The sequence below is a fragment of the Sorex araneus genome, chromosome 2 (genome assembly GCF_027595985.1).
Source record: "Sorex araneus isolate mSorAra2 chromosome 2, mSorAra2.pri, whole genome shotgun sequence".
Classification (NCBI taxonomy): Eukaryota; Metazoa; Chordata; class Mammalia; order Eulipotyphla; family Soricidae; genus Sorex; species Sorex araneus.
The window spans coordinates 359,383,280-359,527,458 of record NC_073303.1 but is presented as its reverse complement, the minus strand read 5'-3'; the positions used below and the strand labels follow the sequence as shown (position 1 = coordinate 359,527,458).

General features: G+C 45.5%; 2 protein-coding genes and 1 pseudogene across 2 annotated transcripts; 1 reads left to right on the top strand and 2 right to left on the bottom strand.

Annotated features, from left to right (window-relative positions):
* Positions 1-73,913: 73,913 nt before the first annotated feature.
* On the bottom strand, positions 73,914-103,316 carry LOC105943271 (uncharacterized; annotated as a pseudogene).
* Positions 103,317-116,612: 13,296 nt separating this feature from the next.
* On the bottom strand, positions 116,613-117,874 carry LOC129402011 (uncharacterized). Its single transcript, XM_055126076.1, has 2 exons — positions 117,671-117,874; positions 116,613-117,568 (listed from the first exon to the last, which is right to left on the bottom strand). Exons 1-2 carry the CDS (start codon positions 117,872-117,874, stop codon positions 117,290-117,292), a joined length of 483 nt encoding a protein of 160 aa, XP_054982051.1. The 3' UTR covers positions 116,613-117,289.
* Positions 117,759-139,569, top strand: MEX3C (mex-3 RNA binding family member C). The gene is made up of 3 exons (XM_055126077.1): positions 117,759-118,135; positions 118,220-118,742; positions 136,521-139,569. The coding sequence occupies exons 1-3, from the start codon at positions 117,893-117,895 to the stop codon at positions 137,744-137,746; spliced, it is 1,992 nt and encodes a 663-aa protein (XP_054982052.1). The 5' UTR covers positions 117,759-117,892; the 3' UTR covers positions 137,747-139,569.
* Positions 139,570-144,179: the final 4,610 nt, after the last annotated feature.

The window sequence follows — 144,179 nt, the reverse complement described above, 5'->3', positions numbered from 1 at the left end:
GCAATAGCCGTGAGGGAGAAGGTGTGGCCAGGGGCAGCGCCGGGCAGCAGCGGCTGGAGCATAGGGGCTCTCAGGATGTGACAAGACAGAGGTCAGCAAACGACAGTGCATGGCATCCCTATTTGAAACCAGGCAACTGGGAACTTGTGCTTCCAGAAAGATGGACTCGTGTACCTTTCCCTGATCCTCGTGCAAAGCACCAGTAAAACCCAGAACATTTTCTTTTTCTTTCCTTTTTTTTGGGGGGGTGGGGTCAGGGTGGTTTTTGGAAGCCACACCACTGATGTTCAGGGGTTACTCCACGCTCAGAGCTCAGGAATCACTTCTAGCATTGTTCAGGGGGACCATATGAGATGCCAGGGACTGAACCTCGATTAGTTGGGTGCACGGGAAGTGCTCTACCCACTGTGCTTTCTTTTCGGCCCCCTCCTCAGTACATTTTCAAATAAGAAGATTCAGAAAGCAGTGAGGTGGGCAGAGGCAGATAGCACAGCTGTTAGGGAACATGCCGAGAATGTCCTGACCTGGTGTGACACCCAGCACTGCATGGTTCCCCACAGCTTTGCTGGGCACAGCCCCGGGGTCCCCGGCACTGTCCCTGAGCATGCCTGGCACACATTACTCGGGTCACTCCCAAGTAACCCCCGGCCCCACCAGAGCGAGTAGCGGGCATATTCAGGCTTTACTGTTGCACTGTACTGTCGGCCAGTTGCCTAAGAATTGCCCGTGGAGCTGGTGGTCCTCCTGAGCACTGCCCTAGCAAAGGCAAGGAGACAGCGACGGGCCAGGGGGCACTTCAGGACCCCAGGAGTGGCACAGTGAGAGTAGGTTTCACAGGAAATCCCAGGCTCTTTGTGGGGTTTCTGTGTCCTACTTCTCATGGCCCAGTCTTAGAGCAGATGTACCTGGTTGGCAACCTAGAAATATGCCAATAGATATGAACAGCAAGTTTTGGCCAAAGAGGTTCTTGCCCCCAAAAGACCTGGAAATGGGCTACCTAGAAAGATAAACTTTCGATGGGCCCCTCACGCCTATGCCAGCAAAGAGGAGGCATGTTCTTGCATCCTGCCAGGTTGTCCAGGCTGCCCCGGGGGGTGGGGGGGACCAGTTCAAAGCACAAGGTGGGAATATGGGGATTGTCCCTGGGGGAATAAACACCACCCAAGGCTGTCAAGGGGGACCATAAGGGACCAGAGCTAGATTGGCACTGGTGGAGGGATGTAAACTAAATACAAACATGAAAGTTCATAAGTTTGTAACCGTACCCCAGGGTGATTCACTAATAAAAAAAAAATTTTTTTAAAGGGACCAGAACTAGATGGGAAACCAGAATTCCCCAGTAATGAGGACCTGCGCATCTGTGCTGAGGCACCTGCCCTCTGAGGATGGCAATCTCCGCTTGAAGGATGCAAGTCACCACGAGCAGCACTTGGTCAAAGGAAGAGGGTCCTTACTGAAATCGTCTCTTTAAAACTGTGTATATCTATAATGATCTCAATTTTTTAAGACTATAATTTTTAAATTAAGAAAGAAATGGGGTGAAGGGGGCCAGAGAAACAGTACAGAGATTACAGTGCTGGCTTTGCACAGTTCTATGCCAGGCACCGCATATAGTTCTCCCAAGTACACCATGGGGGACTCCTGAGAACAGAGCAAGGAGTAGCCCATGGAAGGGAGGGAGGGAGGGAGGGAGGGAGGGAGGGAGGGAGGGAGGAAGGGAAGGAGCGAGGGAGGGAGGGAAGGAGGAAGGAGGAAGGAAGGAAGGAAGGAAGGAAGGAAGGAAGGAAGGAAGGAAGGAAGGAAGGAAGGAAGGAAGGAAGGAAGGAAGGAAGGAAGGAAGGAAGGAAGGAAGGAAGGAAGGAGGGAGGGAAGGAGGGAGGGAAGGAGGGAGGGAAGGAAGAAGGAGGAAGGAAGGAAGGAAGGAAGGAAGGAAGGAAGGAAGGAAGGAAGGAAGGAAGGAAGGAAGGAAGGAAGGAAGGAAGGAAGGAAGGAAGGAGGGAAGGAGGGAGGGAGGGAGGAAGGAAGGAAGGAAGGAAGGAAGGAAGGAAGGAAGGAAGGAAGGAAGGAAGGAAGGAAGGAAGGAAGGAAGGAAGGAAGGAGGGAGGGAGGGAGGGAGGGAGGGAGGGAGGGAGGGAGGGAAAGAGAGGAGGGAAAGAGGGAAGGAGGGAAAGAGGGAGGAGGAAGGAAGAAAGGAAGGAAGGAAGGAAGGAAGGAAGGAAGGAAGGAAGGAAGGAAGGAAGGAAGGAAGGAAGGAAGGAAGGAAGGAAGGAAGGGAGGGAGGGAGGGAGGGAGGAAGGAAGGAAGGAAGAAAGGAAGGGAGGGAGGGAGGGAGGGAGGGAGGGAGGGAGGGAGGGAGGGAGGGAGGGAGGGAGGGAGGGAGGGAGGGAGGAAGGGAGGGAGGCTCCCAAACAGCCTTTCTGGTTGCAGTTTCCCAAATCACTACTGAGATTCGCCTGAGAGGAGCCCGGGGCTCCTCTGTAAGAGCCTTCCAGGAGCATCATCAGAGCTCATCTAGGTCCTTTACCTAGAAGCCCTAGGAGGCACCAGGGAGCCCAAAGCACAGCCGAGGTTTCTGGGCAGCAGGGAAGCTGCCGAGCCATGATGCCCCTGGGACGTGTTGAGGGAACTTGAGGAGGGTGATGGATGACGTTACTGTGGAGAACAAGAATTGAGGCCAAGGCGCTTGTTTCTGACAAATACACGGTGAAGCAACTCCGAGGACTCCAGTCAGGCTGGAATCTGGAAGGGTCAGCGCCATGGGTATGACAGGTGGCCAGAAGAGGCCGAGACACTCTTTCAACAAGAGAGATTGTTGGAAATTGCACTTTCCCTGCAATCAGTCTCTTCTCATGTACGCATCTCTGGCTCCAGCATTTCCAAGCCAGCCCCCAAGGCGGGTGGAGGCCGGCTATCCAGCGAGAGAAGGAGGGTGGTTGGGTGATCACTCAACACTGCTGGACACTCCAAAATGAAAACAACCAGTATTCCACTGAGGGGATGCTAAAATGGAAGATGCTTGAGTTCAGAGAGAAACGAGCTAGAGACAGACTGGAGCATGAAATCATGAAATTTGCATAGAAGCGGATGGACATGGAGACTATCACGTTAAGTGTAATGAGTCAGAAAGAGACGGACAGGATTTAATGACTGTGCTCATTTGTGGAATAGGAAATAACACAACAGGAGAGTAACACCCAAGGATAGTAGAGACAGGGCCAGGAGGATCGCTCCAGGGCTTGGAAGCTGGTCTCACGTGCTGGGGCAGCTGGGATGGAGAAGGGATCACTAAGTAAGTGATGCTTGGAGGCCTCATTTGGGATGGGAGATGCACGCTGAAAGTAGGCCATGGACCAAACATGATGGCCACTTAGTACCTGTGTTGCAAACCATAACACCCGCAACGAGAGAGAAAGAGGGGATGTTCCTGCCAAAGATGCAGGGGGTGGGAAGGGGTGAGGGTGGCGGGAGAGATACTGGGAACACTGGTGGTGGAGAATGGGCACTGGTGGAGGGATGGGTACTTGAACCTTGTATGACTAAAGCAGAATTATGAAAGTCTATAAGTCTGTAACTATATCTCACAGTGATTCATTAAAATAATCACTGTATCACTATCATCGATTTGCTGGAGCAGGCACTAGTAACGTCTCCATTGTGAGACTTGTTGTGACTGTTTTTGGTGTATCGAATACGCCACGGGGAGCTTGCCAGGCTCTGCTGTGCGGGCAGGATACTCTCTGTAGCTTGCTGGGCTCTCTAAGAGGGACAGAGGAATCGAACCCGTGTCAGCCGCTTGCAAGGCAAACGCCCTATGTGCTGTGCTATCACTCCAAAATAACCCAGGAGTAACCCAGGAATACCCCTTGAGAAGTGCCAGGCGTGACCCAGAGCACCGCCAGAACTAATTATTGAGTGCAGAGCCAGGAGTAACCCCTGAGCAGTGCCGGGTGGCCAGGTGTGACGCAAAAGAAGTCAAAAAAAGTTTTTACTCATAGTTCACAGCCCTCAAACAGGATCACTTGAGGAAACACCAGAGTAGATCAGAAGAAAAGGCGGCAGGAGGAAAACACCGGCTAGTGGCTTCCTTGGGAAGGACCAGGAAGGACCAGAGCTGGCAGGGAAGCAGGCCTGGGATTGGCCCATTTGTTCGCGTCACGCATCACGTCAGCAGGCTCTCGAGCGCCCCGGCTAACCTGAGCTGTCCGGTGCCTGGTCCTGGCGCAACAAGCAGGTGGCTAGCGGTGCACAATCAGAGCCAACAGACCAGGTGAGGCGAGGCTTTGGGCTCCAGATGTTTTATGGGGCAAACAAAAGTCACACTCATTGGCACATTATGGACTATCTCTAAGAACTGGCAAGCATGGGGCTGGAGCGATAGCACAGCGGGTAGGGCGTTTGCCTTGCATGCGGCCGACCTGGGTTCGATTCCCAGCGTCCCATATGGTCCCCTGAGCAACGCCAGGCGTAATTCCTGAGTGCAGAGCCAGGAGTAACCCCTGTGCAATGCTGGGTGTGACCCAAAAAAGAAAAAAATATATTAAAAAAAAAAAAGAAGAAGAACTGGCAAGCACCGGGCAGCAAAGTCCCTCCAGGGACAGGAAGGCCTCCGAAGGACAAAGCTAGGGCCATTATATCCCCCAAGCATCTGCTGGGCAATTTCCATGTGTCGGGAACTGCCAGGGGGTCTGTGGGTTTTCAGCACTCATAGACAGAATCTTCACCCTAAGAGACTGCCCCGACATTAGAGGTGATACCCTAAAACTCATGCCAGTGACTTAATAACTCAAGAGCTAGTTATTCCAAAATGCACGAATAGGAATTTTGCGAATCTGTGTTCACAAGCCCAGATAATAGATGGACCTTAAGTGGTTTTCCCATATTCCCCAGTGTTGACCACAAAATGCGCTATTATTTTGGTAAACCTCCCACGAGTCCTCAGGAGGCTAGAGAATGGGTCCGTGTAACCGCCCTGGGCCCAAGGATGCTGTGCCAGGGATCACCCAGCGGGTTATCCCAGTGGTGTTAGATACCCTCTGGAAACACACCAGCCATGTTGGGGGAAGGATATGCCAAGAACTGAACTTGGATCACCCACCTGCAAGGCATATGTCTTAACCCGTGTAGATCTCTTCAGTGACAAAATTAATTATAAATCCTCCCCATTGCTTCTCTTACAATAAAATCCAAAAATTTTTAATTAGGTACAAATAAAAATAAGATAAAAATGCATGGCAAGAGCCTGGCAAGCTACCCGTGGCGTATTCGGTTTGTCAAAAACAGTAACAATAATGGGCCTCATTCCCCTGACCCTGTGACAGGGACAAATGAGATGTTACTGGCGTGTGCTCGAGCAAATTGATGAGCAATGGGACGACAGTGATATAGTATACAAATAAAAATACAAAGACAAAAAACTTCAATATTAATTTTATGTGATCAATATTTTACCTAAACTTTATATAATCCAGTTCCATTCCCTCTTTGACTAGTTACAAATATGAACTCTTGATTTCTCCCTCTGGGAGAACCTGGCAAGCTACCAAGAGTTTCCTGCCCACATGGGAAACTAGCACTCTCCATGGCCTATTTATATGCCAAAACCAGTAACAATGATGGGTCTCATTCCCCTGACCCTGAAAGAGCCTCTAATACAGCACCATTGGGAAGGACGAGTAAAGAGAGGCTTCTAAAATCTCAGCGCTAGGACAAATGGAGATGTTACTGAGACTGCTCGAGAAATTCGACAATCAACGGGATGATGATGACGACGACGATGATGATGATGATGATGATAATGATGATTTTGAACATGACAAATCATCATTTGAGACACCATCCTTGGGTTCTTGTCCTCATCGTGTGATCTCACCTTTAATCACTGATGTACTCTTTTGATTGACCAGTCGACTTAATAGAAAATGCAAAGCTTGGGGAAAGATCACCACTGAGCTATTTTCATATCCACTTGCTAGCACTAAAGTGTCCTCGCAGGTATCTACAAAGGAAGTGGCCACATAACATATTAGTTCTCACGGCCACTGCAGTGCTGCTGTTGCTGTTCAGGTTACTACCAAGCTTGCAGCCTGAATTTCATTGTTCTCCACTCTCTGCTTGGGTTTCTTCAAAATCTTTGTTAATATAAACATCATACAAGATGTCCTTTGCCTGAACATCGTTTGTCCTTCAAATGGCACCACTCAGTACACCGTAACCTCAAAACTAAACTCAAGCAGAGATAAGTAGGTGATAGCATAACTTATATTATTCTTCAATGATCATTGGAATTAAAGGGCTCTCATGAATTTTGAGAATATCTTCCCATGGATCAATCTGGTCCAGGCCTCCCAAGACTGAGGATGGGTGCAGAGTTTAGAAGAAAGGGGTTATGATCCAGGCAGAGATCATGGAAGGCACCAGGGGAAGGATGCTGTTGGTACGAAGAACTTAAAAGGTCAAGGAAGAGAGAAAGAGAGCCTCACGGAGGGGACAGAAATATCTGTGATTATTCTGACATCATCTGACACTGCTCCCGCTTTAAGACACTCAGCTCTGGGGCGGTTATGACCCTGATGATTGAATGATGTGGAGGTTAAGGTGCCAATACAACACAGTCAAAATCCACATTAGAACCAAAGAGATGGTGGAGAGATAAAGGTGCTTGCCTGGTACATGGCCAACCCCAAATCGATCCTCAGCACCGCGTCCTGCCCCCAAAGCATCACCAGTAGTGATTCCAGAGCCCAGAACCAGGAGTAAGCCCTGAGCACTGCCAGGTATATATGGCCCCCAAAAACCAAAAAGAAAAATTAAAAACCCACACGTGACTTATGGTCAACGCTCCACATCCACAGGTTCTAACTCATCCAACCAATCACCATGATTTGCTGAATTCGTGAATGTGTAACCTTCAGAGAGGGAAAAAAAAAAATTATTCAGAACTGAGGGGTCCTGCACACTTCAAATTCTTGTTGTTCAAGGAAATGCACACAAAAACTCTTCCCACGGAGTGCAGGAGACTCAGTTGAAGGACCCACAGTGCCAAGACACTTACCTGGGCCTGTGAGCGAGACACAGCACACAATAGCCACCTCAACCCTCAGAGCTCACAGTCTGGCTACGGCAGCTGGCGAGAAGGAGCAGAGGGGCCACTTGTGAGGGTCTCCTCAGCATCCTCTCCAGCTCCCCATGTCATCAGCGGGGGCCTGCGGCTTTGCTGTCACTTCACTGTGAGAGGCCAAGGCTTGACTCCACAGTGCCCCACACATGGTGGAAAGATGCATGAAAGATCCACCGATACCCTTCTGCCCGCTAGGTCTGTTCTCAACACATGAAACCCTTAGAGTTTGATCTTCTGCTCTGCTCTGACCCAAATTCTGGAGAATTTCCTGACTCCCACCCTTCTGCAGCGGGTCCCATCTACCAGGCCCTCCAGGTCTCCTACAAACACTCAGGGGGAGCATTTATTTCAGACTGCATGGGAATGCTCCTTTGTCTCTCTACAGCTGTCCAGGCTCTTGCAGGGCTCAATTATCCAAGCACCCTTTGAGCTCCCAGGGAGTAGCCCCAAGATAAAAGACGCCTTAGGCTTGACCCCTACCCGGCCAGCAAGAGTTCCCAAAGTGAAAGGCCCCGGTTCCATCTCTGCCCAAAGTATCAGATCCCATACATGGACGACATCCGATTTACAGTGAATCAGAAAATCATTAAAAAAAAAAAAAAAAAAAAAAAAACTAGAACACCTGACACTAAAATGATTCCGCACAGAAGTCAATCATCCTTGGAGAATTCATGAGCCCCTTCAGGAACTTGCAGAGTTCATTCCACAATTCATTACAAATATCAGCGATCATTCAGCTTGAAAAGCAGAGACAGGCCAATTAGCAGAGACTCCTATTGGCAGAGAGTCCTGCTAAGCCGGCTCTCACTTGGGTGGGGTGGAAGACGGCATTATCAAGACAAAGAAAGTGAACAGAAATGAGTAGAGAGTAAAGGAGAAAGCATTCGCTTCACACAAAAGCAAACTTTGAACCTTCCTGGCCCCATCAAGGGGCAAGGCAGGGCGAACAGCGGGGCCGGTGTCTGCCTCTTCGTCTTCACCAGCCCCTTTCAGGCTCAGAACAGGGGTTGGGGGTGGAGGAGAGATTCCATGGCTTTTTTTCCTTGGGGAACAAAGCCTGCCCCTTGTTTGGAAAAAGATGAAAATCGTTCTCACATCCTTAAAGGGAGGCTGGGAAGGTAATTACTTCGCGGAGATTTACGCCTCAATGTAAGCGCCCAGAAGCATCTCCAAAGCAGGGCTTTATAGATCACAAAGAGAACAAGAGTCATCCGTGGACTTGTTAACGGCACCCAGCTGGGTTCTGGAAATATGTTTCACAGGAATGTCCAAAACCCAGAGTGAGGAATTAGTCTTCCCAGCGAATTAGGCCTCTGATTTGTTGAGAACGGAATTACTGGCTCAAGACTTTGCAAGGCTGCAGTAATTAAACTAACAAATTATAAGTCCGTTCGTCTGGATAAAGGAGATTCATCACCCAGAGGGTGTGACTGCTATCCCACAGGTCTGGGGTGAGAGCAACCCTGCCCCTTGGGCGTCCATTTACTCTAACTGTGGGAACAGTTTGCACAGAAAGGATTTCACAGCCCCCCAACCCAGTCCCTCAAGCAACCCTGAATGTAGCTTCAGTTTCCAGGGGAGAAGGGAGAGAGGGAGGAGGTCCTTACTATTTAAATGCCTACTGCAGCAGGAAATTAAATCTCTGCTGTGCAAAGCTCTGTGGCCAGCATAAAATATGAGTAGGAATATCTAAGGATGGTTATAAACGAGAAAGGTCAAAGACTTATTTTTCGTCTTTGCCTTTCTGCAATTTATTGGAAAACGGGCAGGCATATCATTACTCAAGAAAATAGGCACGCGACCACTTGCAGTTTCTTTTACTTGGCTGACTGAGTCAAACTTTGCATTTCGGAGCCATTCCTCATAGCAAGGGTGAGGGCAGTGATGCTGCCGCCAGGTTCATCCAGGGCTGGGAAGGGGAAGGATGGAGTCTGGGCTACCTCGTGTCATGTCTAGCTAATGATTTGCATGTCACACACCCACATCCTCAGCGGCCCACGAACCATCATTTGAGCACTAAGAAATGGTGAACTACGAGTTTCAACTTGATGTGTCCTGGGAAAGTAATTGCTTTGAGGGGTGCAGACTTCCTAGAGTTGGTTCCCTGACTCCTGAGACCTGATCTCTTTGGAGGTGAGAGTGAGGAATGGAAACCAGGCTCAGCCCTGCAATGGCCCCCATGTGCCTGCTTAGTCTTGATTCTTCTGGTGAGTCCTTTTTGAGGGGTGGGGGGAAATCCAGACCCAGCTGTGCTCAGGGCTGACTCATGTCTCTGTGCTCAAGGATTAACCCTGACAGGGCTCGAGGGAGCATATGTGATTCTGATGTCGGTGGGCCCCACGGGTGACTTAGGTGAAGCAGAGAGGAGAAAGATGGTCACTTTCTCCCCATCTGCTTCTGCCACCCAGGACCCAGGTTTACTGGGTTCTTGTGTTGCCCTGCAGAAAAGAATTTCAGGAGTAGACAAGCAGTGAAGTAAAACAGATTTTACTTGGAGGCTTTGAAGGGAAGGAGGAAGAGAATGTGGGAGAGAGTGGGGAGTAACGTGCTCAAGAGAGAACCCCTTGCTTCTCCAAGGCGGAGAGAGCCCCTACACACATCCCAGCATTAGACCTGAAAGCACACACCTCAAGAGGGGAGATGCAGGCAACACATGTGCTCACGCACCACATGTGCTCAGCCATGTGGGTGCAAGCAGCACATGGGCTTGGGCAGCATATGGGCGTGCTTCCTTTGTTCAAGGTGGCCTTTATAAGGTTTCTCCAACTGCACACACATGGGACTTCTGCCTAGGTCAAAGTCCATTGCTAAGAAGGTCATGGGGGGGTGGGGGTTGTCCAGCCTCCTCAGGGTCCGTTGCTGGTGCCAGGTGAGGGTCTTATCGGGCCTTAGTTCCTGTTTCCTACAAGGTTGGCCTTTTGCAACTTCAGAGCTATTACTTCCCAGGAAATTTACTGCCATCACCTGGGGAGGGGGCCTTCCCTATCTGCCTATCTGCCTGCCTGCCTCCATCAATACCAGGGATTGAACCCAGGTCGAGTTGGCTATGTGCAAGGCAAGTGTCTCACCTGCTAGAATCTCTCTCCAGCTCCTGCTTGGTAAGTCCTAACTCCGGGCTTCGACTGAGACCTCTGCCTTAGCGGTCTTGGCCTGTGTCTGTCACCATCCCCAACCTCCACTCATAATGAGTAGCACTGTATACATCAGCAGTCGTGTGGCTTCAATGACAGTGATAGTAAAGTGGCTGTGGACAAGCCCCAGTGCTCTCACACAGGACTCTGTACATTCACAGCATGGCCCATGACCCTGGCTGACCCAAACTAGTGCCTCGCTCGCCACGGCAAAGGTGATGCCTGGGAAGAGCCAACAACCCAAGCAGGTCCGATCTAGCCCTTCTCTGGATTTATTTATGAATATAAAAATACATGCATGGGGGCTGGAGTGATAGCACAGCGGGTAGGGCATTTGCCTTGCACACAGCTGACCCAGGTTCGATTCCCAGCATCCCATATGGTCCCCTGAGCACCGCCAGGAGTGATTCCTGAGTACAGAGCCAGAAGTAAGCCCTGTGCATCACCAGGTGCGATCCCCCCCCCCAAAAAAGCATGTACTTTATGCAAGTTGACACACACATTTTTACTTTTCCCTAAAAAAATTGTGATGCCTGCAACTGGAGAGATGGCATAGAGGTCAAGGCACTTGCTTTGTAAGTAGCTGGTACTGGTTAGATCCCCAAAACAGCATGGCCAGGATTAAGCCCGAGTACAGAGCTAGAAACAGCCCCTGAGGGGGCTGGAGTGATAGCACAGTGGGTAGGGTGTTTGCCTTGCACGCGGTCGACCCGAGTTCGATTCCCAGCACCCCATATGGTCCCCTGAGCATCGCCAGGAGTTATTCCTGAGTGCAGAGCCAGGAGTAACCCCTGAGCATCGCTGGGTGTGACCAAAAAAGCAAAAAAAATAATAAAAACAAGAAACAGCCCCTGAGCACCGCCCAGCTGTGACCCCGAAATGAAACAACAACAAAAGTTGTGAAGCTAGAAAGGTATGAACCTGTCGCTCTGAGTGGACATCTCTCTCTCTCCCAGAAAGACTTGAGAAGTAAGGAAGGGAAGAAAAATAATCAGACAGTATAATTGAATTTCTTAACTGCCCAAACTTTTTATAGTTTCTTGTTTGGGGGACTTTTTCTTTCTTTTTCTTTTTTGTGTTTGTTATTATTGCTGTTGTTATTTTTGGTTAGTGGGGTTTTGTTTTTCATGCTATCTTAGACTGAATTTCTCTCATGTTTCATCAGAAGCGTACACACTAACACAAGTTGGTATCTGCCGAGTTGAATCGGTTGCCTTGGAGGAAACAGAGTAAGATGTGGTCCTACATCATAGATTTTATACAACGGACTCGATAAATCCTTTTAAAGTGAACAGACCTGTGAGTAAATAGATCAATGAGCAGTTGAAGTAATGAACAGTAGGGACAGTAAGAGATCACAACAACAAAGAAAAATCTCTATGGCTATAGCTTTCAAGGGTGGTTCCAGAGGAGAGAGAGAATTTGGACTTGCTGGGGATTTACAGAATTGAAGGGGCTGGAGGCGGTGAAGCAGGAAAATGGAGGGAGGTGGGGGGGTTACCCGAGCAGGAGAAGAGATATGAGCAAAGGTCCAAAAAAGGACGGAGAGCATTGGCAGCTCAGAGGATGGATCGGGTGAGTCTGGAGTCAAGGATTCAGAGAGAAAATAAATGGAAGACAATATGGTAAAAATAATGGCGCTGAAGACTTGAATGCCTTAAACATTAAATTGAGCTGTTTAAACAGTTTGGAATCATTGAAGAGTCTTAGACAGGGAATAAGTGAAGAGTAAAGGTGCAAGAAGAACTTGCCAGCAGGGAAGACAGACACCTGGTCCTTGACAAGGCTACGACAACCTCTACAGGGATGCCAGGACCTGAGCCACTGAGGCTTAAAAACAGAGCCAGTGCTTAATCCTAGCTCAGTTCTCACGCTGCCTCTAAAAAACGCGTTCCTGTCAGTGCCACTCAAGGTGAGGTTAGTTTCAGGTTCTTCTGCTCCAAGAACAGATGGAATTTTGCTCGTGCATGTTATATAGTTGCTCTGGCTGTGGTGCAACCAGCAGAGCACAGCTCCTTCTCACCAAAGGTGCTGCTGTGTTCACTGAGGAGTCATAAATCATATGGACCCCACTGCTATGGGTTACACGGGTGCCTTTCCTGAGTAAATGCCTATTTACCTGCCTGGCACTATAGAAAGGAAAATTTAAATATTACTAAGGGATTAGGGCTGGAGCAATAGCACAGTGGCTGGGCTTTCGCCTTTCACTCGGCCAACCGGAGTTTGATTCCTCCACCCCTCTCAGAGAGCCCGGCAAGCTACTGAGAGTATGGAGCCCGCACGGCAGAGCCTGGCAAGCTACCTGTGCATATTGGATATGCCAAAAACAATAACAATAAGTCTCTCAATGAGAGACATTACTGGTGCCTGCACGAACAAATCGATGAGCAACGGGATGACAGTGACAGTGACTAAGGGATTACTATCTGAGAACAGATATGTAGCACTGTTGTCCCGTTGTTCATCAATTTGCTCAAGTGGGCACCAGTAACATCTCCATTGTTGTTACTGTTTTTTGGCATGTCAAATATGCTACAGGTAGCTTGCAGGCTCTGCTGTATGGGCGGGATACTCTCAGTAGTTTGCCAGGCTCTCTGAGAGGGACAGAGGAATTGAACCCGGGTTGGCCACATGCAAGGCAAATGTCCAACCTGCTGTGCTATGGCTCCAGGACCGAACTACCCAGTATGAAAAACATATTTGGATACCTACCACTCCAGGACTCAGAAACCGATTTGGAAAGAAGTGTTCCCACAAAGGATGTGATTTAGTGGCCAAGAGCCTGCCTTGCATGCATGAGACCTGGGTTCAATCCTCAGCACCACTCAAACAAGCAAATATGGAATAAGTGTTCCCACATTTAATCATTTCAAACATGCACGGAAGATACACAGTAGTTTACACTGAAATACGATGGAACATTTAAGAAGTACTGAGCCACTTTCAAGCCATATTCTTATCTTTTACCAGATTGGCCTCTCTTCTATTATACACTCAGAGAAAACAGATGCTATTAGTTCCACCTGTGGCTGAGGGAAGCGTGAGGTTCCGAGAGGTTTAAAGAACTACCTCAAGGCTCTCAGAAAGTAGTATTGAACCTGAACTTGGGATAGACTGCTGACTCCAGGCCCAGAGGACTGATGCTACAATGCGACATACAGACAGGGGCAGTTGAACTCACTGCCACAACCACCGCAGAGCCAGACGCTCCCTCTGTGCTGGGCTAGGCGCTCACTTCTAGCTGTTGCTATTCTTGTTTTAACTCTGGTTTATTTTGATAAAGCTGTTTACAATAATTTATTACATTCACTATTCCAACACCAATCCCACCACCATTACACCTTCCGAGTTTTTTGTTTGTCGGGGGGCCACACCTGGCAGGGCTCGGGGACCATATGGAATATCAGGATCAAACCCAGGTCAGTCACAGGTAAGATCCTATATGCATTTTTTCTTTAAATCCAGAGTCCTCAACCCTGTGTGTGTCTTCCCTGCGGAGTCAGAGTTAGCAGGCAAGGAGAAAAACTGTTCAAGGGATAATATCCCGGTGCCCGAATCCTCATGCTCACATAGACCAGGGGCCCACCCCAGATTACAGACCAGGGTGAACGCGAGCTTGCTCAATCTGTCTGCAGGCGCTCACCAGCTGCCCAAGAGATTGCAAGGTATAGCCAAGCTCTGCCTGGGCCGAGGGTCTTGGCAATCTGACTGCGAGGGCAATATATCCCACAGGGCCTCGGCACAGGGAAAATGCCGGACACATCCCGGAAGGGAGGATGTACCAAGAAGAGTTCCTGCACCTGTATCTGTAGGTCAGGCTAGAGACTCCAGATGTCCAGAACAGAAAGACTCAGTTATACAAACAATGATCCCATGATTACTAGAAAGCACGGGCCACCCGGGGCTGTCAGACCCCTACAAGGCAGTCTGCACTCTGCCTTCCGTTTCTCCTCACATAAAGCAGAAGGCTTCCGAATCTTGCAATTAAAACCCCATTCAGCAAAAAATCTGAATGTACATTTCCTCATTATATATTTATTTCTGTATCATATACCATTGTTCTAATAATAGGCATATTACCAAATACACTAAAAATAACCTTTTTTATTTCTTTTTGGGTCATACCTGATGTAGCTCAGGGGTTATTCCTGGCTCTGCACTCAGGGATTATTTCTGGCGGTGCTCAGGGAACCATATGGGATGCCTGGGATTGAACCCAGGTCAGCTGCATGCAAGGTAAATGCCCTACCCACTGTACTATTGCCCCAGTCCCTAAAAATAATATTTTAAAGATATAATGAAGTAAATGACATTTCAGCTAAACATCTTGCTGAGTACATTCTAACCAATATACATTTAGGACACAGTTTGACATGAGCACAGTGATAGAAATTCATATTTTAAATCATTTTTCCCTTGCTTTCAATTTTTGGACCAACCTCTTGTTGGATGATTAATTGTCACTATTTTTACCTCATGTTGTGTTTGACAAAGATTTGCACTAAAAGTAGAAGTGTTGGCTTCACCATCTGCCCAGGCTTTGCTGGCTGTTGGCATGATTAGTGCCACCTTAAACCTACAGCTTAATTTCAGACAGCTTCCAGGCATGCATCCATTTGGTGCAGGTTAAATGAGGTATCACTCAGGGGGTAAAAAATCATCTCTATGTCCGGTCCATCAAATAAGCGTTAGTGAAATACAATGGAAACAGGCAAAGAGCCCAGTCCCTTCGTCAGTGCCTTCTCCATTCACCCCAGAGGACATATGGCTGCATGAGAAAGCAATGGTGATCATGGCAAGATGCTTTATTTTTCATATTAAAATTAAATCTGAAAGTCTCCTAATTCCCCAACAGTCTAGTGGAGCATTTGACAAGCCCACCCATCTCACAGATTCCATCATAGATGCTAATCTTGGCGATGGCCGTGGCTGTGTCCCCTTTCCAGCACCCTGCCCTTCTCACCCACCCTAAAACGAGAGAAGCACATCATCCCCACATGCCTCCCATCCGTTTCAGGTGAAGTTCAGATTGTTTAGTAGGGCATGGGAACTGTCGCTCCAGATTGCTTGGTAACTTTCTAGCTTTATCACTTTCTCTTCCTCCCACATAAACTCTACAGAAATACCAGAATTTACTTCTCAAGAGAACCAGAATTCTGGGGGGTCTTTGCAATTGTTCTTTCCTCCTCCAGGATTACCTCCCTCTAACCTGACTCTCCCACACATCTCCAACTCTTCTTTCCAGTGTAGGTTACCCAGTCTGGCCCACAGAATGACCTCTGCCAACTTAAGGCACAAGGGCAGACACCTCTTTCCCTTTTCCAATTAATTCTTTAAGCATTTAACGTTTTCTTGAGACTTTACCACATACCTTGAAGGTTTTATAACCAATAAAAGGAGGCTTAATTCACCCAAGAGTGGTCAACATACTGACAATTTCCAAAAGCGGGGATAGAAGCCCGATGGCCACCTCTCTTGGCCAGGCTGAGCTGTGCTGACTTGGAAACTGTGGGCTCTTTGTCACCCTGTACGCATCTCACAGTCACTGGACAACTGAACACTGCCCTATGGACACTTGTTCATTCCTCTGGGGTGGTCCAGTTGACCCTTCACAGACCTTACACCTGGACTCCAGGCCATATTCCTCAGATCTGTACCCTTACACTCATCTATTACCCTGACCACAGCTCACCTTCCTACAAGATCGTGAATCTAGAAAGACTTTTAATTTCAGGATAACTCTGGGCCATATCTGACCCCCCCACCCCCCAACCCCTGAGTCCTTTGGAGTGAAACCAATCAAAAGTGTAGAGAATTCTTGTCTTCAAAGTCACCTCAACTGAGAAGGTTGTCACCCACTCCCGCTCCCTCCACCTGGTCTCCTCCATGCCCTGGCCTCCCTCAGCAAGCTGACCAGCATGTATGCACTGCAAACTGCAGAGAACACCTTGCAGAAACATATGGGGGAGGGGGGGAGACAAACTGCTATTTCAGTGCCCCCCCCACAGTCTCTGATGCCTATTGAAGCACTAGCCAACTCAGAAAACGATTTACTTGGCAATTTATGCTATCATTTTCCTTCTTCTCTGGCTGCTAACCATGTCCGTGAATCATGGATGAGTCAGAACATGTAGCAGGCTCACTGTGGGCAGAAAACTTGAGTAAGAAGGATCAGGGGACAGTGAGCAGGGCCTAGCATTGCTGACCAGTGGGAATATGGCAACGCACAACACACACACAATTCTTCTCGGTTCTCTCATAGCCATGTTCAAAACAGTTCTAGGAAGAAATGAAATCTATTTTAATACCTTTTTGGAGTTGGGAGGGGGCATCCCTGGCAGTGCTCTGAGAACAAGGCAGTGCCAGGGATCGAACCCAGACCTCCATGTACTCTAGCCCATTCTCTGGCCTATGGAGTCCTCTCCTGTCCCGAATACTCTACTTTCATGTAGCCCAGTAGATCTGAGATATTATCGGTTCAATATTCAGTCAAGATCTGAAAACTACGTCTGAGGAATTTGTACATTTTTGCTTTTGTGACACATCTTTAAACCCCACTGTGCATTTTTTTTCTTAACAGTCTGTGCTATAATTCTAACAAGTCCCATTTCAAGCATTCACTAGACACATGGGGGTTAGCAGCTACTACTGGACAGGGCTGGAAGTCGCTGGTTAATGACAAGGATTTTGGAATCAGACAGGCATGGGTTTGTATTTGGATCCATCACAATTTCAAATGTAAACTTTCTGTGCCTCAGTTTTCAACATCTCTGAAATGGAAACTAATCCTGAAGAGTTAACATAAAGATCTAAAGGTTGATTCATGTAAAGTTCTCAGCACAGGGCTCAATGCTGTAGCTTCTCGATAACCAAGCACCAAGTGCTATGCTACACAGTTTACATGGTTGGTACTCAGTAAACTGCAGTGATTATGATTATCGATGACTAGAGCTAACAGTGATGAGAGCAGAAGCAATTTCCCCATCAGACATTAGGTGAACAATCTCCCTCTAGCTCTGCTTTTCAGTCTCTAAACTGCGAATAATGAATAAAAATGACCTTGATACTTCAGTATCATGACACCTCGAGATATCCAGATTAGTTTGGTAAGACTATGTTTTACAACGTTGGGCCACAGCAATAAAGACAAATGGTACAGACTTCTCTCCTGGCCGTCATCTTCTTTCTCATCAGTTATTCCAACACACACCCTAGGCTAGGCAGAGAAATTGCCTAGTCAATCAAATCCCTAAGGTTCAGTCCTATGGTGCTTTTTTTTTTTTTTTTGAGAGAGAGAGAGAGAGAGAGAGAGAGAGAGAGAGAGAATACTTCTCTGACCCCCTTCAACCACAATCCATTCTCTTTTTTTTTTTTTTTTTGGTAGAGGGGGACACCCAGCGAATCCCTACTGGTAGGCTCAGGGGACTATATGGGATACTGGGAAATTGAACCGCATGTAAGACAAATGTCCTACCCACTGTACTATCGCCACAGCCCCTCAACCAATATTTCTAAATTGTGAGTGTATAAAAAGACACACGTTTTTTGTGATGAGGTCTCATAACTTACCCTCACATAATATGGTGATAAATGCAAACAGGCAGTTCCCTGTTAAAATGTGTGTAGTAAATATATTACTGTATTTACTGTGTCTTTTCATGCTGGCATACAGTGAACTCTTCTTCACTTTATGATAATAAATTATTTGATCTCAGCCATAAAAAGCATTAAATAACAAAGTAAATCATTGTAATGATATTTTATACTTTGTAACTACTTTAAAATTTAGATCTCAAAACTGGGAGGTTTTTTGTTTATTTGCTTTTTGGGTCACACCCGGCGATGCTCAGGGGTTACTCCTGGCTTTGCACTCAGGAATTACTCCTGGCGGTGCTCAGGGGACCATATGGGATGCTGGGAATCGAACCTGGGTCAGCCAAGTGCAAGGCAAACGCCCTACCCGCTGTGCTATTGATCCAGCCCCAAGATCTCAAACTGTTTACAAACACAAACAGTTCTAGCACTATATGAGATTAGCTTCTTCCATCTTTAAAAGGTATACTAGGTCAGTTTTTTAAAACTGCACATATTTAAGGTCTTAAGTGCTGGAGTGATAGCACAGCGGGTAGGGCATTTGCCTTACACACAGCCCACCCAGGTTCGATTCTTCCGTCCCTCTCGGAGAGCCCAGCAAGCTACCGAGAGTATCTCGATAGAGCCTGGCAAGCTACCCGTGGCATATTCAATATGCCAAAAACAGTAACAAGTCTCACCATGGAGACGTCATTGGTGCCCGCTCGAGCAAATCAATGAGCAATGAGATGTCAGTGATACAGTGATATTTAAGGTATTCAGCATGAGACTTTACATATGATTATATTGCGAAATGATGACCACAATAAAGCTAATTGATATAGCCATCATCTCATATATTTATCAATTCTTTTTCTATTTAGGATTCTTAAGGTTTACTCTCTTAGCCTCTGAGCAAATTTCAAGTATACAATGTGGTGTTAGTAGCTGCAGACACCCTGCTGTGCATTATAGCCCAGGACATATTCATTTCACAGAACTGAATCTTTGCCTTCTCTAACAAAGCGTTCCCATTTCCCCTCCCTTCTCTGCCTCTATGAGTTTAGCTGATTTGACATACAAGGACCTCATGCAGGATTTGTCTTTCTGTAATGTGTTAATTCAAGTTAGCCAAATGCTACAGTTCATCCATGCTGCCACATATAACAAGACTGGCTTCTTTTTAATTTTTTTTTTTAATTTTAGAGTCACACCTGGTTGTGCTCAGGGCTCACTCCTGGCAGGGCTTGGGGGACCATATGGGTTGCAGGGGATTAAACCAGGGTCGGTGGTCACAAGGCAAATGCCCTACACAATGGTACTATCCCTCCGGTCCCTTCTTTCTTTAATAAGGCTGCAAAATACTCGCTTACATGTCTGTATCCATTTGTTATCTACTCATCTGTTGATGAATAATTGCGGGGGTTGGCAGGGGGTTGGAGGTTTATTTTTTAATTTTGGGGCCATATCTGAAGTTGCTCAGTGATTGTTCCTGGTAGTGCCTGGGGAACCATGTAGTGCCAGGAACAGAACTCAGGCCTTTGGCATGCAAAGCACACATGCTCGCCCCATTGAGCTGTCTCTCTGACCCTGTCCTCTTCTTTTTCAATCTAGTCAGTAACTCAATGTCTTTTGACTGGAGAATGTAATCCATTTAAATTTTACTTTTCAGCGTTTTGTTTTTGTTTTTATGGGTCACACCCAGCTCAGTGCTTACTCCTGGACCTGCACTTGAGAATTATTCCTGGCAATACTGGGACCCCACAGGAGATGCTGGGGATTGAACCCTGATCTGCTGCATGCAAGGCAAATGCTCTCACTATACATGTGCTATTGCTCTGGTCCCTCTATTTACATTTTAAAGAAACTTTTTTTTATAGACAAGGGATTACTTTTCCCATTTTGTAAATTGTTTTGTCACTGCTTTGTAGTTCCTTTGAGCCCTTCTTTGTCTCTCACTACCTCCCTTTGTAACTTCACAATGAATTACAGTGATCTACTCTTTATATTTTGCCAATCTTCCAGAAATCTTTTCCTTGTCATTGCTACTAGGCCTAAATAAAAATATAACTATTGGGGCTGGAGCAATAGCACAGCGGGTAGGGCGTTTGCCTTGCACGCGGCCGACCCGGGTTCGATTTCCAGCATCCCATATGGTCCCCTGAGCACCACCAGGAGTCATTCCTGAGTGCAGAGCCAGGAGTAACCCCTGTGCATCGCCAGGTGTGACCCAAAAAGCAAAATAAATAAATAAATATATATATAACTATTGATTTTAAGTTCACAACTTGACTTTGATACCAAATAAACTTGATATTTTCCTACTCCTCATTTTCTATTACCGATACTATCATTATTGTAGCCTTTGGTTTTTGCTCGTTTTTTGTTTAAGGGACATACCTGGCAGTGCTCAGAGCTTACTTCTGGCCCTATGCTCACAAGTCATGCAGTGTTCAGGGAACCATATGGATGTCAGGGACTGAACCTCGGTCAGCCACATGCAAGGCAAATGCCCTATCCATTGTACTGTCACTCCAATTCACCATGGTTATTTGTTTATTTATTTATTTTTAGCTTTTACTCTACCACTACAGTATTCGATCATCCTAAATTTGCCTATAAAGGTACCTTTGCCAGTGAGTCGCATACTCTAATGCATTTTCATGTTACTAATCTGTATCCTTTCAGGTCCACTTGGCCTTTCACTTCTCATAAGGTGGCAGTGAGCCACCACCCACACCCACACCCACACGCACATGGAGACCAGCATTACAGCCGGGCTAGGACCCAGGACAGCCCCATGAAGGTGCGCAGGACCACCTGTTAGAACCTGGTGCCTAATCATTTATCTCAGGGCTAGAGAGATAGTACAGCAGAGAAGGTGCTTGCCTTGCACATAGCCGACCTGGGTTCGATCCCTGGTACCACATATGGTCCCGTGTGCCCTACTTGGAATGATCACTTAACACATAGCCAGGAGCAAATCCTGTCCACTGCCAGGTGTGGCTCTCTCCTAACTAAAGAATAAAGAGTATCTTAGGGCTGGAGCAATAGTACAGCAGGTAGGGCATTTGCCTTGCATGCAGCCGACCTGGGTTCGATTCCCAGGATCCCATATGGTCCTCTGAGCACCACCAGGAGTAATTCCTGAGTGCAAAGCCAGGAGTAACCCTGTGCATCGCTGAGTGTGAACCCCCCCCCAAAAAAAAAAAACTTCATAATAAAATTGGTACTTATATTTGAAGGGGACGGAGGGGAAAGAGACCTTAAGTCAAAAGCTGTCACAAGGAACAAAAGTTGTGACAAGAAACTACGTGGATGACCCAAGAATAGTAGAAATAAGTACCAGGAGGTTGACTCCATGGCTGGTCTCTCATTCTGGGCAACTCAGAAAAGGGAACACAAAGTAAAATGTGATCGGAGGTCATGCGGGGGAAGGATGATGCGGGCCGAATGTAGACTAGAGACTGAACACAATGGCCACTCAACACCTTTATTGCAAACCACAACACCTAATCAGAGAGAGAGAACAAAAGGGAATACCCTGCCATAGTGGCAGTGTGGGGTGGGGTGGGGGAGACAGGACTGGGGAGGGTGGGAGAGATGCTGGGTTTACTGGTGGTAGAGAATGGGCACTGGTGAAGGGATGGGTTCTCGAACTTTATATGGGGGAAACATGAGCACAATAATGTATAATTCATTTCAATTCTTAATGTAATTTTATTAGATCAATAAAGTCCAGATGAAAAAAAAAAGAAACTACGTGGATGAATATGGAGGGCATGATGTTAAACCAAAATAAGCCAGAGGAACATAAATAGTGCATAATCTCACTGACATATGGGATTTAAAATAGAAATATTCAAGACAGAGTACAGGTGGTTGCCCAGAGTTGAGCTGAGAAACAAGTTTTTGCTTCCAGACGGTGAATAAGTACTAGAGATCCACTGAGTTCCAGCGACCCAATGTACAGCAGAGAAATGGAATTCATAATATTTCATGCTTGATATTGCTAGGAGTTAGATCTTATATGAAACCACTCACAACCAAGCAAAAACAGTAAACATGTAGAGAGGGTGGATGCCAGTCTGTCTGCAATGATCTTTTCACTAAGCATATATTTATTAAAACATCAACTTGCACTCCTTTAAAATATGCAGTGTTCTTATATCAAAGATCCCTCAATAAAGCCAAGTTAAGACATATTAAAACTTCATAATAAGGGTCTGGGGCAATAGCACAGCGGGTAGGGCGTTTGCCTTGCACGCAGGCAACCCAGGTTCAATTCCCAGCATCCCATATGGTCCCCTGAGTACTGCCAGGAGTGATTCCTGAGTGCAGAGCCAGGAGTAACCCCTGTGCATCGCCAAGTGTGACCCTCCCCCCAAAAAACTTCATAATAAAAAGAGAACTCAGCTTTTTAAAGACAGAGGATTTTCATCGGCATTTTTGCCACAGTAATAAATGAGCTTAAATCTATAGAAGATACTCAGCATCACTCACCACGAGGAAACTGCAAGCCAAAGTGGCTGTGCAGCATGTCACATGTGCTCAGATGCCTGTAATTAAGAAACTGATAATAACGAGTGCTGGGAAGGATGTAGAGGAATGAAAGCCCTCAGACGCTATTAGTGGGGAAGCACCGGCTGCACACCTCTTAGAAAACAGTCTGACGCTTCCTCAGGGTGTCCAACTTCATGCTCCCACAAGACTAAGCAACCGTACTCCTAGATAAACGCCCAAGGTAAATGAAAATGAAACAAAAACTTGTGTTGACCCAAAAGCCTGACCCATAATAGCCAAAATACAGATCCTAAATGTCGATCAACTGATGAAGAGCATGTAGCATATCATATAATTGTTGCAGGTGGGAGAGGGGGCTGCCACGGGAAGAAATGGGGTTCTGCAGGTGGCGGATGCACAGTGGGGAGGAGAGAGAAGGAGAAGGCAGCCTGGAGAAGGGTGTCTGTCACGTTCCTCTCAGTCACCCTGGGAAGTACCTGGGGAAATTTAGGACCTAGGACAGTCTGATGAGCGCGTGCCACACAGCCCCTCTGGGTGATCATCAAGCCTCAGTCTGTTCTACCTGGAGTGGGACGTGATCCTGCCCCCAGCTTCTCTCCGAGCAGTGAGACTCAGGTCGGAGTGAGCAAGTGCTCTTTGCAGAAAAGGAAATCGGTCCTAAATCTTACCCGGGCTTTCCCTTGCAGAAGGGAATTTCAGGAGGCGAGGAATAGTGAAGGAAGCAAAGTTTATTTGGGAAATGAATGGAGGGAGAGAGAGAGGGATGCATGTCCAGGAGAGAGTCCCGGCTTCTCCAGAGCGGAAAAAGTAAAGTACACGTGCCTCCGGCAGATGCGGGCAAGTGCACCAGAAGGTAAGAAAGTACGTCCAAGGCAGGGACGGAGGCCATTTCCCCAGGAATTGGGTAACGTGGCCTTTGGTTCTGCAAAGTGTATTCAGCAATCCCAAACTGCTCTTCCCAAAGTCCTGTTGCCAGGGAGGTTGCTAAGGGGGGCTGGGGGTGGGAGGGAGCTTAAGAGCTGTTGACAGTCTACTTTGACATTCTTAGCACGGTCTTTGTTTAAGAGGTGAACCTCTCCTCGCAGGGGGTCCAGCCACGCTGGGGCAAGGGGTGGGGGAAGGGGGAACTGGAATTCTGCATCTCAGGGCTCCTCAGACAAGGCCCAGGTCTTTGAATTTCATGCCATTGGGCCCCAGTGTCATTCTCCTAAACATTCTCAGCATCTGTCTGCCTGTTACACAGCGGAATATTATCCATAACTAAACAGAAATACAAGGTCTAGGTCATGCAGCAACCAGCTTGAACTTTGAAAATGTTGTGCTAAGTGAGTGAAGCTAGACCCAAAAGAACCACATTGATTGGTTCCATTTCACAAAATGTCCAGAACAGGCAATGCTGTTCAAAGACAGAATGGTTTGCTGGCAAAATTGAGACCTGGTTGTTGGTAAAAAGTTTCCTTTTGGCATAATGAAGATATTCTTAAACTTATAATTAATATACACTAAAACTATTGACGAAGTTGGCAAACGATATGGTATGTGAATTATATGTCAATAAAGCTATTATTTTTTTAATATGGTTAGATCAATATGCTTTATCATGGGGAATATGGAAGGCATTACTGGGAAAAATTAGTAAAATTGGAATAAAATCTGTAGTTAATAGTACGTAGCGACATTAGTTTATTAGGTTCTAATATATCATGGAATATAAGTTGGCTGCAACAGGAGAAACTTAGAAAGATAAACATATACAAACTTTTAAAGCTACAGCAAGAAGCAAATCCATAATATTTGAGGACACGAGTGAGGACTGGGATACAAAACTATTCATAGGCATGATATTCAGGATAGGGATTATGTCAGTTGAAAGAGTGAACAAAACCTGGACATTGTTTTTTTGTTTGTTTGTTTGTTTGTTTATTTTTTGCTTTTTGGGTCACATCCAGCGATGCTCAGGGGTTACTCCTGGCTCTGCACTCAGGAGTCACTCCTGGCAGTGCTCAGGGATCCACATGGGACGCCGGGGATCGAACTCAGGTCAGCCGCCTGCAAGGCAAATGCCCTACCCACTGTGCTATTGCTCCGGTCCCTGGACATTGTTTTTGTTTGTTTTTTTTTCTTTTTGACTCACAACCAGCGATGCTCAGGGGTTACTCCTGGCTCTACACTCAGGAATTACTTCTGGCGGTGCTCGGAGGACCATATGGGATGCTGGGAATCAAACCCAGTTCGGCCGAGTGCAAGGCAAATGCCCTCCCCGCTGTGCTCTCGCTCCAGCCCCTGGATGTTATCTTAAAACTTTTTTGTCATAGCTTTATAACAAAAAATGTGACAATGCTGCAAAAGAGGACCAACCCCAGGGTTCCAAGGCAAGTGCTCCGCCACGGAGCTACATACTCAACCCAGTGCTTTCTCTTTCAAATGGAAAAAAAAAAATAAAATGTAATGCAAAAATATTGAGGTATGTTAAACCTGATGTTTTAGACCCAAGCATTTGTCAGGTTATTCCTTAGATGTCTTGATAGGTGTGAAATATTTTCTTTTAGACCATATAAATCAGGTAACATTTGAAGACACCTCATGCCTCCGGGAGTGATGTCAGTGGAGCAGAGAGAAATGATAAATGACCATCTGTGATTAGAACTGGGGGAGGTAAGACAGCACATCCCTTCTAAGAATGGTTGTTTATTCACATCAAGAGCAGACAGATTTATCATAAAAGGCAGCGTGGCTTACGGTTCCGAAGCTCTCTGGCTAAAACTGGATGTGCTGTGACCAGGGGCAAGCCGTCTAACCTCTCCATCTCGGAGGTGTCTCAGTGTCCAGATGGAGATTCTAACCAGGCCTTAGCCTAGGAGGGAACCAGTGCAGAGCAGGATTTGGCCGCCCTGGGACATTGGCAATGTCCAGACGTATTTTATGTGGCCACAGATGGGAGAAGGCGTGCTCCTGGCATCGTGTGTGCAGAGACCAGGGCTGCTGCTGCTGAACCTGGCACCATGCACAGGGCAGCCTCTGTCCCACGTATCAGAAATGGCAACGCGGCATCACCCTGATGTAGAACATGGAACCAGTGTGGGTAACCCTGGCTCCGCCCCTTGCTGTCAGCTCTCATCTTACCATCATCAGTACTGCGACATGTGACCGCAGGAGAGACCGGGACACGCCGGGGTACCTGGATGCATCTTCTCTCACCCTCTGTACTAAGTGTTTCATGGGCCCCACCCTGTCTGTACTGCAGCGGGACCCCTAGCCTTGCCACCTGGCCTTTAGAATACAAGAGGTGTCGGCCAAGAGTAATTTTTGAGTGCAGAGCCAGGAGTAAGCCCTGAGCATCCTCTGGGTGTGACCCAAAACCAAAAGAAAGGGAGAAAAAAAAAGAATACAGAGGTGTCATCTTCACCCTTTTGTTGCTCACAGCTCAGAGCTGCTCTTGTCTTCCCCTCTGCTGTCATTTCTTATTTCCACTTTGTAGCTGCATTCATTAACCCTGCAAAAGGGTGCTGGATGCCCACTGAGAGAAAGGACATTGGCTTTCAAAGATAAAGCCGCATCATTATCAAGCCTCTGCTCACAGCATGAGAAATCTGGCCTTGGAAGAGCCGCCCCAAGGCAAGCGGTGGCAAATTATCCATTGTTAACCTTGGGCTGCCTTGAAATAGAAAAAATTTTTTAACAGGAAAGAAAAGCAAAGACTCAACAAACAGTAGTCAGATGGCTTTTGTCCCTGTCAGCAGAACCCAACACTTAAGCTACTGAGTTTAGTAATACAGTAGGTCAGTGAACTACCACATCCCAACGTGTGCTTAACCAATCAACGGGCTCCGTTTCTCTAGCCGCCTCCTCCACGAGACAACCGCGTTTAACAGCAAAGCTGCCACCTCCTCAAAGGAAAGAGAGTCCTTTGGACCCTGGGATAATAAATAGAAATGAAGCAGTAGATGTCTAAGCTTAAAAGAGCATTTGCAACGGACATTCTCTAACTTCTCTCACAAGCCACAGCAAAGAGCCGCCCTCAGGGCTTGTATCTATGAATTTTGATTAGAAAGTGTTCCACAGAGATAGAGAAAAGTATTAACCTATCCTGGGTTCAAAGACAAGCCATGAGATTACCTGAGCATCAACAATACTTCCAATTCCATGCAAATGACGTTTTCTCCCAGGGCTTAAATCTTTCCTTCCTTTTTTGCTGCTAGAGCAGGATGTTAGCTGAGTGTCCCCCAAAAGGAGGCCAACTCCACCCCTAGATACTAAGGAGAAAAGGATTTCCTAGAAGGATTTACATTTTACCCCAGGGAAGATATCAGACCAACCTAGAAAGAGATCAGAAATGCAAATTAAGAGTATGGGGGAAATTGTCTGCCACAGAGGCAGGGGAAGGGTAAAATGTGGGGGTGGCAGGGGGAGGGGATACTGGGGACACTGGGGTGGGAACTGTGCACTGGTGGAGGGATGGGTGTTCGATCATTGTATGACTGAAACTCAAACATGAAAGCTTTGTAACTGTATCTCATGGTGATTCAAAAACAAAAATAAAAAAGAAAGAAAGAAAAACTAGCGATGTAACTAACATTCAGTCACATATTCAGTGAAGGAATCAGGATTAGAAGAGAGTTAATATTTAATAAAGCTATTCTCATGAGAAAAAAAAAAAAAGAATGGGAAGGTGTCCAGGGCTGTGGAACTGAGACCAGGATGAGGCCAATTCCAAGGGGAGTTTGGCAGTAACTTAGCCTGGTTAGGGGGTGAGCTGGAGCTTCATGCTGATGAGACAGGCACTTGCGGCCACTGAGCCAACAGAAGTTTATCGTCACCTGTGAGATCTTCATGTGTGCTTCATCTGTGCTTTTTCCATCTTCACTGGAGAAGAGGCTGGCGACGGACTGGCCCTTGGGATTCAGTCAGCTGCTAGCCAGGACCAGAACCACGGTACGAGGGATAAGGAACCTGCCTTACATGCAGCTGATCCCAGATCCATCCCTGGCAACGCATGGTCCTTCTTCAAAGACCACCAGGAGTAACTAGTACATATGGCCCAACACCCGCTTAAAAAAAAAAAAAAAGAAAAAAAAGATGCCAAGCAAAAAGAAGCACTAGGAAATCAGTGCAGGATTCTCTGTCTCTGAGACAAGAGCAATCGGGCGAATTAGAATTTGACGCCACTCAACGCCAAGCTTTAACAGGGTTGAGAGAATAGAGCTGATGTGATGTGTATTTGACCATAATTAAAAAGAAATATTTTTCCTGGAGACCACAAGAGCGGACTAAACAAATGTTAGCTGGCTGGAGCTGAGCGCAGAAGTATCAAGGTTCCATTTTCCCTTCCCCGAGAATAACACACAGCGTGGCCATGGCCCAGTCACACCACCATCCTCCCATCATCTGCGGGCAAGGACAGAGGTGCCCCCAAGCTGGCTGGCACGCACCCAGCCCTGCAGGTCTGCGGTACTTTCATTACAGTCAACATGTGCCTCACTCCATGGCTCTGGAGGACAGAGATACAGAGCGGGATAGGCCTGTGTCTTCCAATGACAGTGCTGGGATGCAAGCGAGTGGGGGAGTCACACACACACACACACACCCCTTAAACCCAGCCCTGCCTTGATCAGAGAGCCTGGGGCACTCAGCATACCACCTGCCTTGCAACTGACCTCAGGCCCAGCCAAGAGGTAAATTGACTTAGAGTGAAGGTAGATAATGATACTCCTGCATAGACTTTTTACCCATTACCTTCCTGAACTGGATTCCTGTTGGAAAAAGCTACTCACTTCGTGGCTAATTCCCAGCCATGAGCCAAAGCAGCCTTTCCCAGCTCTAGACACATACGCCCACAGGAGGAGAAAATTCTCTATATCTACCGTGACCGGTGGCGAGGACAGCCAGCCAGCAAAGAAGGCCTGAGATTCTGTTCCGAGAGGCCACCCCCAGGGATGGCCAGCTTCCTCAGTGCTGACCATCTTCACAGCACGGGACCCCGTGGGTCGCACTCCTAGCTGCGGGACCTCCACACAGCACGGTTCAATGGCCTGGAAGTCTCTGCCCTGCTGCCTGATTTCCCCACGGTCCTGAGCACAGGACAATCCCTATCGCTGTCCCTTTCCAAACACTGAAGTCTTCCAAGGGGAAGATCATCTCAGAGATGGGGAAGGCAATGGCCAGAGCCTTCAGCCCCAACTCCCTTCTGCTTCCCTGGCCCACACCACCCACCTGCCAGTCACCTCGTGTGTGCGTGCATGTATGGATATGTGTGGTGTGTGGTTTATACTCAGATCGGTGATATAAGACTGAAAGTTCAGTGCTTGGTGCTGGGGTCCGACCCTATGGGGCTGGGAGCCAGCGAGGCCATACCTGGAAGTGTTCAGGGGCCATGTGGTGCCAAGGACTGAACTCAGGGCTTGGCATGTGCTCCGGTCTTTGAGTCATATTCCCCGCTTCTCCTCACCCCTCACCACGTGGATTTTTAAACACTGGTTTTATTCGATCCTACAGGGAGGACCAAATCCATCAGGCACATCCTTGGGTTTCTTCCCATCCCAGTCTGGTTCAGGTCTGCGGCACTTCCAGCAGGGTCTTCTCTGCGGAAGACACACGTGGCTCCTTGGTGATGCTAGCAATCCGACCTCATGGACCTCACAGGTGCAACACCTTTCTTTTCTTTTTTTTTTGCGTTTTGAAGGCAAACTTTTTTTTTTTTTTTTATTGAATCACCATGAGGAAAGTTACAAAGCTTTCAGGATTAAGTCTCAGTTATACAACGCTCGAACATCCATCCCTTCACCAGTACACATATTCTACCACCAAGAATCACAGTATACCCCACCACCACCCTCCGGACCCTCCCAGCCCCCCACCCTGCCTGTGTAGCTGATAAATTTCACTTTACTTTAACTTTACTTTGATTACATTCAATATTTCAACAAAAAACTCGCTAGTATTGTTTGGAGTTTCTCCCCCCAAAGTCGGACCTGCTGAAAAGGAAGCATTTGATAATTTGTTTTCCATTGCTAAAAATGAAGAGATTTGAGGTCGAGCAGCCATAACAGTGGCCGTGTGGTTTTGGATTTCTATATTTTAGTATTTTAGTAACTAAGTCCAGAGAAATTTCTGCCAGAAATTGCATCATTGCAAGCTTGTACCTCTCTGCTACTTTATATTCCACATATGAGTGCAATCTTTCTATGTCTGTCTCTTTCTTTCTGACTCATTTCACTCAACATGATACTTTCCATGTTGATCCACTTATATGCAAATTTCATGACTTCATCTTTTCTGATATCTGCATAGTATTCCATTGTGTAAATGTACCAACGTTTCTTTAACCAGTCATCTGTTTTGGGGCACTCTGGTTTTTTCCAGATTGTGGCTATTGTAAACAGTGCTGCAGTGAACATAGAAATGCAGATATTACTACTATACCTTTTTGCCTCTCCGGGATATATTCCCAGGAGTGGTATTGCTCGGTCAAATGGAAGCTCAATTTCTAATTTTTTGAGAATTGTCCATATTGTTTTCCAAAAAGGCTGAACCAGTCAGTCGGCATTCCCACCAGCAGTGAAGGAAAGTCCCTTTCTCCCCACATCCTCGCCAACACCGGTTGATTTTGTTTTTTGGGATGTGGGCCAGTCTCTGTGGTGTGAGATGATATCTCATTGTTGTTTTGATCTGCATCTCCCTGATGATTAGTGATGTTGAGCATTTTCTCATGTGCCTCTGAGCCATTCAGATTTCTTCTTTGGGAAAGTTTCTGTTCATTTCATCACCCCATTTTTTTATCGGGTCGGCAGTTTTCTTCTTGGCAACACCTTTCTTTTTTTTTTTTTTTGGTTTTTTTTTTGGGGGGGGTCACACCCGGCGATGCACAGGGGTTACTCCTGGCTCTGCACTCAGGAACCACCCCTGGCGGTGCTCAGGGGACCACATGGGATGCTGGGAATCGAACCCGGGTCGGCTGCGTGCAAGGCAAATGCCTACCTGCTGTGCTATCGCTCCAGCCCTGGCAACACCTTTCTTATAAGAAAACAGAAACAGATGCATTTGCCCACTTCAGTTAGGGATAAGAAGTTTGCATGAATATAATGCCAGTTGGTTGGCTAATGACGAGCAAGTGAGCAATAGCAAAGTGTGCAGAACCTCCACACCCTGTCATCACAAAGTTCCCTAAATTCACAAGGCCTAATTATCTGGACATGGGGTAGGTAGCTGATGGAAAGTCAGGGAGTGTCTGGGCTCTCCAGCCTAATTGCTTTTCTAGGCTTCTGTTCAAGAGCTAATTTCTTTTTTTTTTTTTCTTTTTGGGTCACACCTGGCGATGCACTGGGGTTACTCCTGGCTCTGCACTCAGGAATCACTCCTGGCAGTACTCAGGGGACCATATGGGATGCTGGGAATCGAACCTGGGTCGCCCGAGTGCAAGGCAAATGCCCTACCCGCTGTGCTATTGCTCCAGCCCCGCAAGAGCTAATTTCTTAAGATATTGAATAATTTGGGAAATCCACTGTCCCGAGAATAGATAACAAGTAATTCAGAGCACATGCATGTGCACACATGTCTGTGTATGTGTGTGTGTGTGTGTGTGTGTGTGTGTGTATGTGTGTGTGTGTATGAAAGAAAGAATATCATATCAAGGTGGCAGTTAAGATTCTAAAAAGCACATTCTTAGACCCAACTCACTGGCCTGAACAAAATGCTTGCAATGAAAGGGAAGGCCATTAACGGGTGTTAAGCTTACAGAGTTAATAAAAAACCTAGAACTTAAGGTCTGTGTAATAGCCTTCACTCACCACACAGTTCATGCTGTATTTTCAATTACCCCTTAGGCAATTAACTGTGCAGCTTAAATGAAATGTGTGGAATTCAGGAGAGATTAAACCTAATACAGTTAGCTAGCAAAGCTTCAGCATTCAGAGATTTAATGAGGTGATGATGGGGGAAGAAACTGCCCTAACCCTTCCTAAGCCAGGCTGCACCCAACCTATCCTGTATTATCAAAAGCACGAGCAGTCATGGGGGGCAGGTACAGGGGTGATTCCATAAACCCCAGCACCAAACTTACTGGAAGCAGTTTATTTTGGCCCCTTCCTCCTCACTCCTTTGGCTTGCCTTGACCTCCCATGAATGAAAGGAGTCTGTAACTCACAAACTGAATATCTGGATTTTTGAGGTTGGAGAACTGAGTTGGATTCTCATCAGATTACATTTTCCTCTTCAATCTTGTTCTATGGTTTACAGGGTTTTCTGTTTAAGTTAGTCAACAGGTGTCTTCAATGAGACCATTAATGTTCTAAATTGGCTCCTCTGTGAACTGTCTTTTCAGCAAAAAAGGACTTCACAAAATGGTATGGGCATATGTCTGAGAGGTGGATTCTCTTCTAACGTGGCTCCTCAAACAAGCTGGAGATTCTGAAAATCACTTGTTTTTTTCTGTACCAAAATCTTGCCGGCAACCACTATTTGCCACACATCGGCTCAGACGAAGAAAGCTCAGCTGGGTCTCAGGAGGGAAGTACAAGATACATAGGAAAGTGCTTGGAAGTCTCCACAAGGCTCAGTATCTGAGAAAATCCCAAAGTCAAGCCCTCAGTGAGTCGAGAATTCAGAGAGAAGTCCCTGGGCCAGTGGAGAGCCATGAAAGACGCTTGGTAGAGACCATTGCAATTGGGGTTGGCCTTTGAAGTTAAGCGAGACTCACCAGGCAAAACAGGTGGTAAAAGACAAGAGCACTAAACAACTTGGTAAAATCCAGTGTGTTCTGAATGTTGAGGTCCACTTTAGCAGAGCAAACGTCAAAGACAAATGCCTTTCAAGGCCAAGCAAAGGACTTGAGACCCCAGACTGTCGGAACTATGGTTTCCGGGGAACACTGCCCAGGAGAGAGGTGAGTGGGAGGCCAATTGCAGGCCAATGGATGAGGTCAGCTGCCTGTTCCTGAGATATGAGGCAGCACAAATCCAGTGGAAAAAGAAAGAAATGGACTTAAGCAAGAAATATAACTAAAGAAATTTCCTCTCAGTTCCAGAGTCCACTTTGCGGATAAGGGGATCAGTAAAGACGCCTGTGGGGTTTCCAGGAAAGAGCGACAAGAGGAGAGTGGTGATAATGACATTCGGACTTTAAGCTCATTGGGAAGGGACGTTTGTTTGTTTTCATCTTAGAATGTTTGAGATACAGGTGTTGGTCAAACCTCCAGGGAGACCCACAAGAATTTCAGTCAAGGACTGTGGTTTGAGAGAAGTCAGAGCCTCCAAATCCTCCTCTGTAAATTAAAGGTTTAGACAAGTAAGTTCACAGCCCCGGATTCACATTAGAATTTCCTGGAACTTTCAGAAAGCACAGAAGGGCACGCCACACCGCAGACCAATTAAGGCCGAATCGCAAATCACCAGGCACTCACAAAGGGCAGCAACGCATAGCATACAGGAGACACCCAGATCTATGATTCTGCTTTCTCACCTTCTTCTGAATGCAGGGGAAGGAGGTGTGGGAGAGGGGAGGGGGACAACACTCAATTGACATTGATAATAAAATAGGTTTGCGTTTGACCAAGAATGCTGGGTGAAAGATGGTTCTAAAGACTCCAAAGTAAGGTACTCCAAGTATTTTCTAAGTACTTCAAAGTACACAAACTGGAGCCTATATTCTATAGCCGCCATTGGGGTATTCCTCTCCTCCTCCCCCAAATACACCTCCCCTCCCAAGCAAGAAGGTGAAGGTATGAGAAAGTGAGCAGAAGAGAATGGTGCGGGGAGGTGGGTCAGAAGCCTGGAAATTTGAAGTGGAGCAAGTCAGGGCAGGTAGGGATTTGCGCTGCCTGGACACGGCCACTTCTCCACGGTGGCCTCGCTAACTGATCCCACACACATCCTGAGTTCCTTAAGCTCAGAAACCTTTTTTCCATTCTTTGCCAGACAGAACTGGCATTAATATAACACACTCTCGCAGCTGGGAGGAACCGGCCTGGAACGAGAAGTGGCCCCAAGGGCCCAAGTCTGCAAACCCGGAGACGAGACAGTACTCCCACCTGCTCCACGGCCTCCGCAGAAGGAGACATCTGCGGGAGACAGACGTGGGTGGGGATGCCGAGGTGACCACTTCTTAATCACCCACCACCTCTTCGGTCTCTATCCTCCACCGTCTGCCCGTGAGCAGCTCCCGCTGGATGCACCAAGTGTCCTCGGGATTTAGTCTCAGAGAAAAGGGGTTGCGATGAGAAACAGCGCCCTGGAGGGGATGCTAAAATGCACAAACATCGAAGTCCCTCCCGCAGGTGGCTCAGATCAAGTATTTGATGGACAAGGAATGAGGGTGGAGGCTAAGCAAGAGTACAGAGGAGAGGCGTTTGCCTTGCGCTCTGCGGACCCAGATTCGGTTCCCGGAACCCCATATGGTCTCCCGAGCCCTTCAGGAGTGATTTCTGAGTGCAGAGCCAGGGACAAACCTTGAGCATGGCCGGGTGTAGCCCCAAAATAGATAGATAGATACATAGATAGATAGATAGATAGATAGATAGATAGATAGATAGATGCATTTGTTGCACTGTCATCCTGTTGCACATCAATTTGCTCGAGCGGGCACCAGTAACGTCTCCATCGTGAGACTTGTTGTTACTGTTTTTGGCATGTCGAATATGCCACGGGTAGCTTGCCAGGCTCTGCCCTGCGAGCGAGATGCTCTCGGTAGCTTGCCAGGCTCTCCGAGAGGGACAGAGGAATCGAACCCAGGTCGGCTGCGTGCAAGGCAAACGCCCTACTCGCTGTGCTAATAAATAAATAAAGTGAGAATTCAACTCCAAAATCCTTAATAAAACGCAATTTTACTTGGACCCACCCCCCTCTTAAACGCCCCCCCACATAGACACAGACATACAAACACAAACACACGCGCGCGCGCGCACACACACACACACACACACACACACACACACACACCAGAAGCCCGTTGTGTTCCATTGTAGCCCAATTACATCAAATATGAGCATAAACTGACAAAGACTCCTGCAACCATTGAAAACCACTTTCTCAGAAATGTGTACCAAGGAACAGAAATCCGCTCAGGCAGGACAGGGCTGGAGGATGCACAGAATCCTGGAAACAATCAGTGATCCACCTCCCAGACGCTTTACCTGCGTTCATGGTTCTTTCTCTGTCCTCTGCATCCCTCTCCCCGGTATTTCTGTGCATCCCTGACAACATGCCCGTGGAACTGGACAGTTCAACACCGCGGGGCTTTCCAGGCCACTCAGTGCCCATTCTTTAGGAGACTCTGATTGGATGCTGAGCAGCCAGTGAATTAGCGGCGCGGTAGTCACATGTCCACCACAAATCCAATCAGAGAAGGGACCGCAGGGCTGGACCCCGCCCACCTGTCCGAGGCTTTTAATATTTGGGAAACTGCACATGAACCAGAGACAATCCTAGGACACTGCCAGATTGAAGTGCTAAATTGACCACAATTGCTGGAAAGGGAAATGGGTAAGCGCTCACCAGCCTGGCAAAGGCTCTAGAAGAAAGCTAGGGCTTGGATTAAACCTGGTCTTAAGGGTGCAGGAGACAGGAGTAGGAGAAAAAGAGAGCAGCTCACCCACAAGTCACCTTGGTGTGATATTGGAACACCGGGGCGGCGGGGCCAGACCAGAAGCTGTCACTCTGAGTAGTCGGTGTGTCTGGGATTCCGGGAAGGAGTAATCGGACATAATAAATGCATAGGAGTAGGGGAAATGAGGGGCGCAGAGCAATGGTTCAGCAGGTAGGGCATTTGCCTTGCACCTGCCAACTCAGGTTCGATCCTCGGCACCTCATAGGGTCCCCTAAGCCTACCAGGAGTGATCTCTGAGTCAGAGCCAGGAGTAAGCACTAACCACCATCTGGTGTGGCCCAATAAACAAAGAAACAAACAAAGCATGGGTTGGATGGACTCGAGCATTAAGTCCAAGTGAGTAGGAGATAGAGAACGCGCAAAATGGCTAAGGCTTTGCATGCTAGTTGCCCGGATTTGATTCCTGGCACCACATAGTCCCTGAGCACTGCCAGGAAGTAATTCCCCACCACCAACATTGAACCAGGAGGAGCCCTCAAACACTAATGAGTGTGACACACATACAAAAAAAAATCCTAAAATTAAAATGAAATAGTCAGTAAATTTCCTAGGAGCCAGCTAAGATCCAGAACAAAGGAGAGGCTTGGAGAAGATGTTGGGGAGGAGCAGCTCACAGGATCTAGTAGGATGAAAGGAATCAGGGCTTTCCAACTAATCAGTCAATTCCAAGACTCCGCAGGCAACCTCGCTCCCTCACACAGAGCAGTCTGGTCCTCTCTCAGCCATGGGGGCTCTCCTATGTAAAATGGAGAGGTGGAGGGAGTGCAGGGGTGGACAACGTAGTGTGGGCAGTGTGTGGAAATGTTCATCCTCTCTTCTGCTTCCTCCCCTACTGGGAAAACTGAAAAGCAGAGCTCAAGTTGGTCACAGAGTCCAAACTTTCACTGAAAGACTCTAGAAATTGAGCATTCTTCCCCTGGTCAATGTCTCACTCCTAGAAAGTGGCTCTTCCACTTAGCATCACAAAGTGGGATAAATGATCCCCATGATGCTACTTGTGAGAGAGCTCTGAGGATGCCCTGAAACAAGGATGTGGAGAACAAGGGACATGTGGCACTCAGCTGGGACCCTGGGGTCAGGGTAAGGGCTGTGATGATGCAGTGGGTCCATGATACTGTCAGCTCTTGTCCACAGTGTTTTCTCCCCTGAGCTAATAGAGTAAAAGGCAACTTTGTTGTAAATGAGAAAAATAACTGGCTGACAGTTTGACTTGGCAGTTTGATTTCAACAGACACACCACTCCCATTTTCCTGTTATAAACTGGGTCCTCATCCTGGTCTATGCAGTGATGAGTAGACCTGGCAGGCCCAATAACACCGTGAAGGAAGTCTTGATAGAAAACACAGCCTGAGGGGACTGGAGCGATAGCACAGTGGGTAGGGCGTTTGCCTTGCACGCGGCCAACCCAGGTTCAAATCCCAGCATCCCATATGGTCCCCTGAGCACCGCCAGGGGTAATTCCTGAGTGCATGAGCCAGGAATGACCCCTGTGCATTGCCGGGTGTGACCCAAAAAGCAAAAAAAAAAAGAAAAAAGAAAGAAAACACAGCCTGAGATGCACCAGGAGCATGGAAGAAGGTAGTGCCCTCGGGCCTGGACCAGCTTGTCAGATCCTCCAGAGCACATCCTCCTGGACAGCCCAGCTTGTCAGATCCTCCAGAGCACATTCACCTCCCACGTGTCCACCTGTCCAAGCCCAAGGGTTATCAACCTGTGGCTGATTAGCCAGACACAGCCAGTGATTTGCTACAGTCTGTCAGGGCACTGATGATGATCAATTTTTAGCCAATTTCTATACAACAGGTGGGGTTTTTTGTTTGGGTTTTTTTTTTTTTTGCTTTTCAGGTCACACCCAGCAATACACAGGGGTTACTCCTGGCTCTGCACTCAGGAATTACTCCTGGTAGTGCTGGGAGACCATATGGGATGCTGGGAATCGAACGCAGGTCAGCCGCGTGTAAGGCAAACGCCCTACCCGCTGTGCTATTGCTCCAGCCCCAGGTTGTTGTTTTTATTTTTATGCCTCCTTTAACAAAATGGTTGTGGAATACTAGAAGTGGGAGGCAAAAGAATAGTCAGGTTCCTGGGGGAAAGGGCAATAGTAGGGCACATAAGGCGCTTGCCCTGCATGTAACCAACTTAAGTTTGATCCCCAGAAGCCCGTATGGTCCCCAACCCCATGTAGAGTGATTTCTGAGTGCAGAGCCAGGAGTAAGTGCTGAACACCACCAGGTGTGGCCCACAAAACAAAAGAAAAAAATTACTCAGATTTCTCGTACACACACACACACACACACACACACACACAAACCAACACACAAAGAAATGGCTGTGATTGCTGATAAGTGCATCTAGAACATGGTGAAAACTTTTTTTGTCTTTGAGAGTAATTAATTAATATTTGGTGTTTCATTGTAGACTTTAAAGGTTTTTAACTTTAGTTACCACAATTAAGAATATTGCTCATGATAGGGTCCCGTGCATACTGAGCCCCACCTCTCTCCCAGTGTCCCCTTCCCTCCATCACTGTTTCAGGGCCCCCCCACCTCAAACCCTAATTTCAGTCTCCCCAGGATGTTAAGACTGAGTTCTGTAGACCAGTTCTTAGGTTCATTGTGTTCTCTTTAATTAATGCCCCTTTTTTTATTGTTTGCGATTTTTATCTTTCCTTACAGCAGAACTGCCTCACGGCTAATTAGTTACATGATGGAAATGATTGCAGTGAAAAAGGCTTATTGCTAAATGACCTAAACGTAAAGTTGCAGCTGGTTGTCCTTGATTCTAGCCTGTCACATACAAGCATGTGATCTGGATATGAGGCATTCTGCTCCCACTTTCTCACCTGTCAAAAGAAGAGACATTAGATTATATAATATCATAAAATAGCATAAGGTTATTTGATAATCAAGATGGGGTTGGGGAAGAATAATTTTAGGATTGTTTCTAATTAAATATGGAGTCTGAATATAAAATTTCCTTCAAAACCCAAAATTAAAAGTCCAATGACTAATTTAGTGTCAGAGGTCACAGCAGGTAAAGTCCATCACTTGCACACAGCTAACAGGAGTTCGATTCCTAGTTTCCCTATATGGTCTCCTGAGCCCCAGGAACGGTCCCTGAGCACAGAGCTAAGAGTAAACAATGAGAGCAGCTGGGTGTAGATCAAACACAAAAAAAATTAAAATTAAATTTTAGTGGTACTAATTTTTTACAAATTCAAATAGGAAGAATATCTGAATTAAGGTTCAGAGAGAACCTTGGGCTGCAGTAGTAACATGAATATAGAGATGGGAAAATAGATCTGACTTAAGATTCACTGGATAGGGCGCTTGCCTTGCATGCGGCTGACAGAGGTTCAATCACCAGCATCCCATATAATTCCCCATACCCTGCCAGGAGTGATCCCTGAGCATAGAGCCAGGAGTGATCCCTGAGCATAGAGCCAGGAGTAAACCCTGAGCATAGCCAAGTAGAGCCCAAAAAACAAACAAAAATTAAGAAGAGCCAGGAAGAATCTCAGAAAAAAAATGGTATTTCTTGGTTCAGGGTTAATCTGCACTTTTTCTGCCCAGCTTGTGAGCTATAAAATACCCAAATAGCGTTCTCATCTTGTTTTCATAGGGCCCAGGACTCTGAGGTATATGTTAGTGCAGCAAGAACACTGGAGTCAAAAAGATATGCCCGGAGCTGGAGGTTCTTTGTCCTCTTAACCACTTTTTTGACACTCTTGAAGGCATTTCACGCCGCTCTCTTCCTCCTGTGTAGTTCAGGTGCCAGGTCATTTGTCATATTGAGTTCTCGACCTAGTTACACATAACTGTTGCATTCGGAGATGTTCGTTACGTTTAGGGCAAATGGAACATCAGGAACTAGTTCGTTTCTCATGAACATTGTCTTTGTGAGATTCAGCTGCAGTCCGACCTTTCCACACTCACGGTCAAAGTCGGCCAGCATTCGTGCCGCTTAGCTGATATTTGGTGTTATCAGAACGATGTCATGAGCGAAGCGGAGGTGATGTAGTGCCAACCATCTATCTTGACAAAGAAGTCTGACCATCTCATAGGTAGGGGGCCAAGCATTCTTTTCAAGAGCCAGGAGAAAACCCTGAGAAATATCAAAAAGAAAATCCCGTTGCTCATCGATTTGTTCGAGCGGGCACCAGTAATGTCCCTCATCGAGAGACTTATTGTTACTATTTTTGGCATATCCAACACGCACGGGTAGCTTGCCAGGCTCTGCCGAGCAGGCTCAATACTCTTGGTAGCTTGCCGGGCTCTCCAAGTGGGATGGAGGAATTGAACTCAGGTTGGCCGCATGAAAGGCGAACACCCTACTGCTGTGCTATCACTCCAGCCCATCAAAAAGAAAAACAAAGAAAAATTACTGAGTATTAAATACAAATATTAAATCCAAATACTTAACATTAAAGTAATCTTTTTGTTGCTGTTATGTGATCTCAAGAACATTCTTTGGGAATTTCAATATGAACTAGAGCGGCTGAAGTGTCTAAAAATAGGAAGGCTATGGAGGGTTGACGAAAGATGTTGCCTCTTCCTGGGAAATCTCCCTGAAGTAAGAGTAAGCCATTTTTACTTGCTCCCAGGATCCCTAGGCAGATTCTGAAGGTACAGTGTGTGTGTCTCAAAGGCTTCTCCTTCCCAGTTTGATGGTCTGGTAATATTGATCTAGAAACTATCTTCAGCGAAGATAGTTTCCTCAAACACTTGGGTAATGTCCTTTCATGAATGAATGATTCGGCTCTTGAGAGCATAGCCAAGAACCACCTGTCTCAGTCAAGCCATTTGTTCCATTCACATACATGGGTATACGGAAAGCCCTTTGTCTCCAGTCCCTTACCTATAATATGGGAATGGTTCATAGAAACTGCCTCAGAGGTTATTTTTTTTAATTTAATAAATCACCGTGAGATACAGTTACAAAGTTTTTATGATTGAGTTTCAGTGATTGAACACCCATCCCTCCACCAAGTGCCCATTTCCCACCAGTATCCCCTGGCCACCCCCACCCCACCCCACCCCACCCTGTGCCTCTATGGCAAACAATTTCCTTCTTGATCTCTCTCTACTTTGGGGCATTATGGTTTGCAATACAGATACTGAGAGGCCATCATGTTTGGTCATTTGTCTACTTTCAGCACACATCAGAGGTTCCTTTCAAGATGAAAGATTGATATACTGTTTCAAACCGTATCGTGAACACCAATGCTTAATGCTGATTATTATCATTATTGCCACCATTGCTATTATAAATCCTCCCATTACTTTCAAATCTATAGGTGCTGCTTTCTTTAAGTACCCTAAGTTTTGTGCCTAAGGAACAAACCATCTTTCCCCCGCCCCCTCCCCTGATTTTTGAGCCACACCTGGCAATGCTCAGGGATTACTCCTGGCTCTACGCTCAGGAATCACTCCTGGTGGCACTTGGAAGACCATAAGTGATGCTGGAGATCAAACCTGTGTTGACCACGTGCAAGTCAAGAGCCTTATTGGCTGAACTATTACTCTGGCTCCAGGAAGCAAACCATCTTGGCTTTGCTTTTGTCATCATCATCATCATCATCATCATCATCATCCCATTGATCATCAAATTTCTCAAGTGGTCTCAGTAATGTCTCCATTTATCCTAGCCCTGAAATTTTAGAAGCCTCTCTTTACTCATCCTTTCCAATGGTGCCGCATTGGAGGCTCTTTCAGGGTCAGGGGAATGAGACCCATCATTGTTACTTGGTCTTGGCATATGCTTCTGTCAGAAGAAAAAAATGTCTTTTGTTTCTTACCAATCTAATAATATGCATTTTATTTCCTCCTCCTTTTCTTACTATCTAAACATTTGTGTATAACATAAAATTTCAGGTGATAGCTGAACCCCTCTACATGGATCAAGGGGTCTGTATGTGTCAGGCTGACACAGGAGCTGTTGATAGCAGATACAGTGAATCTGATCACCAAAACCTTTAAAGCAGAAGTTGCGCCTTCTTATGAAATTGATTCAGAGCATAAAGCACATGAAATGTTTCCCTGCTGAAGCAGCACAGTGAGTGTTTCTCACCAACAGTCGCACTGAAAAGAAGAGGAAGTCTTGGGATAAGAAATGTCAGAGGCTTGGAAGTGAAACAGCAAAGATCACAACCATCCGTCTTCGAAAGGGGCCTGTAGAACCGGATTCGAAGCCCTGTGCTTCAGGTTCATTCATTCCAGACCACTGCTCCCTCCCCCGCCCCCCCCCACACACATACACATACACACCCCACTCCCTGCTGCTCCAAGTGAAGTCAGGGCAGCAGCAGCCCGTGCCCTGAGAGCCGCTGCCCATGCAGAACTCAGACCTCCTGAGACCCACTCGCTCAGAATCTTCATTTTTAACAAGACCCCCTGGGAACTGGCATACACAGGAAAGTTTGAGAAGCATTCATTTGAGCAACTTTTTAAAAGTACCCTTCTCCCAGGCCTCAGGCCTCACATCTGTAAAATCATCACCCCTGAGGTGGGGGGAGGCCCAGGTGTTGAGAGGAAGCACTGCACAGTTGGCTTGACTGTGCACGGAGGTCTGAATGAGCCTGTGCCAGACAAGAGCGGTAGGGGCAGCGGGGCGACGGCCGGCGCTCGCCTGCTGAGGAAGGAAAGCACAACCTCTGAGCAGAAGGAGAAGGCCTGGTACATTCATGGCGGGGTAAACAAGCACACTGCAAGGGATGGGATGGGGGTCGAGGCGGGGGTGGAGGGTTGCCGTAGCTGAAATAGAAAGTCACTGGCAATGAGGGTGCTTGGCAGAAGGCAGGTCACAGAAGATGCCGTGAGCCTAAGGCTTTGGAACACCCCCTTCTAAGGATGCTAGGAATAGGTATAGCTGAAGTGAGCGCTGACTTCCATGTCTCCAGGACCACCTTTTCTGCTGGAGAGAGTGGATTTGACAGCGACCAATTTCAGGGTAGGAAGACTGGATACAAATAGAGAGCCACAGGGGGCCAGAGACACAGTGCTGTCAGTGGGGCGCTGGCCTTGCATGTGATCCACCTGGGGTTGATTTCCTGCATCCCATACCATCCTTGAGTGATTCCTGAGTGCAGAGCCAGGAATAACCCCTGAGCATCACCAGGGGTGGTGAGAAAACAAAAACAAAGATAGTGCCTCATTCCTGACGGAAGCAAAGGGCACAGATGAGACTCATCATTCTGGCACGACAGAAGGTGGCACGGTAGCAGAATTAGCAGGGGCAATCCCAGACAGGACCTGCTAGGGAGGGAAGGGAGAGAGAATCTAACAATCCCAAGAAGATGTCCACCCACACCTGCAAGCAGGACAACTAACTAGCACACACCAAACAGGAATCGCGTCTTTCCCAGTACAAGCATAGGGTCATGCTTGTATTCCAAGCATGGTTGTTCACACCTGGCCTGGTGTTCACACACTGCAAGCAGAGAAGGTGGGAAAGGGTCCTCTAATAAGAAGGGGGTCAGGAATCAGACTCCAGAAACCCAAGCAGCAGCCCCGAGCCAGCCACTTCTCACAGGGCCGTGTGAGACATCTCTTCCCGACACATTGATTTACAGCAAGGAAATGAGCCTGGTGCTTCTCAAGCTGTTTTGTGCATCTCAAATCGGCCACTATGATTACATGAAGATCCAAACCCGGCCGGGCGGGACTGAAGCTGAAACTCTGCATTTCTTCTAAGGACGCATTGAGCACGCTTCGGAGCCAAAGACTAGTCACACATCACTGGATGAGGCGGCCACATTGTGCGAAGTTCTGATCAATGGGCTGACGGACGATTTCAGCATTGTTGGAGAGTTACCGAGCTAATGTAATTTCAAGACAATTTCAGCCAGGTGTTATCTTTTTCTTCAACATCCCAAACTTTTTGTGCTGAGCACTGTGGCATGGAGAGGAATTCCTTTCTCTTTCGGTTCATTCATCTAGGGAACTAGGAGTTTCTCTGTACCTGGTAGAGGGAATTTTCAATTTCGGAACGGTCTCATCACTTCAGGAAGCAGATGCTGTAACTGGCTTTCAGCACTCACAGGATAGGATACTTGCCTTGCACAAAGCTAGTTCAATCTCCAGCACTGCTTATGGCCCCCCCACCCCCACCCCAGGCCCTCCAGGAGTAAGCCCTGAGCACAGAGCCAGGAGTAAGCCCTGAGCACTGCAGGGTCTTGCCAAAAACAAAAAAGATACAAAGAAAGAAGTACAACAAGGCTAAATACAACTGGTGGACTTAATGACGTTGCTGTTAATTTTCAGGCCTGTCATGTGCCACGTCCTGGCAACTACAGCAGTGAATTTTTTGTGTGTGGGGGCCATGCTAAACAAAACAGCACAAGATGAAGAAATGAGCCTGTCAGGAGATGTAACACAAGCTCCGCAGAGCTGCCTTCAGCTACCACACTGAGATGGCTGTGACAAAGCCAGAGGGATTGGAAGCCCCCCTGCCCCCGCCTCCCGGCTGCATCTGTAGCCGTCACTGGCCCAGAGGTCCCTGTGTGATGCACAGCTGTAGCTAAGAAGCAGACCTGGGACCTGGGAATCAGGCAGCAGCAGGCAAACACCTCAACACTCCCCTCTCTGTGGCCACCTCCATTCCATCTCTGGGCCATAGGAAACACAAAGGTGAAATCAGATCCTGGCTGTGTCTGGGAGGAATATCAAGGCTGGACTCTGGGTTCAGAGTCAGCGGAGAACGGGGTGCAACAGGGCTGTCTCCTCTGAGACCCTTCCCTCCAACCGCAGAGTCCTGGGCTCTGCTCTCTGCTAGAAACGGGGTGTGCCCAGCCTTTATCCAGCCCATTTCTGGGCTTTTGGAGCTTGTTTAAAATGCATTCATGTAACTGACTTCAGTCTGGCTGGTTGCAGCCAGAGACAGAGCTCTGATAAGCGTTTCCCTAACTGCTCTCAGAGAGGAAATGGAATTTTTGGCAAGCTGAAAGCATTAAGGGAGCTCCTTTCAGCATAATGCTGCCCACGGCAATTCTCCAAGTAAATTTCTCCTTGCAACATGTCCAGGTGGGCTTCTGGCCAATCTTCTCTCTATCAAAGTCTACAATACATCTGGAAGTTCTCTTGCTTGCACTCATGGAAAAGCAAATGAATCATTTACTTGTGAAATGTCCTCTGTTACATATTCAGGGCTCTCCCCAGTCTAGCCGAGTAACCTAGTCCCCCACTTCCCCTCACTCCCCTGCCCCCGCTCAACACAAAACAGTTCAAATGCATTCTATCGCGGAGGAGGGGGGGTGGATTTGTGGTGGTGGTTGTGTGTGTGTGTGTGTGAGAGAGAGAGAGAGAAAGTGAGGAAAGTGAGAGAGTGTGTATGAGAGAGTGCATGTCTGTATGTGAAAGTGAGTGTGGTGTGTGTGTGAGAGAGAGTGTGTGTGTGAAAGAGTGTGTGTGTAATAGTGTGCAGTGTGTGTGCATATGTGTGTGAGAGAGTGTGTGTGTAAGAGAGAAAGTGTGTGTGTATGTGTTTGAGTGTGTGTGAGAGTGTGTGTGGGGTGTCTGTCTGTGTCCGTATGTATGTGTGTGTGTGTCTGTGTGTGTGTGTGTGTGTGTGTGTTTAGTCTTGTTTGGAATTCCTTACCTAGGAGCATTTACTTTGCGAGGTGCAACCCTTGGCCTTCTCTCTCCTGAAAGCTGCCTGATCCATCCTTTTCAGAGCCATAATTCTCATCACCCTCTGCATTGATCCAACAGCAGAGAACTCCATCAGGCACTGAACATCCTAGATGGAGCCGGGGATGAGAGGGTGAGCAGGGACTCCCGAGCGGTGCATAGGGGATGCAGGGACTACTTCCAGCAATATGCAGCCAGCTGGGCCGGGTGAGATGAAATGTTCTTCGGGCCTAACTGTGCTTTCTGGAAGCCACGAGGGCCACCTGGCCATACTAGGAGACTCCACGGCCACCCCCAACAGACCAGGCGAGGCATGTGCATTAACCCCTAGGCTCCATTCTCACCCCGTCTATAAGATATCTTATTCCAGCAAGAATGGATTTCTCTCTGACTTTGGGGCAGGGGGAAGGGGAACTCCAAACAATAATAGTGAGTTTTTTGTTGAAATACTGAATGTAATCAAAGTAAAGAGAAAGTAAAGTAAAATTTATCAGCTACACAGGCGGGTTGCGGGTGGGGAGGAGGTTTACTGTGGTTCTTGGTGGTGGAATATGTGCACTGGTGAAGGGATCGGTGTTTGAGCATTGTGTGACTGAGACTTAAGCCTGAAAGCTTTGTAACTTTCCACATGGTGATTCAATAAAAAAAATAAAAAAGAAAAGAAAAGGCTGGATTTCTCAATCAAGGACCAAGTCACACACCAATTAATGATTGGTCTTTGTCAGTGGCCTGTCAGTTTTCTCTCACTCACTCCATCATTCCCACTAACATGTTTCCAGTTACGGCCGTTGAGTACAGTGGATTTGTAAAGGCACGCAAGGCTTGTGGTTTGCCAAGACTGTGAAAATGTCGAGAATCAGGCATAAAATAGAAACTACACTGAATTTCAGGTCTTCTTCCCATGCCTCTCTCCTTCTTCCTTAAACCCTGAGATAACAACAGCCCCAGTCACAGAACCCACGGTCACAGCAGAATCAGAGCGGCAACAGGTCCTACCTCAGGGCTGGCTCACCCTGTCATCCTTCAGGCCCTGCTCATCTACCATCTCCTCCTTCACTGTCCTCACTTCTGAAAACAGTGTCCAGTTTTGGGTGGAACATGCTAGGCATACTACCGCCTCAGGGCCTTTGAACCTGCTCATTCATGAGCCTGGAAGTGTCTTTCCCAAACACATACATGCTCACCTGCCTCCGTCCGAGGGAAAGCTTCTGGTGAAACACTCAGCTCTCTGACAGTCCACCTACCTGTCCCTTCTCCGATACTACCCATCCCCTTTCCTTGCCTGACTTTTTGTTGTTGTTATTGTAGAGGACATTCTCACTTGTTCTTGGGGTTTGTACAGGGCCAGGAATTAAACCCAGGGCTTCACACATGCAAGGCATGTTCTACCACTTGGGCCACCTACCTCACAGTTCTTTGCTTGATTTCCCTCCCTGATGCATGTACTGTATTCTTCCAACTCGTATGACCTAAACTTCATTTTTACGTTTTATTTGTTATCCTGCCCCTGTTCATATGTAAACTCTGTGAGGGTAGGATTGTAGGTTGAATTGACTTGCATTGCCTAGAGCAATATCAAATACATAGCAGTTTCATGCTAACTATGGGTAACTAATTGAGCCAATTTGACTCTCATTCATAGCCAGTGTGATCATGGCATACACAGAAAGGGAGGCAACCTAGAGCAGAACTAGAGGAACATATACAGAGGGGAGTTGCAAAAGCAAATGAAAGCAAAGAGAGGAGGAAAGAGAGAGAGAGAGAGAAATAGCTAAGGTGTGAATAGAGTACTGATATTAGCAGAAAGACCAGACAAATGACCAGACCACAATAGACAATCTCTGAATTCCAATGATCAGGAACATTGAATATTCTGTACTGTTTCCAGTCTATGGGATCATGCTAGGAAATAGCTATATGCCAAAAGGTAGCTATAATATTTGTGTGTATAAAAATATGTTTCATTATATATCAATTTTACTTCAAAAGGAACCATTAAAATATGGAATTAAAATATTATTTAGTCTAAGTGTTTAGACATAGTGGGGTCTGATGCTAGTCACTTAATTTGAAATGCATCCAAAACCTAAAAAGCTGCTTTGATAAGTGGAAAAATAATATGTCTAGGTAAGTGTAAGAAATACAAAGGGAGGGTGCGATGTGATGTGTGTTGTGTTATTCACGGGCTCTCAGGGCGGCTCTCTCTCTCTCTCTCTCTCTCTCTCTCTCTCTCTCTCTCTCTCTCTCTCTCTCTCTCTCTCTCTCTCTCTCTCTCTCTCTCTCTCTCTCTCTCTCTCTCCACTCACGTTCGGTACTCTCGAGCCACTGTGTATGAACTGGATCGAGTTGGCTCCTCCTTGTGCTCTGCTTCTGTGTGTGCCGCTGTAGTCTCTTCTGCCCGTCTCTCTATCCCTGTCTCTTTGTCTGTCATCTCTCCTCTGGTCTCTTCCGACCTCTCTCTGTCTCTGCTTCTGTGTCTTCTCTTTGCTTCTGTGTCTTCTCTCTCGGCTTCTGTGTCTTCTCCTGTGTCTTCTCTCTTGCCTCCGTGTCTTCTCTCCACTTCTCTCTCTTCTCCTTGCTTCTGTCTTACCTCTGCTTCTGTGTCTTGCCTCTGTCTCTACTTCTCTTAGTCTTAGTTTATATAGCAGTCATATAGGGTGGTGACACAAAGGTGGGTTGAACATTAACAAATTAACAAAGAAGGGTAAGACCATTTCTCCAAGAGATTAACAAAATCTCATCCAAGGAGATTACTCCATTATTAGGAGATCTGCTGAAGGGTAGGATCCAAACAAGGATGTGTTGCTTTCTTCCTTCCTCAGCGAGTAATCCATTTAAATAGTTATAGTAAATTAACTTCTAATATTTCTAGCAATGTCATTCTGTATAAGCACAGTAAGAGATATATCAGACTTAAAGTTTGGTTCTTCCTGAGGATATTCACTATATATTCCAGACCACAGTCCTCAGGCCAGGTTAGTCTTCCTAACCCCATCAGGGTTCTAGTCTCATCATTTACTTTTGGATCATGACACCATTTGTCTATGACCATGCTCTCAACTTATAGTTGAATATTGTGGCGCTTTGGCCTGGCCCATTTCAATGCCAGGGTAGCTCACAGCTTGCCCTGGGTCCATTCCATCTCTTGCCAGGACCCTGCTTTTGGGGTGCTAGGAACTAAGGGCAACTGAGTCGAGAAAGCAGATGCCCAGGAGTAAATAATATTGGAGTCAATCAGCTCCCAAGTTACAAAGCATAATATTAACTGTCTTTCTGTGTCCATACAGAAAGGGCATTGCTCTAAGGTAAACTAAGTTCCCTGTGGCAAGGCTGAAAGGACAAACCCAATGTTATCCTATAGATAAGGGTCCAGAAAAACACTACAGCAAGTAGGACATTTGTCTTGCACACAGCGGACCCAGGTTTGATTCCTAGCACCCCATAAGGTTTCCCAAACAAACAAGGGGTGACTCCTGAACTCAGAACCAGGAGTAAGTTCTGAGTGTGCCACTGGGTGTGACCCTAAGACAAACAAAAGAAGATACCAGTGGATAGATACCCAGTGGATAGATTAAGCATAGAAAAATGTTCATGGTGCAACCTGAATGCTGGCTGTTTACTATAAACTGCTTGCCTTTTGAAGATTTTGGTAATACTATCTTCTAAGCCAAAGTCTTGGAGAAAAGTTCATTCATGGAAAGAAAAGGACATACTCAATTGGTCTGAATGAATTAAAAATGCAGAAAGAAAAGAAAGAAACCTGCAGAGAAATTAAGGAAGAGGAAGCCTCTCAAATAAGATTTCTGAGTTCAGGGGGCCAAAGTGATAGCACAGCAGGTAGGGCGTTTGCCTTGCATGCAGCCGATCCGGGTTCAATCCCTGGCATCCCATATGGTCCCCCAAGCACCACCAGGAGTCATTCCTGAGTGCAAAGCCAGGAGTAACTCCTAAGCATCGCTGGGTGTGACCCAAAAAGAAAAAAAATTTTTTTAAATTCTGAGTTCAGAATGGAGGCATTCCACCCCTAGAAGAACAAAGATTGGGAGCAGTGAGAAATCAAAGGAAATTGTGTAGGCCTTGATAGGATTATCTCTATATGGAAAAAGCACTATTTAGAAGAAGATGAACAAAAATTAACATTTTTAAAAATCACAACTTGGTATGGCCCTCTGAGTGAAGAAACTAGAAATGATTATAGTGTTAAGAAATAAAGTTTAGGGCTGGAGAGATAGTACGGCAGGTAAAGCATTTGTCTTGCACATGCCAGATTAGGGTTCAATCCCCAGAACCCCATATAGTCTCCCAGCACTGCAAGAAATAATCCCTGAGTGCAGAGTCAGGAGTTGATTCCTGAGCACCACTGGGTATAGCCCAAAAACCAAAAGGAAAATAGAAAGTTCAATACTAGAGGGACTTGTTTAAGACATAAAGGGAGTGGCCTTCGGGGTCTTCCCGCAAGTCAATAACAGGAAATTAAAATCATGTCACAGAAGAATTTTGCTCTCTCTCTCTCTCTCTCTCTCTCTCTCTCTCTCTCTATATATATATATATATATAAACATCCATATATATGTATATACATATATGGATATTTGGAAGAAAGCCAATCTCCAGGTGCCAGACATAAATTTATAATGATGCATATGAATTAAGCCTCTCAAGCTCAATAATAAAATATGTGACTGCCCCCCAAATGTCCTATTTAAGGCTGGAGAGACAGTACATCAGGTAAGATGCTTGCTTCATGCACTGACAACCTGAGTGCAATACCCAGCACCACATAAGATCCCCTGAGCACTGTCAGGAGTGATCCCTGAATACAGGAGTAAGCCCCAAGAACAGCTGGGTGTAGCCCCAAAATAAGGTACCCCCAGGTGTCTTTTTTTAAAGTGAGCATGTGAAAGTCATCCAAAGTCAATCTATAAAAGAGTCTCTAGACAGTGTTTGGGAAGGCTGATTGAAAAATTAGTGACAACTAGGATATCCCATTCAGTCAAATAAAATGTTTTTCTTCAGTTTACTGATGATAATCAGTAGTTATTTGGCAGAAAGGACCTCAAATACTACAAATATAACTTTGAACAACAAATTTGGAGAGCGAGGTCTTTGTGTTTTGCTCTATAGAACAGTCATAAGTCTCACAATGCTGGGCACATTACAAGCCCTCAGTAGTGTTTCTGGCTGATTTGTGAGCGTACAGGACCCAAAATCCCTGACTTCAATGCAATTACCAGGCATCTGTGGATCGATAGAATTTTCTGGATGGTGAGAAAGGTTAGAGTTTATGAAGTGTAAGATGAAGGATAAAGTATTTTTCAGCATTTCACAATAATAGCTAAAGTTAATCTCCCAATATATTATGAATTTGGCAGAAGTTTTAGTGAACTAGATTTTAATGAGACCAAGAAGGAATTTGGAGAGGTGGGAGCCTGGGGACCATTTCCAGTAATTCTCAGGGAACTCTCGGCTCTGTCTGTACTCAGGAGTGGCCCCTGGCGGTGCTTGGGGGCCCATAGGCAGTGGTAGAAATCAAACGAGGCGCTCTTTCATGCAAGGCAAGTACCCATGTACTGTCATCTCTCCAGCTCCCGAAAAAGAGCACTTAAAAATATTTTTTGCTTGAGATTCTGTGATTCACAATACTGTTAATAATAGTTTCCCATGCACATAATTCCAACACCATCCCCATAATCAGTGTTTGTTTTGCTTTTTGGGTCACACCCAGCAATGTTCAGGGGTTACTCCTGGCTCTGCACTCAGGAATTCCTCCTGGCAGTGCTCAGAAAACTATCATCCATCACCAGTGTACCACCACCTCACCCTAGGGCTATAACACATCTCTCAACCTCTCTCCACCACCAACTCAATTGTGTGGATCAGACCTCCTATTTTGTTCCTTTAAGACTTTTGTTGCTATCTCTTGCTCTGTATTTTTAAGCCCCACATATGGAGAGCATTCTGTATCTATCCACTTTCTACTGACTTTACAAAGCACGATATCCTCTAATCCCATCCGTGATGCTGCTAATTGCGTGATTTTGTTCTGTCTTAGAGCTCCATGTTGCTGCTAATTGCATGATTTTGTTCTGTCTTAGAGCTGAATAGAACTCCATAGAGTACATATGACACAACTTCTTGATCCATTAATCTGTAATTGGGCATTTGAGTTGTTTCTATAGCATGACTATTGTACTAAGTATGGTGATGAGCATAGACGTGCCTATATCCTTTCAAATTAAGGTTTTTGTGTTTGGGGGATGCTGAGAAGTGGTACCGCTGGGTTGTATGGTAGTTCTACTCCTACTTTTTAGATAGGTTTTTATATTGGCAGCAAGCACTTCTAAAATGATCAAAGGAATAATGAAAGAAGGAGAGCTACAAAGGACCATTAGGATTTCAAAGAGCTTGGTATATTTCAAAATGGACGCAATCATTAGGAAGAATAAAGCCATGTGTTTGCTCGTTCATTACACAGAAAATAAGCTCACTGTTAAAATTCAAATAATATCATGTCAGACTTATGGGCCTCCTAGCCCCATCAGCCACCCCTCAATAATGTTCCCACATGCCCCACTCAGAATGAAAATTTCCTTCCACCAGAGTCACTGGGGCCACGCATACCCTGAACTGGGAGTTCCTTACAATGAGTTTTGTGAGTAGACATCGAGGAACACAGAGTTGGATCTCCCCAGAGGTTATTCTATTTTATAACTTTTATTACTCAAATAATTCATAGTTTATGGGAAAAATTGAAGTAGATAAGGGAAGAAACACATTACCTACTTAAAAGCCTGAAATTACTATGCTTCCACCATCTGGAATTAACTTGTGCCAACATTTGGGTAGTCCTTCATTCTAGACATTCTTAGACATGCATACAAAAATAGAAGAGTATCTATATGAACAGATACTGAAATAGATAGTGCTTCTATTTTAAAACATTTTTTAAAAATCCTGAACCATGCAGTTCTATGAACTATTTATCTCATGGGCCCAGGTGCACTAAGTATTTCTCCACATCAAGAAAGATCCTCCTGGTGTCAGGAAAGATCCTCCTGGCAGTGACTCCGTTTAACCAGCATGCCATTTCCTCCGTGGATCAGATACAGAATAAAAAGCTCCTGCAGATCAAGACAATACTCCATTCCCAGCTGATCCTCCTAGGGGAGTCTGGTCAGGCAGCCCCCATGCAGGGAGCCTGCAAACTCAGCACCTGCACAGTATTCCAAGCTCAAAATACCAACTTGGGAGCATCAGTATTCAGGTCCTCACTTTTCTTTTGCTCTTTCAGACCTGGGTAATTCTGAAAATCAGGTAGGCACAGGACAGAATCTAAGCACAGGGATTCATGCCTCATTACTTGAGGACAGCACAGGAAAGGTCCCTGTGCAAAAGTGCAAAAGCTACACAAAACAGCACTGACTCCGTAATCAGAGTTTTAAGGAACACTAGCCCAAATCTTCAGCATTATGCTTACTGGCTTCAGATTGTTCTAGGATAACCGCGTGCATTCATTTTATTGTTTATCCAATTTCTCTTATCATAAATCAGAGGATTTTTCTTTTATTTTGAAATGATGATGACAGAATGGAAAGGAAGAAAATGCTTGGAGTGCTTTTCATCATGATTTAGAATCAAATATATTCTTTTTTTTTTTTGGCTTTTTGGGTCACACCCGGCAATGCACAGGGGTTACTCCTGGCTCTGCACTCAGGAATTACCCCTGGCTGTGCTCAGGGGACCATATGGGATGCTGGGATTTGAACCCGGGTCAGCCGCGTGCAAGGCAAATGCCCTACCCGCTGTGCTATCTCTCCAGCCCCCTCAAATATATTCTTAAATAAAATCTCCCACATAATAAAACATAATGAGCCACTGTGAATATGTTCACTAGACTGTGGGTAAATTCTGTACTTTTTGTAATATTATCATAAAAATTCCCTAAAACTTATCTTGTAGCGTTCAAAGAGAATTAAGAAGGAAAGACCTGTGCCTTGTCCTTACCTTCCTCGCCACCAAACAAAAATTTAAAATAGGAGGGAGACACTAACAACTCCCAATGTCGATCAATACCATTGACTTGTTGTATCAGAGTAAATGTTTGTAAAATCAGTTCTAGATGTTTCTATCTCTTCTTATGTGAGTAGTAACCTTTGTATCTGGCCCCTCTGAAGTCTCACCACCTGGACATTGTGGATCAGTACTAAGCAAAGTTGCTTTGTCTCTGTTCTGGAGGCTTTGCAAGAGTCAGAAGACAAGTTTTCCAGTTCTAATGGGATCCTCCCACATCCCTAAAATGCTCCCCAAATTTCCAGGCTCACATATGCATGGTTTCGATCGATGGAAAAGTGGCAACTCTTTCATCCTCCAACTCTTCATGTGAGGGCACTTCAAATGTCCAGTCTACTCAAATGCCCAGCCCTGATCATCTAGTCTCTGCCTTGGAGTTTAGCCTGGCTCTCTATGAATGCTCCCCAAATCCTGACTTTTTCAATCCTCTGCCCTAAGTGCCCAAATGCTAGAAGACTAAAGATCTGTATGTATATATGCAAGAGAGAGTCGACTTCACAGATGGTCACAAGTCCCAAAGACGTTCTCCCTGTGCTCTTATAAACACAAAGGTTGAAAAAGGAAAGGTACCGTCTTGTCTCCAAGGACATAACTACTTAGCACCAGATATGATTTTTAGTCAAACAATGGATAATAATGACAATATATATATAAATCCTCTGACACTGTGTGTGTACGGGGTGGGGGGTGGGAGGGGGGGAGAAACAAACTTCTATTTGTAACACTGAAGGGAATTATCATAGAGGAAGTGAAATCTAAACCCAGGGGAAACAGGGTAAGTCAATCCAGAAGGAAACCACAGCCTGAAGGAAAGCACAGAGGTGGGAAAGTGTATTCAGGACCAGAATGTCCTGTTATCTAAAAAGAAGGAAAAGAAAATCAAGTTGAGAGGACAGATTGCAAACTCTGAGGACCTGAACGCCCAGTGAGTGAATGGGGAGTTTTATCGTTTGAGCAAATAAAAAAAATGGGCAGATGAGATAAGCTATAAATGGCTCATAACTATCTTTATTCAAAAATTAGGACAACTAAGAAAGATGTAAAATTGCCTATTGTGTCTGAAAAAATAGGACTAATTTTTGCCATTGATACGAACAGACTTCTATTGGTCTATTACCATGGAGCAAAATAATGGATATGGAAATGATCTCAAGTGTGTCCTTTTGGTGTGGAGATGCTACTCATTTACAGCTCAGAAAAATGTTGTGCGTGTTCTGTCCTCATTTATTCCTGTGGATCTTCCATAGAGTTGGCCTCTAAGACTTCCAGACAGAAGAAAGGACAGGTATCTCTTCTGCACTCCTATCTTCAAATGTATCTGAGGAGCACTTAATTCCACTTTTATCCCTTCATCTCAGCTCCACATGTGGGAGAGGCCAAAGTCCCCCTCTTTACTCTTCTGTTGATCTCCCAAGCTCCTCCCCACAGAGCAGGAAAAGCTGTTATTGCTTTTCTGTGCTATAGTAAACCACCTTTAGATCACATCACCATTTGCCCCTCTTTACTTGTTTACATGTATAAATTCTATAATCCTCCAGCTTTGACTCCTATAGAACACACCAACCCCATTTCTCTCCAAGACATTGGCTCTGCACATAAAAATCTTGCAAATGGAAATCAAGATTGCTTTCTCTGAAGTCTACATTGATACTGCATTGCAAATAAGGAACTGAAATTGGTCTCTATTTCTCAACTAGGTTCTGTAAAATTCTCCATGTAGTAAAGAATTGAACTTTCCCCAGAGAGAGGTCTTGTGTTTTCCCTTAGCTCCTGGAAAAGTGATCTTTAAACCCTTAGAATGCCAAACCAGGTAAGAGCACTCATGTTTTACTGGAAGGGTTTTGAACTACACCATAAAGTCTATTAAAGTGATTGATGGAATAAAGTAACTTATAGTAGGAGCGTTGAGGCATGCGATATCAGTTTCATACTTGCAGGAACCAAATCCTGCATTCAGGCAGTTTACCATGAAGCACCAATAAAAACTCTGGACACCATGGTTCAGGTGAACTTCCTACTTTGCAGCACCCCCCACATATATTACTCCACATTCTCCCCAGAGCACTGCTCATGACACTGGGGAGACAGTTAGAAGCTCTGTTCAGAGCTTTCCTAGACTGTGTGTCTCTTCCTTTGACTAATCTCTATCTTTATCTTCCCTTCTAACACTCTCTCTCTCTCTCTCTCTCTCTCTCTCTCTCTCTCTCAGAATAAATCAGAGGGGCTGGAGCGATAGCACAGTGGGTAGAGCATTTGCCTTGCACGCGGCTGACCCGGGTTCAATCCCCGACATCCCATATGGTCCCTCAAGCACTGCCAGGAGTAATTCCTGAGTGCAAAGCCAGGAGTAACCCCTGAGCATCGCTGGGTGTGACCCAAAAAGCAAAAAAAAATAAAAAATAAAAAGAATAAATTAGAAAAACTGTACCTCTGCCATGTTTTATGGAAACACACACACACACACACACACACACACACACACGCGCACACACACACACACACACACACACACACACACATACACTCCAGCCAACTCGCCTCAGCAGCATAAGCTCAGATATGTTGAAATGGGCTCATGTTGAGCAAAAGACACTCCTTTCTTTCACCCAGGAAATCCCAAAAGGTTTTAGGTCCTCTGCCAGGAAGACAAAGACCCAATACATTCAGTATGATACCTAAGTGCTAAAGTGAAATATTCAAAGTGAGCTCCAGGGAGCTGCAAAGAAGAAAACTGGATGAGAGGAGAGGTGGAGGGAGCAGAGAGTCAGGGAAAGCTGCAGCAGATGCTCAGGGCTGCATCTTAAAGATGACAGATGCTCACTAGATAAACAGTGGGAAGAGCAGCAGGGGGACAGATGAGGACTGCCTGGCATAGCTCATAGCAGGAAGGGAGCTGTCAGCTCTCAGGTGACCTGCCTGCACCCTCCATGGCCCCTTTCTCCACCTAAAAGCCACTGATATTTTTTTAAAAAAAAAAAAAAAAAAAGAAGAAGAAGAAGAAAGAAAGAACAGAAAAAAAAAATTTCAGGGCCTAGAAAGATAGCACCAGGGTGGGCCAGGGTCAGGGTGGGGCCTGGCTCCATAATATATATCTCCTAAGGAGCAACTGTATGAGCCCAGTAGGTAAATGGCAGCTCCCAAGCACGACTGGGGTGTCCCTGGGGGTCTCCAGTAGTTCAGGGACCAAGCAGAAGCACCTCCTCGGGGCCTAGTGTTGGCCTCTCTCCAGGTGACCGAGCATGGCAGGAACGGTCCCCAGACCTTCTGAGTACAGCTCAAGAGGCCAAAATCCAAAAGAACTTTAAATATTATTGCTGTTCTGCTTCTGGTCCTCTGTGAACTTTCCTTCTAAAAGCCCCATCTCCTTGCGCTAGTCTATAAGGCTTTACTCAAACTGGCCTCCATCTTTTCTCCATCCTGAAGTCGCATTTTTTCTCTTCTCTGGCTCCATTCCAGCATGAATGGACCTCCAGCCTAGTCCCCAACACACTTTCACATCTACAACAGTTCGTTTCAGGTGTCTGATCGTGGGGTGCCCATAACATTAATTTTTGAGTGTGTCTATAAAAGTTTTCTAGACGAAATCAGTTGGCCTCCTGATATGAGAGAGTACCGTTCAGTCTATTGAAGCCCTGAACAGAACAAGACAGATGTATGGGCCAGGGAGATAGTTCAGTGGGAAGTCATCTTGCATGAAGTCAACTCAGGTTCAATCCCCAGTACTCCATATGGTCCCCAGAGCCCCACCAGGAGTTACACAGCCACAAGTAAGCCCCGGGAACCACCAGATATAGCCCCAAAACCAAATCAAACCAACAAAAGACAGATGCAAGAAGAATTGCAACCTGCCATCCTGAGCTATGACATCTGATCTCATTTTTCCCTGACCTCAACCAGAGATTTATACCATTGATTCTCTTGGTTCTCAGGCCTTAAGACTTGGACTAGATTACACTACTTACTCTCTTGGGTCTTCAACTTACAGACAAAAGATTGGAAGAATTCTCAGAATCACATGAGCCAATTTAGCATAACCTGTCTCCTTTTACACAAATAAATCACGTATATGTATATACGGACTGGAGCGATAGCACAGCAGTAGGGCATTTGCCTTGCACACGGCCAACCTGGGTTCAATCCCTCCATCCCTCTCAGAAAGCCCAGCAAGCTACTAAGAGTATCCCGCCCTCACGGCAGAGCCTGGCAAGCTACACATGGCATATTTGATATGCCAAAAAAAACAGTAACAACAAATTTCATAATGGAGACGTTACTGGTGCCCGCTCAAGCAAATCAATGAATAATGGGACAACAGTGCATATGTATATACCATACATGTGATCTATAATGGAAGCTATATTCTGCTTCCATTTCTTTGAGGAATCCCGTTGCACCATCTCAGTCTCTTTTCAACTATCCCCTTATTGGCATCACTGGTGCTAAGAACTTCAGTGGCACGGTGATGAGTATTTGACAGCATAAACTCCCATGTCAGGTGGCCTTGGTTCCAGGTCTTGCTTTGTCCTTTCATTAGTTGTGTGAAATGCTATACCTTCCCCAGGCCTTACTGTCTTCCTCTGTAGGATGAAGACACAAAACAAAACACAGTAGCTTCATCAGACGATTCTTGAAAGAATCAGATGAATATTCTTGCAGTACATTTTATACAGATGTTAGTTTTCATGTTTTCCTAGAGGAAAAGCTGGGGGAATTCTGAACAAGATCAAGTTTCTACTTCCTTCTAATAATCTGTAGTCAAGTAAGGAGGAACTCGGTTTGACCAGCAAAAAGGATTTTTTCTTTATCCAACAAACTTTGATTGTAGACAAAGCACCTGATGCTGGAGACTTATGATTAGCACCTTTGGATGCAGCATCAAGGACAGAAATTACTTTTCATGAAGTCTGGTCTTTAAAAATTGACCATGTAAGTGGGCTGGAGCGACAGCATGGTGGGTAGGGCGTTTGCCTTGCACGCGGCCGACCTGGGTTCAATTCCCAGCATCCCATATCGTCCCCTGGGCACGGCCGGGAGTAATTCCTGAGCACTAGAGCCAGGAGTAACCCCTGTGCATCACCAAGTGTAACCCAAAAAGCAAAAAAAAAATAAAATAAAATTTGACCCTGTAAGTGAACAACTCAAATCTAGACCTAGGTTTTTCTAAATTACTTAGCAAATAGGAAAAGACTGAACTGGTGGTTGAGAGATGAATCCTGAGCACCGCCAGGAATAATTTCTTAATGCAGTGCCAGCAGTTACCCTTAAGTATCACCGGGTAGGCACTCCCCCAAAAACCATGAGTGACCCAGAAGTATTGCTGAGTATGAAAAGTGAGATACTTGACTTGAACTCCCAATTAAAACTAAGAATTTACTCTCGATTGATTGATGGTGGCAGTTGTTTTAATCAAAGGATTACATCCACATTTTTAAAAAATCAACTAGTACAATAAAGTATACAACTAGAAATTAGGGGGCCTGAGCCATAAGTCGGGAACTTGCCTTGCATGCAACCAACCAGGGTCCTATCCCTGCCATCCTATATGGTCCCCCAAGCCTGTCAGGAGTGATCCCAGAGTGCAGAACCAGGAATAAACCCTGAACACAGATGATTGTTCTCCACCCCCACTCCCCTCAAAAACTAGAAATTAGGGGCTTGGAGATAGTACAGTCATTGATGAATTTGACCTAGGTTCCCCCAAGCACCACTAACTGCCGCCAAAGATGCCTCTAGTGTGACCCTGGAGGCCCTCAGCACTGCCAGGGTATCCCAGGGTCCCCGGCACCACATCCCCGGCACTGCACATCCTTGGGCCTTAACACCAACCAACAGCCTGGTTGGCACAGAACCTCTGGTGGGGCCCCCAGGACCTCCTGAGAACTGCTTGAGACACTCCCCTCAAAAAATGATAAACTCTCCTGCTTACATCGACCCTAATGTCCTCGTCACAAAAGACATTACTAATAACTTTTAATGTTATTGGGAGGGGGAACGTTTTTGCATATACCTGCATTTTATATGCATAAGCTTTTAATTTGACATAAATAGTAGAGATTTAAAAACAAACACACACCACCTACATTCTTTGACATTCATCCAGTCAAAAAATATAATTTAAGTCCCCTCCCCTCAAGTCTGATTTATTGAGGCCCATTAGACACTGGAAGACATGATGTTGTATCCGGTGCTTAACCCAGGATTTAAAGAAACTAGTAGTTTCCATTTCCTGTCTCAGTTTTTTGTTCTTAGAACACAGCCCCCAGGGAGTGAGGAAGCCTAGAAACCACACAGAGGGGCCACATGTAGGCGTCTCAGTGACAGTCAGCAGCAACTGCCAGACGTGTGAATGAGAAAACCTTCAGACAATGCGAGCACCCAAATGTCAGGTCACCCCCATCTTAAACAATGCTCTGGAATGACAGAGACAAGCTGTCCCTGCCAAACCCTTCTAACTTGCAGATTTATGAGCAAAATTAACAATTATTATCATCTGAAGCCAGTAAGTTAGTGATGATTTTTGTGCAGCGACACATAAAACAGCACGTTTTACCCACTGTTTTGAAGTTCCTTTGTTACTGTTTTTGTGAAATATTCTGGGGAGATTTCAATAACAATATATATACATAGCTTTTTTTTTATTTCAATGCTATTAAATAAAGCAAAAGCCTATAATTGGCATTTAGGTAGTTCCCAGTTTTTCCCAATTCAAACAACAAGCCTTTCTTTTATGGAGCTTTGGAGTCCATCTATCTGGAGGATTGACTTCTAATTGTTCAAGTTCGGGTCGATAGGAAAGGGCATTTGAAAATGTGATATTGCAACTTTCATGTCCCCTCCCTCCCCCAAATAATAGTGCTACACCATTTATGCCCTTGTATGAATAAAACTATATTTCTGAGGAAGAACGAAGACTTTGAGATTTCTCTGGACTCATCCTACCTTCCTAAGACCTCAGGGCCTGCAGTTATCTACAGCTTTTTAAAAGTTTGAGAAGAGTCACTTTTTTGTTTGTTTTAGTTCCATACCCAGCAATGTTCAAGAGTTACTCATGGTACAGCGCTGGGGGTCACTCCTGGTGGTGCTTGGGGGAACATGCAGTGCCAGGTTCAACCCCAGGGCTCCTTCATGTAAAGCATGTGCTCTAGCCGAGTGGTTTTTTTTTTTGAGGGGTGGGGGAGGGAGGGTACATGGTCCCCGCTAGGCCCTTAGGATATTCCAAGGTGGGGCACAGATGAAAATAAATAAAGAAGGCTACAGCATAAGACTTGGGGGAGGAGGGGTTGGGAGGGCGGGGGCAGCTAACGGAAGGAAATAAGGTTGGAAGGGGTCAGGGTAGGGAAGGGACTGAGAAACAGGGCTCTAGCCCATTAAGTCACCTTTCTCTCTAGCCCTAGCTTTCCTCTGAACTATTTGTCTTGTCAAGCTCCCAGAAAAGAGCGACGCAGAGAGTCTCTTGCCTGCACGCCTGGCTGTCTTCCCTGGGGCCCCTCGGAGGGGGTGGGCTTCAGTTTCCCTCCCCACCTCGAGCAGAGCTCTTGCGGCCGAAGATCTCCAGAGCCTAGCTACAGCCATGCTCAAGGCCTCTCTCCACACTTCAGATGAGCCTCACGCATGAAGGAACCTGCAGAGGAACCTAGGTGTGTGGGACCCAGGGCTAAGACCTCCAAGCCTGCTCAGATCAGGACTGGACCTCCTCCACCCAGATTCCCCATCCTCCAGTAGCTAGACGGTCACACCCAGGGACTGCCCCTGGCACCGTGTAATCCCACTAACGGCCAACATCTAGAGACTATAAAACCAAGCTCCCGGAAGCCAGATTGTAGCCATTTTATAGCCTAGTTCTCCCTTTGGGAGAACCTGGCAAGCTACCAAGAGTTTCCTGCACCCATGGGAGAGCCTCGCAAACTCCCCATGGTGTATTCATATGCCAAAACCAGTAACAATGATGGGTCTCATTCCCCTGACCCTGAAAGAGGCTCCAATGCGGCACCATTGGAAAGGATGAGTAAAGAGAGACTGCTAAAATCTCAGGGCAAGGATGAATGGAGACGTTCCTGAGACCGCTCGAGAAATTCAACGATCAACGGGATGATGATGATGGTGATTTGTCTTGCATCACCTGGAACAGTGAGCATGCCCTCATCAAGTTTCCCTAGGAACCAACCACTCTCTTTGGGGTGGGGCTTGAGGGGAGGGCGAAAGAGGGAACACACTTATCAGTGCTCAGGGCTTACTCCTGGCTCTGTGCTCAGGAACTCCATGGGATGCTGGGGATTGAACCTGAGTCAGAAAATCAAGCACCCTGCCTACTCTCAATAGATTGCTCTCAATTCCATCTCTCTGGCCCCAGGAACCACTTTCTAAAGGCGATGTACTCATCACAGCATTCCTGCTTTTACTATGCATAAGAGTTGTTTTAGGCTTTATGCATTGTTTGTATGGTCTAGAGGGTTGCTGAGGAGTGCATGAATATTAAATATTTTTCTGTATAAGTAACTGTTCTTCTTATTAGGTCATATTGTATTAGGGAAGTTTTCATAGAAGCACTACTTTTTGGCTAGCAGAGGAAATCTGCATAATATTATTTTTCCAAAATTAACTAATTGAGTTTGTCTCATGTGTTTCCAAAGAATAAAAACAAGAATGCTCTCAATTATAATTTTTAAATTCAAACAAAAGAATAAGTATTTATTCATTTAAAAACAGTAATAAAGTCATTACATGCAAGCATGTCTTACTAAAAAATAACTATTTTTAAAACAAAAATTAATAAGTAAAGTCATTGTTTAATTTTTTGCAAACTAATATGATTTAATAAAAGACAGATGGAGTCCCATCTCTACTAATTCATTCAATACACTATGATAAGTTGCTTTTGTTTAGGTAAATAAAAAATATTTAAGTCTTACTCAGATATGTAGATGGAAAAGAAAGGAGTATCTAACTGCATTTTCCAATAATTATGGACAGTCATCTCGGATCACTCACTAAAACTGTAGGTGATATGTTCTTTTATTGTTGTTGATGCTTCATTGTCTGTTTTGCTTTTGGATGGGGGAAGCCAAGTCCAGCTGTGTTCAGTCCAGGGATCACTCCTGATGGGGTGTGGAGAACCATATGTGGTTCCGGAGATTGAACTTGGGTTGGCAACATACAAGGCAAATGCCTTACCCATTGTACTATCTCTCAGACACAGATATCTTATGGGGGAATGGGAGGGGTGTAGGGGACCACATCCAGCGGTGCTCAGGACTGGCTCCTGGCTCTGCTCAGGGATTACTCCTGCCAGAGATCAGGAGACTGTATGGGGTAGCAGATATTAAGCCGAGATCTGCAAGGCAAGTGCCCTCCCAGCTTCATTATTGCTCTGGCCACTGATATAATCTTTATTTTTTCTTTTTTTTTCTTTTTGGTCATACTTGGCGATGCACAGGGGTTACTCCTGGCTCATGCACTCAGGAATTACTCCTGGTGGTGCTCAGGGGACCATATGGGATGCTGGGAATCGAACCCAGGTTGGCTGAGTGCAAGGCAAACGCCCTACCCACTGTGCTATCGCTCCAGCCCCTAATCTTAAAGATTAGTTGAATCTAAAATCAACTCATTAAACTTTCATACTGTTACTGTAAAATTCTTTGGTCTGCCATAACTTTGTTATTATTGTTGTTGTTTTGGTTGGAGGAGATGATTGAGGGTTTTTTCTCCAATTGTTGGTATTTCTGCAACTATGAACAATGTTCAAATACACCTGTCTGTACTGTACAAGATTGATGTAAGTAGGAATCACAAAGAGAGGACCTTGGGAATTGAATTCACAACCTCACGCATGCCAAGATAGGTGCCCTCTGTGCTGTCTATGGCCTGTCTTGAACTTTGAAAAATCCTTTACCTATCCATGATTTTGTACTAATAAGCCTTGTTTGTAAGAAACTGTTTCACTAAACTATACAGCAACTCTAATTGTGGACATATTATCATACAATATCAAAAACTCATGGTCATTTACATCACTATCATTCCTATCATAAAAGTTTTCAAAGATAAGAAGTTGTCTAGACACAATGGCAGATACGACTTTTGAGGTTTTTTTCATATAATTTTCATAATGATTCCACTTATTTTATTAATTGTAATTAAAGTGATATACAATTTCATGGGCTGGAGTGATAGCACAGCTGTTGGGCTTTCGCCTTTCACGGGGCCAACCCGAGTTCGATTCCTCCACCCCTCTCGGAGAGCCCGGCAAGCTACTGAGAGTATGGAGCCCGCACGGCAGAGCCTGGCAAGCTACCCGTTTGGATATGCCAAACACAGTAACGATAAGTCTCTCAATGAGAGACGTTACTGGTGCCCGCTCGAACAAATCAATGAGCAACGGGATGACAGTGACAGTGACAATTTCATACCTCCTCAAAATGTATGTAACCTTGCCAAGCCCACCTCTCACATGCCCATATCTTTCCATCATAGTTCATTAGACCCCTTCCACCTCTCAACCCAGACCCACCTCCTATATCCTCAGTTCTATCAGAACTTTGAGTTTTTTTTCACCTGATTTTGTCAGTCTCCTTGCTTTGTTTCTATATTTACCACCTATGAATAAAAATCATAGTTTTGTCTTTCTCCTTCTGATGTATTTCTTAAACTGGCCTCTCTAGTTCCCCTGATGCTGTAGCAAAGGGCAAGCTTTCTTTTTTTCCTTTTTTTGATTTAAGGCCCAGTGCTGCTCTGGGATTGCTCCTGGTTCTGTGTTCAGGACGACTCTTCTGGGAGAGCTCAGGGGGCCACATGTGCTGCCAGATCGAACCCAGGCCAGCTGCATGCAAGGTCTTACCCCTATTTCTTAGCTCTGTTATCTTATTCCTATCTCTCCCACTCCAAAGGGTAATACTTCACCTTTTCTTATAACTGAGTAATATCCCATTATACATTATACGTATATTCACATCTTCCTCATTCACTCATTGGTTTCTGGACATGATTGCTTCCACATCTTGGCTATTAAAAGTAGCACTGCGATGAACATAGATGTGCATAAATCTTTTATAATTACTGTGTGTGCGTGGGTGTGTCTGTGTGTCTGTGCACATGTGCTTGGGATAGAGATCTAAGGATATCAAAAGAACCCAAAAACACAAGTTTGAAATTCTGATTCTTTTTCAGAATGTCAAGCAATTCTGACTAAGATTCTACTTTCACTGTTTACTAAAAATAATGTCCCTGGGTCTAAAGATATGACAGTGGTTAAGATACTTGCCTTGCATGTAGCTGACCTGGGTTTAATCCCTGGCACCACATATAATCCCTCTAGAACCACCAGGAGTGACCCCTGATAACAGGCAGGTATGGCCCCAAGACCAAAAAAAAAGTCTTAACACTCTCTTTGTTTATTTTCGAGAACATACTTGCCAAAATTTCAAGTAGAATAACCATACTTTCTTTGGGAGCTATTCTTTCAAGAAAAATATGTTGTTCCATTTTTTTTAAAAAAAAAGGGTAAACTCAGATTTCATTAATAAACGTGTTTTCCTTTGAAACAATTTTCACACTTGTTTATACTTTATGCAGAACATTTTAACTATGCGTGCACAAGTATAGTAATTAATGCAATTATTTTTCCACTTAATCAGGTAATTTTTCCATGCAACTGGATTTTTTTAAGATACTAATATAATTTAATGTCAGTATCATAGATTTTAACACCATAGGTACCATACCACCACTTGTGGGAAAAGTCAACATAACCAAAAGGGAAAATTACATTGTATAAGTATAATGAAAATAGTTTTACATACTCCCTAAAGTGATCTCAAGATCCAAAAAACATGCAGACCAACTTTACGCACATATGGTATAAGCCAATAAAAAATCAATTAGTCTTACTGTTGATCTGGTGCAATTGCAGCCAATTACAGATGAGGAGAAATCTTTGGGGGAAGTCCTGGAAGACTTTTCTACATTATTCAAGAGGTCTCAAGACCAGAAGGGATATTTGTATACCCTTATCCATAGCTGTATTATTCACAATAGCCAAAAGGTGGGAAAAACCCAAACGTCCTTCGAAGGATACATGAGTAAACCATATGTAGCTTGTATATACAATGGAACTTCACTCAGCCTTAAAAAGGAAGGAAATTCTGACATGTCGTACAATGTGATGGTAATGTCCATCTCCAGGTATAATCACCAAAAATGTTTCTAGACATGGCCAATTCCCACACAAGTGTGATACTGCCCTTGTGGGGCAGTCTAGTCAGAATTAGTCTAACCTCTCATTTTACAGATGGAGAAACTGAGGCCCACAGTGAGAGGGACTTGATCAGAGTCAAGGCTGGTCCAAGTCAAAACAAGAACCGGGAGTGATCTCAAAAGAATGTGATCAATTTAAACAGCCATGTTTGCAAAGTCTTCTATTTTGCATAACCCCAGCTTTAGTGAACAAGAGCGAAAGCCTAATCACGCAGCATTGGGGGTACAGGTAACGGTTAAGAGCCATTCTTGGTGAGAACGAGGCCAATCTGCCCAAGGAGGTTTGGTCTGGTAAGAGCACTGTGACTACTATAGGAACAACAAGGGTATTGAAACAAAATATATGAATTGCAATTACATTCATATCAAACACAGGGGGGGAAATGATTTAGAACACAAGTCAAAGAGTATTACATGACCTTTACAGAGAGGGAAATTTGAGGGTCAGGAAGGTTGCTCAAAAGGCTAGGGCAGATGTTATGTTTGCTGGAGCCTAGGTTTGATTCCTGGCACTGCCCAGTACCCCAAGCACTGAGCCAGGGGTAGACTCTGGGATGCTGGTAAGGTTCCAAAATGAACCCAAAAAGGAGTGTATAGCGGTACCGCCCTGAATGCACCCCATCTCATCCAAAATGGACCAAAAAAAGGTAAATTCAATCATAGGCTAAACTTAAATAAAACTTGGGGGGAGCAAAGGGAGAGAGAGAGTAAAAGGGAATGTGCCTGCCATAGAGGCGGGGGGCGGGGGGATGGAATGGGGGTGGTGGGAGGGATACTGGGAACATTGGTGGTGCAGAATGGGCACTGGTGGAGGGATGGGCACTCAATCATTGTATGACTGAAACTAAGCACGAAAGTTTGTAAGTCTGTAACTGCACCTCATGGTGAGTCATTCACGAATCACGAAATCCCATTAATCACTGATTTCTCGGGCGGGCTCAGTAACATCTCATTTTGTCCTTTCCCTGAGATCTTAGAAGTCCATCTCGACTCGGCCCTCCTAATGATGTTGCACTGGGGGCTCTTCAGGGTCACGGGAATGAGATCCAGCTTGTTACTGGATTTTGCATATGAATACACCATGGGAAGCTTACAAGGCTGTCCCATGTGGGCAGGAAACTCTCAGAAGATTGCAAGTTTCTCCCAGAAGGAGAAGTAGGCTAAAGATATCTCTTCTGAGAGCTTGCTTTTAAGTCTCTCTCTGAATGTTGGCCATTGATGGGATTACACACACCTGGGTTCCTCTGCCGGTGCCTTCATGCACGAGGCCTATCTGAACATGTAGAGAGGGGCCTCTAGCATGGCTGTAGCTAGGTTCTGGTGGTCTTCGGCCGCCGAGAGCTCTGCTCGGGGTGGGGAGGGAAGCTGGAGACCATCCCCTCCGAGGGGCCCCAGGGAAGACAGCCAGGCGTGCAGGCAAGAGACTCTCTGCGAGTCATTAAAAAAAAAAACAAAAAAAAAAACACGGGGCTGGAGTGATAGCACAGTGGGTAGGACATTTGCCTTGCATGCAGCCAACCCGGGTTCGAATCCCAGCATCCCATATGGTCCCCTGAGCACCACCAGGAGTAATTTCTGAGTGCAGAGCCAAGAGTAACCCTGTGTATCGCCAGGTGTGACCCAAAAAGCAAAAAAAAAAAAACCTTGGGGGGAGGTGGGGGAGGGATGACATGCTAGGTGAACAAAACCAGTCACAGAATGGAAAAAAATGCCACATGATCCCACTTGTATGATGTGTCTAAGCAATCACACCGTAAAAGCAGAATGTGGAATGGTGGTGGCCAGGGGTGGGAAGCATGGCGGGTAGCTACTGTAGCAATCATGCACGACAGAACCTTGTAGGCATCCGCTGCACAAGAACAGGAACAAGCCAGTATTAGACTCTTCCAGTGTTATGTTTCTTTACCACCATATACCTTTTTAACAATGAAGTACACGAGTCAAGGGCTGTCTGTTTCCTTCATTTCCAGCCTTGAACTGATAATAATAACCTTAACTGATAACAATAATAGGCAGAGAGTTTCTTTCCCCCAAGCCTGACTGTCTTTACTGGGGCCCCTCAGAGGGGGTGGGTTTCAGTTTCCCTCCCCACCCTGAGCAGAGCCCCTGCGACCGAAGACCTCCAGAGCCTTAGCCACAGCCATGCTTAAGGCCCCTCTCCACACGTTCAGACAAGCCTCATGCATGAAGGTACTGGCAGAGGAACCAAGGTGTGTGGGACCCAGGGCTGAGACCTCCAAGCCTGCTCGCATCAGGACTGAGCCTCTTCTGCTCAGATTTCCCATTTTCCAGTAGCTAGGCGGTCACACCTAGGGACTGCCCTTGGCGCTGTGTAATCCCACCAACAGCCAACATCCAGAGACTATAAAACCAAGCTCCCAGAAGCCAGATTGTAGCCATTTTATAGCCTAGTTCTCCCTTTGGGAGAACCTGGCAAGCTACCAAGAGTTTCCTGCCCCCATGGGAGAGCCTCGCAAATTCCCCTTGGCGTATTCATAAGCCAAAACCAGTAACAATGATGGGTCTCATTCCCCTGACCCTGAAAGAGCCTCCAATGCGGCACCATTGGAAAGGACAAGCAAAGAGAGGCTGCTAAAATTTCAGGACTAGGACGAATGGAGACGCTACTGAGACTGCTCGACAAAGTTGAGGATCAACTGATAATAATCTCGGAAATTCTGGTCCCAAATCCCAACCCTTGTTTATAAAGCTCAAGCCACCACAAAGTTGCAAGGGACAAAATGATTTTTAAATCCAGTGCTAATTTTCACCAAAGACCCATATTTTCAAATTCCCACTTTCTAAATAAAGCTGTGCTTTAGAGATGTCACAGATGGCTCGTGCCTAGAGAGGGAATTGGCCGAATTCTCCTCCTCTTGAGAAATAGGAACCCTGAGACTGCAAGATACTGTCATTCTGCCCAAGGTCATGCAGCCAGTACACGATAACGTCCTGGGCGGAAGCTCAGGTTGCAGGAATCCTGGCTGAAGACTGCTCGGCGCGGGCGCTCCTGCTGCTTTGAGGATCCCAAATATTCAGCTCTGCTGCTTGGAATTATTGAAAAGCTCAAGCCAACCCCGGGGAGGAAGGAAAGACCCAGAAAAGGCAAGTGTGGGGAGATGTCAAAGAGGTGATGAAAAATAAATGAAAACTGCAAGAGAAAAAATAAAATTCAAAAGACTAAAAGGGGGGAAAAAAACGGCTGAGAATAAGAAACAGACCCCAAGAAAGACATTCATGAAGATAAGCTTCTAGTTATTCTTGCTGCCCTGAGCAGCATTTGAACAGCTGCCAAAATTGCTTTTGACCTAAATGAAGAATAAAAACTATTTTCTTTATCTGTTGCGAGTAAAATCAAATTTCAAGTTAGGAGGTATAAGGTAGGATGAGGTGAGTTCATATTTTAGGGACTAGAGGATTATTAACCACTCCAGCAGAGCTGGGGCACTTGAGAAATGTTTGCTGTTAACAAGAGTATCTAGAATTTACTAGTCCATATTGAGGCAGTACAGTGCATGGAGTTCTTTCAATCTTGCTTCCAATAAATGTCCTTCTGGTGCCCCCACTTCCACATTGCACATCCATTCCTCCTTTCCTTTTGTGTATGCACACACACACACACACACGCACACGCACACGCACACGCACACGCATGCACAACCAATCTTAAATTTCTTTATTCTCAGTCATTCCTCTTTAGACACCCCTCAAGTTGAAATATGAAGACGCCTGTTTTCCACATCTCTTGATTTAGTTGGTACAGGTGTTAGTTACGGTGCTTTGGGCTAGTAGGAAATACAAATACGAGAAGCTTAGAACAATAAATATGTTTTCCCCCATTACAAGCAGTCGTGAGATAGCACCACAAAGCACAATCCATCAATCCGGGTTTGTCGGCTTGAATTGCCCTGCAGCCTCTGCTCTGCAGAGGGTTGAAATGATCCATATGCAGCGGTTCCAGGGGCTTCAGCCCAGCGGGGGACACACGTTCACAACCCCCAAACAAGACAGTGTGACACACAGCACTGACTGGTCAGAACCATGTGTACTTCTGGAGGGGCAGGAAGGAAGCAAGTTCTGTCCCTGGAGAGGAGAAGGATTACCTCTTGGAGGACATGGGCACAAGCAAGGCATCCAAGCATGAGGAGGATTTTGACACATGGAAATGTGGACTTGAAGGAGCCAGGAAGGTGGAGAAGCTCAATAGAAGAGGGGCAGATTTTCCTTTATTTTTTTTCTTTGTTTTAATTGAATCGCCATTTACAAAGCTGTTCGTGATTGGGTTTCAGTCATACAATGTTCCAACACCCATCCCTCCACCAGTGTGCGTTTCCCACCACCAATGTCACCAGTTTCCCTCCCGCACCCCCCACCCCCTATGGCAGGTACTTTTCTTCTTTCTTTCTCTTTCTCTCCTCTCTCCTCTCTTCTCTCTCTCTCCTCTCTCTCTCTCCCTCTCTCTCCTTCTCTTTTTCTCTCTCCCTCTCCCTCCATCCTCCCTCCCTCCCTTCCTCCCTCTCCCTCTCCCTCCATCCTCCCTCCCTCCCTTCCTCCCTCTCCCTCTCCCTCCATCCTCCCTCCCTCCCTTCCTCCCTCCCCAGGCTATCATGCTTGTTCCTTTCCCTACTTTCAGCATGCAGTTCTTATCCAGAGTGGTCATTTCCAACTATCATTGCCATCGTGATTTCTTGTCTATCCCAACTGCCTTCTCCCGCAGCACCTGAGGTGAGTTTCCAACCATGGACCAATCCTCCTGGTCCATGATTCTATGTGAGCATGGATTTTCTGAAGCAAGAAAAGAGTTCTGCTCCACATCAAGGTTTTCCCCCACTGACTTACAGAGAAGGCGCGTGAGTCCCTTTGCAAATACACCCACTAGAATGGAAACAAATGAGGGAACCCTAAATGGGAAGGAATTCAGAAGGCCAGTCCTTCCAATGAGGAGACCCTACTGAGTGGAGCCACAATATAGCTCAGCGGGAAGTCAAAGGCCCTCCCTGGAGATACCCAACTCCATCAAACCTGAATTATTATGTTTAAGCCAGGGAACTCCGGAGTCATTGACCAGAGGCATCTGCATTGGTGACAGGGAGTTGTGGGTGTAGGACAAGTCAATAATGCTTAGGGCTCTGGGGTCCTCTTTCACTGGAACTGTGGTGGCCCTGGGGACACCAGAGCAGCTACTGAGGGACTCACAAATGGCAATGGCTGGCATGAGATGGTTTTAATCCTTGTCTTCATCCCTAGGGAGTGTCTTCATCCCTGGGGGAGGGAGTTGCATGTCTTCTGCCCCTGCTCCCAGTCTGGTTTGATATTTTTTTAATAATAAGATATTATTATTTTAAAATATCATTCTAGGGGCCAGAGAGATAGCACAAGAGTTAAGTTGCTTGTTTGCATACAGCGGCTTCCATTGAAGTACCAGCACTGCCAGGAACAATCCCTGATCACAGATCAAGTAACCCTTGAGAGGACCCCGCCTTACTATAGCCTGGCAGACCGGGGGTGAATTCCCAGCATCCCATATGGTCCCCTGAGCACCTCCAGGAGTAGTTCCTGAGAGCAGAGCCAGGAGTAACCCCTAAGCATCACTGGGTGTGGCTCCAAAACCAAGAGAGAGAGAGAGAGAGAGAGAGAGAGAGAGAGAGAGAGAGAGCGCCTCTTTTTGAGTACTGCCAGGTGTGACCCAAAAACAATTAGTCAAAGTGCAAGTTAAGATCCAAGTAACTGTGCTTTAAGTTTATTACTTAGTGATTTCATGTTAGATTATAGTAATGTGTAACACTTCGTATTTCTATGACACAGTCAGTTATTGAGTTGGTCAGGTTGGTTCCGTGGTGTCTGGGCTATGGGTCAGCTTCTTTGAGATCCACTTGGATTTTGAGATTCACTGCCTCAGGACTGCAAAATGGCTGCAGAATTGTTCACACAACAGCACAAAAACGAGAAAGAGGCAGAAAAGATTGGTTTATATCTATTTCTCTGTTTTAGGGAGATCTCTGTCTTTACTTAAAGTGCCCCTTCTTCCTCCCAGCATCCTTCCTCACTTCAGCACATCGCCAGAGATGATTCACACACCCTGGTTCTAGGCTCCAGGGAACTGGACCAATGAGCACTTGCGAGTCTCTGATTGGTAGTGGGCTCTGCCAGCCAGCAAAGGAGGGCGGGCAGACAAGCAACAGTTCCCCTCACTGCCGGGTGGAGGATTGGGGCGCAGGGGTGGGGCTTTGGTGGGGTGGATAAGAGTGGGTTCATTCAGGAAGTTCCTTCAGCCTGGCTAAAGCACTTGAAATTTATTTTACAGCCAAAGAAATTGGCATGAGCCTCTGGCGAGGTAGAAAATCCTCAGGGTTGAGTTTTAGAGAAATCACGGGAGGCAGAAGCGGAAGGGGGTTAGAAAGAAATTGTCCAGCTCCCCTTGGGGCACGGAATAGGCTGATGGACACACAGGAGGGCCTTGAGGGAACCAGGAGGTGATCTCCCAACCTGGGAATATTTAACTAAATGAGTTAGGCATGATCGTGTGTTGAGACTTGACAAAGAATCAGGAAACGAGACGATAGACGCAGCTTTTCCACGAATTGGAGGCAACAAGGACGCACTATCCACTCTCAGGCTGAACTTCATCTCTAACGTGGGCTGACCGGACTCGAAGTTCTGAGCATCCTTCTCTCTTGTAATAATCCAGGGGTGGCTCTTTGGAAGGAGGGTCACCCAGGCAGAGGCGGTGCACACACCTTCCAAGTGAGAAGAAGGCTCTGAGTCCTTCCTACCCAGCCAGCACCATCAGTGGTGAGTCCTTCCTACCCAACACCTGCACCATCAGTGGTGATGTCTATCCTTCCTGCTCAGTGGGGTTTATTATCATTCATACAAATTACTGTTACTGGAGAACCAGTGAGATGTCTTTTCCTACTGATACCTTGTATTTCATGCCTTACCTCTAATCCTTTTTGTCCCAACCCACCTCTGCTTTTCTTTGCAATGTGTCCTTGGGCGAGAGGAGGCTTGGCTACTTTGTTCAATTCTTTGTGTAAAGGCGAATCACTTCTCTCCGTCTTCAGAGAGAGGAATCGCTTCACCTGAGTTACACCTGTGATTCGAAACCTTAGGTAAGACCTGAAAATCACGGGGGAGTTCTTTCAAAAGGCAAACCCACAAACCCCCATTGAAACAGAGAGTCTGTTTGTGGGTGAGTGGATCTGGTCCTGTGTATTTTGAACACTGTACCCAGGGGATTCTGATGAGTTCCTTAAATTTGTTTTATTAATTCAATGAACAGATATTCCTTCAGAACCTACTGTGGGCCAACATTAAAAATCCTAACATGAATAGTAACAAAAGATTTTGTTTCCACCCCAAAGTCCATCAAATGTAGGTGGAGGTAAATACGAAAACAAGGGCCAACTCAGATGAAACTGCCATAGGCAGGAGTACTGATGTAGGAGTGCCTTGGGGCTCAGCCTAAGGCAACAAGAACCAATCCCTCCCACCCTTACCCCCAGGCGTGGCCTGGCAGGGAGCTCGGAAGGATGAACAGAACTTGCAGGATGTGGAACAAAAAATGCCACAAGGAAAGGCCCAGGGCTCAGAACAACCAGTCTTTTAAAAAAAAAAAAAAACTTTGAGCTTAGGGGGCTGGAGCTATAGCACAGCGGGGAGGGCGTTTGCCTTGCACGCAGCCGACCGAGGCTCGATCCCCAGCATCCCATATAAATAAAGCAAAATAAATAAATAAATAAGTTTAAAAAATTAAAAAATAAAAACTTTGATTTTTTTTTTTTTTTTTTTTTTTGCTTTTTGGGTCACACCCAGCGATGCTCAGGGGTTACTCCTGGCTTTGCACTCAGGAACTACTCCTGGCGGTGCTTGGGGGACCATATGGGATGCCGGGGATCGAACCCGGGTCGGCCGCGTGCAAGGCGAACGCCCTACCCGCTGTGCTATCGCTCCGGCCCCTAAAAACTTTGATCTTAATACTGTTTCTTTGACTTGAAAAACATTTCAGCTTTCTAAACACACACACACACACACACACACACACACACACGCACACGCACACGCACACGCACACACAATAATAGAATGTCACAAATGCCAGTACAAAATGTTCTGCGCTCTCCTTGGTACAGTGGCTCTTGGCTTTGCTGACAAAGTTGGTTGAAAACTACTCCCCACAATTCATAAACTCCAAACACTTCCCGTGCCCGTCGACTCCCCTTTCAGAGAGGGGAGACAAGTGCCCCCGGGGGCTGTGCCGGGGACCGGCCCCCCACTGGGTGTCCATGGCTGGGTCCAGCCCCCAATAGATCCCTGGACTTCCACTCTCTTCCTTCTGCTTCCACCCAAGCCAAATGAAGCAAGTTTGTCTTTGTGGCTTTGATCTCTTTTTATACACACAAAAAGAACAGTGTTCTTTTCTTTGTTCTTTGTCTAGGTATGTACAGTTGAGAACTCCAAATTCCTAGTCAGTACTCATACAGTTTAGCACCACTTTAATAGATGAAAACACCAACAAACAACTTTTGTTGTTGTTTTGGCCTTGTCACACCAACAGTGATGCACACGGAGTGAGAACCTGCGAGCTTTTTCATTTTAAAAGTGTTGGAGCTGGGACCTGGGCAATAGTATCGCGGGAAGGGCATTGGCCTTGCACATAGCCCACCCTGTTTGATCCCCATCATCCCATATGGTCCCCGAGCACCATCCGAGTAATTTCCAAGTGCAGAGCCAGGAGTAACCCCTGAGCATCGCTGGGCCTGGCCTGAAAACCAAAAAGGTAAATAAATTAATTGAAATATAAAGGTTGGAAAATATATACAACTTTGATACAATTTCAGGGAATTCCCTTCCTCCAGGGCCACTTAATGTAAACCACAAACAATTCCTCGAGCACTTTGAGGCTGCAATACAATCATGGCCCAACTGTGTGCTTCTTCAATCTAATGAGGGCGATCAGGCTCAGCCTAAGCAATGCATGATGGGCTCCCTACTGTCAGGTTTTCACACAGAAACAGAGAAAGCTTTTTTTTATTCATCTTCCTCTTTCTCTTTTTCCTCCTCCTCCTCCTCCTCCTCCTCCTCCTCCTCTTCTTCCTCTTCAATCTTTTCCCTGGCAACGTTAGCTGGGTCCTTTGCACCATCAAACTTTCCTGTAGCACTGCAGCACTGTCGTCCCGTTGTTCATTGATTTGCTCGAGCGGGCACCAGTAACGTCTCCATCGTGAGACTTGTTGTTACTGTTTTTGGCATATCGAATATACCATGGGTAGCTTGCCAAGCTCTGCCGTATGGGCGGGATACTCTCAGTTTGCCAGGCTCTCTGAGAGGGGCGGAAGAATCAAACCCTGGTTGGCCGTGTGCAAGGGAAGCACCCTACCCGCTGTGCTATTGCTCCAGCCCTATCAAACTTTCCTATTGGCTTATAATAGCAACATCCTTCTTGTACTTCTTCAGCTTCCCTGCCTTGTCATTGTAGGGTCCCTTCTCACTGTCCCATACGCTGTTTCACCTTTTACCCAGCTCTTTCACCAGATTTCCAGTTAGGGGTGCCAGGGTTCATGGGTTTGATTTGGGGGCAAAACTCAGAACAGAGCAGCAAGAATCCAGAGCGGGGTCTTCAGTGGCATTCAAGTCCTCCTTCTTGCCTCCGTTGGCTGGTCCACAATCCTTCATTTCGTACCGTCGTGACCTGTACCTGCCTCTGCCGTCTCATCTTGCCCAGACACTGTCCTCCACCTCTCTGAGCACTTACGGGGAATTCTGCAAAACTGAAGGAACTTTAGAGCTTTTCTTCTTAGGCTCCTCTTCACCGTTCAGCACAGAGAAGGCAGAAGCAAACACCTTTCCCCCTTTCCCCTTAGGTTCTTCAGGTCACCCTTGGTCATCTTGACTGTACTATTCGCTACTCTGGGCAGTACAGGGTACTGTGCATGGCTCAGTGCTCCCCGGCCTCTCGCTAGCCGCCTGCAGGGAAGCTGGCTCTAGAACAGTCATTCTTTTATTTTTTTTTTTTTAGTTTTAGGCATTTAATATTTCTTTTTATTTGTTTTAAGGTGGTTTTTTTTTTAGTGCATCACCATGAGGTACAGTTACAGACGTATAAACTTTCACGCTTACATTTCAGTCATACAATGATCGAGTACCCATCCCTCCACCAGTGCCCATTCTCCACCACCAATGGTCCCAGCATCCCTCCCACTATCCCCACCCCATTCTCCACCCCAACCCCACCCCACCTCCACCTCTGTGGCAGGCAGGTGCATTCTCTTTTACTCTCTCTCTCCTTTTGAGTGTTGCAGTTGGCAATACAGGTATTAAGTGGCCATCATGCTTGGTCTATAGTCTACTTTCAGCACATATCTCCTATCCCAAGTGGGCCCTCCGAGCATCCTTTACTTGGTGGTCCCTTCTCTATCTGAGCTGCCTTTCCCCCAGCATGTGAGGCTGGCTTCCAAACTGTGGATTAATCCTCCTGGTCCTTATCTCTACTATCCTTCAGTGTTAATCTCCCATTCTGTTACTTTATATTCCACAAATGAGTACAGTCCTTCTATGTCTGTCTCTCTCTTTCTGACTCTTCACTTAGCGTGATACTCTCCACGTTGATCCACTTTTATGCAAATTTCATGACTTCATCTTTTCTAACAGCTGCATAGTATTCCATTGTGTAGATGTACCAAAATTTCTTAAACCAGTCATCTGTTCTCGGGCACTTGGTTTTTTTCCAGATTCTGGCTGTTGTAAACAGTGCTGCAATGAACATACAAGTGCAGATGTCGTTTCTACTATACTTTTTTGCATCTCCGGGATCTATTCCCAGAAGTGGTATTGCTGGGTCAAATGGGAGCTCGATTTCTAATTTTTTGAGAAACGTCCATACTGTTTTCCAAGAGGGCTTGAACCAGTTGGCATTCCCACCAGCAGTGAAAGAGAGTCCCTTTCTCCCCACATCCACTTCAATACTGGTTGCTTTTGTTGGATGTGGGCCAGTCTCTGTGGTGTGAGATGATATCTCATTGATGTTTTGATATGCATCTCCCTGATGATTAGTGCTGAAGAGCATTTTCTCATGTGCTTTTGGCCATTTGGATTTCTTCTTTGAGAAAGTTTGTTCATTTTATCACCCCATTTCTGATGGGATTGGATGTTTTCTTCTTGTAAAATTCAACCAGTACCTTGTATATCATTGATATCAACCCTTTATCAGATGGGTACTGGGTGAATATCCTTTCCTATTCTGAGGACTGTCTTTGTATTCTGGTCACTTTTTCTTTTGAGGTACAGAAGCTTCTTAGTTTAAGATAGTCCCATTTATTTATCTCTGTTTCCACTTGCTTGGTCAGTGTCGTGTCATCTTTGAAGATACCTTTAGCTTCAATGTCGTGGAGGGTTTTTCCAACCTTGGCTTCAATGTACCTTATGGATTCTGGTCTGATGTTGAGGTCTTTGATCCATTTTGATCTGATTTTTGTGCATGATGTTAGGTAGAGGTCTGAGACCATTTTTTTGCAAGTAGCTGTCCAGTTTTGCCAGCACCATTTGTTAAAGAGGCTTTCCTTCTCCACATTTCTTGCTTTGTTATCAAAGATTAGATGATCATATGTTTGAAGGTGTGTGTAAAGGTATTCAACCCTGTTCCATTGGTCTGCGGCTCTGCCTTTTAGAACAGTCATTCTTAAAGTCAGTCATTCTTTCCTTCCCTTTTTTGTTGCTGTTGTTTTGTTTTGTTTTGGGGGCCATCCCAGGCAATGCTCAGGGCTTCCTGCTGGTTCTACATTCAAGGTTAACATCTGGCCGGGCTCAGGGGACCATGCATGTGCTGGGGATCAAAGCTGGGTCAGGTGCCTTCTAGACAAGCACCCTTACCATTTTATTCTCTTTCTGACCCCATTTGTTTGGGGGCCACACCCAGCAATGCTCAGAGGTTACTCTTGGCTCTGCACTCAGGAATTACTCCTGGCAATATTCGAGGGGCCTATGGGATGAGGGGATCCAACCCAGGTCAGCCATAGGCAAGGCAAGCACCCTACCCACTGCACTATCTCTCCACCCCCCACCCCCCACCCCGCTCCCTGCCAAATAAGTTACTCTGAAAGTAAGACTGAGCAGGAAGAGATGGGGGGGGATAGGGGAGAACCCCTCAGCATTAACAGGGGATTAAAACCTCACACGGTCAAACACACAACTCAATGGGCTGAGTACTAGGTTTAATGCTGGAGGCCCAGGTTTGATCCCTGGCAGGACATGGTCTCCCAAGCACTGCCAGGAGCAACCTGTGAGCTCTGCCAGGTGTGGCCAAAAACAAAACAATAGCACCACACACACACACACACACACACACACTCTAACTGCCAGCTTCTGTGGACTCCTCTTCACATCCACATCCGCAGACGCTCCCCACTCCCACCCCTTTGACCTGCAATGGCCACCGCAGGGGCTGCTGGTCTGAGCACAAGAGGCGGGGCTAGGAGAAACCAGCAGAACCAGATGGTGAAGCCATGAGCCTGGAGACACTGGCCCAGGAGATCGTGGCCTTTGTTGCCTCTGCAGGCAGGCCCGGCGCCCTGGCCACAGCCTCCCCAGTGCTCCCTATTGGCTGCACTTTGCTCCTTGCACAAAGTCGCTTCCCAGTGTCTCCTCTCTCAAGGCAGACCCTGGAATGACAGCCTCATCAGACCTCCTAGGCAGGCATGGTGACTTCGGGGTACAGGGGTGCGGCAGCCCTTGTATTTGTCTGCATCCTTAAGAAGAGTATTTCCAGGGCTGGAGCAATAGCACAGCGGGTAGAGCAGAGCGTTTGCCTTGCATGCGGCCGACCCGAGTTCAATCCCCAGCATCCCTTATGGTCTCCTGAGCACCGCCAGGAGTAATTCCTGAGTGCAAAGCCAGGAGGAACCCCTATGCATTGCCGGGAGTGACCCAAAAAGCAAAAAAAAAAAAAAAGTATTTCCTGAGCCCCTCAGAAGCCAACTATGACTGGGAAGAAGAGGAATACTCTTCTCTGAGAAGCAAACTGACGAAACCATGCAATTCCTGCCTGGCTCCACCCTCTCTAGCCCCTACACTAACCTGCCCCTATGGATTCCTTTCTTTGGTTCCCAGGGTTAACTGTGACGTCAGAATCCCGCGACTCCAGCCCTACTGCTTGGGCACGAGGGATGCCCAGCTCCAGCGCACTCTCACCGTCCCAATGTAGAGGCGCTCCTGCCCGAGCTGCCCAGAGCACAGGAGGTGGTCCAGAATTCTGAAGTTTGGACTGAGAGAAGCCTTGGTGGTTGAGCGGCTGCATCTCCTTGACTCTCCATGTCAGTTTCATATCAGTCTCTCTGGCTCGGCCAAGACTTGAGCAGGCGCTACCGTTGTACCAGGGAGCCAACATAAAGATGCTCCTGGACAGAGGTAAGGGAGAAAAACGGAAATGCTCGCCTGCAGCCTCAGAAGTTTCTAGAACATACTGTTCACTGTCATCCCATTGCTCATTGATCTGTTCGAGCGGGCACCAGTAACATCTCTCATTGAGAGACTGATTGTTACTGTTTTTGGCATATCCAATACACACGGGTAGCTTGCCAGGCTCTGCCGAGTGGGCTTGATACTCTCGGTAGGTTGCCAGGCTCTCCGAGAGGGGCGGAGGAATCGAACTCGGGTCGGCCCCTTGAAAGGCGAACGCCCAACCTCTGTGCTATCGCTCCAGCCCATCTAGAACATAACGATCAGGAAACCCCACAGTGGAGAGACGGCTGAGCCTACTGTCGCCCAGGTCCCCAGTCCTGAGGTCTGTGGTCTACCTTCCTTGAAAGGAAGACTTCGCTCCAGGAGGAAGAGCAAGAGGGAGCTCCTGACCGATTAATTCCATCAACCTTGTCAAACGCTGAAACCCTGCCTGGTGGCAGCAAACTTTTGACTCAGCAGCTCAGTGAACAAACGTCTTTTCTTAGGATTCACAAGGCCCAGAGGACATAAAGATTTTTTAATTTTTTTCAATTGAGTACAAACGTCTCTGAATATCTGAAAAGATGTTCAATCACATTGTAAAAAATTCAAGACAGAGGAAAATGAGAAGTTTAAGAAAATTGTACCGACCCTGTAGTTTGTGGAAAATTAAAATGGGCCAGAGAGAGGCAGAGCGATAGTATAGCAGGTAGGGCACTGGCCTTGCACACGGCTGACTGGGTTCGATCCTTGGCATGCCATATGGTCCCCTGAACACCTCCAGGAGAAACCCCTGAGCAATTCTGTGTATGACCCCCAAAGCATTAATTAATTAGTTAATTAATTAATGGACCAGAGAGATATACAGTGAGTAAGGCACTTGCCTTGCGCATAGCTGAGCTGGGTTTCATCCCGGCGCCACACAGGTCCCAGGCCCTGCCAGGAGTGATCCCTGAGCACGGAGCCAGGGGTTAGTAAGTCCTGAGTACAGCCAGGTATGCCCCCAAAATAAAATAAGACAATAAAATAAAATGAGTACATTTTCTTATGGAGGGTGGTTTACAATAACCCATCAACACTGCAAACGGCATACTATTGAACCTAAACATCTTACTTCTAGGAACACACCACTCACTGTATTTGTCACACACATGCAAAATGATCCATACACAAGGCTACTTGTGACAGGATTTTTCTCATTGCAAAAGCAGAGAGAAAGCCCTGAATGCTGAGTGAGTGATAGCTGTAACTGTACAGCCAATGAAAAGAGGGAGGGGCCAGAGACATAGTACAGGGGTTAAGGCACTTGTCTTGCATGGGGCCAACCTAGTTTGATGCCTGGCACTCCATCCGATCCCTACAAAAGCTCTGGTACCAGGAATGGTAGTGGCCAAAAAGAAAAAAGGAAGAAAATCAAAGGAGCATCAAGCTTCTCTTGTGTTCTGATACAGAATGATCTCCAATGAAATAATAGAACTGTGATTACTGGGCTCCCAATGTGAGAAAAGGGAAAAAAAGAGAGAACTATGTATATACGCATTTAAGTCTAGCTACAAGGTGGAACAGAAGGAACTGCAACTGGCCTCGTGCTACCATTTTCTCCTGAGACTTTGTATGTTCAGGTCTCAGAACCCCAGTTTCCTGAACTGTGAATGGAGCTAAAGATCCTCACCTCTAGAAGGTTGTCTTGAGGTTTACACTGAAAAGTCTACTTTTGTTTGTACAATGCATGGTATTCGACTCTGATTACCAGGTATCAGAAGCCAACAATTCTCTATAATAATCATTTAAAACATTTATCTACGTATTTTTTTAAAATAAAGCCCAGAGGGGCTGGTGTGATAGCACAGAGGGTAGGGCATTTGCCTTGCACACAGCCAACCCAGGTTCGATTCCCAGCATCCCATATGGTCCCCCGAGCACCACCAGGAGTAACTCCTGAGTGCATGAGCCAGGAGTAAACCCTGTGCATCGCCAGGTGTGACCCAAAAAGAAAAAATAAATAAATAAATAAATAAATAGATAAATAAATAAATAAAACACAGAAACCAAACAAGAGAATCTGTATTACCCAATGAAAACAAACACTTGACCCCAGATTACGATACTGAGACCCTGTGCAGTAGGGGAGTCCCCGAGGGGGGCTGGGGGCGGACAAATGCGGAGCACTGGAAGGAAAGACATTGGCGGAGGGTCTTGGGTACTTTGGTGGTGGTGGGAATGGTAACAGGGTATCAAGACTGCAAATGTGAGGGGCTGGAGGGATAGCACAGCAGGTAGGGTGTTTGCCTTGCATGTGGCCTGTTCAGGTTCAATCCCAGCATCCCATGTGGTCCCCTGAGCACTGCCAGGAGTAATTCCCCAGTGCAGAGCCAGGAGTGACCTAGGCAACAGTGGGTTTTACTCCCCCAAATTTCTTTAAACCATAAATGTTACCATTATTGTAAATATGTGCCCTGAACTATATTTTTATTTTTAAATTATTTTAATTAAAAAATTATAAAAATTTCTTAATTAAATTAATTTTTTTAAAGTTTTGAGCCCCCATGAGATACACAGTTACAAAGCTGTTCATGGCTGGGTTTCAGTCACACAGTGATCCAATACCCACCCCTCCACCAGTGTCCATTTCCCACCTCCAAAAGACCCCAGTTTCCCTCCAATCACACCACCACTCCCCCAGTCGGCTTCTATAGCTCTATGGCAGGTACCTCTCTCCCCCTCTCCCCTCTCCCCTCTCCTCTCTCTCCCCACCCCCTCTTCTTCCCCCTCCCTTTACCCCCTCCTTCTTCCTCCTCCCCCCTCCCTTCTCCCCACTCCCCCCTCTTCTCTTTCCTCTTCTCCCCCCCTTCTCTCTCTCTCTCCCCCCCCCACACACCCCTCCCACACTCTCTTTCCTTTTGGGCATTATGGTTTGCAACATAGATACTGAGAGGTTATCATGTTTGTTCCTTCGCCTACTTAATTTTTAATTTAATTTAACTAACCAAAATTTTTTAAAACTTGAAACCATCCAGATGCCAAATCTTTGTTTATCTGTGATATTATTGGTTTTATGCTTGTCTGTATCTCTAAAATCTACTAAAATTCAAGCAAGTCTAAATAAATGTACAAAACTTTGCAGTGAAAAATAAAAGACTTCATTCTCCAGGCAGTTTCAATGCAATCCCCTTCAAAATTCCATCAGCATTCTTCAAGGAAGTAGAATAAACATTACTAAAATTTGTATGGAAGAGCAAGAATAATCAAAACCATCCCAAGGAGAATGGAAGGCACAACATTCCCTGACTTTAATCTTTTAAAGTTAGAGAAATCAAAACTATGGTATGGGAATAAAAATAGGCACACAGACCAGAGTAATAGAATTGAAAGCCCTGAAATAAACCCTCATGAAAAGGAGCGGTTTACAACAAAGAAGCCAAGGACATAAAGTAGAGAAAGTCTCTTTAACAAATGGTATTGGAAAAACTGGATAGCCACATGCAAAAGGATAAAACTGAAAAGGGTCACTATCTCACACTATGCACTAAAATTAACTCAAAATGGATGAAAGACTTGGATTCCAAATCAAAAAATATATAGAAGGAAATATAGACCCAACACTTCATGATATTGACAGTGGTTTGCACAGAAATTTTATTCCAACAGCAAGGAAAATAAAAGCAAAAATAAACAAATGGGATTATGTCACACAAATGTCTGTGTCATGAAAATAGCTATTATTAAAACAAAAAGACAAAAGACATTCTACAGAGTGGGAGACAATATTTGCACACCATTACATCTGACAAAGGGACAATATACAAGATCCATAAATAACTCATAAAACTCAACAATAAACTAAAAACACCCCATCAAAAGTGGAGAGAAGAGCTGAACAGACACTTATCCCTAAAAAGACAACATACAGATGGTCAACAGGCACATAAAAAATTCTCATCGTGACTGATTTTCAGGAAAATCAAACCAAAATGACAAGAGGAATCACCTCCCACCAGTGACAATGGCCTGTATTTTAAAAGGTGGACTCAAGAAGTATCAGTGGGACCACACCCAAAAGAAGAGAGAGAACAAAATGGAATACCCTGCCACAGAGGCGGGGTGGGTTTGGGGTGGGGGGTGGAAGGGATACTGAGTTCATTGGTGGTGGAAAATGGACACTGGTGGAGGGATGGGTTCTGGAACATTGTATGAGGTAATCACAAGCATGAAGATGGGTAAATTTGTAACTGTACCCTCACGGTGACTCACTAATTAAAAAAATAAAATAAAATAAAAAGTATCAGTGGGATAACAGGATAATGGGACCCTCATACACTGCAGGTTGGAAGATAAATTGGTCTAACCTTTACAAAAAACAGTATGGGGATTTCTCAAAAATTAAAAATAGAACTACACTATGATCTAGCAAGTCCACTCCAAGGGACATTATCAATCTTAAAAAAAAAAAAATGAGGCTTGCTCGTCAAGCTCCTGTTCTCCCTTGAACACAGATCTCACTTGCTTGGCTCTATTTCTCTGCTTGTTTATTTCCACTCTGGAGAAGCCTGTGTTCTCTCCGAACACATATTTCTCTTTTTCTCCCCCCACATCTTTCTAAGAGCTGGAACAATAGCACAGTGGTAGGGCATTCGCCTTTCACATGGCCGACCCGTGTTCGATTCCTCCGGCCCTCTCGGAAAGCCCGGCAAGCTACTGAAAGTATCGCGACCAAACGGCAGAGCCTGGCAAGCTACCCGTGGCGTATTGGATATGCCAAAACCAGTAACAAATAAGTCTCACGATGAGAGACGTTACTGATGCCCGCTCAAACAAATCGATGAGCAACGGGATGGCAGTGACATCTTTCTAAGCAAGTTTTGTTCAATAAAACCTACCTTGCTTCATTAAAAGAATAAAATTGAGAGGCCAGAAAGATATTTCAAGTAATAGAACATATGCCTAGCATGCTCAAGGCCCCAAGTTTGAATTCTGACACTGAAACACCCACTAATCACCACAGGGCATAGCCCCGGTGTCCCCCAGTAGCCCCCCAAAATGCCTAGTTCAAGCGCTGAATGACCAGCCTGCATTCCTCCTCCCAGCACTGCTGGGCGTGGTGCCTCCGAAACAAAAACCCTAATTGGAAAGGGCAGATACACACCTGCTCATTGCAGCACTACGTTCAGCAGTCAAGATTTGGAAATAGCACAAGTGCCCAGCAACTAAAGAATGAGCGAAGGAATTGTGGTATTTATATACACAACAAAATGTTTTCAACTATCCGGAAAGACGAAATCTCCCTCCTGTGACACGTTGGTGGAGCTAGAGGGGTCTTGGTAAGTAGAGTAAGGCAGGAGAAGAGGGACAACCTAAACCTTACTCCTGTGTGGTGTACAAAGAAACGGATCAGGGAAACAGACAGTGCCCAGTGAAAACAAACGGACTCTGAAAGTAGAACTGAAGTTCTGCCCAGGCTGGAGGGGGGAAGGGAACCGGCTGAACGGTTGGGGGGGTCCAGCAGTGTGTGATGGACAGATATTGGCACTGTGGTGGTAGGAACGGTGCATTAGTACTGTACCCCTTTCTGAAATAGCTCTAATATAAAGTATTAGCACCTACAATCCTGTAAACCAATATTATCTCAATTTTAAAAGGTTTAACATTTTTAAAGGATTAGAGATATAGCTCAGCAATAGAGTATTTGTCTTGTATGTATGAGGCACTGGGTTGGATCCCCAAACCACAAATAACAGTAACAAAACAATAACAACAACAGGGGCTGGAGTGATAGTACAGCGGGTAGGGCATTTGCCTTGCACGCGGCCAACCCGGGTTCAATTCCCAGCATCCCATATGGTCCCCTGAGCACCGCCAGGAGTGATTCCTATGTGCATGAGCCAGGAGTGACTCCTGTGCGTCGCCGGGTGTGACCCAAAAAGAAAAAAAAAAAACACAATAACGACAACAATAAAATCACCTTCTAGTAAAATTTTGTGTATTTGTTTGGGGGCTACAGTCACAGTGCTCAGGGACTATTCCCAGCTCAGAGCTCAAGAGTTACTCAGTGCACAGGGGACCATGTAGTGCTGGGAATTGAACTTGGTTCTCCTGCTTGCCATGCTTCTCTCTGGCTAACTCTGCAGCCCTCCATAGTGGAATGATTTAATGTGCATTTTTAATAAACTTCTTGTTTTGCATTTTAATACAGGACACTATTGAGTTATGATTGGCATGTTAAAATGTTGTCCGTATTTAATATATACAACTCAATGAGTTTGGGATCAGAATATATCTGCAAAACCATCACCACCATCACAGCTACAGAAGCCTGCAGCATCTTAGCTGCAGGAATACTTAGCTCGTGTGTGTGTGTGTGTGTGTGTGTGTGTGTGTTCGCGCACACGCATGCATACGAATGCCTAACATAAGATACATACTCATCATCTCCTGAAAGCTCCATAACATCCTACATGTAAGTGGATACTTACATGAAAAAGAGTGCTTTTATCTGCTGTAACTAATTGGATGGTCCCTCTAGTGAACAACAGGTGGTTTGTTGTGGAATTTAGCACCCAGCCTTATTCACGCCCGCTGCCTTTGCTCCCGAACTACAGCATGCCCACTGCACATCAGGGCACGGCCGGGAGTTTCTGAGCTCTTAGTCATTGACATAGTTGGTCCTCCCACGTACCAGACAAATAGATAAGACATGGGTCGCCTCCTAGGATTGGATGCCTGGGATGGCAAGGTCTGTGCCTCACGCCAGCAGTGCCAAAAGGATTCTACCATCTGCAACCAAACAGAGGTTGGCTGTATAGAGGCAATTCTCTCGTGAGGGGCTCGCCAGAGAAAAGGATTCTACCACCATCACAGCTCCAGAAGCCTGCAGCACCTTAGCTGCACGAGTCCTTAGCTTGTGTGTGTGTGTGTGTGTGTGTGTGTGTGTGTATCTGTGTGTGTGTCTGTGTGTAAGGATTCTACCATCTGCAACCAAACAGAGGTTGGTTGTTTAGAGGCAGTTCTAGCTGCATGAGTCCTTAGCTTGTGTGTGTGTGTGTGTGTATGTATCTGTGTGTGTGTCTATGTGTGTGTCTGTGTGTGTGTCTGTGTGTAAGGATTCTACCATCTGCAACCAAACAGAGGTTGGTTGTTTAGAGGCAGTTTTCTGGTTTGGGTTATTAATCTATTCTGTGTGCCACAGTGGGTAGGGTGTTTGCCTTGCACACAGCCGACCCGAGTTCGATTCCTCTGTCACTCTTGGAGAGCCCAGCAAGCTACGGAGAGTATCCCACCTGCACGGCAGAGCCTGGCAAGCTACCCGTGGGCTTATTCGATATGCCAAGAACAGTAATAACAAATCTCACAATGAAGACATTACTGGTGCCCGCCCGAGCAAATCGATGAACAATGGGAAGACAGTGCTACAAACAGTGTTACAGTGCTACTGAAAGCCTCCACCCAGGGGCCAGGGGAGACAGGACAGAGAGTATGACACTTGCCTTGCACACAGCAGACCTAGGTTTGATTCCCCAGCCCCACACATAGCCCCCCAAGCACAGAGCCAGGAGTGGTCCCTGAGCATCACTGTGTATGTCCCTGCCCTCTCCCCACCCCCCCAAAAAAAGACAAAGAAAAGAATAAATCATAAATCAGTCTGACCCCTTGCTTAATTGGCTTTATGAAATAATCGAGTAAATTTACCCACAAGTAAATCCAAGTGCTTCAAGGAATTTAAAAGGTGGCAGGCATCTTTTAATCTAAAGCCATCAGTGAGTCTAAAGCACACAGCACGCATAATCCTGATAGAAGTGTACAGTTTAGAGGGGCTGAAACAGCTGGCTTAGGGTCCGCTGCCAGATCCTGGCGAGTTGAAGATTAAAATTCAAGTGCCCTAGTTCTTGGTCTGCAGCTGCTCCCAACTGCCATCTTTTATTCTTCTCTTCCAAAATGTGTGTCAGATACTGCTTACCAAAAGCATGTCGCATGCCTCAAAATCATTTGGCTTTATCTGCTCTATGAGGACCGAGATGTCACTGAGAGCTGTGAGCGAGGGAGACAGTTTGAAGCAGGAAGCAAGAGACAGGGACGACATAGGACATGCGGCTTCCAGCTCCGGGGTGCCCCAGAGAAGCCCTCTCCTCCCCTGCCTTCCCCGCCACCACCAGTTCCTAGTCACTTGCACATGAATATTTGTCACTTGTCGTCTGATGCTTTTTTTAACCTTCGGTCCTTTCTTGCCCACTTCCAGTCCAAGCCAAAAGGATTCTTCGAGCTCATAAGCTTCTCCCCGACACATGCCCAACCTAATTCTTCCCAGGAAGAGCTGTCAGCAAATATCCTTGGGGCTTTTGCATTTCCCTTTAACTTAAAGTAGGTCATTGCTCCAAAGAAAGTGTAAAGATGAAATGAATGAGAAGTATGTTGCTGGATTCGGCTGGTGAGAGATCTGTGAAAAATAAATAAATAAATAAATAAATAAATAAAAGCTAGGAGAAGGCAGAGCGCCACAGGGCCAGGCCAGCAGGGGAATCTGCCTCCCCGTGCACAGGCCCATGACTCAGACCTGGTCAGACAGGCAGAGCAAATATCTGAGGGACCTTAATCATAGCCGTGAAGTCACTTGCCTCTATTTATTCCCATTACTTCTCAGAGAATGGGGGGTCAACTCAGGACGAAAGATAAGCTACCTGGGAGGAGGATGTTTTGCAAGTCAAAACCTGCCTGGGGCTGAGAAGGTGGGGATGTGAGACCTGAACCGCCAAAACGCTCCACACACACCATTGCCTTATGTCCACAAAGAGCAAACGATCTGTTTGCCAACCCATAACCCTTTGAGGAGTCAATTCAGGCTCCTGAAACGAACCTCCCCGGCTGGGTGCAGGGTCTTGGGTAAGTAAGAGTGACATCAGGCTGAAGTCAGCGTATAATAATGGAGGTGATCTGGTCACAGAAAAAGCAGAGCAGCGTCACCAAGGGGCCAGGTGGGCATGGCAGGGAGCAGCCCTGGTCCTGGAGACTTAGGGCCCTGCTGGCTCTCACCTGCTCTCAAAATCACTTGCTTCCCGCCAAGTCCAACAAAATCAGCACACAGTGGTCTTGGCTGCCCAGCTTGGACCCAGCTGCTATAACTACCAGGTGTAAGCATCTTAATGTCCAAGAGCCAGAAACATGCTGGAATGTCACTAAACTTACAGGTTTGATCACCATCGCCCCTAGACTATGGCAGTACAGATTAAGGAACCCACAGAAGAAAGGTGAGGCCCTCCTTCAGGCTACTAAGTCCGCATTGTTGGGATTCACGTGTGTTTTCATTCATTTGCTCACATGCTAAATTTTGTGGGGTATCATCTGCACTAAGCATTAGGCAACATGTTGAAGGGATGCAAGGGGAAGAACACTTTCCTCTGGAACTTTATTTTCTCATCTGAAGAAACACTTTCCAAGACCAATAACTATATGGACCCCAGAGGTAACTCAAAGTTACCTAGTTGACATGCTTAGAAATGTGAAACAGGTGAAATTTATTTGGATGGTACATTTCACTAGATCTATCCTTCACATCATATCAACAGGTAATTGGTTATTCGGTTTTTTGTTTGAAGTTTTGAGGGGTGGATGGCCACACCCAGGGGTGCTCAGGATTTATTGCTGGCTCTTCACTTGGGGATCACTCCTGCCAGGGCTGGGGGACCAGAGGCAGCGACCAGAATGAAACCTGGCCGGAGGCTTGCAGGATAAGTGCCTACCCACTGGATTAGTTCTCTGGCCCCTAATGGTAAACCTTACTCTTTTTTTTTTTTTTGTACTAAGTTTTGTATGTCCTCTGCATATTTTACACCTAACAGCCAACTTCTTTTCAGACACCAAGTTTTTGAGGAAAATTTTCTCTGTATTTAGATTTTATAAACGTTACAATTGATAAAGTAGATCCCCATGTCGAAGTTGCTTCAAAGACACTTAAAAGTTTTCTGATGACTTTATTTTTTTCAGCTGAAATGAATTTCAATGCAAGTTAAAATTTCCACCGGTCAGCTAAACTAGTTGAATTCCAATCAAAACCCACAGTGACTTAAGGTCACCATGTAGGATTATGCAGCAATAAAAGAGACAAAAATCAAAGGGACCCAGAAGCATCACTAAGCTATAATTGTGATAATTGACAGATACATAGTGGTGTGTGGCCACTTAGCATCTGCTTTGTCTTAAGAGAGTGCTATTTAAGAATCTGAAGATTAATACAGGAAGAGTGTGCAGATGGGAAAAGAGCTTCCTGGCCAGCAGCACGTACCAAGGCCCTGGGGCAGAAGGGAAAATAATGATCTGTGTCTTAATCAGCATCCTGTGGGGAAGCAGATGGCCCTTTCAAACTCATAATGTTAGAAATGTTAATAAAGAGATCATTTAATAAGATGAAGACAGAGATCACCAGGAAAAATCATGCAGAACAGAATGGTAAGCTAGTAACAGGAGGGAGCTGTTCACCACCCCCAGCTTATCAGGGAAGGGAAATAAAGAGAGAATTGGTAGGAAAATGGTAGAATAAAATAAATGCAGTGGTAGACTAAGATAAGCTCAGCGGTCTTTAGAAGAGGGGTAAAACTATCACATAGCAGGATGGCAGCGAAGGAGATAACCCCTCTCCACTCTCCTGATGCCCACCCTGATGCTTTCCTGTGGATACCTCCCACTAACCAAGTCCAACCCTGATTGGGTAAGGCAAATCACTGATGCTCACATCAGCCTAGGGGCATAGACTAGTGCAAATTAAGGTGTGGGATAAATCTGGAACAGCAAATTAAAGATATACAGTTCATCGGTATATGACTTGTTTTCTATTGGCATTATAACACATAAACAAAATTTGGTGACTTAAATTCTTTATGTTACAGTTCTGAAGTTCTAAAATGGAGGTGTTCTAAAACAGGACTGCTTTGCTTCTGGAACTTTCAGAGGAAAGGATCTTTGTTTTCCAGCTACTGGAAACCACCTGCGTCCTTTGACTCACAGCCCCTCCTCATGTTACTGACTGATGCTTCTTCCGTCACTTCTCCTCAGCCTTTGACTCACCCACTTTGCTATTCTAAGTAAGGGCCTTGGTGATTATATTGGGATTACCTGGATCATCCAAAATAATTTCTCCATCTCAATATTCCCAAATTAATCATATCTATAAAGTTGCTTTTGTACCACATAAGGTTTCACATTGAGTTTTTGTGACTCGCTTATAGAATTCCTTGGAGAATTCTATCATGGTATATCAAAGGACATGAAAGAAAAACTATGAACAACACAAAAGGCAAAAGAGGCATCTGAACAATTACAGTAATGATGAACTAGAATTTCGTTCTGCATCTTAAGATCAGTGGAAAACTATTGAATTTTCATTTTGAAATATTGCACTCTACAAAATTAATCAGAAGAAAAAAGACATATTAAAAATGAGATGATGGGCCAAGAGACAGAACAGAGGTTAAGGTGTTTGCCTAATGTGCAGTCAATCCCAGTTTAATCCCCAGCTTCATCAGGATCCCAGAGCACAGAGCTAGGAGTAATCCCTGAATATAATTTGATGTGCCCCTCGCTAAAAAAAAAAAAAGACAAAAAGATAGTGATAGCTATGTGGAAATTACTGAAAATTATAACTTGTCCTATGCAATTGGGTCTGAAATGGAAAAAAATAGGAAGACATGACATATGTTAAGGAAATTAATTTGTAAGATCTGGTGACAAATCAGCTAAGCAATGAAGAGTAAGGGTGAGGGTCTTGAAAAAGATGCTTAAATCTCTGAATTCTCTGACTAGATGGATAATGGTTCAATTCATAATAGAAAGCACTGTACTCAGAATATCTTTATTTGGGGGATCTGGGGATGTGGTTTTGGACGTGTTAAGTTTGAAGTGACTTTAAGAGAACCAAGTAGAAAGTCAGCAGTCAAGTAGAACTATAAGAATAGAGTGCAACAGTTACTCCAATAGCAGAATACTTTTTTCATTTTGCTTTTGTTGGTCACATCTGGCAGTAATCAGGGGTTACTACTGGCTCTGTACTCAGAAACTACTCCTGGCTGTGCTCAGGGGACCATATGATATGCTGGGAATTGAACCTGGGTTGGCCACATGCAAGGCAAACACCCTCCCCACTGTACTATTGCTCCAGCCCCTGTATAAGATATATGAAATTCTTCATTTTAGGTAGCCACGAAAGCCTTGGTTGGATAAAATCATCTAGAATACAGACCAATTGGAAGAGTGTCTAAACTTGAGAGACTTGGATATTTCATCACCAGAGAAAAAGGATAATGACCAGATCAAAGAGGGTACAGAAGTCCAAGACATCACAATATCCAAGGAAATATAATATCAATAGCGAATGCGGTCAGCAAGATTGATTGTTCCTTACATTTGAAAATGGACTTATGACAGGTGTATACCAACTCATACATACTCAGTTCATGAAATTCTGGCAGAGAACCTTGTACTCTTCAGACCAATGAGTACCTGTCTTGCTTCCCAGCAGGTTTAAGTAAATAATTACCATATTGATTGCGGTAAGAGTGGGCACATGACCACTAACAACCTATTAGATTAACTGGAATTTCTAGGATAGAGAAAATCAGTCTCTAATCGTCCTAAAATCTGAAGAGATATAGGACATGCAGCTATTATAATCAACTGCTATTTCTACATGAAGTCAAGAATAGATGCTGATGAGAACCCAAATATTTAGCTCTAACTAAACTATTCTCTTTTTAGCTCTAACTTCAACTATGCCCAAAGTTTTATATAATCTACACTTAGAATTCAAATGAACCAATAAGTTCCCTTTTTTATAATCCAAGTACGTACAAACTATCACTTGCAATGGGAAGAATACTAAACTCCACAGGAGAGTAAATGAAATGTAACCTGTGCCTAAGACCTTCAGAAGAAAATGTCATAACAGTTTCTAAGTAAAGGAAAGAAGATAAAAGAATCAAGATGAGCAGATGTTGACCAAAAGGCTTATCATAATCATAATAGAATCATGAAAACTAAGAAAATCTTGAAAGGCAAAAAAATAGAAATAAACAAAAAAAGTTATGATGTTCATAAGCTTCAATTTAAGGTAAAACATTCAGAAATAAAAAATACATGTGAAGAGAATTAAAAATTATAACCCGTCTGTTTTAAAGTAACTTCCTAATTATAACCAGAAACAGGCTTCCAAGGTTTACTTGTTCTTCTTTGTCTTGAACTTGTATCTTTCATGAGCCTTGAAATGGCAATTTTACAGATGCATGAATTATAATATTTATGATTTCCACAGCATTGCAATTGTACTCAGTAATTATAATTTTCTTTGCCCCCAAAGTTGCGGGCTCCTGGGACTTGCTTTGTAGAACTTAAAACTGTCGTTAAACACCTCACAAAAGTGATTATCCTTTCTTTGTGGGAACTGAGGAATTTGACCTTGAATAACTTTTACATTTGGAAGTGAAGATGTGTGGGTCTTGTATTCTCTAAAACCTTTTTTAAAAAATGGGACCGGGGATGGAGCAATAACACAGTGGGTTGGGCATTTGCCTTGCACGCGGCCGACCCGGGTTCGATTCCCAGCATGCCATATGGTCCCCTGAGCACTGCCAGGAGTAATTCCTGAGTGCAGAGCCAGGAGTAACCCCTGTGCATCGCCAGGTGTGACTCATAAAGCAAAAAAAAAAAAGGACCTTTGATGACTCAAGAGAACGGGTCCAATTAGTAAAAACTCCACAAGTATTGCAGAATGTCCACCTTATACAAGACTGCATGCAAGGGGCACTTAGTGTAACACTTAGGGCTTGAAGCCTGTTCCTCAGAGTTTAGAAATATGGGAAGAGGAAAGAGAGATGCATAAAGAGTAAATACCAACATAAAGCAATATGCAATCTGTACTAAAGAGTTGCGCAATCAAGATCTTAGAGACTGGAAGAGCAGGAAAGTACATAGAGATAGGAAGAGCCCAGCTGGAATGCTCTGAGGGTTAGTATAAATGAAAGCCCAGAAAAGCAGGGGAAAGCTCAGCAGCAGAAAGATCTCAGAAACAAATGATCAGAAAGTAAAAGGCACTTGTAGGTGTATTGGAATAGTCTCGATGAAGCCATGAATCATGGGGATTTAGTGGGGTAGAGGCAATTTCAAAGGTAGGGAACATATTCCATGTCTACCTACAAAATATAGACTTCATATACGAAATGAAGAATTGAAAACTGGATTGAAGATTAAGTCAAGATCACCTCTCGGTGTCAAAGTTGCCATACAGAAGAGCCTGGATTTGTTTTTTGTATGAAATAAACAGGGGTTCTCATTGATCCAGAGTATAAAATGAAACGTGAAACTGGAAAGGTAGGACTGGGTCATGCATAATGCTCATAAAGCCGGGTTTGCCCGTCAGATGGCTTTCTGCAATCGCTGTGTGGAGGATGGATTTTACTAGGAAGAAACTGGCAGGAACTCTAGCAGAAAGCTATTACCAAACCCCAGGCACGAGTTTATGAGGGCCTAGAATGAGGTAGTAACAATAGGGATGGGGAAGAGATAGAATCTTGAGATATTTAGGGACAACATCATTAGGACTTTGGGAGGCTGTGATTCACTCAGGGAGAATGGAAGGATATTCAACTAATTTCATGGTTAGGAATGTGTCTCGGTCCCAGCGCCACATGGTCCCTCAAGCAGCAAAAATGGGTGTAGCACCTGAGCACAGAACATGGCCCAAACAAAATGAAACAAGAATATATCACTACTGGCCGAGATGTGATCCCGGGGGCCGCATGTGTGCGGCCTCTCCGCAGCTGCACAAGCATGACTCCAGAGGCCAGCTAAACTACTTTTGGTACCGGCAGCTCCTCGCAGAATGTCTCCAGACTGAGAACTAAGCCGCGGCCCCATGCCTGTCCAGGAGAGGAAAGGTTTTTCTCTCTCTCACCTTTTCCTTGCCAGGATGGGGGGGGTGATGAGGGGGGAAGGGCGTGGTGACCACCATATTATGAGGACCACAGATGAGAGTTACAAGCTTGCAATGATCCAATTCTGGAAGAAATTTCCCTAAAATACAGAAATCCAAAACCGCGCCACTGCAACTATCTCTTCCAACAGGTCTGACTCTAGTGGGGAACTCCTAACAATAATAGTGAGTTTTGTGTTGAAATATTTAATGTAACCAAAGTAAAGAGAAAGTAAAGTGAAATTTATCAGTTATGGGTGGAGGTGGGGGAGGGTGGGATGGGAGGTATACTGGGTTTTTTTTGTTTTTTTTTCCATGGTGGAATATGGGCACTGGTGAAGGGATGGTTGTTTCAGCATTGTATAACTGAAACTTAAGCCTGAAAGCATTGTAATTTTCCACATGGTGATTCAATAAAATAAAATTTAAAAAAAATATATATATCACTACTCCTGTATTCTAATTCAGTGAACCTGGGTAACGAGTAGATGCGATAAACAAGATACAGGAAGAGGAGTTGGTTTGGTAGATGGTGGGTTCATGATGGGACATTAAATTGGGACTGTTTGGCCGCAAGTCACAGAAATCCATGTCCAACTACCTGAGCAACAATATGGGTTTGTAAAATCAGGTGATGCGAAGCTAAAGGAAGAAGCAAGTCCACAGCTTAATTCTAAAATTATCAGGATTTACAGCAATAGTACAGCGGGTAGCAATAGTACAGTACTTGCACGGTCAACCCGGGTTTGATTCCTCTGTCGCTCTCAGAGAGCGTGGCAAGCTACCAAGAGTATCCTGCCTGCATGGGAGAGCCTGGCAAGCTACCCGTGGCGTATTCAATATGCCAAAAACAGTAACAGCAAGTCTCACAATGGAGACGTTCCTGGTGCCCGCTCGAGAAAATAGATCAACAATGGGACAATGGTGCTACAGTGCTACTCTCCTTCTCATTCTCACTTCTTTTTCTTTATTGTTCTACCTCTCCACCTAAGTCCTCCAAGTGGCAAGGAACATGTCTACAGAGAGAAAAAACATTTTTTTTAATTTGTCTTTTTTCATATGTGCATTGCATCTGCATTATCTACTTTATTTATTTTGTAACTGAGATACAGTTACAAAGTTTTCATGTTTGAGTTCTAGTCATACAATGATCAAACACCCAACCCTCCACCAATGTACATTTTCCACCACTAATGTCCCCAGTATCCCTCCCCCACCATCCCACTCTTTCATTTGCCTCTATGACAGATAATTTCCCTCTTTCTCTCTGCTTTTTGGTATCATGGTTTGCAATACAGATACTGAGAGGCCATCATGTTTGGTCCTTTATCTACTTTCAGCACACATCTCCCATCCCGAGCAATCCCAATGATTTGTCTTTTTTGTGGGGGGAGGGGAGGGGCACCCAGCAATTCTTAGGGGTTACTCCTTGGTTCTGCACTCAGGAATTACTCATGGTGGGGCTCGTAGGACTCTGTGGGTTGCCAAGGATTGAGCCCAGGTCAGCTGGATGCAAGGCAAAAGCCCTAACCTCTGGACTATGGCTCTGGCCCTGGAAAAAGGTTTTAAATGTATGAAATCATGTAAGGTCTTGCTCTTGGGGCCAGAGCGATCGTACAGACAATAAGATATTTGCCTTGCAGGCAGCCAACATTGGTTCAATCTCCAGCACCTCACATGGTCCCACAAGCTCTGCCAGAAGTTATCCCAGAACCCAGCCAGGTGTGGCCCCAAAACAAATGTCCACCACTCCAGAGGTCCGATCACAATATTAGCACATAATAGTAGCTCAAAAAATATTTATTAAGTCAAAAAATGATGAGTGGATACTTTTCATGAGGAAGATATTTTGGCATTTATGAAGTATGTTTGTATACATTATTGTGCATTTATGAAGTGTGTTTGTATACATTATTGTTTATTTTGTAGATTAGAGCAAGGTAGTCCTCCATCCCCACCAGTGTGACAGACACATGAACTTATAGAAAGACCAATTTCTTTTTGTTTGAGTTGTTTGTTTTTTTTTTTTGCTTTGGGGGTCACACCTGGCAATGCTCAGGGGTTACTCCTGACTGCACTCAGGAATTACTCAGAAGGACCAATTTCTGCAGCCTGACTCCATTTCCAACACTTGGGAGAGCTCTTCTGGCTCTTGGAGTCAATGACTAGACATAGCCCAGGACTCACTGGAAAAACTCTTTTCTACTAAGCCCATTACCACCACCATTGAGATGTCAACATCGATCATCTTCCACACCCTCCGACCTGCTCTAAGGAATCTCAGAACTCTGGCGGATGACTTTTAAAGACCATAAAATAAACTCAAGCTCGCTTCATAATTCTATTGTGTTCCCCTAAAAACAAATGGGTTTACCTAACTGTTATGATGCTAACCTACAAGGGGAAAATTGTTTTCAGGGATCAGAGAGGTACGAGAGCACGTAAGGCCTTGCTTTTCATGCAGCTGACCCAGGTTCAGTCCCTGCCACCTCGTATGGTCCTCAGACCTTCCAGGACTGATTCCTAAGCACAGTGCTGAACAGAATCCCTGATCACTGCTGGGTATCACCCCAAAACTAGCAAACAAAATTTAATTTTTAAATAAAATTGGCTTCCAAACCTACACAGTGTACCTTCAGGATTAAAGTAGGTGATTTTTGTTTTGCCTTTAGTCAGAATCTCATGTATTTATTTAGTTCAAATAAATATTATGTATTTGACTTTATTTGTTTTGGCTATTAGTGTCACTTATCACAGGCTACTCTATACAAGTTTCTAAACAACAAGTGAGAGGTAGACAGACAACCAGGTTTTCCCAGGACACCATCAGAACAGTGATAAGCCAGAAAGTATTTGCTGAATCTAAATCAGATTCCTTTACCTCAGTCTCTGGGTTCCAGCACCCCTGAAAGTCTTCCTTCTGATCCATAAACGGCCTTAATCATGCCATTTATTTGAAGTTTTGGGGTTTTTTTTTGGTGGGGGTGGTCCACACCCATGCTTGGAAATTGCTTCTGGGATACCCAGGGATGCCAGGATTGAGCCTGGCCCTCCTGCAGGCAAAGCCCACACTCTAGCCCTTGGAGCCATTTCCTCATTCATGTTCTTGTTGTTGTTGGGAGGGAGGGGCTTATTCCTAACTCTCAGCTCAAGGTTTAGTCCTGGTGGTATTTGAGAGATTATGGGGCGCTGGGGATTCAAACTGGAATCAACCACACGCAAGGCAAGTGCTTAAGCCCTGGACTATCTCTCTGGTCCTTTGCCCCACTTTGTGATGACTTCCAGTTCTGTCATCATGTCTCAAGGTTCCTGCTTTTCCTGCTTCTGTGTCCTTAGCCAGCTGCCAGCTACCAGGTAATTTGGTTCCAACTGAAAAGCAGAATCTCTGTCTCTCTGTCTCTGTTTCTGTCCTCTCTCCCTCCCTCCCTCCCTCCCCATCTCTCTCTCTGCCCTCTGTCTCTCTCTGTCTCTCTGTCTCTCTCTGTCTCTGTCTCTGTCTCTCTCTCTCTGTCACTGTCTCTCTCTCTCTCTCTCTCTCTCTCTCTCTCTCTCTCTCTCTCTCTCTCTCTCTCTCTCTCCTCTCTCTCTCACACACACACACACACACACACATACACATATACACACATACACAAATCTATGATATACCTTTCACCAGGTCACCAGATAATCCTATCCTGGTCCCATTTGGAGAGACACCTACACTTTCTTGCTCCGCTGGCCTTTCGTTTTACTCTTCCTGCCATGTCTAAGAGTACGACCTTAACAATATGACCCTGTTGAAGTCTCAGGGGCTCACCAAAACTTTTAGAAACCACTCACCACCCCTGGAGGTTCCTAACCTTCCTGCCGAAACCAGGGCCATGGTTATCCTCTCTGCTCATCTCTGTTCTCTCCTCTCGGAGGGCTGCTTATCTCCCAGTGCACCAGTCTTGGACCCAGGGCTCACAGAGCAGGCCGAGCCCTGCAAAGGGGCCACACCTGCCGGGACCCACAGCCAGCCGGTGATTTCAGCGCGACTCTGGGTCTCCTCTAGACTGAGACAATTTAGGTGCAACTGTAAGGAACGCAGAGTCCTCATCCTAAAGAAACTACCTTACAAGGTTCAGGAGGGGGCCCGGGAAATTCAAGAAAGTGCATTGGATTCACCTACCTCTTCTGGAGTTCTAAACTAGTATTCTAGAACCTACCTAACAGTGTCTCCCAGTTTCCATGGTTTCGGGGGGAGGCAGTGAGGCCTGAGCTCCAGCCATGTGAACACCTGTGCTTCAGGCGTCAGCAGAAACAGCGGCTTCGCCCTTCCCAGCCTGCCCACCCGGTGGTGCCCACCCAATGGTAGGGAGATGCCAGGTCCTCCAGTTCTAGTTTTAAGAAAAGGGAGGGTGGGGAGGGGGAAAAGTGTGACTCCGGAGGAGGGGGGAATTGCTTCAGCAAAACTGGTCTGACTCCTTTGTGGGTCCCTGAATCCTGATGCGAAGTTAGCATACACAACTCCAGGTGGTTTTGAAGTTAGTGTCATGTACTTCAAGAAGGTAGCTTTGGGGCTCTCTGGTATGCTGAGTCCAGATTGGCTGATTTGTCCCTTGAAGTCCAGGGGTCCAGTGTCCTTCAATGTTTCTGATGCTTTGTAGTCTGCCTCTGCCACCAGGTCTTGCTGCTCTTGGCTGCTTAGATTGTCCTTGATAAGAGGGGATGTTAACTGCTGTTTCCGGTTCCCTGCGGGAACGTAGACTCCAAGAAGTTACCTTACCTATGCTCCCTTTTTAAAGTGTTACTATCTCTGCTGATTAGCCATTTCTGTTGTTTCCCCTTTATGTTGGTGAGATTTAAAATGACCAATTGAGAGAGGCTGGAATGATGGCAAAGTGGGTTTGACTTGCATGTGGCTGACCCAGGCTCGATTCCCAACATCCTCTGTGATCCCTCAAGCATGGCCAGGAGTGACTCCTGTGTGCAGAGCCAGGAGTAATCCCTGAGCACTGCCAGGTGTAGCCCCAAAACAAACAAAAGAGACCAACTGATGGGTCAAAGCAATAGTACAGCAGGTAGAGCGTTTGCCTTGCACGCAACCAGCCTAGGTTCCATCCCCAGCGCTCTTGAGCCCTCCAGGAGTCATCCCTGAGTGCCAAAAAAATAAACCAAAACTGGGGCTGGAGCGATAGTACAGGAAATAGGGCATTTGCCTTGCACAAGGCCGACCAGTGTTGTATTTCCAGCATCTCATATGTTCCCCTGAGCACCACCAGGAGTAATTCCTGAGTGCAAAGTCAGGAGTAACCCCTATGCATCACTGGGTGTGACTCAAAAAGCAAATAAATAAATAAATAAATAAATAAATAAATAAATAAATAAATAAATAAATAAACCAAAAATATAAAGTAAAATGACCAATTGAAAATGATCACTTATGGGTCTTAGGGATAGTACAGGGAGTTAGACACTTGCCTTGCCCACAGAGCCAGCTCCAGTTGGAGTCACAGCACCACATATGGTTCCCTAAGCACCCAAACCCTCCAGGGGTGATCCCTGAGTACAGAGCCAATAGTCCCTGACCACTGCTGGGTGTGGTCTAGAACCAAAGGAAGAATGACTAATTATAGTTAACTCCAAACCTGGCGTCCCTCCCCTCCCAACAAAACCATGCTAAACAGAGAGGAGAGTGGAGAGGGGTTTAGATAGATGATCTCTGCTGCTAGGGACTTAGGCTGCTTCTTTGAGTTTCAAACCCAGAGGACAGGTCAGGTCTACCCAGAGGGCATCTGTCCTGCACAGAGAACAGGAGAGTTGGGGGCTTCTGGGGAAGAGCTGTTGGAGATGAAGAAGCCACAGGTGGGTTTCTATCTGCCATCAAACAAGGTTGAAAACACAAACTTAAAAACTAAAGCTGGGTGGGGCTGGAGTGATAGCACAGTGGGTAGGGCGTTTGCCTTACAAGCGGCTGACCCAGGTTCAATTCCCAGCATCCCATATGGTCCCCTGAGCACCACCAGGGGTGGTTCCTGAGTGCAGAGCCATGAGTAACCCCTGTGCATCACCAGGTGTGACCCAAAAAGAAAAAAAAAAAAAGCTAAAGCTGGGTCCGTTTCGTGATCATTGTTACTCGTAATGAGATCCAGTCAAATCCACATGGCGGCCTTCTGAAATCCAAGATCACGGAAACGCACATCCATCCCACCACTTTTCATGGCCAAGAGAGCCCTGAACCTTTGTCTATGCCTCAGACATTTGAGTTCTAATTAATTTTTGGTTCGTGTGGAGTCAGTGTAAATTTACCTACAACTGAGGAAAGCTAAGCATAAGGAAAACAAGCACGGGGCTCTGTTTTATGTCCTCGGAGCTAGTCAGAAAGAATCAGGGAAACTGTCTTCCAAGGGACTGGGGAAGTTTCCAGAGCTTTTAGTAACTCTTGTTTGGAGGCCCTTCTGGAGATGTCTTGAATGACAGTGGGTAAGTTGGAAAGTGGCTTCCTGCGAGTCTAAGAGGAGCTGGGGAGGGATAGGAGGAAAAACAAAAGATGGTTTTTAGAAAGTTTACCAGACTTAGGAGTCGGTGAGCATTATAATCCTAGTCAATTTGTTGATAAACTAACAAATTAAATAGCTTCATAGCTAGTTATAGTCCATCCAGTCAACATTATTTTCTGGGATTTACAAGGCTGCAGGTTATGTGGGACCCACGTTACAAAGATAGGCAAGTGGAGAGAAAGATGATTTCCTCCCTGGGGCACCTAGAAGTCTTTAGGTAAATTGCGATTTGCATCCCGGGAGAAGCTGAGAGCCCTGACTGAGCTGCATACAGCCCCAAACCCTGTGCCTCCCTCTCCTTATCTGTGAGGAAGGGGCTAGGGTTAGCTCCCCAGGGCGAGCTCCAGGAAGCAGTTTGAATATCAATAGACTGAAAGGTCACTTTGGAATGTTGGAAGTTAGCTGGAGCCTAAGTACAGTTAAGTTTAGCCCTTAGGAAAAAAACTGAAGAAACTGCCCAGATTAAAGTTGGGATGGGGGGCTGGAGTGATAGTACAGCGGGTAGGGTGTTGGCCTTGCACACGGCTGACCGGGGTTTGATTCCCAGCATCCCATATGGTCCCCTGAGAACCGCCAGGGGTAATTCCTGAGTGCAGAGCCAGGAGTAACCCCTGTGCATCGCCGGGTGTGACCCAAAAAGCAAAAAATAATAATAATAAATAAATTAAAAATAAAGTTGGGCTGGGGGCCAGAGAGAGGAGATGGAAGGGATGGAAGAGGAAATGGAAGAGATGGGAGAGGAAATGGAAGAGATGGGAGAGGAAATGGAAGGTCGCCAAGGCCCACTGACTTGGGAAAGATGACACGCTCCGTAGGGTGGTCATTGATAGGCAAACACTTCCATTGTGAGGTCACTGCAGTCATCGAAGGGGGAGAGGGAGGGACCAGCATGAGTGGGCTGGCTTGAATGGAGAGACAAAAGTCACCAACGGAAATACAGAAGTAACGTGTGACTCATTCCTCTAAGTAGCCGCATTTCGCTCTCAACAGCTCAATCCTGATTCTCTTTTTCTCTCTACCTTATTTATAAAAACATAAAATTGGAAAACTACAGGGAGGGGGAAAAAAAAAAAAAGCCGTCCAAAAGCTAAGATCCTCTCACCACTCTGAGACGCCTTAAAGATCAAACAACAATGTACGTTCTCCCGTTCTCCCGCCCTCGGTGCATGGTTTCCCGTGTGGCTGCTGACCTGGACGGGGCGGCTGGAGCAGAGGTGAAACAGCCTTCTGCTTTCCCCACCGCTGCCCTCTGGCGCTGCTCATGCCGGCAGAACCCGTAGCTTTCCTGTCCCTTGCAGAGGCTGGAACCATGTGGCAGGCAGGGGCCAGTCGAGTTTGAGCTAAGTCCTGAGCTCAGAGTGCTTTGGAGCTGTGGGACTTAGGAGAGCTGGCGAGGCTTCTCCTTGTCCCTGAGCAGCCCCTCTCACCCTCGAGTCCCACCGCTGGCCCTCTCTCTGCCCCCGCCTTGAGCACTGCCCCAGCCCGTTTCTAGCGACTATCTCAGGAAGCTGCAGGCCCCGGGGCCTGTGCTGAGAAGCAGACACTTCTGAGAGTTTCTTCCGAGAAGTGGCTCCGTCTAAGTGGGACAAGTGACTCACTAGAATTCTTTTCTCCCCTCACCCCCTTTCAAAAATGTATAGAATGTAAGAATATTTCTAGTTCGTCTCAACTTTGGCCTTTGGTAAGAAAGTTCAAGACGGTGGAAAGAGGGCGAGGGTGGCCTCGTTCTGGGCAGAGGTAGAGAGAGCACTTGCCCGTGTGAACTCAGAGGTGGTGTTGCCTGTGTTTTACTGTGTTGCTTTATTTTACTGCGAAAAATAAAAGATAAGATGATAAAAATGGACCATGTCCTGACTGCAAAATAATAATAATAATAATAATAATAATAATAATAATAAAAGTTTAAAAAAGACAACAGAAATCGACCCATTGAATATCCTAATATGTATTCACACAGATCTATAAATAATAATTTGCTATTTTCTGTCCCACTTCTTTTCCCTTAGTAGACATTTCCCATGGCAATGAAGCATTTTTCAAAAATATGATCTTTGTTGATTCATGAATTTTCATCATATTGACTGTCCATCCCTCATCACTTATTTAACCATCATCCAATTAGACATTTACACTTTGCCTCATATAAATATCACTGCAATAAAAATCCATGTTTGTGAACCTTAGTACTCATCTTTGGGTAGATCCTTAGAGGAATTCCTAGAAGGGGAATGTTATGATCAAAGGTTATGGGTTTAATTTTGAGACTCTGGATCATGACATAAAGTTCTCAAGAAAAAGAAGAAAACCTACAACACACTACTTCCATGTATTATTAGTATAGTTTCTGCCTCTGCAATTTGATTATCGAAATATATATTTGTAGTCCTGATCTCTTCCTGTATTGAGAAGATCAATTGATCTTTGTATTTCTTCTAAAAATTGTCTGTGGTCTCTGTGCATACCTAGACTCATGAGAAAGGGATTATTCATTGGAAAGACGTAGTTTGCTCACAGGAACAAAGAGATCCTCGAGAATTAAGGGCAATTCTGTGGAATTTGGGGTATGAAACAAATCCCATCATTACCTCTGAGTCTGTCTCTTTTGCTTTCCCTAATGTCTCTGTGGTCTCTGTCTTCAGGAATTTTTTTTATCATTATTAAATTTTTTATTTTTTAATGAATCACCTCCTGCCAGCACTAGATAATCTCATCAGCCACCCTCCAGAACTTATGGCTGTTTTTCCCAGAAGAGCACAAAATGAGGCCCCCAGAACCATGCCACTGGACTCTACACTGGGGATGCCCCAGAGGGGGGCTGGTGAGAGCCCTCCCCGCCCCAAGGGACCCCACCCAGGCAGCTTACCTCCACTACCCCACTGCCACCATGCTCCAGGCCACTTTCTACACACTCGGGCCGAGCCTCACACATGAGTGAACATATTCCTGGGCCTGAACATATTCCTTTGTGGCCAAGAGACATCATCATAAGGGATGTATGTATATATACACACATATATATGTATATATACACATACGTATATCTATATATCTATATCTATATCTACCTATATATAGATATAGATATATACCTCTCGGAGAGCCTGGCAAGCTACCGAGAGTATCCCGCCTGCACAGAAGAGCCTGGCAAGATCCCCGTGGCGTATTCGATATGCCAAATAACAGTAACAATAACAGGTCTCATTCCCCTGACCCTGAAAAGAGCCTCCAATCGTTGGGAAAAATGAGTAAGGAGAGGCTGCTAAAATCTCAGGGCTGGGACGAATGGAGACGTTCCTGGCACCCACTAGAATAAATCGATGAACAACGGGATGACAGTGATACAGTGACAGTGAGTGAATCACCCTGAGGTACAGCTACAGACTTACAAACTTTCATGCTTACGTTTCAGTCATACAATGATCAACTACCCATCCTTCCACCAGTGCCCATTCTCCACCACCAGTGTTCCCAGTATCCCTCCCTCCCACCCCCCCCCAATCTTCATGCATTCTTACCAGCAGCTTTCTGCATGTTGACATGTTCTAGCTTCTTATTCCCAGAGAGACCAAGAGGACTGATCACCAGGGAGAGAGATCCTGCGGAAGAACTGTGGCTGCCCCCGTCTTCTGCTCACTTCCAGACCAAATCATCGTGCCCCAAAATTACACCCTGATGTTCCAGCTAAAGGAATGTCATCAGAGAGAGAAGGAAAGAGTCAGGGGATAGAGAGACAGTACACTGGCTTAGGTGCTTATGGTGTACTCTCCCGAGCACTGCCAGGAGATCCCTAAGTGCAGAGCCAGGAGTGAGCCCTGAGCACTGCTAGGGGTGACCCAATATCCCGCACCCCACTGCAGAGAGAATGTACTACATTCCAGTCCATTGCAAATGTGATTGATTATATTAACAGGAATTCAAAGCATCTAAAGAGGGGATCCATTTTAAAGGACATTATATTAAATTGTCAATCCATTAGTGTTCGAATTCTAACAGATTTTATATCATTTGATATAATAAATAGAATTGAGTAAGACACAAAAATGTTGGGGCTGGAGCAATAGCACAGCAGGTAGGGCACTTGCCTTGCACACAGTCGACCCGGGTTCGATTCCCAGCATCCCATATGGTCCTCTGAGCACCGTCAGGAGTAATTCCTGAGTGCAGAGCCAGGAGTAACCCCTGTGCATCACCGGGTGTGACTCAAAAGGCCAAAAAAAAAAAAAAGACAAAAATGTTTGGGGCGAATGTGAGGAAATCATCTAAAGACTTTTATTGGGGGTGGGGGTAAGAGCATCTGTTTCAACTGATGTGGCTTCGAAAATTGCATGGAACTTTGTAGATGATAAATGTTTACAATTTGCATCCCCATTGTTACTAACACAATAGCCTGTTAAATCCCTTGCCATGAATATGAACAGACTGCAGGCCATCCACATTATTTATCAAGAGGGAAACAGACATTATTCACAAATTTTAATTGCTCCTATGGCTCCAACAGTCTGAAAATGAAACATAAAAATGTAGCCTTGGGGAAGTTTTGCTGTGCAATGACTTTTGTACAAACTTGACCCCAGGGACCAATGCCTCTATCACAATTACACAGGGATCTAGATAAAATAAGTTAATAATTTCAGCCCAGGTGGACTGTTGGCACTTTTTTTTTAAGGTGGCATATTTGAAAACTCATCCTACCCATTGTAAACTCACCAATTCCAAGACATGACTCTAACTGAATCAGTATATGGCAAATATATGTCATGATCATCACTAAGAGCTTTTCCTGGTGAAGGTTTAGCTGTCACTGTCATCCCGTTGCTTATCAATTTGCTCGAGCAGACACTAGTAACGTCTCCATTGTGAGACTTGTTACTATTTTTGGCATATCCAATATGCCACGGGTAGCTTGCCAGGCTCTGCCGTGCGGGCAGGATACTCTCAGTAGCTTGCCGGGCTCTCTAAGAGGGGCGGAGGAAGAAGCTATTTAATTTTTTTAAAAAAAGGGAAGAAGAAATACTTCCCATATTTTCCTTACCAAGAGATATTAACCCTAATGTGTTGTTGCAAAAATGAGCACTGTTTTTGTTTTCCCACAAGGAGTTATTCTCTCAAGTACAGGTATCTTGAAAGACCATGTTTACAACTAAGCACCTAGTAAAAGAAAGCAGCTACCAGGCTGGGAAGTAGGAGTGCTGGAACTGGAGAGAGAGTACATTGCCTAGCACGTCACAGGCAGACCTAGGTTAGATACCGCACACCCCCACACCCCACCCCACGACCAACGACCCAGGGCTGGGTGACTACTAAAATAGAGGAGGCCACAACACCCACCACCCAGCCCATCACCTCACTGCTCTCCCCCCCTTCCCCCGCCCCCATCAGGCTTCCTCTGCCTCTCCTAGGAGTTAGAATTGCAAGGCTGCAGGGGGACTAAGAGTAGGGATGGTAAGCAGCTTGAAATCCAAAAGGGGCCTTTGGCTTCCAGCAGAGGCAGGCCACGAGAGAGGCCGGCCATCAGTGACCATGAAACCCTGGAAAGACTTATTCCAGACTTGCACTGCCTGGAGAAGCCCCAACCCCAACCTTCGGTGATGAAGGTACCACCACCCTTCTAGTGGCTCAGGTCAAAACCTTCCAGTTCAAATCTGCATCATCACCAAAAGGATTTCCCCCCAGGGTGGGGGCGGGGGAGTGATAGTACACTGTGAGGAATACACTTGCCTAGTATCAGGCGACCCAGCTTCAATTCCCTGCACCCCGTATGGTCCCCCAAGTACTGCCAGGCATGATTCCTGAGTGCAAAGCCAGGAGTAAACCCTGAGCACCGCGGGGTGTGCCCCCAAACTTAAAAGGAGTGTGTGTGTGTGTGTGTGTGTGTGTGTGTGTGTGTGTGTGTGTGTGTGTGTGTGTGTGTGTGTGTGTGTGTGTGTGTGTGTGTGATGTGGCTCCGTTCCCATTCATGCCTGTTACAGTGAAAGTTCTCAGCCTCTTAACAACACCCCATCTTAGTTCAAACACAGCAAGGGCTCTGTTTCACAGGGGAAGGCTAGCATCCCTTAAGATGTCTGCAACACTCAGCATGGCCTGCTCCAATTTACGCCCTCCCTCTAGGGATACTGCCCTCCCAGACAGTCTTTCCCCCTTGCTGCTGGGCTAACTCCTCAGCCTCCATCCTTCGCTGAGACGTACCTTTCTTACTTAGGCCTGCCTGTGCGCAGTATGTAAAACATCACAGCGGCCCAAACCCTGCTTCCACATCCAATTCTTGAATTAGCATCATCACCTCCTAACGTATTAAAATTTACTTATTTACAGCATTTGCTGCTATGTGTGTCCACCCCCCTCATAGAACATGTAAGTTCTTTGGGGCCAGAGAACTTTTCCCTTAAGGACTAATGTTGTCCTAATATACTTAGAACAGCACCTACAACATAGAAAAAGCTCAATTATCATATGTTGAGTGAATTCATGAATAAATCCATGTTTTATCTGTAAAGAAACTGAGGCACAAGCAGAATAAATAATTTGTCAAGCTGAAAGTTGCAAGCTCCCTGACATATTCTGTGGATTAGAATATTGTGGGAGATTAGGGAAACCAGCGTTTCACAATAATTACAATTTATTTTGGTTTTATTTTCGTCTGGGGACCCAAGTGCTCAGGGATTACTCCAGAAGTCCGGGGGGCACTACTGGTGATGTTCAGGAGGGAATAAAACAAAGTTAGAACACACATAAGGAAAATACCTTAACTGCTGTGCTATCTCTCCAGCCTCAAATAATTACATTTAAAAACAATTAGAGACTAGAGAGGTTGTACAGGGCACTCACCTTGCCAGTGGTTGGCCTGAGTTCAATCCCCGGCACCTCCTAAGCCCTCCCCCAAGCTCAGCCAGGAATGATTCCTGGGTTCAAAACCAGAAGTCAGTCCTGAGCACACCAACTGATGTGGTCCCAAACTAACAACAAAAACAAAAAACACTAGTAGTTAGAAGTGGCATAAAATGTAGAAGAGTGGGGAAAAAAACCAAGTCTTGTTGCTATTATTCAAATGAGGGCAAAAATTGAGGGAAGCAAGATAGTCATTTGTTTATCGACTGTCTTTACAGACCTCATTAAACTTAAGACTAGAGAGAAAGTACTGGAGCTAAGACACTTGACCGACAGCTGGCTGCCCCTGCTTCCTTCTTGCTCACTGCGAAAGGTTCCCCAAACACTCCCAGGATGAATCCTTGAGCACCGCCAGGTGTGACTCCAAAACCCAAGGCAACACCAACCAAGAAAATATACAATTTTTTTTTTTGCTTTTGGGGGTCACACCTGGCGATATACAGGTTTTACTCCTGGCTCTGCACTCAGGAACCACTCCTGGCAGTGCTCAGGGGACCATATGGGATGCTGGGAATCGAACCTGGGTTGGCCATGTGCAAGGCAAACACCCTACCCGCTGTGCTATTGTTCCAGCCCCGAAAACATACACTTTTTACATCACATTTATTTGCAATGTTTTAGCAGATTTCCTTCTGAAAAATAATTTCTTTAGTCTTTCATCAGCAAATGTTTACTTTTCCCAGATTCATTCACTATTTTCTACAACTTGCATTTTACTTGCTTTTAATTTTTCTAGTTTTAAAATCAGTTTAAAAACAGTAACAGGCTGGAGCAATAGTACAGCAGGTAGGGCGTTTTCACCTTGCACTCGGCCGACCCGGGTTCAATTCCCAGCATCCCATATGGTCCTCTGAGCACTGCCAGGCGTGATTCCTGAGTGCAGAGCCTGGAGTAACCCCTGTGTATTGCCAGGTGTGACCCCAAAGCAAAAATAAATAAATAAACAAATAAGTAAATAAATAAATAAAAACAGTAACAATAACAAGTCTCATTCCCCTGACCCTGAAAGAGCCTCCAGCCGTTGGGAAAGATTAGTAAGGAGAGGCTCCTAAAATCCCAGGGCTGGGACAAATGGAGATGTTACTGGCCCACTCAAGTAAACCAGTGAACAATGGAATGACTGTGATACAGTGATTAAAATCAGTTTAAATTTTTTACATGTATTTTAAAAGACTTTTGTCATATGTTTATTTAGCCAATTAAATTTTCTTTCCTACCTTTCTCAACTTTTTGGTGCTTGTGTGTTAACTTTCCTTGACCACACTGTTTTGTTTGTTTGTTTGTTTGTTTGTTTGTTTGTTTGTTTGTGAGCCACACCCTGCAGTGCTCAGGGCTTAGTCTTGACTCTATACTCAGGGATCACTCCTGGCGGGCTCCGGGAACACCAGCTGTACCATCACTTCTGCCTCTTGACTATACTCTTCTACGTTAACGACTCCTTCCTTTGTATCTTTAAAACCAGATCTCGAGGGGCCGGAGCGATAGCACAGCGGGTAGGGCGTTTGCCTTGCACACGGCCGACCCAGGTTCGATCCCCGGCATCCCATATGGTCCCCCAAGCACTGCCAGGAGTAATTCCTGAGTGCAAAGCCAGGAGTAACCCCTGAGCATCGCTGGGTGTGACCCAAAAAGCAAAATAAAATAAAATAAAACCAGATCTCTATAAATTATGGGATTAATTGTACTAATTTTCTGCTTTTATTTAGAAGTTTGTAGGGCTTTTTGTTCTTGATTTTGTTTGGTTTTGGGGCCACACCATGCAGTGCTCGGGGCTTTCTTTGAACTCTGCACTCCAGGATCACTCCTGGCGGGCTCAGGGAGGCATCTGAGGGGCAGGGGATGGAACCTGGTTGGCGACATGCAAGGCAAACACCCTACCCAGTGTACTATCACTCTAACCCACAAGGGTTTGAAAAAACTGAAAATTGCTACCCTTTTCAAGTCTCAATTTTCTACTTATATTTAATAATCGCATGTAAATAAATGTTAATTTACACTTCACCGTCTATTTCTTTCTCTTGCTTTACTTCTCTCATTATAATGTCCAGTAACTGATCAAATAGGTGTTTAGAGTGGACATCTTTAGGGGGTGAAGAGAAGATATCATAGGGGCTAAGGCACTTGCCTTGCACTGGGTTAAACCCAAATAGCCAAAGACAGTGAATAGCTTTGCCTTATTCCTGATATATAGGGGATGTACTCATTCGTGTGTGTGTGTGTGTGTGTGTGTGTGTGTGTGTGTGTGTGTGTGAAGCAAGATAACTTCTACTAAAATTAAAAATATTTTAAAAGTGTGAGGGGAAAGAAAGGGGAGAACTATGTGCTCAAGAGAGAGCACAGGCTTCTGGAGTGGAAATAAGCAAGCAAAGACACAAAGACAAGCAAGTCACATATGTGTTCAAGGGAGAACACAGGCTTAAAGAACAAGTCGGGAATGTATTAAGTCTTTCACAGGGGCTGGAGCGATGGTACAGCGGGTAGGGCATTTGCCTTGCACGAGACTGACCTGGGTTTGATTCCCAGCATCCCATATGGTCCCCTGAGCACTGCCAGGAGTAATTCCTGAGTTCAAAGCCAGGAGTAAACCCTATGCATTGCCGGATGTGACCCAAAAAGCCAAAAAAAAAAAAAGTGTTTCACTATTAACTCATGTGTTAGGTAAAAGGTTTTTGTAGATTTCTTATCTCGTTGAGGAAATTCATTCTATTATTAGCTTTCTGAGGCTTTTTATCTTGGATGGGTTTAGATTTTGCGATATGCACTTCCGCATTCGTTGATAAGATAAATTTTCTTCTTAAGATTGTTGATGTGGCAGATTATATAGCTTGACTTTTTAAGATGCATGTAAAGTGTACTATTTCTATTTTTAATATAGTCACAAGGTTTTGAAACATCACCATTCATTCCAGAATATTTCCATCACCCCAGAAACCACTCAGAGTAAATCCCTTTCTACCCACTCCCTAGTTCCTGGCTACTAATCTGCTTTCTCTTTGCTGCTCAAATACATGAATTATTCAATTGTAACTTTTTGATGGACTCCTTCCCCATAAAGTCTTAAGTTTCATTTGTGTTGTGCATATCAATATACATTTTTTTACAGCCGAGGAATATTTTACCTATGAACATATATAACACATTTTGTTTATCCATTCATTAGTTGGTACTATTTGTATCATTTCCACTTTGGAAATGCTGCACTGTAGTCATGATACACTGAACATTCCTATACAAAAATAAGTGTGAACTTATTTTTTTACCAATGAACTTTTAAATATTAAACTAGCCTTACATATTTGAAATAAAATACTGGTGATAAAATTCATTTTGCATGTTGCTGAATTTTGTTTAATAGCATTTGAGATTTTTTTATGCTATATGAGATTCTTTATGCTCATAGTAAATTTTAATCTCTTAACTATCTTTTAACTTGTTTTTGCATTTGAGTACCTGGTTTGACCTTCTAAAACGATTGGGAAGTTATCACCTTCTAAATCCTTCCTATTTATTTGATTTTGAGGTCACCTCCGGCAATACTCGGGCTATTCCTGCTTTGATGCTTTGAGGGTCGGAGTCCCTTGTGGCTATGCTTGGGGGACCAAGTGCAGTGCTGGTCACTGAACACGTACTCATGCACGCTGAGTCCGGACCTCACCATATTGAGCCATCACTCCAACTGCTTATTCCCTTTAAAAAATATTTAGTAGGACCTTTCAGCGGGTCCTGGAGCTCTCTTCTTTTTCCCGCTTTTGGTGTTTTTGGACCGCCCCTCCGCAGCAGAGGTTGGGGGCTAGTCCCAAGTATGGTGCTTGGGGGTTGTTCCCTACATGCTTTGGGGCTCGAGCAGTGTCGGGCGCCAAGCCCAGGCCTGCTGCATGCACAGTGCAGATTGCACCTCTGAGCCTTTGCCCCAGATTCAGGGATTTCCTGCTGTAGGAGTTTTTTCGACCACAACGCAGTTTTTTCTGGGCAGTGTTAATTTCATCTTGGTTAAATTTTGGTCGTTTGCGACTTTCAAAGAATTGGTCCCATTTGTTCCAATTGTCCAATTTAATGGTATAAAGTTATTTGCACCCCTACGTTTTTATGACTGTAAGGGATCTGTAGTAATATACTCTGCTTCTTTACTAACATTGAAGATTTTGGCCTATCTTACCTTTGTCGGTATCTCTAAAGGTTTATCAGTGTTATAAATGAATCATTGTCTTGCATTTGATTACCTTGACTGTTTTTCCTGCCTTTAACATTACCAATTTCTGCTCATATTTGTTACTTCCTTCTACTTCTTTTGAGTTTGGTTTTCCTATAGGGTTTTGTGTGTGTGTGTGTGTGTGCGCGTCTGTGTGTCTGTCTGTGTGTTTGCATGCAAACCAAGCAATATATATATTTTAATTGAATCATCATAATTTCCAATAGTGCTAATATTAATGTTTTAGGCATACACTGTCACCACCACATGCATTATAAAGTACCAACACCAATTTTTTCCAGACAGAACCTTAGATGACTGGTTTGAGGTCTTAACTCTTTTCTAATATAAGTGGTTGTTGATATAAGTTACTTTTGCAAAACTGTATTAGTTGCATACCAGAATTTTTTATTATATTAGTTGAATAATTTTTTTTTTTTTTTTGCTTTTTGGGTCACACCTGGCGATGCACAGGGGTTACTCCTGGCTCTGCACTCAGGAATTACCCCTGGACGTGCTCAGGGGACCATATGGGATGCTGGGACCTGAACCCGGGTCGGCCGCATGCAAGGCAAACGCCCTACCCGCTGTGCTATCTCTCCAGCCCAGTTGAATAATTTTTTTTTTAATTTACCCTGAGTGGGCCTGGAGAGATAGCACAGCGGGTAGGGTGTTTGCATGCGGCCCACCCGGGTTCGATTCCCAGCATCCCATATGTTTTCCCGAGCATCACCAGGAGTAATTCCTGAGTGCGTGATCCAGGAGTAAAGCCTGTACATTTCCGGGTGTGATCCAAAAAGAAAAAAAAAATTACCCTGAGATAGCCTACCCATTAAAAGTGTTGCTGAATTTCCACGTATCTGAGGAGTTTCATGCTCACTCTCTCTAACTGATCTAATTGATTTCTAGTTTGATTATTTCATGGTCAAAAAATATGCACTTTATCATTTTAATTTTATTTATTTGTTTTGGTTTTGGGTCACACCCAGTGATGCTCAGGGGTTACTCCTGGCTCTGCACTCAGAAATTACTCCTGGCTACGCTTGGCGGACCATCTGGGAGATGTTGGGGTCGGCAGTGTGCAACGCTCTACCCACTATACTATCTCTTCAGTCCCCGATGATTTTGATATTAATCTTTCTAAATTTTTTTGAGAATTGCTCTTCTAGCACAGGATACCAACATGTGTGTGACTGTTGTATGGATATGTGAATGCCTATTCTGCTGATGTTGGGAGTGGTCTATAAATGTTATACTTGTTGGCCAGTCAGTGGTATTAGGTCATTACATTTTTAACAGTTCTGTGAATTTCTGAGAAAAGAACATGAAGACCACAATGGTGATTGTGAATTTGTCTGTTTCACTGTTGTCAGTTTTTGTTCTCACTTGTTTTCATATATTCTGAAGCACTGCTGTATGCACATTTAGGCATTTAGAATGGTTTTTGTTTTTGGTGAATCAATCTTCATGTAAATAGATATTGTCGGTCACTGTGTTACTAAGCAGGATGATCTCTGTCAGTTATTAGTAATGTGCTAAACAGGATTGTTAAAAAAAAAAATACCTTGTACGGGCTGGAGCAATAGCATAGGAGGTAGGGCGTTTGTCTTGCATGTAGCCGACCCTGGTTTGATTCCCAGCATCCCATATGGTCCCCTGAGCACTGCCAGGGGTAATTCCTGAGTGCAGAGCCAGGAGTAACCCCTGTGCATCGCCGGCTGTGACCCAAAAAGCAAACAAAGGGGGCTGGAGCTATAGCACAGTGGGAAGGGCGCTTGCCTTGCAAGGCAGGCGTTCCTTGGACCCATAAATAAGAGTTCTTTTTTTGGGGGGTCACACCCAGCGATGCTCAGGGGTTATTCCTGGCTTTGCACTCAGGAATTACTCCTGGCGGTGCTGGGGGGACCATATGGGATGCTGGGGATCGAACCCGGGTCGGCCGTGTGCAAGGCGAACGCCCTACCCGCTGTGCTATCGCTATGGCCCCCAAAATGAGAGGTTTTTAGTCCGGCACTTGACATGACTGGATATGTGATGGATATGTTAACTGCCGGATATGTTAAATGGATATGTTACATATGAAGATGCATAATTCACGCATTGGGGTTGGATACATTTTAAGTTTTATTCATTTGTGAAGAGGGAAGAGAGCCATATGCAGGTGACTAGGGGCTATTCTTGTGCTCAGGAGTGAGCCTACTGGTATGTTCAAGGGACCATACCTGATATCAGAGAGAAAATCGGGGTTAGCTGCTTGAAGAGCAGAGGGCTTAATCCCTGTACTCTCTTTGGCCTTTGGATAAGATTTTTTTTTTTTTAGGTAAAGAGTTTAGAGTAAACAGAAGACAGGTTCTAGATAGACCCTTGATAAGTATCTCAAAAGTAACGGTGACAATGAGCCTGCAAAGCTTCCCTCCGAAGGTAGAAAGGAGAGAAGGTCAAGGAAGAGTAGTTGAGTACATAATACAGGCACTCCTGGACGCTCATGAGCCTCTAAGGAATACCAGGGATTGAAACCCGCTCAGACACCAGATAAATGCCCTCCCCGCCATACTACTGCCATGCAAAGGCTACACCGGCGGCAGAGGGAAAGGCTCTTCAGATGCAGTATCAAGAGAATGATTTCAGTGAAGCAGCAAGAGCTACAGGTTGGCAAAGTTGATATGGAGTGGAGAGGAGGGAGTGGTGGCCTTCTAGGAGTTTCTGCAGTCAGTCAATGCAGGAGAGATTTGACCTATTTGCCTAACGAGTTTGAGCACTGGGAACAATCATCCCAGAGTGTGGACGGCCCAGAAGTCCAGGTGGGAGACGGTTTCCAGACAGCTGGGAGCCAGCCAAGCAGGACACTGTTGTTTGTGTTTGCTGCTCCACTTCTCCCGGTGCTGAGGACTGCTCCTGGGGGAGGTCCGGGAGAGACACGGGGGCATCCTCCCCCACAGAAATACATCCTGCATTAACCAAGAGAGTCTCACTGTATATGGGGGAGGGATTTCTCCAAACTTCCAAATTGACTTCTCTGTTTTACTAGAACACAAACACTCTCTGAAGCCATGTTTAGTTTGCCATGGCCCAACCTTAACACCCGCTGGCTAGTTGCTTAAATGTAATTGTGTATAGTTTTCCTAAAACCTTTTTTCGGGGGAGAAGGGGGCACAGCTGGCAATGCTCAAGACGTCTTCCTGGATGGCTCTCAGATTCACTCCTGGTGGGCTCAGGGGTACATCATGGGGTGCCAGGGATTAAACCCAGATCAGATAGGTGCAAAAAAGTCGCCTTACCTGCTATACTCTTAAGCTTCTTGACCTAAGGTCCTTAAAGCAACTCTTCTGACCACAAAGATCAACTTACAATAAACAGCAGAGGAAAGACAGACACATTCAACTGAAAATACAGTTGTGTGGTTGGGGAAGGTAGTAGAGATGGATTTAATAGATTTATTTAATTTTTTTGTTTTTTGGGTCACACCTGGCGATTCACAGGGGTTACTCCTGGCTCATGCACTCAGGAATTACTTCTGGCGGTGCTCAGGGGACCATATGCGATGCTGGGAATCGAACCTGGATCAACCGTGTGCTAGGCAAATGCCCTACCCGCTGTGCTATCGCTCCAGCCCAGGATTTAATAGACCTAAATGAAAGAATCCCAGTTACATGCACTGTAGCACTGTCTTCCCATTGTTCATGGGTTTGCTCCAGAGGGCACCAGTAACATTTCCATTGTGAGACTTATTGTTACTGTTTTTGTGTGGGTGGGATACTCTCGGTAGCTTGTCGGGCTCTCTGAGAGGGAGGGAGGAATCGAGCCCAGGTTGGTCACATGCAAGGCAAATGCCCTACCTGCTATGCTATCGCTCCAGCCCCCCCAGTTACATATTTAGAGCAAAAGCAAATTCTACATTTACTTCATATACAAGATTTAACAAATTTAGACCCAAATGGAAAATCCCTGCGCTCTGGTATCTCTTGCATTGCACATAAATCACAATATTGATTGAATATAAATTAATGTATGAAAGTATATATTTAAGTATGGGAACTTGTCAAATCTCATTTATTATGTGAAAATAAAGCAGGAAGCAGTTTTTATACTACAAAAACCTAAATTAAATCATTTAAGATTTAAAAATATCTTGGCTGAGTGGGTCTTATCTACATATATCTATTTTTTCCCACTGTCTAAAGAAAAATGTAGGGTGAGCTATCATTCCCATCACACCTTTTGCTTTGGATACTTGGGAAGATAATTCTTTAAGGCCAAAGAGAGCATTCAATGACAGTTTATTGAGAAAGGTGGAGAAAAGAACTTCTTAGTTTTTTATTGCAATCTTACTATACACTTCCTCCCAATAACCAATATATCTTGGGAGTAACCATTGAATGCTTACAATAACATTTTATTGACTTACCATCAGTTTACAATACTATAAAATTTGGAGAGTGTACTACATGTCTTATTTTACTTTTTCCCTTAATAAAATTTGCCTTTCTAGATCAATTGTCCTTTACAGTTATCTTTCAAACGGAAATATCAGACAGCAGGAAATTCATAAGTACCTAGTTGTTTATTGGCCCATTAAAAAACAACTCAGTAACTTTATTAAGATGACTAGAAATAGTATAGCTTGTCCTGGGGCCTAGCCAAAAAAGGGGTATGGATACAGCCAAACAGTGGAAATTTTGGATAATTGGGAAGATAGGGGAGAAAAATGGCACATCCAAAACCCAAACTTCTATCCTACTTCGGTGTTTTTGCCTCTGGCTAAGCTTCCAAACAACCTGTGAGACTTTCCAAAAAAAAAAAAACAAAACATGTTTAATTCTCAATTTCTGGCTGTGTTTACTCAAATAACGTGAGTTTGCCACCCCTTGTTGCGTTTTTTTTTTTTTTTCCTAAAACCTCTTCTTTGACTGTGACAGCAGGATGGAAATCTCTGCTCCAACTGAGTTTTTAGGGAAGCGATATATACAGGCTTAGATGAGAATGAGGGTGACCACGGAGTGACCTTGATGGTTGAGGGGTAACAAAAATTCGGAGTCCTGAATCTGCAGGGTGTTTAGATTGTTTCAAATTGTGTTCATTATTACAGACAAACCAGATTAGTTAGCCTCCTCTTGGACTGCTGCTTTGTTAACGTCCTAGACTATTTAAACACGCACGGGCGCAATTAAAGTTTATTCAACAGGCCAGTGTGCTAGTACAATGGGTAGGGCACTTGCCCAGAGCGCTGTTGACCCAGGTGGGATCCCAAGGCGCGCCAGGAGTGATGTGGGGAGGGGGAGAGGGGGCGGAGGTGGGACAGAGCCATCCCGGAGCACCGCAGGGTGTGACCCAAAGTTCATTGAACAAACCAGTTGGAGGCCACAAGATTTAATAACTTCAATACAGGAATGGCTCCAAATAATCATTAGAGATAGAGCTCTAGAGCTGCTTGCACAGGAGCTAACACCTGGCTAGTCCGACAGGGACAGACACCGTGACGTAAGAGAAACGTATACTCCATTTTCAAAGTCTGCGTGAAAAAAAAATTCAAAGTATAGGCACGAATTTCATATCAGTTGCACACGGAATTTCCTCTCAATTGCAGGTTATTTTGAATCTATTTCTTAAAATTGCTCCTCGCCTTAGCGTGGCCACTAACAGTACATGACATTGCTCTCATCCTAGTCCCACTGGACCATGCCAGTTATTGAAAGGCCTGGTATTTCAAGGGTGGAGGATGTGGGGAGCGGCAGCATAATACACAGAAACGTGTAAAAGTCTTTATTTTTAACAAATTCTTTAAAATGAGCACTCCCACCAAAAGGTGGGGGAGAGAGAAAAGGTTGCCATTGCATAGATAACCTGGACAGCACTGGGAGGAGGGCGCTTTGGAGAAGGAAATACATGATTTAATTTCCCTGAAAAGCCCCTAAAGAACCCAAGTTCAGCCTCTCCTGACGAAACCGAGCCGCCCGGCCCTGGAGCCGGGCCAAGAGGCGGGGGCGGGCCGTGCCCGCGGGGAGGAGCGTTCCGGGGCGGTGCGGGGAAGGCCCGGCAGCCACGCGGTTCAGGAAACCACCCCCGCGGCGGGATAGGGCATCGCCGGCCCCTCCCTCGATGACTTTCCTCGGCCCCTGCCCTGCGAGAGGGAGCGCTCAGCCCTAACCCGGCGACCACCGCCTTCGGGGGCCCTATCGACTTCCCACCCCGAGGCCTCCCATCCAGTCCCCCGGCCGGTAGAAGCCGACCCAGGTGGGCAAAAACGGAAGCGCGCACCGGCGCGCCCGCAGGTGCGCGCTCGAGCCGCGTGCGCCTGCGCAGAAACACCCTCCCCGCCCCTCGGCTCGCGGGGGCAGCCACGGCCAGAGCACTTGGGTCCCGCCCCCACCTGGGCACGTCACAAAGAGTGACGTGGAAAGCGAACAATCAGAGTCCCCCTCCTCGTGAGCCACTAGGGAAAGGGGCGGGCGGGGAGGGGGGGAGGGGAGAGGACGGAAGGAGAAGGCTTCAGGGGGGGCTGGCTCGTCGCGGCCGCCCAATCAGAGCGCTGTGGGGCCGAGCGGGGCGGGGCCCGAGCCCAGGGCCGGGGGGTGGGGCCAGGGAGCCGAGTTGGAAGGCTGCGGGACCGAGAGGGCGGGCTCCTGGAGATTAGAAGCGGCCAATCAGGGCGCGCCGGCTTCCTCCGGAGCGCGGCGTGGGGCGTCGCCGCGGCCGCCGCGCGCGCCGGGGGCTGGTTAAGGCCATGAAACAAAAGAAACCCTGAGCCGGGAGCCGCTGCCACCTCCAGCAGCCCGCCCCGCCGCCGTCCCCACCCACCCACCCACCTAGTTACCTGCCTCCGCCGCCTCTCCCTGCGCCTCCACCCCGCCCTCTCCGCTCCCCGGGCGGCCCTGGCGCTCCGCGGGCCCGCTCGCCGGCCCCGCCGCCTCCCCCGAGGAAAGGTGTTTGCGCCGTGAGCGGGGCCCGGGCCCTGGGCGCCATGGGGCCCGCCGCCCGCCGCGCCTGACCCGGCCGCCGCCGCCGCCGCCGCCGCCATTGACAGCGCGCTGCCGCGATGCCGAGCGGCAGCTCCGCGGCCCTGGCCCTGGCGGCGGCCCCGGCCCCCCTGCCGCAGCCGCCCCCGCCGCCGCCGCCGCCGCCGCTGCCGCTGCCGCCGCCCGCGGGCGGCCCGGAGCGCGAGGGGGACGGGCGCCTGCTGCGGGAGCGCCTGGCCGCGCTAGGCCTCGACGAGTCCGGCCCGGCCGAGCCCGGCGCGCCGACGCTTCGGGCCGCGGCGGCGGCGGCGGCGGCGGCAGCGGCGGCAGCGGCGGCGGCGGCGGCGGCGCAGCAGCAGCAGCAGAAGCAGCAGCAGCAGCAGAAGCAGCAGCAGCAGCAGCAGCAGCAGGGCCAGGCCCGGCGGGCGGCGGGGCTGTCTCCGGAGGAGCGGGCTCCGCCCGGCCGGCACGGGGCCCCGGAGGCGGTCGAGCTGGAGCTGGAGGAGGACGAGGAGGAGGAGGGGGAGGAAGCGGAGCTGGACGGAGACCTGCTGGAGGAGGAGGAGCTGGAAGAGGCCGACGAGGAGGACCGGTCGTCGCTGCTGCTGCTGTCGCCCCCCGCGGCCGCCGCCTCCCAGACCCAGCCGCTGCCCGGCGGCTCCCTGGGTTCGGTGCTGCTGCCCGCCGCCGGCTTCGATGCCCGGGAGGCGGCCGCGGCGGCCGCGGCGGCGGGGGTGCTCTACGGAGGGGACGATGCCCAGGGCATGATGGCGGCGATGCTGTCCCACGCCTACGGCCCCGGCGGCTGCGGGGCGGCGGCGGCCCTGAACGGGGAGCAGGCGGCTCTGCTCCGGAGGAAGAGCGTCAACACCACCGAGTGCGTCCCGGTGCCCAGCTCCGAGCACGTCGCCGAGATTGTCGGTCGCCAGGGTGAGTTGCGGGGAGGGTGGGTCCAGCAGGGCATGCACCCCCCCCCCCATCCCGCCACCAAGCCCGGGCGTGGGTAGGGAGACCAGAGACTCATGCCCCGGGCGGAAAGCAGGACCCCGGCGTGTCCTCCAAGCGCACCGTGTGAAAGGGGTCCTGGAGGAACTGGGAGTTGCCGGGATGAGCAGACGGGTCACCTTGCAAAAAAAAAAAAATCCTCAACCCCCAAGCCCGCACGATGCGCTGGCCTTTGTGCATGCAGAAAGGTGTTGAGTTTCTCGAGCCATCCCCTCCCGGCCCTGTTCACTTGTCTCGGGTTGTATTCGTGGAACACCGGGCTGGCTTCGCTCCAAAAACCTCAGTGTTGTGGTGAAAGGTCGCCCCGGTTGTGGAGTCGCTGTAGTGCATGGGAAAGCTTCGAGCCTGCAAAGCTGAAGCTTCTTCCCTTTGCAAGCAGCCTGTTCCCAGCGAGACACGGACCGAAAACGGGGCCTCGGAGCAGGAGGTCCCTGGCCAGGGACGGGGATGAGCCCCACCACCCTGCGCTGTTCCCAAACTTCACCTAACTTGGCGGCTGCTCTTAACTGTGCCCCTTGGACACATTTTATTTAACTCTCCGAGAGGCAAACGTTGGCTCTCCCGGAACGCCTGGGTGGTGAGCCCGGTGCCGGGGAATGGAGTTAAGGAACTTTATGCCTGGGTACAGTTTTCCGTGCATTCACTTGCTAGCACACCAGTACCGCAGACTCCTCCCACAGCGCTCAGACAAAGGACCTAGGTCTCAGATTCCAGGAGTAGATCTGGGAAGGTGGGGGAAGGGGATGCCCAAAGTACTCCTGTATCCGACATTTTTTAGGCAAGGCCCAGTGTTCTTCAAGGAGCTTTTGTCCCTCTATGAAAGGGGGAAATGCTACCTGGAGCGGCCCCCCTGCGGTGGGCTTGGGGCTTGGGGCGGGTGGATGCCTGGATCTTCCGTTAGGTTGAGAGCATTGTTGGGGTCAAATAAAGAGAAATGATGGCGCTGCTGCTTAAATGATCTCATCTTTCCCAAGTGGTCTAAAGTACACATAAATAGGAGGTCTTGTGGAAAGGGTGGTTTCAGATGTCAGCCGGCTCATTTCTTACCTCTAAAATTTAATAAAACCTCGTCAGAATCTGAATAGAGCTAGTTAATTTCACACTGCAGGGGCTGGTCTTTTTGATTTTTCTTTTAACTGGGATTTTAATAAGATCATCGTGTGGAGTCACAATAGAGAAGATAGCTTATTTCAGACTGCTTTCTGGGTAGTATGAAAGATTCTGTTCAAAGCTGAAGCCAGACAAGTACAAATTTATTTCTGTGGTTTGTAAATAAGGTTCATGTGCCTTTGTTTGTTTTTGCAATAATAACCCAGGAGAGACCTGTGTTTTATCTTAAATAGATCAGATCATAACGTTTCAGTTTATGTAGCCGTAATATGTTAACCACTTAGGAATATCAAGGAATCGCTGGGTATCCGGCTTCTGTTTTGCCTGCGAATTTATTATGGCATGGGGAATAGGAAGTTAATTCACACAAATTTGCTGCCCTTAAGAATTGAAGAGTCTAATAGACAGTGGAACAGCAATGGCACTGTGGTGTGTCAGTAAGTTTTAGATGTATGAGAGCATTAGCCAAGCCTTGAAAGGCCTGTGGAGAACTTGCTAGGACCTTAACGAATGGAGATGAAGGGGAGAAAGAGTGAGGATCAGTGTGAGGGAAGTGTGGAGGAAGATCTCTAGGTGTGGCTGTCGAGTCCTGTGAGGGCACTTACGCCCTGTGAAGAAAGGGAGAGGCTGCATATGACTTGGAGGAAGGTTTGTGTTCTGGCCAGGATATGAAAACGGTTCCCGCCATGCTGGGCAGCCCGGTCTCAGCAGCTGCTCTGGTCTGCCCGTGGTGTGACAGGGTAACAAAGGAACAGAGCTTTGGCGTGCTAGTTCTATTTCAGGGACAGGATATCGGGAAGGGTAAACTTTGATTCTTTGTTACGGTGTTTAAAGTGGACCTTAAGAGGTCAGAGAGAGAGAGTTTAGCAGTCAGGGTGGGAGTGAGCCACCTTTCACACGGCCAGGCTGGTTCAGTCCCCAGCATCCCGTGTGGTCCCCCTAGCACTGCCAGGAAAGAGTAAGCTCTGAGTATCACTGGGTGTGGCCCAGAAGCCAGCAAATGAAAAGAACCTTAATTGCACAAACTTTTTGTCTTGCTCCAAATCCATTATCTGGAAGGAAACTGGATCCCAAGTTTTTTATGCCATCTTTTAAATTATAGGAAATAAGATAAAGTTCCAGTTTTTCTTTTTAAGGGCTGTGCTTTTAAGTGTGGATCCATTTGCCTTAGAAGATGAAGACAAATTGCTGACTGTTCCTTTTGCACTTAATATTTGTCTAGAGTTGACAGTACACCGTCATGTTCAATCTTAGGAGCTGAAAGTCTTGGCCTTTTCCTGTTTGAACTGTTCATCTAATGGACCAGTGGCCCTGTGACACTCAGCAACTGTAATTCCCCACGCCTCTGGAGAGCTAGGTGGATTCTAATATTTGCATCCTTTTCCAGTGTGATAAGTTCCCCCTGGGAGAGTACCTGTTCCATCTATCTTCCCCTGAGTGCAGCAGGGCCAATCATTTAATTTGCATGTTTGCTTTGGATCAGTTAAATTTCATCCTTAAGAATTACACATCTTGTTCATTACCTGAAATCATGGTTTTCTGTCTGGCATCTCTTAATTAGTTTCAGAAATAATTATGTCACAGATGGAGGCATTTATGACTTCAGCTCTGAAATTCTGAGTTTTGTAGACTAGCAGTTCACGTAGAAGGCCTCCGATTCTAATGTCTTTCCCAACATCATCCACTGCTTTCAATAATGATGAAAGTTGGCATGGCAGTGTTGACTGCAAATTTATATTCCCCAGTTGCATATGATTGTTTACAAGTGTTAAATTATCCATATATGTGTGTATATATGTGTGTATATGTATATATACACATGTGTATATATATGCACATATATGTGTATGTATATATATACACACAAAAATATATATGTGTATATATATATACACATACACACATATATATATTTTTTTAGTTCAGGCAGTGATTTATAATAGTGTTTCTGTTTCAGGAATACAGGGCTGCTCACCACACCCACCATCAAGTTTCAGCGTCCCTTGACCATTGTCTCTAGGCTCCCCTCATCCCCCAGACCCCACCCCCCACTTAGCTAACTCAACTCTATAGGTCTTCCCAGAGAAGATCTAAATTTAATTTGGAGGCTCCGCCTGTGGTGCTGAACTCCAGGGTCATATGCAGTGCCAGGAATCAACCCAGGTCTCCTGTATGCAAGCAGTGTCCTAGCCCTTTAGCTGTCTCTCTAGACCCAAGACCTAACCTTTTTGTTTGGTTGATTTCCACCCATACCTGGCCATGCTTGAGGCTTGCTGCTGCCTCTGCACTCAGAATCAGTCCTGGTTTCGCTCTGAGAATTGCACCTGGGCCCACTGGGTGCAGGGCAGGCTCCTTAGATGTTGTGTAATCTCCCAAGTCCCGAACCCTGACATTTTAAAAAAATATAATACCTGCAAGATACTCAGGATAAGTCCGTTGGAGTTTTAATTTAGTGAGGTCTAGGAACTTTCCCCAATCTGTAAGGTAATTGATAATGCAGACTGAAAGTGAATCGGAGGGCTGGAGAGATGGCACTTTAGGTAAGGCTCTTTCCTGTGTGTGGCGAAGCTGAGCTCAGCATCCCATATGGTGCCCAGAGCCCCGCTATGAGTAAGCCCTGAGCACCTCCAGGTGTAGCCTGAAAACCAAGAGAAAAATTTTTGAACACTACCTATTCAACCATTATATATCATTGTACCACTGTATCACTGTCACCCCATTGCTCATCTATTTGCTTACTGTTTAATTTGCTAAATGTTTTCTATTACTACGTAGGGTTATTGTGGATTTTCAACTCTTTTTTTTGTGGGAACACACTCAGCTCTGCTCAGGCTCTATGGTGCTACTCCAGGGCCCATTGTGGCTTCAGGAATTAAACCCAGGTCCAGCAAAGAAGGCAAGTGACTTACCTGCTATAGCTCTCAGACCCCTGCAGCTACTTCGTAACTTTAATGATGTGTGTTCTGTTCCTAGCCTTTTAGTATACAAAAACCATCTATAGCTTTTCAAAACTGTGCTATCCAAAAATGTTAAGCTGGGGCTGGAGACATAGTATAGCAGGAAAGGTATTTGCCAGGAGTAAGCCCTGAGCACCTTGGGTTGTGGCCAAAAAAGGGGGGGGGAATGGCAAAAAATAATTAAGCTTACTTTAAAAAGTAAGCTTAAACAACGCTAAATGTATGCTGACATACACTTAAAAAACATAAAATTGGGGAGGCACTGGAGAGAGATAGTACAGTGGTAGGGCACTTGCCTTGCACATGGCCGACCCAAGTTTGATCTCCAGCATCCCACATGGTCCCCTGGGCCCCACCAGGAGTAATTCCTAATTCAGTGCCAGAAGTAACCCCTGAGCATCATTAGGTGTGGTCAAAAATAAAATCATAACAAAGTAATTTTTTTTTTAAGAATAAGGTAAAATGGAAATTAAAGGGTCTCCCTTTATAGTCCACTGTATTTTCTTGCATCCTATTTTGGCTTTTATAACCCTTTTGAAAATCTTTGGGTTACTTTTCCTCCCATCTCTAGAGACCCTTATGGATTGTGTTAAATTGTCACGTTTAAAAAATATGAAAGTTAAACTGTTGTTCTAAGTGGCAGCTTTTCCTAAGTTTTTTGGGATGGAACCACTCTACGAGATCTAACACAGCTGAAATTAAAAGTTCACGCATGTTTGCCCAGATGAGAAAATTAGGCTTTGCTGTAGATGAATTCCTACTTAAGAAGAAATGCACATTTCATGAGGAGAAACAGTTTAGAACAATGCTAAATAAAGCACAGTGGGATTTTTCTTCTGTGGCAGAGGAGAGGTGCTCAGGGCCGCTGCTCACCCTGCCAGGAGCTGCTCCACTCTGCAGGTGTGGAAAAGGGCAGTTTGTTCAAATAACGGAACTTGACTTTAGACCTGCTGTTGAGCATCAGAGATAAGGTTCTTTGTTTATAGTTTTGGGGGGGGCGGGGCACAGCCTAGGGTGCCCGGAGCTACTCCCGAGTCAATGCTGGGGTAGTGCAGGGGTGAGGTTGGGGGATTGGATGGGTTTCCGAACCCTGCAGCGTTGGGGATAGAGCTCCGGAGTCTGTGACTAGTGACTAGTCAATACAGATTAGTCTGTATTAGAAAGGGTGACGACGCTACCACCCTGAATTCTTAGACTTGCAGGTTTGGTGTGTCTAAAAATTGATAATAATTAATAGTTCCAAAAGGGTTTGGGGTGTGGCACCTGGTGCCCAGGGCTTGCTCTGGCTCTTGGCGTGCTTGGGGGACCGTATGGGGGGTTGGCACCTGCGAGGCAGGCACCTTACCTGGTGTACTGTCTCTTGGGGTCCCCCTGGTAAGTTTGTCTGTATAGACCTGGCTTTAAAAATTAAACATTGTAACATTTCTAGACTTTAAGGTGTAAATTTGATACTGATTTGTATTAGTTTGGGGACTACTGGGAAGAGGTCAGTTATTATAGTTGTTTTGCCAGTGGGTGGAGAAATCTGCCTTTTCTTCCTGCTTTATTCAGCTAATGAACTATGATGATTCACTTTGGAGGAAATGGAAAATTAACTGGTAATTCAAGGGTGAATTTTGTACCCCTAGGTTACTGACAACCTAAAAATGATCCAGCAAGTTTAGTATTTGAGAACTGTTACTCTTAAGAGATTTCTGTTTTTAAAAATTTCTGATAGTGTCTATGGACTGTAACTCTAGAGAGTTCTTACACTTTAAAATTTCAAGAAACGGTAGCATTTTAGATAGGAGATGCTTAAAATATTGCGGATTTTATTTTTAACACTTAATACTTGTACAAGTTGAACTGTTTTTGCCTTAAGCTGAAAACTTTAGAATTTATCTTTTAATAGAAATACAAAAAAAAAACCACATCGTAAACTAGCTCAAATTATTTTTAACACCTTCAGTTCAGCTATGATATACTGGAAGAATCAGTAATCAGAAATTGAAATTCCTGAGTTCTGAGTACTCTGCCATTAATTTTCACTTGTGTATTTGGCAAGTCACCTAAATTCCCTAGGCTTCAAATTCCTATGTAGTTAGCATAATCTTATCTGTACAGTATTTTCAGAGACTCTGGACAACATGAAAAAAACGGACATTGAAATTGTGTTAAGCGTCCTGCTATTATTAACTCTGGAATTATTTGAACTGCTCTTTAATTTCATAGTTTTTCTTGACTTTAGAGGCAGGTTCTTCTGTGATAGGGCCGACTCGTGTCTGATTTCCAGATGCTGCCGGGCACTGCTCTCCACGCTGACTAAACCGTACTATGATAACAGGACCCTGACGTCTTGATATTAACCACAAAGCATTATTATTCACAGGGACCCTTGTTTTTCAGTCATTCAGGGTCACAGGCTAAGCCCCATCTCAACTATTGATTGCTCTTTCCTGTGCTAGAGGGATGAGAGAAGAGGTATTGTATACTCTGGATTTTAAATACTACGCCGGAAGTCATAATTTTTATATTGTTCGTTATTTCACTAATCAGCAAATCATCTGGCCACACCTAACTTGAGGGCAAGAAAATTGATTACAGCAATATTGTTGTCCACAGGAGAGAGAGGAATACTGGTGATTATTAGGAAGCTGTGATGATTAACTTAGTGATTTTTTTTTTTTTTTTTTTTTTGCTTTTTGGGTCACACCCGGCGATGCACAGGGGTCACTCCTGGCTCATGCACTCAGGAATCACCCTGGCGGTGCTCAGGGGACCATATGGGATGCTGGGATTCGAACCTGGGTCGGCCGCGTGCAAGGCAAACGCCCTACCCGCTGTGCTATCACTCCAGCCCCAACTTAGTGATATTTTTGATTACATATTATTATAAATATTTTAGTTAAATCATTTAGGCTCTGAACAAAAAAAAAATAGAAGTATTTGAAATATTTTTAAAAGGTTCTATAGGAAGCTAAAACTAGATAATACATAGTCTTTTTAAGCCCTTTTTATTGTCAGGTAATTTAAAGATCATTTTATTAAACTTAATGATTAAACTTAATGATTCCCAATAACTTGGTCCCCAGACTAGTACAACTTAGTAATAGGGTGCTGGAGAGATCGTAGAGCGACTAGGGCACTTGCCTTGCATGCCACCAACCCAGGTTCAGTCCCCAGCATCCCATATGGTCCTCTGAGCACTGCCAGAATTCTGAATACAGAGCCAGGAATAACCCTTGAGCATTGCCAGGTGTGGCCCAGCCTCCTCCACCCCCCACCCCCCAAGTTAGTATCACTTGGTTCTATCACAAAATAAAGATTAGACCTAATACTTCAGTCTTTAAAATAATTTTCTAATGTTAGGATTACACAGTCCCAGCTCTGCTAAATTGATTGTATGCACAGCCTAATGCTGTTTTAATAATTTAAATCTTTATTCTCTGCCTGGTTTTAAGAAGTCAAGTTACACTGCATATGTGAGAACCTTTCACATCAGTGTTTGGGATTTAAGAACAATTCATATGGGCCTTGTTACCTTTATCTAGTCAGCAAAAACGACACTGTATATGGGAAAGCCTGGTTTAACTGCTTGTAAAAAAATTTTTCCCCACTTCAAACACTGTGGTTTACAAAGTTGTTCAGGGTGCATTGTCACAGGCATTCACTATCCCAGCATCAGTCCCGTCACCAGCATGACCTTCCCTCCATCACTGTCCCACTTTCCCAACCACCCCTCAAGTCTGCCCCCATAGCATGCCCCCATAGCATGCCCCAAATAATTTTATCTTACTACTACACGGCTAGTGAAATTACAAAAAAATACTTAAATTAAAGGAAATTTGTGAAAAGTCTTAAAATTGCATCACAAATAGTGAGACTAAACATTAAGATAATGAATCCTTTAATGAAAAGTGCAGGTGTACCAAGGAAAGGGTGCTAGTAGGGCCTGCTCGGGATGGGAGATGCGGGCTGAAAGTAGAATGTAGACTGAGCAGGATGGCCACTTAATACCTCTGTTGAAAACCGCAACACCCAAAATAAGAGAGAGCAAAAGGGAATTCCCTGCCACAGAGGCGGGGTGGGGTGGGGTGGGGGGAGGGATGCTGGGACCATTGGTGGTAGAAAATGGGCCCTGGTGGAGGGATGGGTACTGGACCATTATATGACTGAAATACAAGCATGAAAATTTATGTCTCTAACTGTATACCTCACGGTGATTCACTAATAAAAAATTTTTAAAAAAGAAAAGTGCAGATGTAGGTGTTAGAGATATTAAAGGGCTAAGGCACTTGCCTTGCATTCTACCAATGTAGGTTTGGTCCCTGTCACCATGTACTGTGCCCAGAGCACCTCCAGGAGTTCAGAGCTTGGAGTACAGCTGGTGTACTGCTTTGTGTGGCCCAAAAAGGAGGAGGAAGGGATGCAGGTGTAATTGAAGATAAGCATAGTCTAGTATCAGACAGGAGGGAGGGGAGATGGTATTCGTCCAGGCAGCTAACATGTCTCCCCCAAAAGCTATTTAATTTCGATTTGGCAAATTTTTTACTCTCTCTTTTCCCTGCCATTTTCCCTTACCTTTGGCTTAGGTTCTACCTTTTGCCAAGTATCTTTTAGTATATACTTCAGGAAAAGACATTGAACTTGAAGTTAGAAAAGAGTGCCATAGATGTGTGGATAAAGAAAGACTTGTTTCTCTCCTGCCCCGCCCTGCTCCCATTTTGTAGTAAGAAAAAAGTTTGAGAAGCTATTAATACAAATTCTCTGTATAACTTAAACTATATGGATAAGGGAAGGGCTGGAGCTACAGTACCGTGGGTCAGGTGCTTGCCTTGCATACGGCTGAGCCTCACCACGAGTGATCCCTGAGCACAGGGCCAGGAATAAGTCCCGAGCACAGCCAGGTGTGGCCCCAAAACAAAAAACAAAGCAAACCCAAAGAAGGATGAGGAATGACCTCTTATAATTATATAATTAAAGATAAGTTATTTTTGTTGCTAGAACTCTTCTCTAAGCAAATGATAGTTGATGCCAAGAATTGTGATTTTTTAGCATGTTTTTTCTAAGGTATGTTATTAAGTGATCTAAAATATATATTTATTTACACTTAACGATGCGGGGGGTGGAATGGGGGGCTGAGGAGGGCCACACCTGGCAGTGCTCAGGGCTCACTCCTGGCGGACTCGGGACCCTGTTTGTGTGGCACAGGGGATCCAACCTGGATTGGCTGTGTGCAAAGCAAACACCCTTCCCACTGCATTATTGCTATGGCCCTACACCCTCAATTTTAAGAAATCAGACCTTTAAAATGTATTTCCTGGTAAAGAGCTATGCCAGGTTAAGAAGAAAATTACTTACAAATTAATCTGATTCCATTATCACAAGCTGAGGAAAACCTAAGGTTTCTATTAACATTCTCTGAAAATTGAACCTAATTTAAACATCCCTAGTTAGGTAAATTGTGTAGCTTTTTCAGCCCTAATTTACATCCTTGGTGTTTCAGTAATTAGTGAAAGGCCTAATATGAGTCTTCATTAAATATTTCAATTTCTTGTCTAAGAAGAAAGGGAGCAAAGGATGTATTTTCAGTACAACTTTGCCTCAGTTTTAAAAATACCTGGTCTGTGCAAGGTAGTCATCCTGCACTCCCAAGACCAAGACAGGTGGAAGGAATGCTGTGTTTGGGGTTCCAATTCTGGGTTTCGGTTCTGTAATGAGATTGACCTAGATGATCCTCTTGTAGCTCTCTGACATCCTAAACGTGCCTGGAAAGATCTAAACTCATGCAAGCAAAACAGAGCAAGATTTCAGTTGCCAGCTGATTGTCTTCAACATGCTGCCCCCAGTTTTGTCTAAAATTTATAATACCTTTATATATTTTTCCACAATCTAAGTATGTTTTACCTTAAGAAAACCAGTGATCAAGGAGCCAAAGAGAATAACACAGCCAGGAGGGCATTTGCCTCGCGCGTAGTTTCCAGCCCCCACAACTCGTATGGTTGGAGTCAGCCCGCCCGGAGTCAGCCCTGAACACTGCCACGTGTGGCCCCCAAACCAGTAATAATAATAATAATAATAATAATAATAATAGGGGTGTAAGAGTTTCAAACACTAACAAAAAACATCAATATAAAAAAAATAGCATCAGGTTGTGGGCTGTGGGTGTGACACTGGTGGGGGGGGTGGTGATAGAATATTGTATGCATGAAACCCTCTTATTTGCATTGTACAAACACACTGCCTAAAATAAAACAGACCAGGATCTGCTGAATATGTACATGTACAAAATCCTTTCAGTGCTTTACTTTGATACAGAAGTAGGGTAGAAATAAATTGTTACCTTTGAATTCTGTGGGGTTTTTTTTTTTCCTTTTTTGGGTCACACCCAGCAGTGCACAGGGGCTACTCCTGGCTCTGACTCAGGAATTAGTCCTGGCAGTGCTCAGGAGATCATATGGGTTGCTGGGAATCGAACCTGAGTCGGCCGCATGCAAGGCAAACGCCCTACCCACTGTGCTATCGCTCCAGCCCCCCATCTTTGAATTCTTAATGTCAGTAAAGTTACCTGAATTATAATTAGGTACTTAGATACTAAGATAAAAAAATACTTGACGCCATTTTAGTTTCAGTATTCTGATAATTAGGGTTTTTTTCTAATCTTTGTCTAATGAGTCAGTCAACTTCAAGTTATTTAGAGCTTTTGTTTTAAAAAAGTACACTTGGTGCTATTTGAGTTAGGATGGTAGATAATGTGTATGAATACTTTATAATAAGCAATTTTAAAAATCACATTAATGAAGCTATTTGAAATACTTCTGGTAATGGTGCCTAAAGTAAAACAGTATTCTTTACCCAAAAAATTGAGATTTTTTTGATTAGAAGAACTGCAAAAGACATTTAAAACCTTAGGAAAGTTAACTGTTTCGGGGGTGTTGGAGCAGTAGTAGAGTGAGTAACCTTAGAAGTTACTCACCCAGGTTCAGTCCTCAGCATTCCATATGGTTCCCAAGCACCTCCAGGAGTAATTCCTGAGTTCAGAGCGAAGAATAACCCCTAAGCATTGGTATGGCCAACAAACAAAAAAGCAAAAGTTACTATTTCTGTATTGTGTGTGTAGCAGTATACTGCATTCCTACTCTAAATACTTTGTGTTGGGTTATATTGTGTGCAAGTTAAATTGTGTGCAAGAGAATTGTGTGCAATTCTGTTACTGCGATTTAGTTACTAATGACCTTTGAAAACTAATACTGAAACAGTTCTTTTAAAGTGAAGCTTTTAATAGAATATCTGTCTAGACTTTCCCAGGAAGAAAAGGACATTATTTTACATAAAACCGTCCAGATGACCTCCCTCTCTCTGTCTTAAAACATCCTGGGTCTGAGAGCTGACTTTCCAGCTGGGAGATCGTGAGCGATTCAGTTAAGCGCTTTCCTACTTTTTCCCTAAATCACTCTATTACGGTCAAATGGGGATTCTCTCTAGAGAGTTTTGAAAACTGAAGATTCTTACAAATATTATTTCAAAGCCAATCCCAGCTTTCCCCCTCCTGGACTCAGTTTACTGATAAAATACTTAGAAAGGGGTTGGGGAGCCAGTAGGAAGTTCAAGTTCTCCTTTATACCCCGGGAAAGTTCAAAGGGCCGAGCTGCATGCTACAGGCCTGGGCACCCTTCTTAGGAACTACGCCTGCGCAACACCGGGTGTGGCCCCAAAGCAAGTGTTCTCTCTTACTGAGCACCTAATTAAATACTAGGCACTGTAATAAGTTTTTAAATACATTGTATTGACTCCTTGCAGCAACCAAATGAGTATCTTTAATTGTAGTTTCTCATCTATGAAAAATACTTCCGGGCTGGACAATAGTAATGCAGGCAGGGGCACTTGCCTTGCACCAGGTCGAGGTCGACCCGATTTCATGCCCCCGCACCACATACAGTAAGCCCAGAGCACTGCTGGGCATGGCCCAAAGGGAAAAGGGAAGAGTTCACAGCTTACTGACCTTATTTAAGTTTCAGAAGCTGGTTTCATGATGATCTGCCAAAGTCTCGTGTTCTTAACCAACACTCAACCCAAGTCTCTTGAAGAAATGATGACTAGACATGTATATGGCAGTATCTGATCATCCTAAACGTTTTAAACTTAAAAAGAGGCAAGTGGGTATTTCCCAGGCAAATGAGGGGTCAAAAATATGAAACTTTGGAAAGGACCTCGAGATTGAATGACCTAGGTAACATTGAAACCACAGCTAGTGATAGGTCAAACCGAGGCTTGCAGCTGATCTAGTTATTCTTTGTGTTGTTTCCTTGAACTTGGACATTGGAAAATTCTTTGTTGTTTATTCCTATGCAGGCCACGCCTAGCGCTCAGGGATTACTCTGCCGGCTCTGTACTCAAGGGTGGGGAGCATATGGTGTGTTTGGGATTAAAACAGGGTCAGCCACATGCAAGGCAAGGGCCCTATCCACTGAGTACCGGAAATTCATGTGTGGTGTCTGTGATAATGAGTCTACCTGTGAGGCCAGAGAGAGAGAGAGTACAAGCATTAAGGCACTTGGGTTGCATGCAGACGCCCCTGATTTGCTACTAGGTACCACGGAGGGTCTCTTGAGCACTGCTGGGTGTGGACCCCAAACCAGAAAACAAAAATCTTTGACACATAAAGATTTTAAGAAAAAGCCCCGAGCCTTTTTCTTAAAATTAGAAAGTACTGTTGGGCCCCAGGAGTGGTTCTGCTGGGATCAGCTAGGTAAAGCCTTAGGACGGGCGGAGGCAGCGTTCCCAGAGCTTCCTCTGTGAAGCCCGTTCGCTCTCTGAGTACCTGACTTCATATTACATTTCTCCTCATCACTCTCTTAAATATTCCTGTCATAGGAGTTTTAGATTTTCACAAGCCAGATACTTTGCTTTCTATTTTTGTGGGTTTTTTTTTCTTTTTTCTTTTTTGGTGGGGAGGGGGGCGTGGTTCTCGGCTCTGCCCTCAGGAATCACTCCTGGTGGTAGGTCTCGAGTGTGGGGGATTATAGGGGTTTCTAGAATCGAAGCTGCACTGGCCTCATACAAGGCAAGTGCCTTACTCTGCTGTCTCTGCAGCCTCAAAAGGTGAATAATTGGAAGAAGTGAAAAGGTAGTGTGGCATGCAGACTGTGCGCCCTTCTCCCCTGAAGATGCCGGCAGCCGTAATTCCCCAGAAATGGTTGGGCTCAGAGTGTTTCTGACTTGGCAAAAGAGACTTTGCAGCTGGAGACTGTGGACCTTTGATGGCAGAGTGGTCTGAGAGTGTCCGGTGAACCCAGGGATAGCCCTTAAAGGTAGAAAGCCTTCCCCAGCTGGGCCAATAAAAACAAAAGATTTGTTGGAACCTGGAGAAGGAGTTAGCTTTCCATTTCTGGGTCTGAAACTGTAGGAAAGGTGGGACCTGGGGCTGGCCCTCAACTGACAGTCTGGCAAGAGAGCGAGGTTCCGGTCCCATAACTGAAGTCTGCCAGTAAGGCGGCGGGAGCAAGAAAGTCACAGTCTGGGAGGAAGTGCCATTGAAGCCCCTGTGTGTGGTCACTTGTTATGGCAACGATATAGAACTAAAGCAAAAGTAAAAAGCAAAATGATTCTCGACTTTAATTGAACTAATGGCAACTCCATCTTAATATAGTGCTCTCTGCTGCGGGCAGCTGCTGAATTTTAACTGAGTCCTCCAGTGCGTAGGGTACTGACTAAGGAAGATAGTAGAGAAACAGCCAGCATTTTACTGCCTACTCCCCGGTGATGTGACATTCCTAAGGGCTCTAAGACTGTATAACAATTTATCACTAGCTTAGTGGTTTAAAACAAGACAAGCGTATTATCTTTCTGGAGAGCGGAAGACCCCCCAGCATCTGTCCGGATGTGATTCCCTGTCTCCGTCCTCAGCGTGCTGAAATCAGGCTGTTGGCCAACACGGAGTGTTTCACCTGGGATCTGGGTTCTCGGACAAGTTCCCTGGTTGTGTTTACCAGGTGCAGGATCAAAACTTCCATTTCCCTTCTAACTCTCAGTTTCTCGAAGCTGTGAATGTTCCTTGCATGGGCTCTCTGTAGACATGGACTGTTCACTGCCTTGCAGGCTAGCCAGAGAGTATTTCTCTCCTAGTTCTGAGAGCAGCTGGAGAAAACTGCTTTTCGGATTTAGGATTAAGTGAGGTCCACCCAAGTAATCAGGATTATCTCCCTATTTTAACAGTTGACTTAGACCCTGGCTGCTTAAACCGTGGTCTCCCCTCCAGATAGGATCACATAATTGCATGTGGAAATCAAAAAAATTTGCAGAATACATTTGACTTACAAGTTAATGTTTGCTTTGTATTATTTTATATACCTGGGGTCTCAAAGTTTACCTATGCTAAAAGCTTGAGTGGAAGAAGTTTTAAGAAGCCTTGATTTATATCATAATTCTGCATCTGGTTTTCTTGTTAATAAGTATATCAGTTTCCATGTTTGCGAGACTGGAAAGTGGATTTAATTTAATTAAAATTTGAACTTTCCTATGATTGATTCCCTTTGTCACCACAGCGTAGAACATTTTACATTATGGTCCTCGTGTACATATTTCACTGGAACACTTTGGAAGGCTTCCGTTTCTTTCTCTTTTTCAAAAATATTTGCCACTCGGGGTTGAGAAACACTAAGAACCCCATCCTCCCCATTTCTTTTCTTCCTCCACTTCCCTGGCCAGTGCAGACGGCTTCTGGCCCGTCCTGGGCGGGCGGCTGGAGGGCGAGGCGCTCTGGTTCTGGAGAAGCAGAGGAACCTGGCCTAGGGCCCGGCTCCCGGCGACAGGTCTCAAGGGGAGCCACGGGCCCAGCACAGTGACACAGGAAGGGGAAGTGTGCTCCTGCCGGAGAGGCAAGTGAAAGATGGTAAAGCTTTAGGAACATGCTTCCAAATAAAAATAAATCTGCAGCTATGGAAGTTGCTAATACTGTCCTGTCCCGTATAAATAAGATAGGGAAGTTTCCTTGGCTCTGGAACAGAACTGAGATGCTCCCAAACAAAGGGGAAATGATGAGGTGACTGGAAGTACCAGGGGCCATTGGTGGGGATGGTCTCGGGCTAGTGGTGGTGAGAAACTGCATCAACACCATAAAGCGTAACACGTCTGTAAACACACGATCTAGACTATAATTAAATGAAGCAGGCACTTTTTTAACATAGAATTTCAAATGATGTATTGTCTGATCTTCCAATTAATTTTCTATAGTAGAGCATTCAAAAGTTAAGTCAGTTTAATCTTGTAGTTCGTTAATTGCAAATATAAACTTTATAGCAGCAATCTTTTTATTATAAACTTTTAATGTTTTTTACAGTATCATAAATTCAGCTAATTGCAATTCCTCTGTAACCGTTAAGCTACCTGCCTCCTTGAGAAACTTCACTCAGTTTCTTCTTTTCAAGGACACCCTTTCCTCGCAGACTTGCTTTAACACACCCATTTAAGTGAATAAACTCTCAAGTTAGAGTAAACCTGGCACCTAAGGTATTTTCTTCATGATAGGTACCTAAGATCAGCAGTGAGGGTGCAGCCATTCCTTTTCAGTTTTTACAGTGTTGGCAAAGGGAGCAGGATCATCGTTTGTGGTTAAGTCCAAAAGTTAACAGTAGGTTGAGTAAAGTGTCAAATATGCGGTAATTGAGGTTAGATTCCTTCAACAAAATTGGATTAGCAGTGGGGGGCCAGGATAGGGAAGTCTTGGAAAGCTAGGTAGGAAACAAAAAGAGACCATTTGAAACAAATAGAGCAGTATGCATGGGGAAGACAGGGCTCTTGGTCACCCACCAGGGCTTAAGGGCTGGTTAGGAAAGATGCGGAAACTGTCCTGAGGAAGAGGAAACTTCACCGAGAAGGGTCTGAGTTACAGACCTGGGTAGGAGCCAGGCAAACACAGCTAGTAATGAGAAGGAGGTGAGGTCCAAAAAAAGCATTCTAGGTTGGAGGCAAGGGTACGTGGTTAGGGATTATTTAATGTGGTATAAACACTGCAGATTTTCAGAAGTGAGAGTGATAAAGAGAAAATCAGAAGTAATCAGGCACACGATAAGCGGGACCTTGTTTGCTTTTTAGCATGAACTTTAAAGTACCACATGCGAAGAAGTGATCCTGCCCACCTGTTCTTTATTTCGAAAGCATTCGACTGCAGGGATGCAGGGAAAGGGTTGGAGTGGGCTAAAACTAGCCTCAAGGAGACTGGTGAGGTTTTTGCAGTCCACAAATTAGAAATGATGTGTATGTATCAAAGCTAGGTTTGTGTACTTAATTTACTGGAGGCAGAAACAGAAGGGAGAGCTTAGGAAAAAAGACCTGCTCAAATTATCTTGGACCAAACCTAGCTCCTTTATTTTGAGGAACTGGAAAGGTTGATATATTCAAGAGAACAGATGTATTTAGGCAAGCATCATGTTAAGATCTTTGAAAAGTTTAACCTTAGAATTGTATGCCTTAGTTGAATATTTGACATTTTAAATTACAGTTGGAGCTCTCTAATATCCTACAGTTGGCACTGGTAATGGATGATTCTCCAAAAGAGTTATTAAAGTGGAGAATTAGGAACATACACATTTGTCTTAGACATATTTAACTTTGAATTTGGGGCCAGACCCTTTTGATAATAGTCCCACAGTGAGGGTAGCCTAAAATGAAACCACATCTGATACCCCCCATATTGCTACATTCTCCAATATGTATGTTTTAGCAAAAACTACAGTTTTAGCAAAAGCACACAGTGCATACTGTTCTGTTAGTGTTAATTAATATGGGGTGGTGGTTTGCTTGGGTTTTTTTTGTACCCCGGGATTTTATATTTGTCTTATCAGCACCTTTTAGTACCTTTTAGTGATCAGTTGAGCTTTCACAGAGGAAGAAGAAATGTTAAATGATGCTTACATGATTAAGGAGAAGTCACTTGCAGAACTGTGGTACCGTTGTCTGATGTTAGAGATTCTTAGGCTAAAAGAATGCCACCCGCCTCGCTTGTGTAGGACTGACCCAGTTTGGTTGCCTGCGTCCCACATGGTCTCCTGAGTCCTCCGGGGGTGACCACTGGAACAAAACAGCGCAAGTTCTGAAGTCAAGAGTATGTTGGATCCTGGCTTTGCAGCTGACAAATGATGCCCTCCCCGCCCCCCCATATTTTACTTTCCTTAGCAATAAAGTATTATAAGTGTTACTGTATAGATTAGTGAGACTGTAGATATTAAGGTTCTCTTATATACAGTAATGCCTTTTCTTTGTCACCAATACCCCGCATGGTAGTAAATTATCCGTGTTCTGAAAGCCACTAAGGTGTAATTCTGGTTTATACTCAGGGTATAACCTTGCTCTGTGGAGTACTTGCTCCATTTGCGATGACTAATAACAAGAGGAAGAAAACTATAAAGCCTGACCTTTGACTTCTCCACGCCCCCAGCAGAAGTCTCACCTCTTCCTAAATGAGAGTGACAGCCGCGCTGCCTCGGGCGGGAGGGCTGGTGAAATGAGGAATGTGTGCCCTCAGCTGGCGGGACATTCCGGTGAAGAACAAACTGCCCTCCCCATAAGCAGCCGCTTAGCGTGAAGATCTTCCTGTGATTTGTCTTTGAATTGTTGAACTGGATGTTGATTCTTACTCAATTTATTTTTCCCCCAACAGGTTGTAAAATAAAAGCGCTGAGAGCCAAGACAAACACGTATATCAAAACACCTGTTCGCGGTGAAGAGCCCATTTTTGTTGTCACGGGGCGGAAGGAAGATGTCGCCATGGCCAAACGGGAAATCCTCTCAGCTGCAGAGCACTTCTCCATGATTCGTGCATCTCGAAACAAAAATGGCCCAGCCCTGGGCGGGTTATCCTGCAGTCCGAATCTGCCCGGTCAAACCACCGTTCAAGTTAGGGTCCCCTATCGTGTGGTAGGATTAGTAGTTGGGCCCAAAGGTGCAACTATTAAAAGAATTCAGCAGCAGACCCACACATACATAGTAACTCCGAGCAGAGATAAAGAGCCTGTTTTTGAAGTGACGGGGATGCCCGAAAATGTCGACCGTGCACGAGAAGAAATAGAAATGCACATTGCCATGCGCACCGGGAACTATATTGAGCTCAACGAAGAGAATGATTTCCATTATAATGGTACAGACGTCAGCTTCGAAGGTGGCACCCTCGGCTCCGCGTGGCTCTCCTCGAATCCCGTCCCTCCGAGCCGTGCGAGAATGATCTCTAATTATCGAAACGATAGCTCCAGTTCTCTGGGAAGTGGTTCCACAGATTCCTACTTTGGAAGCAGTAGGCTGGCTGACTTTAGTCCAACAAGCCCATTTAGCACAGGAAACTTCTGGTTTGGAGACACCCTACCTTCTGTAGGCTCCGAAGATCTTGCGGTTGATTCTCCTGCCTTTGACTCTTTACCAACGTCTGCTCAAACTATCTGGACTCCATTTGAACCGGTTAACCCACTCTCGGGCTTTGGGAGTGATCCCTCTGGTAACATGAAGACTCAGCGTAGAGGAAGTCAGCCATCTACTCCTCGTCTGTCTCCTACATTTCCTGAGAGCATTGACCACCCACTTGCTCGGAGGGTTAGGAGCGACCCACCTAGTACAGGCAACCACGTCGGCCTTCCAATATACATCCCTGCTTTTTCTAATGGTACCAATAGTTACTCCTCTTCCAATGGTGGTTCCACCTCTAGCTCACCTCCAGAATCCAGACGAAAGCACGATTGTGTGATTTGCTTTGAGAATGAAGTTATTGCTGCCCTAGTTCCATGTGGCCACAACCTCTTCTGCATGGAATGTGCCAACAAGATCTGTGAAAAGAGAACGCCATCATGTCCAGTTTGCCAGACAGCTGTTACTCAGGCAATCCAAATTCACTCTTAACTATATATATATACATAAATACTATATCTCTATATGGACTCGTAAAGGCATGGGTATAATGGTACCCCCAGTAAACTTCCTAATGAATTCTTATGACTGTTATCAGGCTTTATTGGGATTAGGCTAAAGTTGTTAGTAAACTTATAAAAGGCTGCTATGGTAACACTAAACCTAAGTGGTCTCTTGTCTATTAGTTTGGTTTGAATTATTAATACTATCCTGTAGACCCAGAGACACAGCATGTATAAGAATTGCTAAAGCTGCAGTTCAACTTGGCTGAATGAAGATAACCATAGGTTGTGTGAACCTATGAGGAAAGGAGGGTATACGTCTTAAGATTTGAAAATGACGGGTCCCTAAGCCTAACCACCTTAAGAGTTTATGGAGGGTACTTGGCATTACAGATGATTCAGACACTTCCAGTGCTGCCTTCTTTACACTGCCAGTTTTGACAAAACAGGTTTGTTTTTTATTTTACAACAACTTATGCCTAATTCTGCAGGATTGCAAGTAACTTTTTAATGCATTGTGATTACTTACTGGTAATAATAGGGCTGATGGCAGTTTACTCGATCATTGGTTAAAATTTGGGACAAAAACTGCTACATTGACCTTCATCTCGCCCAGAGTACTCAAGGCTGGTGTGATCAGTGGATCAGGAATGCAATTGTGTCTGTTGTGAATTCTTCCCCATTGCCTCCCTCTGTGAATGTGGAAACGGCCACCTGGGTTTTCCCATTTCAGGAAGGGCTTTGGGATACACCTGTATTGGCTCATAATTAAGGATGCGAACATTCCATTCATTAGTCTGATCAAGCTATTGATTAATTTTTAGACTATAGATCAAAATGTGAAACATTTTATGTTCAATCCATATTTGTCTTGCACATTATAAATATATTTTTATTTTTTGGTAATTGGGGGAGGGGTGGGAGAGAGGGGATGATAATGCCCTAAGCATAATTCACAAAAGCAGCTGTGACAACGTCCTCCAATCAGTTTACTTCATTTCAAAACCATTTTCCAATCACAAGGATAGATTTCTTTAAGATACACTTTTACATTTCACCTGTGGATGTCTATATTTTCATCCTCAGTAAGTTCCCAAATCTGTGCTGGTATTGAACGGACAAAACATTATACTGGTGGGTTTTTCTACTAATTATTTTTTGAAACGTTATTTTCCCAACACAAGAGCTTTTTTTCTCAGTATAACAAAAATTGAAATCCTATGTGTATTGAATAGTAAATAGACAAATTTTATTTTTTATTTCCACTTGAAGAGTTACATTTCGTATAAAAGTTTACAAATAACGGTTTTTATTTTGATTTTTTCAGTATAAAAAAAAAGTTGCCTTGATGGCATATTATGATGTAATGCTACTTGCTTGTAGGATAGTTAAATGTCAGTATTGAAACCTAATCTTTAGCTGCCGTCTTGTAGATATGAACGAATGTTCACCCAGCATGTATTTTGTATTTTGTTGCATTGTACACTGCAACTAATAAGCCAAGGAATCGACATATATTAGGTGCGTGTACTGTTTCTAAAAAAAACCACAAACTAAGAATGATAAATTATCAATATAGTTTAGTATTTGCTAATTTTACTACACTCTTTTGTTATGTATATGTAGGGAAGTCATAGGGATTATAAATTCAATTTGAGTAAAGTTTAAAACCATATATTTTATGATAAAGGGCCTTTAACTTAAGATGGCCAAAGCACTGATATTATATATTTGCTGTAAAGAGAATTATAAGAGTTTTATTTTTCTGATATTAAAAGTTACTTAATAAAGACTTGTTTCCATTAACTTGAATGTATTCTCCTTGGTGTTTTTCATATAATTATTACTTTAGACAGTGACTCCTCTTCGCTGCTAGCTACCTGTGTTCTTGCCGTGATTCCATTCCTATGTATACATCTTGGTGTTGGATGTGTCACTCATGCTTCTGTCTGAATTTGGTGTTTTCTTTAGAGGTGGTATGTCACAGTAAAATTAAAGAGCTAGTTCTAGGGGTAGTTGCACGTTTCTGTAACTGACCACAATCACTGTTGACTCAATGGTACATGGTCTGGAGAGGGAATATAGCGCCTGCATTGCCTGTGGCCAACCCAGGACCACATATGTCCTCTGGGCCCTGCTTACGCTGAGTACCACTGGGTGTGTCCCCTCCCCACCCTCTCCCCCCAAAAGACCTTACTTAATACACTAATGCTAGCTGAAATCTTGAATCCCGTGCAGGCATTACTCACTTTATGTCCTTTGTCATGAAATTTTTTTCATCTATAACAAATCTATAATATTATCATTGCTTTTTTTTTTCTAGTAGGAAGTGCAAGTTTACTTTTGTTTTTGGGCTCCACCCACGGGGTACTCTGAAGCTGTACCTAGCTCTGTGTTTGGGGGTCTGGGAGGTGCCATGGATCAGATTCAGGACTTCTGCTCTTTGGGTTCTCCCGAGCCCAGAGGTACAAGGTTTTCATTTTCAGTTGCTAAATACCATCTGTAGAATCTCGAACGGCAGAGCCTGGCGAGCTACCCGTGGCATATTTGATATGCCAAAGACAGTAACAATAGTGGGCCTCATTCCCTTGACCCTGAAGGCAACAGGGGAAAATGAGATGTTATTGGCACCCGCTTGAGGAAATCAGTAACAGGATGACAGTAATACAGTGAAAAACCAAGGTTTTGTGGTTGATAAAAATAGTATTCCCTTAATGAAAGTAGTTTGCTGATAAAATTACTAACATTTGTTTAAACACAAAACAAAAACTTAAAAAAAACAATTTTTCTCATTAATACTTAGCAGGTGTTAAAAAGTCAAATCTTTATTGCAGATTTTGGGCAAATTCCTAGACTTTGCTAAGAAATTGACGAGTACATGATGAGCAAGACCTTAGAATTATTTTTACTAATTTTCTATTAGCCTCCAGAAGTATGAGTTAAATTATTCAGGCGTGTTATGTACAGTATTACGTACAGTTCTAGCACAGACCAGATGACATGAGTATGAATTTCACTTTTTCCTAATTCAAGATCTTTTTGAAGGACTTTGAAAATAACAATGCTGGAGGGTTTTGTTGCGTGTTCACAGCCCACTGAAACTATTAGCAAAGGCAATAGGCTCATCTCCAAGTTATAATCCATTGTCTGTCTTCCCTTTCAAGCCCATTTACCTTTCTTGCTAGTGGAAGCCTTGGAATGGACACGCAGGAGCCCTGACCTCCAAACTCATTTGATTTGGTTTGGTTTATCTGCAGTCCAAAAGTAGGCAAACTTGAGACGGCCGTGGCAGTACATCTTGGAATGTAGATGATAAATTAAAGCCTTTTGGGTTGGTCTCTTGGGGGACTGCAGCAGGCTAGACTCGGGCTTCTGGGGGTACTTGAGTGACCATAAGGGGGTGCTGGGGATCAAACCCAGGTTGGCTGTGTGCAAGGCAAGTTGCCTTGCTGTTCTCTCTGGTCTCTAGTAATAGCACCTTAATCATTCAATGCCCAATTTTAAAGAATTTCACCTAAAGAACTCCCTTGCGGGGTTCAGGGTAGATGGCTCAAAGGCTGGGAGACACGCTTCCCGTTGTCAAAGACCCAGGTTCTGTGCCTTACCTCCCACAGTATCCCGTTACACGAAAGCCACTAGGAGCTGAGCCCTCCAAAAATATGAATGCCCTGCACAGTATTGGGGGTTGGGGGACACACCATGGTACGTGGGTCCTATTCCTGGCTCGTCGTTAAGGGATGACTCCCTGGTGGTGCTCTGGAGGGCCATATGTGGTACTAGAAATTGAACCCAGGTTGGCCAAGAGCAAAGCAAGTGTCTGACCCCATCATGAATCACGAAATCTCGTTAATCACCGATTTCTCGGGCGGGCTCAGTAACCTCTCATTTCGTCCTTTCCCTGAGATCTTAGAAGTCTATCTTGACTGGGCCCTCCCAATGATGTCACACTGGGGGCTCTTTCAGGGTCAGGGGAATGAGATCCAGCTTGTTGCTGGATTTAGCATATGAATACACCATGGGAAGCTTGCAAGGCTGTCCCATGTGGGCAGGAAACTCAGAAGATTGCCAGTTTCTCCCAGAGGGAGAAGTAGGCTACAAGATAGCGCTTCTGGGAGCTTGCTTTTTAAGTCTCTCTGGGTGTTGGCCATTGATGGGATTACACACACCTGGGTTCCTCTGCCGGTACCTTCATGCGTGAGGCCTGTCCGAATGTGTGGAGAGGGGCCTCGAGCATGGCTGTAGTTAGGTTCCAGGGGTCTTCGGCTGCCGGTTGCTCTGCTCGGGGTGGGGAGGGAAGCTGGAGCCCATCCCCTCCGAGGGGCCCCGGGGAAGACAGCCAGGCGTGCGGGCAAGAGGCTCTCTGCCTCTGACCCCGTAGCTGTTCTTTTTAAGCTGCCATGTCTTCCTGCTTAGGTGTCTGCACAGTTTTACCATTCCTTCAGCAGACTACGTATCACTGTAGCACTGTTATCCTGTTGCTCATTGATTTGCTCGAGCGGGCACCAGTAACATCTCCCCTGTGAGACTTGTGGTTACTGTTTTTGGCATATCGAATACATCACGGGTAGCTTACCAGGCTCTGCCGTGTGGGCGAGATACTCTCGGTTGCTTGCCAGGCTCTCAGAGAGGTGGAGGGATCGAACCTGGGTCGGTTGCATGCAAGGCAAAACGCCCTACTTGCTGTGCTATCGCTCTGGCCCCAGACTACGTAAAATAGTTGAAAACTGTTAGCATTGCTAAATATTTCTTACTTTGGGGTCTTTCTCTGTTGCCTTTCTCACTTGCCAAGGCAAGTGCCTTACCCATTTAACTCTACAGTCCAGTAACGTAGGTTTAGTTTTTTGTGTTTTAGCTAAGTAAAGACTAGAATAGCTTAGAAAATAGCTATAGGCCAGCTTTATACATGGGATTACACCTAATAGTGGATCTGTTTGCTTTAAAACACTGGTTCTTAATCCACTATCTACTCTGTACTCCCTTAAATTTCTCATTCCAAAACTTCCTAAGTTAGGGATGTTACAGTGTAAACACCTTTTCCATATCAATATACTTTAATAACAGTTGCGTATTTAATAGAGGACTATCAGCCATTTTCTATTATTGATTCACTGTGAGCAGAGAAGTACTGGGGAACTACGGAAGAACATTTAGAAATTTCCTAAGAAGGAAACTCCAAGTAATAAGGACCCACATAGCTCTTTTCATGGGCTGGAGAGATAGTACAACAGGGAAAGCACTTGCCTTCTATGTGACCAACCCTGGTCCAATTCCCTGCCACCCCCACAGCTGCCTGCACCCCCCAACTCTGCCCCAGCCCTGAGCAGTGCTGGATATGGTAAAAAGAGAAAAGGCTCTCGCTCTCTCTCTCCTCTCTCTGTCTCTCTGTCTCATCTCATCTCTCTCTCTCTCTCTCTCTCTCTCTCTCTCTCTCTCTCTCTCTCTCTCTCTGTCTCTCTCGCCTTCCTACCTTCCTACTTAGGTATAGGTATCTGCACAGTTTTTACAGTTCCTTTAGCAGACCACGTAAAATAATTGAAAACTGTCAAAGTATGTTAACTATTCCTTCCTTTGGGCTCTTTCTCTGTTGCCCCCATACTCAAGGGGGTGGGGTGGCAGTGTTTGAGGGCCGCCTCCAGTGGCTCTCGGTGGACTGGGCGCTGGGCATCCAGCTGGAGCAGCCGCAGGTAAGGCAAGCATCTTAGCCCCTGCACGGTCTCTCTGGTCCCTCCTCACTCTCTTGTTTTGGGGCCACACCCATGAGGCTCAGGCTCAGGGGCTATTCCTGGTGGTGCCGGGTGACCATATGCCCTATCCACTGTACTGTCGCTTCAGCCCCTCATCTGAAAGGTAGCATTTGTATACGATTGCAAGGAAAGTATAGAGTGGATAAGTAATGAGATATTTTACATGGCAGAGATGGGTAATAGAAGGCAAGAAAGGAAAACAACTGATGAGAAACTAACCCTTGCTGGGCCTCGGAGGTGATGTTAGAGGCCTAGTAAAGGAAGATGTTTTATAGTCTGCTGCCTTGGTGTGTAAAATTGTGCATCTTTGTGAGGGTACACAAGTGCCTTTTCTAACTATGTAAGTCCTAAATTCAGGTAGCAGGACACAACCACAAAACCCTGAAAACTGGCTTTATAGTGATAATTTGAGGGGCTGGAGTGATAGCACAGTGGGTAGGGCATTTGTCTTGCACGCGGCTGACCCAGGTTCGATTCCCAGCATCCCATATGGTCCCCTGAGCCGGCCAGGGGTAATTCCTGAGTACAGAGCCAGTGAGCATCACTGGGTGTGACCCAAAAAGCAAAAAAAAATAATAAAAAATTTGAGGCAGTAAATAAGAGCCCAAGATTCTTTGTTCTTTGCCTAATAGTGTTTACCAGAGGCTGTCTGTGTTAGCATAACTTACTATGCCATGG

Coding starts and splice junctions, on each gene's coding strand:
- LOC129402011 (XM_055126076.1), bottom strand. CDS start 117,874: ATGGCGGCGGCGGCGGCGGCGGCGGCCGGGTCAGGCGCGGCGGGCGGC. Junction 117,569..117,670: donor GGGAGAGGCGGCGGAGGCAG/GTAACTAGGTGG, acceptor GGCCTTAACCAG/CCCCCGGCGCGCGCGGCGGC.
- MEX3C (XM_055126077.1), top strand. CDS start 117,893: ATGCCGAGCGGCAGCTCCGCGGCCCTGGCCCTGGCGGCGGCCCCGGCC. Junction 118,136..118,219: donor CGGCGGCGGCGGCGGCAGCG/GCGGCAGCGGCG, acceptor CAGCAGCAGCAG/CAGGGCCAGGCCCGGCGGGC. Junction 118,743..136,520: donor CGAGATTGTCGGTCGCCAGG/GTGAGTTGCGGG, acceptor TTCCCCCAACAG/GTTGTAAAATAAAAGCGCTG.